The 103926-nt window shown below is 42.9% G+C and overlaps 2 protein-coding genes and 1 long non-coding RNA gene across 3 annotated transcripts; 2 read left to right on the forward strand and 1 right to left on the reverse strand.

Moving 5' to 3' along the window:
* Positions 1 to 18532: 18532 nt before the first annotated feature.
* On the reverse strand, positions 18533 to 101872 carry LOC121625479 (synapsin-3-like). The gene is made up of 13 exons (XM_041963568.1): positions 101466 to 101872; positions 92298 to 92355; positions 83178 to 83269; positions 72159 to 72315; positions 71227 to 71316; positions 33266 to 33328; positions 29197 to 29339; positions 27790 to 27864; positions 27447 to 27549; positions 20867 to 20998; positions 19154 to 19172; positions 18886 to 19042; positions 18533 to 18656 (listed from the first exon to the last, which is right to left on the reverse strand). The coding sequence occupies exons 1-13, from the start codon at positions 101870 to 101872 to the stop codon at positions 18533 to 18535; spliced, it is 1620 nt and encodes a 539-aa protein (XP_041819502.1).
* LOC121625482 lies at positions 26242 to 36230 on the forward strand. The gene is made up of 2 exons (XR_006007915.1): positions 26242 to 26402; positions 35271 to 36230. It is a non-coding gene; the product is annotated as an uncharacterized LOC121625482 (long non-coding RNA).
* LOC121625480 (metalloproteinase inhibitor 3-like) lies at positions 53028 to 71132 on the forward strand. The gene is made up of 5 exons (XM_041963569.1): positions 53028 to 53314; positions 61697 to 61779; positions 63856 to 63967; positions 66030 to 66151; positions 68401 to 71132. The coding sequence occupies exons 1-5, from the start codon at positions 53185 to 53187 to the stop codon at positions 68596 to 68598; spliced, it is 645 nt and encodes a 214-aa protein (XP_041819503.1). The 5' UTR covers positions 53028 to 53184; the 3' UTR covers positions 68599 to 71132.
* Positions 101873 to 103926: the final 2054 nt, after the last annotated feature.

Consider the following 103926-nt stretch of genomic DNA (forward strand, 5'->3'; position numbering starts at 1 on the left):
TCATGCCACATTTACACCAATATACAGAACGTTAATACACTTAAAGTACCATACAATACCATCCACCATTCAGCAGAGAGGAAGGGAAACAGTGGACTGAAAGATCGGCAAATAAACCCGTGCATTGACATTATATCTCTCATTTACAAACAGCACATTTTAAGTGGATCTGATTTTCTTTGCAGTGTTAGCTGTACTTAATGGCAAGTCTCTGTGGCTGCATATTCAATTCAGTGTTAGGCTAAGTATCAGCTCAGCGTGCCTAAAGCTGAGCCTGGGGCTCAACCGTGGCGTGACGGAAAGGAAAGAAAATGTTCAACAAAGCAGAATATTGCCTTTTCTCCAAATTATAAGTCATGTTGAACTGAAATCGCATGACAAAAAAAGGAAGAGGGGGCGAAGTGATGCAACTCTGACTCTGAGCTCCAACTCACTGTTAAAGAACACAGACGCAGCATCTGTGACATCAACAGCAGCGCTTTGGAGATACTTTTGGATGTTTTCGGAGCTCAGGATGTGAGACAGCAAAAGACCTTAAAGGACATCTGTCTTTAGGAATTGTTATCATCGTGATCCATAATAGAAAGAAACATTACTGGGTACCAGGGATGGATCAACTTAGCTGTGGACCCCAACTACCCCCCTCTTTGTGTCTATATTTATCCTGCTGCCTCAGCCTGTGTCAGGCACAGTGTACACTACAGGATACAAATGCCAACTTCATTAAAATCACTATACTTGGCTCTTATAATCAAACAGAGTTAAAATCAGTGTAATCACCTCAATCCACACAGTGTTTTTTGGGGGCTTTTGGAGCAGTTGCCTCCTTTGTTCAGTTAGTAATCTATCCATGGTGAGTACATCTCCAGAAACACAAAGTCAAAATGTTAAGGTCGTTGTCCTAACATGCAGTATTGTTCCATTAAGGGAATACTACGGCTTAAAAAAAGGAATATGTTTGAGACTGAGTGACTGAGCAGCTAGTTCTTACATGCAAAGCACATACACATGTCCAATCTCGACTCTGATCTTCCTCAGGTTGATGTCACAGACACTACCTTGCTGATTTGCTACAGTCCATGTATCAAGCTAATCCCTTCCGACCGAGGGAGCAATTTCCTCTCCCTCTTCTTGCATGAATAAGCTCTTAATTGCGATCTGAAACGCTGCTCATCTCACAAATTCCTTCCCAGTGCTACCACTCGACACTCCGTTTCTTCAGAGCGCTGCTCGACTTGAGGTAGTAAACTTTGCAGCTCAGTTTGAATTGAGACAAATCACGAATATCAGGCGTGTTACGCTATGGCAGCTGCATGAGAGACTTTATCTGGCCCGAAATTGAATAAAAAGCAAATTCACAGAAGTGACGAACTAGAATCCTCTGACATCTGGTCATTGATTATCATCTGACCCAGTAGATACATGTTTATGGCGTCAATGGATCCTATGCTGCATTTTTAAACCCAAACTGCATTAAAACTGAGAAAAGTGACATCAAAGTTTATCTTTCATGCTAACAAAAGTACTAGTGGCACATGATCAAATGGCGTGACAGTTACTGCTGGGTGCCTCTGCAGGGCAGGACAGGCCTCCGAACGTCTTTAAAGTTAACACACACAGTGATTCAAGTTAATATATCAGTTTATCAGTGACGTCACAGCCATTATTGCGTGGCACATAAGGGATAGTAAATCCTCATGGTTTGGTTATGGCTTATCACATTGCTGTATTACATACTAAGTGATAGGCATATTTACAATAGAGACAAAGCGATATGATTTAAACCTTCAAGGGGTCTCACGATGAAATGCTAATTTGGTCCATTTTGACACAGTGCCAAAGGTGATAAAATGCTTTCAAAGGTGCTCAATGATAAGACACTGGATTTACTCACAGGTAAAGCTGACGGCAGATCAGAGTTTTGCTTTTACAAACAGTCCTCGGAGGCAGAATTATTACGACCAGCGACTGGCATAGGTTTCCTGATGCTGGAAGGTGAGCAGGCTAATTGACCATCCACCAAACCTCTGCCCTGAACAGCATTTGTTCAAAGCTCAGAAACTATAACGAGGCAGAGCAGGCCTGCCGAGCTTTTGATTTATTTGTTGAAGTATTCCGCATGCACTGTAAGAGGGTTGTTCCATGAACAAAAATACACCACCAAAAAAGCAAAGGGACTGTGTAATGCAAACAAAGCCTGCTCAAACGTGATTGGTCAAATCTTCTCAGACTACAAACGGAAACCAGATCTCTTCAAATACCAAAATCTTGTCCCTTGTGTACTGAACCTGCATTCATATACAACATCTGTTCGCAGAGATAACGTAAGCAGCTAGCGTTAGCATGTCCAGAGACTGTGTTTTGGTGAGGATGCTGACTGTTTGCCTGGGAATAGCATGTGTGTAGCCATTAAGTGCATATTTAAGATCCCTTCGCAGCATTCCTGCTTTAAACAACTGGAAACATAAAGAAGTCGGGCAGAGACCACGTTTTTAGCCAACTCATGGCGCTATTAGCTTAATTAGCTAGCGAGCTAGCTATGGCGATAAAATCTGTTCGTGACAGTTGTTATTTCAACTGAGGAACGTCATTTCAATGAAAAGCTGCTTTCTACTCGTGTCTCAAATCGAGGACCCACCAAACTGTCAGCATTATCACACAAACTGCACACTGGACGGAGAGCTCGACAGGTAGCGACAAAAGCTAAGAGGGCTGCTTAGCAAATGGTCAATTAGCCAAAGTAACAGCTGATTCTGTGGCTCCACCCACTGATGATAAATGCAACCAATCAGATCATTTTTCCCTCCAGAGCAACTGTTTGTGCAAGTAAAACTACAATCCCCATCGCTAGCTTATTACGGTTGTTGCTAATGAGCACTGCAGTGTGTATTTTTCCAAGCTGACGCATGTTGAGCTTTTTTTAGCGCAATGAACCGACCAGTTTTTCACGTTTCTGTCAGTAAGACTTGCTTGCTAAAATAAATAAATAAATGAATAAATAAAAAAAATTAGAGTGTCATTAAAAGTGTCATGTCTCATATTCTCAACTAAAAACGGCACACAACTCACTCTTAAAACAATTATTGCAAAACTGGGCAGTTCTCTTTTGTGGTAGTAGCATTATTTATCATCATGGTAAATTTACAGCTTTTCACACACACACACACACACACACACCCACACACACACCACTATACGTTTTATACAGCTTCATGCATTTGAATAAATCTTAAAATGGGGGCATTATTATTATTATTATTATCAAAAAAACAACAACAACAAAAAACTAGAAAATTCCCCCTGGGAAATTTTGAAAGGGACACGGGGTGTGTTGGAGCCGACAAAATTATCTACGTTTTAAAGTTTGAATGAAGTCTCTAGGACAAAGTATGGCCGAGCAGCGGACAATTGAAAAAGGCTGAAATTTGAGGAAATTTCCCCATTCATTTCTTATGGGAAATTTATCGCAGTTGTTCGCGTCTTACGTCGGCCTTCGATGGTCATAGCTCGAAAACCGTAAGAGATATCAAAATGTGCCGAGGGTCATTTGGAGCCGACAAAATTATCTACGTTTTAAAGTTTGAATGAAGTCTCTAGGAGAAACTATGGCGAAGCAGCGGACAATTGAAAAAGGCTGCAAATTGAGAAAACGGCAGATATCAGAGGCAGTCAGTCCCTGATTAATGAATTGCTCTCAGCTGTGTTTCTGTGGCTTTCTCCTTGTCTGTCTCTGTTGATCACCTCAGCTGTCTGTGTCTGCTTCTCTCCTCTGCTTCATGTCTCTGTTAACATGAATTAATGAACTGAATCAATAAACATGAATGGAGCTAATGCTAACAGAGCTAACAGAGCTAACACTAACTGAGCTAACAGCTAAAGGTGCGAATATAGCTAACGGCGCTAGCGCTAACAGAGCTAACTGTGCTAACAGAGCTAATAGAGCTAGCGGCGTTAACAAGGGGGCGGGGGGATGGGGTTTTCATTATGCATTTGTCTGTGTGTGTGTGTTTATGTATCTGTCATTGTGTGTGACTGCGTATGTGTGTGTCTTCGTCTGTTTCTGTGGCTTTCTCCTTGTCTGTCTCTGTTGATCACCTCAGCTGTCTGTGTCTGCTTCTCTCCTCTGCTTCATGTCTCTGTTAACATGAATTAATGAACTGAATCAATAAGCATGAATGGAGTTAATGCTAACAGAGCTAACAGAGCTAACACTAACGGAGCTAACACTAACGGAGCTAACAGCTAACGGCGCGAATAGAGCTAACGGCGCTAACGCTAACAGAGCTAACTGTGCTAACAGAGCTAATAGAGCTAACGGTGTTAACAAGGGGGCGGGGGGATGGGGTTTTCATTATGCATTTGTCTGTGTATGTGTGTTTATGTATCTGTCATTGTGTGTGACTGCGTATGTGTGTGTCTTCGTCTGTTTGTGTGTGTGTGTCTGCTTGAACTACACAAGCAGCCCAACCAGCTCCTACATGGAGATGTGTATAGTATATGTGTGTCTGAATGTGTGTGTGTGTGTGTGTGTGCGTGTGTGCCTGTGTAACTTCTGCCCCACCTGCTGATAATTACCTCTCTACCTCTCCCACTTTTTACCTGTTCCTGTTCAGTTTTGACGTGCTGTTTTTAATCACTTTTTAGCTGTTGGTTAGCCCTGCTTGTGTGTGTGTTTGTGTGACTACTGTCTCAACCTTTTTGGCAAAGCGCTTGGTGAAGCTGAGTTTAACTGTTTGTTGGATGGAGATTGTTTTCAAACAATGCCCTTGTTTTGACTGAGCTCGTTAAGATAATCATTCTCAGGCTTGTTGTCCTGCAGATGTGTGTGCGTGGGTTATTGACCGGTGTGTGTGTAAATGACAGTTGCACCTGTTAAACTCCTCCCTTGAAAAGCGGCTTTTTCGCTGTCGGTTTCTTCCGAACAACTTGCGATTGTGTCAAAACCGTAGCTGCTATCAAAAAACCGATTACACTGTGAGATGCGGACAAGTCTGGGCCAGATGTACGTGTGTTTTATGTCCAGATATTCTTTAGAAAAATGACAAAATGGTCGACTTAAAAAGACTCTGCGACTCAGAGAACAGGAGTTTGTATTGTATGCAGTGAGATTTGGGTTCGGCGAACCTCCTGAACTAAATCCTCTGGTGAGAGAACCGTACCTCGTATCAGAGTGTACTATAGATCATCGGACTCCCGAGAACTTCCTGAGTCCGGCCATCTCCTCGTTTTATTCCTGACACAACAACTTTTCGTTTTATGGCGATCTAAAGACAGGAGGCATTTCTGCTTTGCTCACAAAACAGCTCTGAATTTTAACATGGGACTTAATGGGAGAACAGGAGGGCGCTGGCTGCACAAAACGTCTCACTATTTAAATTCAGTAAGTCTCTCGGCTTTTTCGAGGACATCACACGAAAGAGGACAAGTTTGTCTACAAAATGAGCCCAAAATTATGCGTGTAGAGTGTAATTTGTGGCCGTAGCGACGAGAAAAAGAGAAGATTTTCAGATCGTTTTTAGACTCTGTGCCACTCTAGCACGCACTCTAGCACGAACATTCCGCGCAATACACACCCATTATAATCTCAAAATTTCCCGCCAAACGATCACTGTCATTGAACAGTGACTGATCAAAAACTATAGGACCAATCAAAATGTGGATGAACACACCAATAGACCAGACTTGGGTCTACATTTTAAAGTTGAAATGAAGTCTCTCGGTGAATGTATGCCTGAGCTACAGATGTTTGAAAAACTCCAATTTCAATCTTGTTTTTTTCGGCCGTCCCATTCATTTCTTATGGGAAATTTATCGCAGTTTTTCGCGTCTTACGACGCGAAAAACTGCGATAAATTTGAGAAAAGTAATAGCACACCGATCCCGAACAATACGCACGTTTTGATATATAATTTGCGAGGGTTTTCTCAAAGCTGTGAGGCGAGTTTGAGGACGAAAACTTGGAGGAAGATGAAAAATAACTAGAAAATTCCCCCTGGGAAATTTTGAAAGGGACACGGGGTGTGTTCGAGCCGACAAAATTATCTACGTTTTAAAGTTTGAATGAAGTCTCTAGGACAAAGTATGGCCGAGCAGCGGACAATTGAAAAAGGCTGAAATTTGAGGAAATTTCCCCATTCATTTCTTATGGGAAATTTATCGCAGTTGTTCGCGTCTTACGTCGGCCTTCGATGGTCATAGCTCGAAAACCGTAAGAGATATCAAAATGTGCCGAGGGTCATTTGGAGCCGACAAAATTATCTACGTTTTAAAGTTTGAATGAAGTCTCTAGGAGAAACTATGGCGAAGCAGCGGACAATTGAAAAAGGCTGCAATGTGAGAAAACGGCAGATATCAGAGGCAGTCAGTCCCTGATTAATGAATTGCTCTCAGCTGTGTTTCTGTGGCTTTCTCCTTGTCTGTCTCTGTTGATCACCTCAGCTGTCTGTGTCTGCTTCTCTCCTCTGCTTCATGTCTCTGTTAACATGAATTAATGAACTGAATCAATAAACATGAATGGAGCTAATGCTAACGGAGCTAACAGAGCTAACACTAATGGAGCGAACAGCTAACGGTGCGAATAGAGCTAACGGCGCTAACGCAAACAGAGCTAACTGTGCTAACAGAGCTAATAGAGCTAGCGGCGTTAACAAGGGGGCGGGGGGATGGGGTTTTCATTATGCATTTGTCTGTGTGTGTGTGTTTATGTATCTGTCGTTGTGTGTGACTGCGTATGTGTGTGTCTTCGTCTGTTTCTGTGGCTTTCTCCTTGTCTGTCTCTGTTGATCACCTCAGCTGTCTGTGTCTGCTTCTCTCCTCTGCTTCATGTCTCTGTTAACATGAATTAATGAACTGAATCAATAAGCATGAATGGAGTTAATGCTAACAGAGCTAACAGAGCTAACACTAACGGAGCTAACACTAACGGAGCTAACAGCTAACGGCGCGAATAGAGCTAACGGCGCTAACGCTAACAGAGCTAACTGTGCTAACAGAGCTAATAGAGCTAACGGTGTTAACAAGGGGGCGGGGGGATGGGGTTTTCATTATGCATTTGTCTGTGTATGTGTGTTTATGTATCTGTCATTGTGTGTGACTGCGTATGTGTGTGTCTTCGTCTGTTTGTGTGTGTGTGTCTGCTTGAACTACACAAGCAGCCCAACCAGCTCCTACATGGAGATGTGTATAGTATATATGTGTCTGAATGTGTGTGTGTGTGTGTGTGTGCGTGTGTGCCTGTGTAACTTCTGCCCCACCTGCTGATAATTACCTCTCTACCTCTCCCACTTTTTACCTGTTCCTGTTCAGTTTTGACGTGCTGTTTTTAATCACTTTTTAGCTGTTGGTTAGCCCTGCTTGTGTGTGTGTTTGTGTGACTACTGTCTCAACCTTTTTGGCAAAGCGCTTGGTGAAGCTGAGTTTAACTGTTTGTTGGATGGAGATTGTTTTCAAACAATGCCCTTGTTTTGACTGAGCTCGTTAAGATAATCATTCTCAGGCTTGTTGTCCTGCAGATGTGTGTGCGTGGGTTATTGACCGGTGTGTGTGTAAATGACAGTTGCACCTGTTAAACTCCTCCCTTGAAAAGCGGCTTTTTCGCTGTCGGTTTCTTCCGAACAACTTGCGATTGTGTCAAAACCGTAGCTGCTATCAAAAAACCGATTACACTGTGAGATGCGGACAAGTCTGGGCCAGATGTACGTGTGTTTTATGTCCAGATATTCTTTAGAAAAATGACAAAATGGTCGACTTAAAAAGACTCTGCCACTCAGAGAACAGGAGTTTGTATTGTATGCAGTGAGATTTGGGTTCGGCGAACCTCCTGAACTAAATCCTCTGGTGAGAGAACCGTACCTCGTATCAGAGTGTACTATAGATCATCGGACTCCCGAGAACTTCCTGAGTCCGGCCATCTCCTCGTTTTATTCCTGACACAACAACTTTTCGTTTTATGGCGATGTAAAGACAGGAGGCATTTCTGCTTTGCTCACAAAACAGCTCTGAATTTTAACATGGGACTTAATGGGAGAACAGGAGGGCGCTGGCTGCACAAAACGTCTCACTATTTAAATTCAGTAAGTCTCTCGGCTTTTTCGAGGACATCACACGAAAGAGGACAAGTTTGTCTACAAAATGAGCCCAAAATTATGCGTGTAGAGTGTAATTTGTGGCCGTAGCGACGAGAAAAAGAGAAGATTTTCAGATCGTTTTTAGACTCTGTGCCACTCTAGCACGCACTCTAGCGCGAACATTCCGCGCAATACACACCCATTATAATCTCAAAATTTCCCGCCAAACGATCACTGTCATTGAACAGTGACTGATCAAAAACTATAGGACCAATCAAAATGTGGATGAACACACCAATAGACCAGACTTGGGTCTACACTTTAAAGTTGAAATGAAGTCTCTCGGTGAATGTATGCCTGAGCTACAGATGTTTGAAAAACTCCAATTTCAATCTTGTTTTTTTCGCCCGTCCCATTCATTTCTTATGGGAAATTTATCGCAGTTTTTCGCGTCTTACGACGCGAAAAACTGCGATAAATTTGAGAAAAGTAATAGCACACCGATCCCGAACAATACGCACGTTTTGATATATAATTTGCGAGGGTTTTCTCAAAGCTGCGGGGCGAGTTTGAGGACGAAAACTTGGAGGAAGATGAAAAATAATAAGAAGAAGAAGAAGAAGAAACGCGCGGGATAGTAATAAGTGACTCGGGGCTACGCCCCGAGTCACTGGCTCCTGCAGCTATGAAATAGCTGTAGGAGCCAGTGACTCGGGACGTTGCCCCGTGTCCCTAATAACTAGAAAATTCCCCCTGGGAAATTTTGAAAGGGACACGGGGTGCGTTCGAGCCGACAAAATTATCTACGTTTTAAAGTTTGAATGAAGTCTCTAGGAGAAACTATGGCGAAGCAGCGGACAATTGAAAAAGGCTGCAATGTGAGAAAACGGCAGATATCAGAGGCAGTCAGTCCCTGATTAATGAATTGCTCTCAGCTGTGTTTCTGTGGCTTTCTCCTTGTCTGTCTCTGTTGATCACCTCAGCTGTCTGTGTCTGCTTCTCTCCTCTGCTTTATGTCTCTGTTAACATGAATTAATGAACTGAATCAATAAACATGAATGGAGCTAATGCTAACGGAGCTAACAGAGCTAACACTAATGGAGCGAACAGCTAACGGTGCGAATAGAGCAAACGGCGCTAGCGCAACCAGAGCTAACTGTGCTAACAGAGCTAATAGAGCTAGCGGCGTTTACAAGGGGGCGGGGGGATGGGGTTTTCATTATGCATTTGTCTGTGTGTGTGTGTTTATGTATCTGTCGTTGTGTGTGACTGCGTATGTGTGTGTCTTCGTCTGTTTCTGTGGCTTTCTCCTTGTCTGTCTCTGTTGATCACCTCAGCTGTCTGTGTCTGCTTCTCTCCTCTGCTTCATGTCTCTGTTAACATGAATTAATGAACTGAATCAATAAGCATGAATGGAGTTAATGCTAACAGAGCTAACAGAGCTAACACTAACGGAGCTAACACCAACGGAGCGAACAGCTAACGGCGCGAATAGAGCTAACGGCGCTAACGCTAACAGAGCTAACTGTGCTAACAGAGCTAATAGAGCTTACGGTGTTAACAAGGGGGCGGGGGGATGGGGTTTTCATTATGCATTTGTCTGTGTATGTGTGTTTATGTATCTGTCATTGTGTGTGACTGTGTATGTGTGTGTCTTCGTCTGTTTGTGTGTGTGTGTCTGCTTGAACTACACAAGCAGCCCAACCAGCTCCTACATGGAGATGTGTATAGTATATATGTGTCTGAATGTGTGTGTGTGTGTGTGTGTGCGTGTGTGCCTGTGTAACTTCTGCCCCACCTGCTGATAATTACCTCTCTACCTCTCCCACTTTTTACCTGTTCCTGTTCAGTTTTGACGTGCTTGTTTTTAATCACTTTTTAGCTGTTGGTTAGCCCTTTTTGTGTGTGTGTTTGTGTGACTACTGTCTCAACCTTTTTGGCAAAGCGCTTGGTGAAGCTGAGTTTAACTGTTTGTTGGATGGAGATTGTTTTCAAACAATGCCCTTGTTTTGACTGAGCTCGTTAAGATAATCATTCTCAGGCTTGTTGTCCTGCAGATGTGTGTGCGTGGGTTATTGACCGGTGTGTGTGTAAATGACAGTTGCACCTGTTAACTGAAAAGCGGCTTTTTCGCTGTCGGTTTCTTCCGAACAACTTGCGATTGTGTCAAAACCGTAGCTGCTATCAAAAAACCGATTACACTGTGAGATGCGGACAAGTCTGGGCCAGATGTACGTGTGTTTTATGTCCAGATATTCTTTAGAAAAATGACAAAATGGTCGACTTAAAAAGACTCTGCCACTCAGAGAACAGGAGTTTGTATTGTATGCAGTGAGATTTGGGTTCGGCGAACCTCCTGAACTAAATCCTCTGGTGAGAGAACCGTACCTCGTATCAGAGTGTACTATAGATCATCGGACTCCCGAGAACTTCCTGAGTCCGACCATCATCTCGTTTTATTCCTGACACAACAACTTTTCGTTTTATGGCGATCTAAAGACAGGAGGCATTTCTGCTTTGCTCACAAAACAGCTCTGAATTTTAACATGGGACTTAATGGGAGAACAGGAGGGCGCTGGCTGCACAAAACGTCTCACTATTTAAATTCAGTAAGTCTCTCGGCTTTTTCGAGGACATCACACGAAAGAGGACAAGTTTGTCTACAAACTGATCCCAAAATTATGCGTGTAGAGTGTAATTTGTGGCCGTAGCGACGAGAAAAAGAGAAGATTTTCAGATCGTTTTTAGACTCTGTGCCACTCTAGCACGCACTCTAGCACGAACATTCCGCGCAATACACACCCATTATAATCTCAAAATTTCCCGCCAAACGATCACTGTCATTGAACAGTGACTGATCAAAAACTATAGGACCAATCAAAATGTGGATGAACACACCAATAGACCAGACTTGGGTCTACATTTTAAAGTTGAAATGAAGTCTCTCGGTGAATGTATGCCTGAGCTACAGATGTTTGAAAAACTCCAATTTCAATCTTGTTTTTTTCGCCCGTCCCATTCATTTCTTATGGGAAATTTATCGCAGTTTTTCGCGTCTTACGACGCGAAAAACTGCGATAAATTTGAGAAAAGTAATAGCACACCGATCCCGAACAATACGCACATTTTGATATATAATTTGCGAGGGTTTTCTCAAAGCTGCGGGGTGAGTTTGAGGACGAAAACTTGGAGGAAGATGAAAAATAATAATAATAATAAGAAGAAGAAGAAGAAGAAACGCGCGGGATAGTAATAAGTGACTCGGGGCTACGCCCCGAGTCACTGGCTCCTGCAGCAGAGCTGCAGGAGCCAGTGCCTCGGAGCGTGCCCCGTGTCCCTAATAACTAGAAAATTCCCCCTGGGAAATTTTGAAAGGGACACGGGGTGCGTTCGAGCCGACAAAATTATCTACGTTTTAAAGTTTGAATGAAGTCTCTAGGACAAAGTATGGCCGAGCAGCGGACAATTGAAAAAGGCTGAAATTTGAGGAAATTTCCCCATTCATTTCTTATGGGAAATTTATCGCAGTTGTTTGCGTCTTATGTCGGCCTTCGATGGTCATAGCTCGAAAACCGTAAGAGATATCAAAATGTGCCGAGGGTCATTTTGAGCCGACAAAATTATCTACGTTTTAAAGTTTGAATGAAGTCTCTAGGAGAAACTATGGCGAAGCAGCGGACAATTGAAAAAGGCTGCAATGTGAGAAAACGGCAGATATCAGAGGTAGTCAGTCCCTGATTAATGAATTGCTCTCAGCTGTGTTTCTGTGGCTTTCTCCTTGTCTGTCTCTGTTGATCACCTCAGCTGTCTGTGTCTGCTTCTCTCCTCTGCTTCATGTCTCTGTTAACATGAATTAATGAACTGAATCAATAAACATGAATGGAGCTAATGCTAACGGAGCTAACAGAGCTAACACTAACGGAGCTAACAGCTAACGGTGCGAATAGAGCTAACGGCGCTAACGCAACCAGAGCTAACTGTGCTAACAGAGCTAATAGAGCTAACGGCGTTAACAAGGGGGCGGGGGGATGGGGTTTTCATTATGCATTTGTCTGTGTGTGTGTGTTTATGTATCTGTCATTGTGTGTGACTGCGTATGTGTGTGTCTTCGTCTGTTTGTGTGTGTGTGTCTGCTTGAACTACACAAGCAGCCCAACCTGCTCCTACATGGAGATGTGTCTGGTATATGTGTGTCTGAATGTGTGTGTGTGTGTGTGTGTTTGTTTGTGTGCGTGTGTAACTTCTGCCCCACCTGCTGATAATTACCTCTCTACCTCTCCCACTTTTTACCTGTTCCTGTTCAGTTTTGACGTGCTTGTTTTTAATCACTTTTTAGCTGTTGGTTAGCCCTGCTTGTGTGTGTGTTTGTGTGACTACTTTCTCAACCTTTTTGGCAAAGCGCTTGGTGAAGCTGAGTTTAACTGTTTGTTTGATGGAGATTGTTTTCAAACAATGCCCTTGTTTTGACTGAGCTCGTTAAGATAATCATTCTCAGGCTTGTTGTCCTGCAGATGTGTGTGCGTGGGTTATTGACCGGTGTGTGTGTAAATGACAGTTGCACCTGTTAAACTCCTCCCTTGAAAAGCGGCTTTTTCGCTGTCGGTTTCTTCCGAACAACTTGCGATTGTGTCAAAACCGTAGCTGCTATCAAAAAACCGATTACACTGTGAGATGCGGACAAGTCTGGGCCAGATGTACGTGTGTTTTATGTCCAGATATTCTTTAGAAAAATGACAAAATGGTCGACTTAAAAAGACTCTGCGACTCAGAGAACAGGAGTTTGTATTGTATGCAGTGAGATTTGGGTTCGGCGAACCTCCCGAACTAAATCCTCTGGTGAGAGAACCGTACCTCGTATCAGAGTGTACTATAGATCATCGGACTCCCGAGAACTTCCTGAGTCCGGCCATCTCCTCGTTTTATTCCTGACACAACAACTTTTCGTTTTATGGCGATCTAAAGACAGGAGGCATTTCTGCTTTGCTCACAAAACAGCTCTGAATTTTAACATGGGACTTAATGGGAGAACAGGAGGGCGCTGGCTGCACAAAACGTCTCACTATTTAAATTCAGTAAGTCTCTCGGCTTTTTCGAGGACATCACACGAAAGAGGACAAGTTTGTCTACAAACTGAGCCCAAAATTATGCGTGTAGAGTGTAATTTGTGGCCGTAGCGACGAGAAAACGAGAAGATTTTCAGATCGTTTTTAGACTCTGTGCCACTCTAGCATGCACTCTAGCACGAACATTCCGCGCAATACACACCCATTATAATCTCAAAATTTCCCGCCAAACGATCACTGTCATTGAACAGTGACTGATCAAAAACTATAGGACCAATCAAAATGTGGATGAACACACCAATAGACCAGACTTGGGTCTACATTTTAAAGTTGAAATGAAGTCTCTCGGTGAATGTATGCCTGAGCTACAGATGTTTGAAAAACTCCAATTTCAATCTTGTTTTTTTCGGCCGTCCCATTCATTTCTTATGGGAAATTTATCGCAGTTTTTCGCGTCTTACGACGCGAAAAACTGCGATAAATTTGAGAAAAGTAATAGCACACCGATCCCAAACAATACGCACGTTTTGATATATAATTTGCGAGGGTTTTCTCAAAGCTGTGGGACGAGTTTGAGGACGAAAACTTGGAGGAAGATGAAAAATAATAACTAGAAAATTCCCTCTGGGAAATTTTGAAAGGGACACGGGGTGTGTTCGAGCCGACAAAATTATCTACGTTTTAAAGTTTGAATGAAGTCTCTAGGACAAAGTATGGCCGAGCAGCGGACAATTGAAAAAGGCTGAAATTTGAGGAAATTTCCCCATTCATTTCTTATGGGAAATTTATCGCAGTTGTTTGCGTCTTACGTCGGCCTTCGATGGTCATAGCTCGAAAACCGTAAGAGATATCAAAATGTGCCGAGGGTCATTTTGAGCCGACAAAATTATCTACGTTTTAAAGTTTGAATGAAGTCTCTAGGAGAAACTATGGCGAAGCAGCGGACAATTGAAAAAGGCTGCAATTTGAGAAAACGGCAGATATCAGAGGTAGTCAGTCCCTGATTAATGAATTGCTCTCAGCTGTGTTTCTGTGGCTTTCTCCTTGTCTGTCTCTGTTGATCACCTCAGCTGTCTGTGTCTGCTGCTCTCCTCTGCTTCATGTCTCTGTTAACATGAATTAATGAACTGAATCAATAAACATGAATGGAGCTAATGCTGACGGAGCTAACAGAGCTAACACTAACTGAGCTAACAGCTAAAGGTGCGAATATAGCTAACGGCGCTAGCGCTAACAGAGCTAACTGTGCTAACAGAGCTAACAGAGCCAACGGCGTTAACAAGGGGGCGGGGGGATGGGGTTTTCATTATGCATTTGTCTGTGTGTGTGTGTTTATGTATCTGTCGTTGTGTGTGACTGCGTATGTGTGTGTCTTCGTCTGTTTGTGTGTGTGTGTCTGCTTGAACTACACAAGCAGCCCAACCAGCTCCTACATGGAGATGTGTCTGGTATATGTGTGTCTGAATGTGTGTGTGTGTGTGTGTTTGTTTGTGTGCGTGTGTAACTTCTGCCCCACCTGCTGATAATTACCTCTCTACCTCTCCCACTTTTTACCTGTTCCTGTTCAGTTTTGACGTGCTTGTTTTTAATCACTTTTTAGCTGTTGGTTAGCCCTGCTTGTGTGTGTGTTTGTGTGACTACTGTCTCAACCTTTTTGGCAAAGCGCTTGGTGAAGCTGAGTTTAACTGTTTGTTGGATGGAGATTGTTTTCAAACAATGCCCTTGTTTTGACTGAGCTCGTTAAGATAATCATTCTCAGGCTTGTTGTCCTGCAGATGTGTGTGCGTGGGTTATTGACCGGTGTGTGTGTAAATGACAGTTGCACCTGTTAAACTCTTCCCTTGAAAAGCGGCTTTTTCGCTGTCGGTTTCTTCCGAACAACTTGCGATTGTGTCAAAACCGTAGCTGCTATCAAAAAACCGATTACACTGTGAGATGCGGACAAGTCTGGGCCAGATGTACGTGTGTTTTATGTCCAGATATTCTTTAGAAAAATGACAAAATGGTCGACTTAAAAAGACTCTGCGACTCAGAGAACAGGAGTTTGTATTGTATGCAGTGAGATTTGGGTTCGGCGAACCTCCTGAACTAAATCCTCTGGTGAGAGAACCGTACCTCGTATCAGAGTGTACTATAGATCATCGGACTCCCGAGAACTTCCTGAGTCCGACCATCACCTCGTTTTATTCCTGACACAACAACTTTTCGTTTTATGGCGATCTAAAGACAGGAGGCATTTCTGCTTTTTTCCCAAAACAGCTCTGAATTTTAACATGGGACTTAATGGGAGAGCAGGAGGGAGCTGGCTACACAAAAAGCCTCACTATTTAAATTCAGTAAGTCTCTCGGTTTTTTCGAGGGCATCACACGAAAGAGGACAAGTTTGTCTACAAACTGATCCCAAAATTATGCGTGTAGAGTGTAATTTGTGGCCGTAGCGACGAGAAAAAGAGAAGATTTTCAGATCGTTTTTAGACTCTGTGCCACTCTAGCACGCACTCTAGCACGAACATTCCGCGCAATACACACCCATTATAATCTCAAAATTTCCCGCCAAACGATCACTGTCATTGAACAGTGACTGATCAAAAACTATAGGACCAATCAAAATGTGGATGAACACACCAATAGACCAGACTTGGGTCTACATTTTAAAGTTGAAATGAAGTCTCTCGGTGAATGTATGCCTGAGCTACAGATGTTTGAAAAACTCCAATTTCAATCTTGTTTTTTTCGCCCGTCCCATTCATTTCTTATGGGAAATTTATCGCAGTTTTTCGCGTCTTACGACGCGAAAAACTGCGATAAATTTGAGAAAAGTAATAGCACACCGATCCCGAACAATACGCACGTTTTGATATATAATTTGCGAGGGTTTTCTCAAAGCTGCGGGGCGAGTTTGAGGACGAAAACTTGGAGGAAGATGAAAAATAATAATAATAATAAGAAGAAGAAGAAGAAGAAACGCGCGGGATAGTAATAAGTGACTCGGGGCTACGCCCCGAGTCACTGGCTCCTGCAGCAGAGCTGCAGGAGCCAGTGCCTCGGAGCGTGCCCCGTGTCCCTAATAAGAAGAAGAAGAAGAAACGCGCGGGATAGTAATAAGTGACTCGGGGCTACGCCCCGAGTCACTGGCTCCTGCAGCTATTTCATAGCTGTAGGAGCCAGTGACTCGGGACGTTGCCCCGTGTCCCTAATAAGAAGAAGAAGAAACGCGCGGGATAGTAATAAGTGACTCGGGGCTACGCCCCGAGTCACTGGCTCCTGCAGCTATTTCATAGCTGTAGGAGCCAGTGACTCGGAGCGTGCCCCGTGTCCCTAATAAAAGATCTGGGTTATAATTTTCTTTTTGGTCCAGGTCCCTTCAAATGAAATGGAAGGAAAAAAACATATCTAGGCTTATTCTGTTTGATGGATAATTATGGTGCCAACTACAAGACGGCTTCATAATTTCCTGCTAAAAAGAGCAATTTACAGATTATTAGGTTCTGACTGTGCTCTGCGGAAAGCTAAATATACAGGCAATCTCCTTCTCTAAGCTCCAAGCACCAGGCTGTTGCAACGTGGTGTGGATGCACCAAACGATTACTTTGGAAAAAAAATTACTTGTTAACAGTTTACTGTATGGGTCCTTGCAGCTTCTTAGTTATCTCCTTGAAATAGAAGAAGTAACTGCTCGCTATAATTTGCACCAAATAACGTCATTTCCAGGAAACGTTCTCAGAAATTAAGAAATTACAGCAACCGTAAAACAAATCATAACAACTGTTTTTGCAGTCTTTATAGAATACTTAAGATCGTGAGCTTGTGTTGGTTTGGAATTGGACTCTACGCACGACATTCACTAAACATTTACATGCAGCTCCAAAGCAGGATGAACGTTGGAAGAGGATGTCTGCTTTGCTACCACTGCAGATGTTGCATATACACCATTTGACCAAAAACTTAAAAAAGTATGATGGTAAAATATCTATAATTCCAGCTGACACTGATTGTAGAGAATCAAGATATAAGATGCAATGTTATACAACTGAACCTTTTCCGCCTCAGTGGAAACTTAACCACATTTTAAAGTCTCAAAATATTACATCCTCACTGTCTACCCTCAAACACATTGCAGTAGTAGTTATGATACAAATCCCCCACAGAAAATACACCACAGTGCTATTCACAAAGCACAGAACATTAAGAAACAGAAGAACTGCAGGGGAAGATCTGGGCTGTGATGGAAGACGATGGCTGTAAGCCAGTACAGCATTTGCACCTTGTGAAATCACACAAGCTCAAAGGTTGGTTCGCTGTGTGATTGTATGCTTGACCCAGTGCGGTGGGGGATTTTTCTGTTTTTATTAAAAAGCACTTTGGTAATGTTGGGCGGAGGAGTCGCTATGTAAGCCAATATGTGTCTACAGCACGTGGATGTCTGAGAAATGTGGCTGCTGGCAAGATGCTCGAAATCGCTGGTGAACCGTGAGGATTCAGTACATTTCTCATGAGGAACAGAGTCAGATAAGAATATTGCCGTAGACATCTGCAAGCAGTTTTGAAGCTGTGAGTCAATTAAAAGAATGAAAAGAAATTTGATTTAATAAATAAATGCCTGTATAAAACAATTCAGACATGACCCGATAATGAACAGTTTCACTGGCTGGACAAACAGAATGCAGAAGGACTGTATACCAAGCAGTATGAGCTGTGATTATTTACCACTAGAAAGGCCAGGCCGCCATCAGCTGACTGCTGATCTAAATTCTACAGGGCATTCACATGTTTCACTGATGCTTTTCCTTTCAACTTTAAACACACCGAATTACAGCTGCCTGAAAATGCCTCAGTCCTCTAACATGATCACTGCAGTGTTTTTTGTTTTTTTGAAAACACAAAGGATTATGGGTATACAGAGACAGATGCAGTGGCACATAGTGAAAGCCAAAACGATGATTACATGGATCTATTCCTTCATCTGTTCTTAACTGGAGGAGGAAACAGACAAGTTCACCAAAATGAACAAAAGTTGTAGAAATTTGAATGGGATTTGGTTTGATTATGCGTCTGCACCGACATCCTGCACCCCTTAAAATCTCCTGTAAGGCAAGCAAATGCTAAAATGGCAGCTTTTAAAATCTTACATCTCCAGTCAACACCCTGGTGTCCTTCATTTAAGAACCCCAAAATCTATTGGCCTTTCTAGTGATAAATGAATCGTAGATCTGAGGACAGTGGGTTGCACCAGGTGTTAAACTTCACAAACAGTGAGAGGGAAAGAGGAGGAACAGGAAGCTGAGGCTCAAAGGAGGAAGGAAACTCCAGAACAGATAACCCAGTCAGGATTTTGTTGGGTTTTTTTTTTTTTTTTTTCGAACCTGACACATGAGAGGAAGGAGGATGCTTCCGGGGAGGCTTTTAGTCGGAGAAGAGGCTGGCGAAGGACTGTCGGAGGCTGCGGATGGTCTCAGCTTTGGCCTCATCGTCGGTCACGTTTCCTCGTAATGTCTCTGTGAAGGTGTTGGTCAGCGACTGGGATTTGCTGTGCAGTGAAGAGAACAGTCTTTTAACTGGCCCGCTTTTTCAGTGAAAGTGGAAAGTTGAGCGCTCAGATGCAAAGAAATCCCTTCATAGTGAATGAATCGGCAAAGTTGTTAATTATCTAGCGTTTTATCACTGTCCTTACACTCACTGCAGCCACATTTTGAAAGAGCAAATACAAAGTAACTGTTTGGTGCATTAATGTGCTATCACCTCCAGTGTGGACTTACTTGAGCTGCGGTGACTGTTTCTGAGCTCCAGGCCCGGAGGAGGCAGGGATGGGGCCGGGCTGGAAGGCCTGGCTGGGCGAGGTGGTGGCTGACCGGGCTCGCTGAGGTGAACCCTGGGCCGACTGGGAGGGAGAGGCGGAAGCAGAGCGGTGTCCCCCTGCAGTAGGCACACACAAATTACATGCAGATGAATTATTTGCCGTTCCATAATGCTGCTGCAGCGAGTGCTCTGTCGCAGTAAACAAGCAAACAAAAAAGTGCGTCCTACCTCGCCTGGGCTGTGTGGTCTGTGGACGAAGGGACACAGAGTCATTACTGAGGCGGTGGCAGGTGCCCAGTCCACATGGACATATTACACACCAAACATACAGTGGCAGTGGTGAAGCATTTGTCAGACGTGAACATCCCTTACATTGCAAACAAAGGATTTTGTCTTTGAAATTAAAATCTGCCACAAAAAAATGTTCCTGCACCAAAAATGTGGGAAAATTTCAGTTTTTTTTATGTGTACATTAGAAGTTCCATGAAGATATTGAGGTTTAGATCAGGATACACAAAGTTCAACCAGTTTAATCCTTATATTATATATTATATGTGTTATAGTTTATAGCCAAGAGGAAGGTTCAAAGAAAACGTTAATAAGCCTGCAGAGAGCCTTGCTTTTAACAAGGTTCAGCCCCTCTCAGCACCATAAATATGTAAGATGTGGACACCATGATCAAAGATGGTGCCATTCATTCCGATGAAACACTGAAAAGCCTCCGCAGGCTTCCTCATGTTTTGAGTCCTTCTCCAGTGGAGATGGATGATGTCTGAGACTTCCGCTGCATAGCATGCTATTAACAGGTCAAGTACTAAAAACATATCTCCTCAGTTTAGTCTTTAACTAGCTTTGACTTTCCTCATACAGGCCTGAAACATTTGCACTTTGGCTCGCACTAATGAACGACTGCACATCATTTAAAATGTTGTATTCTAATTAATTTTATGCATTCTCTGTACTCTGTTTTTAACTTTATATTATTACTATTATTCAGTGGTTTAATTCTCCATTTTATTTCACATTAATTTTCTGTCCTTGTTTTTATGCCCATTCTATGTCTTTTCTATGTGAAGCACTGGGTGCATGTGATTCCGCTGTTGGAACGCACTTAATGGTATTTTTAACTTTATTACTACTATAATGTTATTCATTCACCTCATAAAAGACAGTGGTGTGTGTCTTTTAACCCTACACAGCACCACAACAGAGCGGGTCTCTCTGGGGAAGCTTCGGGCTGTGCCTGACACAGATAAAACCCACAGTGAGGTTATCCCATGGGAAGGCTGAAGCAGGCTTATTTTGGTTATTCAAGACCATTGGTGGATCTGTGTCCATCAGGAATTTGGTTGACTCTGTCATGCTTGTTTGCTTCAGAGTTAGCATTGGTGCACACAAGGCGAAATTGAGTGCTCGCCTATTAAGGCTGAAATTGTTGACTGCTATGCATTAAAGGAATAAGAGACTTTCCATTACCATCCTTAGTTTTGTCTCATTTTTATTATTACTATCAAGCAGGTTTTATTCTCCCTCTTATTTTCCATTAATTTCATATCCCTGTTTTATGTTCATTCTGTTCTTTTATGTGAAACACTTGGTGCATGTGATTTATTTGTTAAAAAGCACTTTGAGCTGCAATTCTTGCAAGGTATTATAGCTATAAAGTTTATTATTAGTAATATTGGTAGTAATAATATAAGTAGCAATGGTAGTAGTAGTAGTAGTACTAACAGTATAAAGTAGTGGTATTAGTAATGGTAGAAGTAGGAGTAAATGTCTGTTTAATACAGTTGTATAAGAATGATAGCAGTTTTATTACTATTAATTATACAAGTATTAACAACTGTTATGTTTGTAGTTAACAGTGTTGTTAAATATCAGTATCAATAGTACTGATAATAGTATTAATCAGCTATGTATGTAAGGGCAATGTGCACATACCTTGACGGAGGAAGGCTGAGGTGTGGCAACTCCCAGCAGCACCTGGGCCATCTTGTTGATGACCAGCTCTGTGATCAACTGTTTATCTTCCTCCACATGCTCACCAATCAGAGGCATGGAGCTGTCCATCACCTGGAGACAGAGAAAAAGCCAATCAGGTTCCCAGATGACTGCTGTAGAACTGAAACTTTAATATTCCTCCACTAGATGGCAGTGTTGCATCTGTTATCCGAGAACCCAAACCCAAACCAGATGATGTCCATGAAAACTGACACTGTGGTGTTTTGCCAGCAGTGATGAGTCATTTTATAGAGATCTCAGACAATATCAGCTATACAAATCTTTTCTGGCATTAAATACAATTTATTGCCGGATGCACTGAGCACAACACTGACTTCTCTGTTTGTTCCCATGCACTATCAGACTCCTCAGAGAGCCCCTTGTCCTGGGTCTGTCCTGCTACAGCCTCCAACAGAGCAACAACAACCACTTTTTAATCAGGGGCATGAGACCCTGCAGAGGGGAGAAGAACTGACAACAACAAGACAGAGTTTCTCTCTAATGTTCGCTTTTTTCTTTTAAAATCCTCCAGTCGTCAGCCCCTCAGCCCTCTCTGATAACAAATCACATGAACCAAAGTTAAAGGAGAAATAGTTTATTGTGCCTGTGCAGCTTGAGACGATGAATAGCTTCATTTAAAGGGTTCAAAATGTTGAGAGCTCCTGACCTATTCTCCATTTAAGCGGTGGATAAACCGAATAGGTATGTTTGAACACACAAATCTCATCCTTCAAACTAACTGCTGTTTTTCTGTGCCACCCTCTGATGGGCCAACAGCACCTAAAATTAGAATTTCCAGTATGCAGCAGATAAAATGTGACTCTAACTGTAAATATTATGTTGCCCCAAGTATGACTTGGAAGGGCACAGACTACATCCACTGCAACACACAAATAATTTACCTCAAAGAGGAAAAAAAAAAGAACTTTCCCACCACTTGAGCTCACATGCACGTACACGTGTGCTGCAGAACCACAGAGCACGTGGGGACGTCCTCCTCCCTGAAGACCAAAACAAACAGGAGCAGAGAAGTGTGGCTGCTGGCGCTGCTGGCTCGGATGCAGATGCCCGTTGCGGTGGATGAGGCTGCTGCACCGCGCCCCGGCCGCAGGCTGTAAACACAGCGCCGGGCATGCATGCGTGCGCTGATCCTCTTGCACGGTGTATGCCAGGCAGAGGCAGACCATGTGCTGCAGAGATCCTGTTCCAAACAAACACTGCGACTGCTCATTTCACTAGATGGGATTTCCCTTTTCTCTGGCTGAAGTTGTTTTCATTAGTTGCCTCAATTAAATTAAATTGGAAAACACTTTCAGCCCTCAAGAGCAATTCCAGGAAGGCTGATTTAGAAGCATATAAACACACGAATCATGTGGTGTGGTGTTTACTCACATTGAAATTGTATCACCTTTGATGGCACAAGATACTACTAATGTACTCAAAGACCCTGCAGAGCCACCGACCTGTTGTTACTAATGTTACTCACAAAGCAACAATCTCAAAGATCACAGTTTTGTTCTCTTTGGCGCCACCTATGGCGATAAGCAGTGATTGCAGGTGTGCTTTTGGACTTCATCTCCCAGCGAACCAAACTCTGAGACCAGTTGGCACCTGGGCCACGCAGCCAGTGTGTAGCAGAGACCTGAAAATCGGTGTGTGCTGCTTCACACACAAGTGAGCCGAGTGTGTTGCATATGCTCCACCATCCCTCTCTGCTGGACCTAAACTCCTCTGGGTGGTGGTGGTCCCAGGAATGTTGTAACAGACACCCAGTATGTAATACTGCAAATCCAAGACCTTTCATCAGTGGGCCATAGGCTCAATAACCATTGTGCTACCTCATTTGACAGAAAGTGGCTTAACAGACATTCATTTAAATGAAAATATTCAAGATTATTACTTTAAAAAACACCCAGCTATCTGGGTGAAGCTATCTGCTGTGTATAGATAGACAGCGATTCAACCAATCCATGCAGCTAGCCCTGGTTTCCTTAGCTACACCCGACAGTTTAAAATCTGCCACTGTTTAGTCATCTCAGTAGACAAAATCAGCAGTCGATGGCTAAATACAAGCGGTTTTTGTCTTCTTATGTCTCAAATCATGCAAAAATGAATATTTATGGTAAATCTGCAACAGTTATCACAGTAAACTGGACTTGTGACGAGGGAGAATGTAAAGCTTGACTGACGTAGCAACAGTAACTCAGGGGATGTGGTTAAGCAAAGGGTCAATTAAAGGTCAGATGAAATTCCACATCATACTGTTCTGGTATCAAGCGTTAAAAATCTCACTCTTTTTGCTACAGTATGTGAAAGCGCACATTTCTCATATACTCTGCAGAGTAAATAAAAGTTCCATCCAATAAAACATGACATAGATTTCGGTAAGACCCAGCCAAGCCGCCCTTGAACACGTCTCAATCAGGTCCCTTTAGTTAAACCCTTCCTGATGTTAAATCCTTTCCCAACATCATGTTTCATGTGGAAACATGTCAAACCACAAAGCACAATTAAGATCTGCCATGGGACCGGATTGTTTCGTGCATTCTTGAATGAAATGAATCCAGGGAATCTGGAGTATGAAAATACAATCACGGCTTTCATGCTCCAGGGTTTGTTACTTCTTTCCTTTGTTTTCGTGAGTGCTTTGAGATCGAACCTTTTGGGTTCACAGTGTGCTACAGAGAACCCCTATCCATACCAGAGAACCCTTTAAAGCCCTTCCTTTTCTGCGTGTACCCAGCTTCTTGGCGAGGATTTGGTGGTGACGTGGGGCGTGGCACGGCGTTTTGGCCGGTTGAGTCATGACCACAAGGGACTGAGCAGAGGCCTGGCGAGCGACCGCCAGGCTCCACTTCAAACGGCGTGCGGTGGCAAGCAGGGCCGGGATCCACCCTGCTGATTTATTAGGATACAGAGTCATCTAGCAGAAGACTGGAGCTGCCACTGGCCTTTTCAGCTCTGGAACACAGAGGTGTTATTCTGCACTTTTATTGAGCTGCACAGTGTTCTGTCTGGACAATATAGCCTGCTCAATGGGAAAGTTCACAGAGCACAACATGTGAAATGTGCTCATTCAAAATTACGGTGTAGTGGCGTCACAGGGACGGGAACAAGGTGGGAGAACAATTTTAGCTGGAAGATAGCAGCGTTTGTATCGCTGCTCGCTTAATGTATTTTTGATGCAGGGCAAGTTTAAAAAAAAAAGTCAAAGATAACATGGAAAGTTTATCTTACTGAGTACGCCGTGTTCTTAACCTCTATTTACTGTATCTCATCTCAGCTCGGTATCTCGGCCTGTACCAAATACTGGAGCTCAGGCAATAATACGTCATGTCACTGAGTCATGATTGTCATCTTCGGCTGCGTCATCACTGTCATTCTGTCAAGTAATATCAGTCACGCTACTGAGATCATTTGTTTGTCAAGTGAAGTCATGGTTTTTGAGTCTGCATGTTGTCACTTTCTGTGCACACCATGTGCTAAATAGCATAATCCAGTCCAAGTCCATGTATCGTTTAATCACAAGGCTGTGATTTTCCTCCCTGGAAAGCATCGACACGTCTTTGTGCCATGTCCTATCATGTGATTGAGGTTGCCATGTGTTCTGTGTTGTTGTATTGTGTGGATGTTGTGGCATGACATCATGCTAGTGATACCAGTGGTGAAAGAAGTACTGAGATCTCTTATTTCAGTATGTAATAAAGTAGTAAATGACAATACTGTAGTATAAGAATACTCCATTAGGAATAAAAGTCCCTCATTCATAAGTGTATATATACACATGAGCATTAGCAGGAAAATGTACAACATTACAACATTAGAAGTAAATTTAGGAGACAGAATGGCCCCTATCAGAATATTATATTAGCCTTTATTATTGGATTGTTATTAGTAATGAATTAAGGTGTAGTTTAACCTATTTTATAAGCTACTCTTGTCTTTGTTACACTAAACCCTGAATCATCTTCAAAGTAACTTGTAACTTTATCTGCCAAATACATAAATGTAGAATAAACTAGAATGATTGCATCGCAGTTGTGTGCCTCCGTCAGCCGGTCACGTTGCAGTTTACATCCATGTCTGTCAGACTCATATAATATACAGCACGCAGTGAAGACTTTGAAGGAATTTAACATAAGGTTTTAGTGTATTTTTTGGTAAAATGAAAATAATCACTATATTGAAATACATGATTCAGGTGAAAAACTTCCAGTGAGAAGCATGCTGTCTTCACTTGTGATCGAGAGCTTCATCACATGGTGCAGCGACACTCACCTGAAGCTCAGCACCAGCAACACCAAGGATCTTCCGGTGGGTGTTCACATCACCACATTGTTGCATGATATTTCAAATATGTGATTGTCATGTCATGCTTTTCCACTGTTATATCATGTCACTTCATGTCACATGGCGTGAAGCTGTGCTGTGTCATGATGCTGGAGGATATCGTGGCTTGTCACGTCACAGCATCCTGCGTTGTCTGCACACTTTTTTCAGTGAACGGACACGAGGCTGCAGCTTGATGCCAGCTGCAGTAAACCGTTAATGAAGTGCCCCCGAGCAGCTCATTACTTTTCATTCGGGAGAGGTGTCATGCCTGATGTCTTTGTCTGGAACAAAAAACGGATTCCCGCTGTGATGGACCGACAGCTCTTCCCTGTCGCGGTTAATTGAATTCCAACATGCTGAAGGGTTAGAGAGAGACAGCTAGAGAGAGCAGACGATGAGGAGGAAGCGTCGCCCGTCGGAGAACATTGTTACTCGAGTGTGTCACCAGTTTATCTCTAAACAGCCCGACTCTGAGACTATGCATCTCTGGGGAGGTGGTAGATATTTCCTGAGATAGCTAGAGTTCACAAAAAGAGGCTTATTTTCTCACTGCTGACCTCATCCAGGGTACAGACAGAGAGAGGCTGATGCTGTGGACTCAACCTAAATATGGACACATCAGATGTCCCAGACCCGCCTGTTTCCTCAGATGTGAAGACACAGGAATCTGTTCTTAAAACAAAACTGATTACAGATGATTGCATTATTTGTCTCCTGGGGACAATTCTTAAAGAAAAATTCCCCAAATCATCTTCTTACACAGTATATCATCAGTCATTCCTGAGTGAGGACTTGAAGACAGTGATAGGATTCGCCTCTTTCTCCCGTTCTCTCAACCTACCTCGCCGACTTCCACTTCAGCTACTGATTTCCTGTTTTGCAGCAACACCCATACAACATGACTAAACCCGCCTGAGCATTTAACTGTTTGTTTGTTTTTATATCTGCCAGTGAAGAAAGTGACAACAGTGCTGATAGCAGACTGAGATGTCTTCCATTTGAGAGAAAAACACACCTATCAAGCACAAACACAAAAGTTAACCTTGTTACCAAACAGGTCAGCAAACTGCTTTTTTACACAACCAGCACAGACAGAGCAACACCAGCCTTCATCTGGAGTCATGTCTCTGGACACCTGGCGGATGTAAGTCCAGTTCTCCTTCTTTTTTTTAGCTCAAACGCACAACTGTTTTCCCTAGCCAGTCGCTAACTTCATGTTCCCTTCGGCGCTAGGAAGGTAGCGTATAGTGTCGCTATCATCACATCTTTGCTGGAAATTGCTTGCTGTGTTTAGAAACGGAGTTATGAGCAATGAACAATTCATTTTATGTTACACAGAAACAGTTGATGAGTGGTTTATATAAAAATATTGATTAGAGCAGGTTTAACATGATGTCACGTTGCATATGTTTCCAGCATGGGTTGGAATAGTGGGAAAAGAGCCTTAACCCAGGCAGCGTTACAGCTATGTTCATCCCACTGGGGACTGAAACTTACCCAAACTAAACTTAAAATTACTTTGGAGGAAATCCTCCACCTCCACCAAATTGGTTGTGTCGGGTCATGCAACAGCCATTTAATTTGTCTAAAAACTGGAAACTGCACGTGGTATGCCAAACTTTACCAGCGGACTCGAAATAAACAGGCTGTGTTGGTCGACGCAGTGAGTCAACCGCTGACTCCTGATGTTGTTTTCATTCTCCTGCCTGTGTTTGGTCTCCAGACTAATCATTCTTTCAAGGCTCTGATGATCACGTACCATCAAGTCTGGCTACACCCTTCCCTTTTGACTTTCACCATGATATGAGAAATATTATCAGCAGGGAAGGAGACGGGCGTTTTGCAGCCCTGCTAAGAACTGGTATCCAGATGACTGGTGGAGGCCGAGCTCTTGTAACTTGCCAAGAATGCAGCAAATGTTTGGAATGGGGCACATTTTCCATCTGCCCACCCACCTTAAACTCAACAGGTAGCCTTTATAAAAAATTTTGGATGAAATTTCAACTCACATAAAGCAAAACTCAAGTCGACTTCAGCGCTGGGTGTTCCAAAATACACTGGAGGTGAAACATATTGTAGGTATATCATCCTGATAGAAGGTTTCAGGCCCTTTTCCTTGAAACTGTCTTTAATTTTCCATTGTGCATTCTCAGACTGAAGTCGGCGGTGGTTCTGAAAACAAACTGACCTCAATGATATAGTCGTTGCCGTCTTTTCCGTGGACAGCCTTCACTGCACAGATGTCGAGGCCACCAAACATCTCAGCGCAGGAATCCACCCACAGCCGATATCTAGAACACAGTGGCACTAGCAACTGATAAACCAATAATTAAAGACGCAATAATGGCTGCAGATATCATCAAGGGCGGGTTGAAGCATCAACAGCATTTGTGCATAAAAGCGGCGTCAGTTTGCGGAATTGATAGGTGTGAGATTTAGCAGAAAGAGAGATGAATGTTTAAAATACAGGAAAGGAAGTAAATTGTCTAAACAGGTCGGCATTTTTCCACCGTATCTCTGAGTCAGCTCACCTGTCAGTCATGGCGATCTGTTCCAACATGGCAGAGCCTGTGTTGGCCTTCCAGTTCCCAGAGATGGACGTTCTCCTGCGAACCAAAGAAAAGCATCAACAAATGAATCAACCTGCCTCCAGCCAGACAGCTGAAACACTTCCCCAAGACTTAGTGACTCACAATTCGCGCTTGTGCAGCCGAATAGAAAAGCTCATGGGAGAATCTATCGTCAGGTCAGCTCATCAGTGATGATGACTGCCACCCACACCTACTTTACGTTTGTGTCAGAGCCATTTAGGGTCATGTTTTCGGAGATGAGACAAGGCTGGGCTACTCTGTTCTTCTGCTTTTGGTTAAGCAGTTGTTCAGATTCAGAAAGCTGAAAGTTAAGACGGCGTTGACTCACAGTCTCTGTTGCTATATGCTCGGCTGAACTTACTGAACATGGTCTCTTGCTTCCAAATGACTGTGTGTCATACCTCCAAGAACTCATGACCCTACAGTCCACCACCCGCACTCTCAGATCCACTAACACCCTGCTCCTCCAAATCCCCAGCACCAGGCTCTCCACCATGGGAGGCCGAGCCTTTTGCTCGGCCGCACCACGTCTCTGGAACAGCCTTCCAACCCAGCTGAGGGCTATTCAGAGCCTAGACTCTTTTAAATCAGGCCTGAAAACGTTTTTATTCAGAAAGGCCTATGAATGTTGATTATGAATGTTTTTTTTTTGCTTAACCTTTTAACTAAGTGCACTAGAAATTACATTTATTATTATTATTATTATCTTGGCCGTAACCTCAGAAAGGCTTTTTAGTTGAAATAAAGGTCAAATTAATAAGAATTTAAAAAAACATCAAAAGTTCCTGGAGTTTTTGAGTGGACTGCAAACCATCTCTAGAGCATTTTCCCACAGCTGCTGTGTTCGACCGAGGAGCCGGAGGACCCAGCGACTTTATTTAGTTCCACAGTCGTAGCTTCTGATCCAAAAAAAGGTCCCTGCTCTGGGTGTAGTGCTTTCTGATGGCGTAGGAACTGTCAGGATGGGAATCACACTTTAAACGTCAGCCTGCTGTTTCGATCGGTTATCAGAGAAATTTGCCTGATCTCCATGGTTCCATGGTGGAGATGCAAATAAAATGTGCAAAGGAATTCTTGTTTAGTTGCTGTGGTTTCATAGTTCCATAGTTTGCACTGTTTAATGATGGTTTAAATGCTGTTTATGGAGGATTTTTAACGTGGGAAAATTGAATTTCTGGTGGGAAAGTGGCCAAAACTGTAAACACTGGTCCAATATAATAGCTTTACAGGCAGCTTAATTCATCTGTAATGGTATCAGCCATCACATGTGTTGACATAAAGTTACGCTCTTTGACCTTGTTGGCCCCACTATCAAACGTATGATGCTGGCGGTGTGAAACATCTTACATGTAAGCCTTGTAGTTGTTGCCGATCTTCTGGATGCGGATATCATACTTGGACTGGACGTAGGGCTCGGTGGTGGCGTAGGTCCCAGCCAGAGCCACCACGCTGGTGATGTCCTGGAAGTCCTGTTGGTTTTCAACTTTGATCTGCGGGAGAGAAGCCACTTGTTAGCGAGCGGTTAATTAAAAAGCGCGTCGTCAAAGCCGGCAGTGGCTGCTCAGAATCCCACAGGAATTTCACACTTCTGCACAGGCAGGATAATGAAGGGTCCCTGGATGGAAACACTGCCAGGGGCGGCTTTGAACTACGTCACCTCACTCCCATGGAGTGATTAGGCTGTAGACTGTACACAGAATGGGGGGAAATGACGCAATGGGACCCCATCAACACAAAACACGGCTCTTACATAAAACCCAAAGGTATTTTTCACCATAACTTTTAGATAATTAGGTAACAATGAGGTGCGACATTGCAAAATAGGAAGAAAACAACTAGTTGCCTCTCAGCGGCAGTCTGTGAGACCCTCATTTCTTTCTATCGACACTATCTTGGATACAAAAGCTCTCACCAAAGTTCTCAGGCATCACCTGTCATTTAAACAGCCTTGCTCTGATGTGTTCTTCTTTGGATTTTCTGTAAATGATTTTTCTTTCTGTGGTTCTCCTTTCTATATCTTCTTTAACTATGCTGATACATAGATTTATGAGGTGTACTCTGTCAGGTCGTGGGAAATGGGAAACTCATTCATCAGCAGCTTTAATGTATTGCAAACTGCCAGCGCTCAGTGTCTAAGATGCTAAATGATTCAGTCCAGAGCCTCCACTCACTCATCACCATCCAGCTCACTGGTATCGTCACAGTTCTACAGAGAGAAAGTGGAGGGAACGGTAAGGTCACATCATGAAAAAACACAAAGCACATAGAGGAGGCAGGAAGCGCTAGTTGTTCCTCTGGGGTTTCAACTCATCACACTGTTTTGCTCTTCTGAAGATGAGTTTAAATGTAGATTTATGTGGCCTTAGCAGGTGTTTAGTTCAGTAATTCACTCTAAAGTGGTATGCAAATGTGCTCGCAGTTGACTGTTGCTTTAAGTTAGGCTTTGTGTATTTTCTGGGGTGTGCAGGGTACACTAATTTTGCCACAGATGCTAATATAGAGTAAACTAGACACTGTATATTAGCATGGCATGGAGAGCACAAATGGAAATTAGACTCTTTGTGAGGTCTTAGGAACTACTTTCATGCTGTGTTTATAAGGATTTAATTTAATGCACTTTCACACACAAACAATTTCTGAAAACCACTAAAAAAAGAAATGCAAATTATCCGGGTGGAACAAAGAAATCCCGAAGAGCTTTTAAAAATGATGCAAGCCTCGGCAAAAAATGAACAAGAGGACCGGCGGAGGGAAAACAAATAAAGCAAAACGGAGCAAGAGCGAGAACGGTACCAAAACAATAAAAGTAGGTTTAAATGTTGAAAAGAAGAGCAGGCGGCTTTGATGGTTAATGTGGTCCAGTAAACAGAGTTGTTAGTTTGATGGGCAATAAAATGAAAATGCTTGTTGAAACCCACATAAAAAGCTGTCCAACTGAAAATAAATGCATTTGTTTCTCGAATGTGTTCAGAAGGCAGACTAGAGGCCGATGAAGTACATGTCAGATGAACAGAAATGAACTGTTTCTCATGTTGAATCCAAGGGTGCAGCATTAATACAGCACACACACATTCTAATTTTAATCTTGGCCTGTTACTGTTTATTGCCTATCACATTATTTTATAAATGGCATAAAGGCATGTGCACAGTATTTATTATAGTTATTATAAGTGTGTGCATCCAGCTAATTTCTTTCATGCTATACAGAGTGACTGAAGCCTTGAGGCTGAGCACCCAACCTTTCCCGTGTGCAGAGAGCGGGCAGAAGTTGAGAAAACAAAATCAAGCGAGTGAAGGGAAGTGACTCAAGGTAGAACTTGATAGCTGGTGGCAGGTCCAGCTCTGAGCTGTAAGCACGCAAATCCATCCAGAGAATTACGCAATTCCTCTGAGAAACTAAACAAACCGTAACGATGCAGACAGAAAGCGAAAAGGTAAGCCAGAGGAGGTGAAGCGCTGGCATAGAGATGAAGAACGGCGTCTGGTGGAAAAAGTCATGTCATACTGGTCAGTGTCCAGACATACAGATGACATACTGGCTGAAATACACAGCCGATTGATCAAAAAACATGTAATGGAAACCTGGTTGGTATGATGTGACTATACCAACATTATCAAAGTCCAGTTAACATTAACCCTCACACAGGTGTTTTGTTAGCATTTCTTAGCCCTTTCATTGACTCCCATGTGATACATTCGTGCTGTGTTGCCAGTGTGAGCTATACTGTGCATACATCAGAGTATAATGTGACTGAATCATAGTGTTTACATGTGAAGTCCTGGAGTCACAGATGGGGCTGTTATTTCCTGTGACCAAAACATCAAACTTCCCTTCAACTGTGACGGTGTAACTCTTGCTGAACAGCGGCCCCTCTGGCCACACATGGTACAGTCATTACAGACAGTGGCACACTGACTTCCCCTTAAATTCTCATGATTCTCTTAGGTCACTTGCCTTAAAGACATCACTGAGTGCGAGTGAAATGAGACCACAGGAAACAATAAACATGTCTCCTAGTGAGATAGTGTTTGTTTATGTTTTACTTTTGTGATGAAACTATTGAAATGTTCACATGCAGCATGATAAAATGCAATGTAACTGCAAACTTACAGAGAGAAAAGTCATTAAGTTAGTTATTATAGCCACAATAGAATACTGGTCATACCAGACCATGTAAAGCTATAGCAGCAAAACCCCTAAAAGCATCAAATTGAGTCGGGGTGTGCTTTATTCTAAGTTATGTTGTATGCCAAACTTTGCTTTGGAAGAACAGCGCCCTCTTCCTGTTTCAGCAGGTTTTCTTCCGAAGGCAACCAAGAGGCTCACAGCGGAAAACACTGTAAGTAGCCTATCACAGTTCTCTCATTTATCTTTACAGTCATAGTGTTAAGGGCCCAATGTAATGACATGATTACTTAGACTCAAGTGCTGCATGCAGCACCATCAAGTTATGGCTGATGTTACATCATACAGGTGGAGTTTGGGTGAGTAAACGTGGTATCAGCAAGCATCCTTTGATCCACTTACAAAAGCATTACACTTTACTGTCAAAAGCAAACCAAACAGCAACGACCTAAATCCCACATGTTCCTGTCCGTTCTCAGAGCTCTGTGAGGTCTGAGGGGTTAAACGAGGTCCTGCTCTACAAGGGCCTGCCAAGTTCCCCTTGAGCCTTCAGGGAAATTCTATAGCATGTCTGGCTCCTGAGCAGGAAACCAAGCCCATCCAGACAGACGAGGGCAAAAGACATATAGGAAGTGTCTCCTCCTGTGAATCCAAATAACGGGCGGGAGAGAGAGAGTAAGTGTGTGAACCTTCTTACTGCTGTGTAGATTTTGTAACTCCGTGTCTTCAAACAGCTAAACATCAGTGTGCAGTTATTTCCATGCAGCAATCAGGCTAGATCGTCTGAAACCGTTAGGCGGCCAGACTGTGTGAGACAACATCAAAAGTGAAACTACCCGTGTGCTGTACTCAGACCTGATCAGTGGATTGTCGGAGTGCGCTTCTGCCATCGTAACAGTGCAGACAGAGTGAGGCAGGAACATACTGCACACCTCACAGCCTGATCAGAACTGTGATTTGGCCATCATGGCTGCTTTTCAAGATCACGGAGACATGATGGGGGTTTAGGTTTCCAATCTCTGGCCGGTTTTGAACCTCAGACCAGTCAAAGCTGCTCCGAACATCACATGTTTGATTTGCATAACTCGACTCGAGACGCATTCAAGTGTGAGTGTGAGCCTGAAATTTGAGCAGCTAAAAGTGGAAATCTGAACTTTGTGTGGTGGTCTGAAAAAGTCATTTTTTTCAAGTGTGACACGGACTTTTTTCATTTACCAAATTATTTTGGTTGTGACAAACATAAAAGAACAGATCGTGTGTGTTTTTGTCTGTTTATGTCAAGGAACTCACCTTTCCCATGCCAGCGTGGGCGTGCCCCATCTTGACCACCACCGGGTAGGAAGGGGTTGTGACCTGCAGAACAACATCAGACTATTAGTTGGTATGATAACCTTGGTCTCTCTGTAGCTGGGTGGGGGTGGTGGAGTTAGAACCTGCAGAATAAAAGTTGGAAGCTCAGGGATTGTTGGCTGCTCAGAAAAGGATGTCACACTAAGTAGGGACATTCAGTACTGTACTTGGCACTCTAAATATACAAGAAGACAGACATGTGGTAAACACCACATTGAGAGACAACCAAAAGTGGAAAACTATTTCCTTTGCAACTGATTTGGATGCGTATGTGAAGTGTCCAGAACCGTGGCCTTGTAAAGAAACGCACTGGCTCTTGCCATCCCGCTGAACTTAAAGCTGCCCTGTTAAGGAGGCGCGAGGTGGAGACGGAAGAATGTTGGTTTATTACACAAACGAGCGAGGTTCTGGGAAGCTGGGTGGAAGACCACAGCTCACTGAGACTGTGGACAAACCAGACAGGCTGCAAACACGCTGTTTCTCATAGTTTGGAGGACTGAAGAGGGTGAAACATCAACAGATTACTTCAAACCTCCCTGTGGTTTAAACGCCCCTTGAAAAATCCACTGATATGATTGTAAGTGGGATGTAATGTAAGAGGGACTTTTCCAGTTTCAAAAGGACTTCCTCCAACCTTGTGATAATAGCTCTTAGGCAGCAGTGATTGTCTGTGTAAGGGGCTCTTCAGTTAACAGCAATAATGAGGAATAAAAAATGGTACTTTTGTGATAATTTATTGATGTTTGCATACAAATACTGCACATACACTTCTATACATCATCCAGAATCTGCACGGAGCTTAGCACTAAAACAACACCCTGCTTCAATGTGGGGTTTCAGGCGCACTTCTAGACAGATGTGACTGTTGCTCAGGACCGTTTCCCCCCCAAATGTTTCTCGTAATTCAGAATGTGTTCATGCGTGTTGCACTTTCACAAAGGCATTCAGATGTGAGAATCCAAAAGTTTACACAAAGTTTACAGTGATTATCTGTGTGAGCGCCTCGAGGTGAAGCCCCATTAAATCGCGTAATCAATGTTCAGGCCAAAGGCACGGGGGCCGGATCACGCATGGAGGAAGGGACTGCTAAACAGCTGCTCACACTTCATCCAAAACCCTTCCCCGACAGTTGACAGGGCCGCACATCCTAATGTTGCTGACAGCTTGTTTTGTGCTGAGCCTTGAACAGACATCGAGCTGCTTGAGGGTATGAGCGCCGCCTCTGCTGACAGGTTCTGACAGCACAGGCCTGGCCAACACGCTGCCAAGATAAAGTGTGCTCTAATTGTCTCCATTATCACTTAACAAGTGCCAGAGTACAGAAGGGAGGTAAGACTGTATCAAGGAGTCCACTTTATAATCCACTTAAAAGTGATGTACTGCATGTATGATGCATTTAGCAATACAGTAAAGTGTGGAAATACCAACTGTAAGAATATAGTAGATTTAACTGCAATTCAGAGAGTCTGAGTGTAAACAGCCACACAAGGCAAACCAGTGAAGTTTTTATGGACAAGCAGTGGGATATTCTACACCAGAAGACAGCCAGCTACTCTGCATCAACCAAACCAATCATGTTTTTCACCGCTGAAGACCAGATTCTAGTCTAAAAGTCTCCGAGACAAGCCAGAGGGCAGCACAGGCCTGGCAGAGCGACGCCAGGGAAGATACCAAGTGCCTGATGATGTTGCTGAGTCATAGATTTCAAACAAACTCTACAGGATCCACAATTGATATCAAAGGAACACTTATAATTTAGTGTTGCACTTCCATAACGTTGGTGGGCTTCCATAAAAAAGAATTGTCAGCATCAAAGCAGCAGAGTCAAAGCTATCATGGCTTGGGGTACAAATCCTTCTTACATAACTCTTATTATTAGTAGGAATTAAGTTGGTTTAATGGCTTTCAACAAAATGAGGTAGTATTTTCTGTGTTTTACAAACAGGCTATGCAAGGCCAGTCGGCACAGCTGATACGTGTGTGCGCCTCACATGACGAATGATAAGATGCCTGAGGTTTAGCGAGTATGTGAGAGGAGCACAGCAGCAGCAGCGGCACAGTGTGGACGTCTGTTCGTCCGCTGGAAAGAAGTGTTACGGGTGGAAGGGGCCGCAGCCACCCACTCTGTCTGGACATGTTCCTTCCAGTCATTCCCATCAGCGTGCCAATGACGGCAGACGGCGAACATGTTGGGGACAGACGACCACATCCTCCGCCCCCGATGAAAGCGGAGCGTCAGACGGAGACGTGCGCTCACTGTTGTTTTCTGACGGCCTCACTGACCACAAAAAAAAAAGCACCGTCACTGAAATTGCCATATCTGGGAAGGATTTACCTATAAGCCACAAAGCAATGCCTGACATTTTGACACCATATGAGCCAGACGGTTTGCAGGTTCATCCTGGCTGTTCCAGAGTCTGCTGATTCACCGTTTTAAAGCACGATCACACCAGAAAGAAGCGCAGCAGAACTCTTCACTCAGATATCTGTGGTTCTAGGAGCTCGGTGGCCTAGTTGGGTTAGCTGGTCAACATCTGTATGTAGCAAGCTAACTGCTAACACACTAGTCACAATAGCTGTCAAAGCCTGTGTCTGTTTTGTCTCCACTGTGTCATTTACTCCTCACTGACATTTTGTTCACAGGATTGTTGCCACCGATGGGCTATAAAACCTCAAATGACAGCTAGCGAACTTGCTAGAAGAATGTTACTGAAGTTAACAAGCCAAGCCAACAAGCAAGGCTAACAAGTCCAGTGACTAAAGCATGATTGATTTTGCCAACATTTTGCAAAACTTCCTTTAAAATGCAATTGCCATAAATGTTGGTGTGATCATCTGTCTGCAAAATCTATATGATGCTGAACTTGTTTTATATATTGTTATTAAATCACTATTTTGACCTGTATTTCATGACTCTACACTTGGTTTTATATATATTTTTTAGAAAATCTTTTTGCAAATTGAATACCTTATGCTTTTTCTTGGATTTTTTACTTCTCTGTTGGAGCTTCTCGCTATAAAACTGTGGCTGGGACCTTTCCATCAGACATACGGGAGGCTATTTTATGGGGAGTGCCTCTATTTTACAGTAACTGATATTCTTTACAAGACTGTTCAACAAAACAAGTTTCCGTCCTTAAAAAAGCCTAAGGTGGCCATTAGTGGCCGTGAGCTCTAAGATGTGGAAATTTTGGTTTAAAACTTCAGCTTTCTGTTTCATCCCAGTTGCATGCGCGCCACTCGCCCTTTTGTTCCCAGCAGAAATCTGTAAAAGGCATCCAGTGTGGTAAAGACGTTAAGAAGTCACGTTAAAAAAGCTAATTATATGGTGGGTGATTTCACCAGCCTATGTTTCATTTCGTAACACACAGGCTGCCTTCATTTACAATAAACGTGCCAGACGACCAGGCCTGGCACATAATGGAAATACTTCAGGGAAGCCCATCCACCCACACATGCATCCCCTCCCTCTGGCCGTATATGCGAAGCTGGTTGTAAGTGAGTCACGTAGGACTGTCGCGCAGGTCAGTGTCTGAGATGAATCAGCTTCCCTAACTTCAAAAACACCTCCATGTGACATTCCAATCCCACAAAACCTCTGTCCATGGTGGACTGGAAGTTTCCACATCCCACTGTGCACATTGAAGATGTGAGGGAACCACGACAGAAGGTCTTTATCCATTACTGATATACCTGTAGGTCCACACAAGGAGCATTCCTTTCACCACTTCACATATTAGGACCAATCACAACTAAAAAAACATTTCCCATTCGCTGACAAACAGAACAATTACCACAAGTTCCATTTAGCAGCTGTTCTGGTGCTGCAGGTCAAATCTTAGGTTTCGCTATCTCAAATCTGTACTATTAGAAACTGGTTGTAAATTGATCACACCTTGATTTAATAACGGATTTGGAAAAAGATTAAAGATTAAGGTAAAACTCTGCGATAGATGCCAAAACAAAGCATTAAAGGTCTGGGGATTTTTTTTTAAAAAAGTGGCTTTAAAAGGCTATAATCGGCTCTAATCCCAACAACATTAGATGAGATAAAGATCATTTTGGCTTGAAAGCAGCACTAATTGAGTTTTTGGCTGCTTGGGGCCAGCGGGACAACCTATGACCACAGCTTTGGATATTAACACAGTATAAAGTTGCTGATTTACACATCCAGCGGACAAACAGAATCATTAACATTCATATGGTGAATGTAAATTCAACATTCAGTCTCCTTTTAGCTCTGATTTGGTCTCTACCACTTTCTGAGTCAAAAATGTGGCTCTTAACCAGCTAAATCCTGCACTATGTTCATTAGCTAGCTTAGCTCTGCTGTTTAGCGCTTGGTAGAGTAGACTGTGTGCTGGTGCCAGATAGTACAGAGGCTTTATTACAGCATTTCTGATGAGAAAAGCTGCCTGCTGAGTCTGGAACCAGGTGACAACCATAACAGTCAGGTTGCTGGCTGTAAAAACCAAAACAAAAAACTGAAAGATGCTAAAACGGTACGTAGAGCTGAGAGGAATTCCAGGGTTGCATGAAAATTGTATGTGGATTTATCACCAGGAGCGACCCGTTTCTAATTACACATTGTCACCTGATCCATTGTATAAATAAAAATATTGATAGGTGAATTTTTAAAAGAACTTTGATCTTTAACTGTTCTAGGCACCATTACGAACACTGACCAAACTACTTAAAAAAACAGTCGCCATGGCCATCTATGACAAATCAGTAGGGAAACCATGAAATGTTTCCAAAGTAGAGTACAGGCCTGACATTAATCAGCAACCCTACTGCTCCCTTCAAATTATAGACTTTAATAAAAATGTTCTATTTTGCCAGTTTAATTCACACAGTAAAGTAAAATAATGTAATGTATTGAACACAAAGCTAAGCAGAAATGGGTCACACACACACACCTAATCCAGTGAAAGCGGTGTAGAGAGCTTTCAGTTGCTGAGCAGTCGTTGAATCATTCTTTGGGGACACACTCATTATCCAACAGAGCACATGGTGCATCCATCCTGCATTTATGATCTCTTAATTTTTATTATGGCCAGTCAAACCTGCCACATCAAGGAGAAGACATGAGGCGCGATGGTTTGGGCAGACGACGAGAGCAGGGGACCCCGACCCCGAATCCTTTTCAAGAGTCCGACCACAGCGGGACCAAAGACAGCCTGCCCACATCAAACCCTGCCTGCGGATTAAGTGAACCTCAAGAGACCAATAACGTTTATCATGCAAGCCCCAGCAAAGTTACTGACTGAATTTATACACCTGACATGAGTGGATTCAAATGGAGGCAGGAGTTTAATCGTTCACTTTGAACCAACACAAATTGTTTAATGTGGGCACTGGAATCAAAGATTTCCTACAACATCCTTACTTTACACTGTGATGCTGGGTACAGCAGCTCAGTATGACATGCAGATGAATTTCCAACACATTACCAATGAAGGTGTAGTGTTTCAATTGTCTGAAAATGGACTGAGCGTATATAGAGCAATAAACTGGAGAATCAAAGGAGGGTAACTGTATCATAGTTACAGGCACCAGTTATTGTCATTGGTAAGCTGTGATTGGAGGAACTACATTTTACTGTTTTAGAGATTCAGTCTTTTTGTTTTCGCCTCTTCCACAAAAAAGTTGCTTCTTGATACAAAGCAGTAACAATGCATGCTTCACTTACAATACCACTCTTATGTATGGATGCTAAATATAAGGCTACAGGCAGAAGATGATTTATCTTAGCATAACGACTGGAAGCATGGTAAAACAGCTAGCCTGGCTCCGTCCAAAGTAAAAAAAAAATCCATCTAACAGCACCCCTAAAGCCCACTAATGATCACTATATACCACTTGTTTAATCCATGCAAATTGACAACGTGTGTTTTTTACAGGATGTCATGTCCGGGATTATTTCTTGGTGGGAGTTTGGCAGGAATACTAGATATAATGCACTAATTAGTGATCTTGATAGGTTCTGGTGGATTTTTACCATTGGACAGACCCAGGCCAGCTGTTTCCTCCTGTTTCCAGTCTTTAGGCTAAGCTGATCTAACCAGCTGCTGGCTTCAGTTTTAAATGTAGACGTGAGAGTGGGATCAATCTTGTCATCTAACTCTGAGCAAGAAATCAATTCAGTGACTTCCACCACTTTTCACAAATCTCCCATACTGCACAGCTCATACAGGATTGTAAACAATCTGCTTAGGCCCATATCTGGTATGACTTGATATTGTCTTGTTAGTGGCATTTTAACATCTATAATTTCAAAAGTAGAAATGTTGATCTCTAATTTGTACATAAGACGAACTGTAGTGAGTTTCAAGAGAACGAAACAGCAGCAGGCTAAATGCCTCAGACTGTAAAGCTTCAAAACAAATTTTACACATGTTCCAAAACGAAGAGTGACATAAGCATGACACATACAGTTCCTGGATACGCGCCCAAAACAGACATTTACAAGTTGTCATGGTAACCCCTGTGGGCTAACATCCTCCCAAAACTGCAACCAACAGTAGATGCCCATTGTGTTGAAGTGTATACAGTAAAGGCTGTCTAATGGGGCATGATAATTATTGTTGTGGAATTTAAGCTCATCTGGCTTCCATTAGGGTCCGTGCTGGTGTATTTCCATGTGGGAGACAGCTGTCTGGAAAACACAACTTATTCCTGAGGATGGAAGTTTCCAGGGCGGATGCTCCCCAGCAACACTGAGGTGCTGATGGAGAAGCAACGGGGATGGGTGGTGGTGTATTCCGGTGGTCGAGGCACCTGCTTTATCGCGGCAACTTGCTAAGTGATTGGGGGAGGAAGAGTTGTCACATTTTAGCTTCACTGAAAGCAGCCAAAAGTCGTACCGTACCATAAATGCCATACAGAGTGATTCAATCTGTCGCCAGTCGCTAATGTTTCATGACTTTCTACTGCAAGTTGAGTTTGTGTCAAATCACCAAAACAACAGCTGCATATCGCTAAAGGTTGTCCACAAAACCAGGAACAAATCTCTTCTTGATTGTTTTGTGGACGATGTCATGACTGCCTGTCTCATTATGGACAAATAATTCAAGTACAGAGCCTTAAAAAAACATTGGTAATATCTACTTGTGAAATGAAAACTGAAATCAACAAATAGCAGCACATGCTGCCAAAAATCTGAATATACTTCTGAATATTTGGGCAGTGTTTGATGCTATGCCCAGAAAGGGTTCCTTGGCTCTTACATTTCCTGTGCATTTACTGTAATTTAGTCTTAAGTATTATTTTTTAGACATGATAGCAGCGTGAATGGCAACGCTGGCCTGTAGCTTGGTCCACAGTGTTGGTCCAGACTGAAATACATTCACAACTTTTACATGCATTCCAAATTCATGATCCCCAGAGGCTAAAACTCACTGGCTTTGGTGATCCTCGAACTTTTCATCTAGCGCCACCATCAGGCCAAACATTCTATTTGTCCAGTACTTTGATTTAAGGACAAATATCTGCAAATGTATCACATTCCCATCAGCCTCAGCTGTACTTCTGTTTAGTGCTAATTAGCAGATATGAGCATGTTAACACATTAAGCTAAGATGGTGAACAGGATAAACTAAATACTGGTAAAAACAGCAAACTACTACTGTGTAGCTAATATGTTTATGTTTAATTCTTTGTACAACTTCCTTCACATTGCCTTCACAACAGTCAACAGTCTCCACTTGTAGGAGAAAACAAAAACAGCCAAAGCTGACCTGTCACAGTTCTTGTGGTCTCCACGTGGTATAGTCGTCCCAATGTGTTGTTCCATTTTTGAGGAGATGCTGTAGCCTGTAGCGCAGCTCTGCAGCTGTGTGTGTAGTTTCCAAAGCTACACTGTAAAACTCTAAATCCACCTTAATGCTGTCTTCATAAATATTCTGACAAAAAACTGCTCCCTCCAAGCGAGTTGCTTGTAATACCTCAGTGATCTCACAGGTGCTTAATATTACAGACGGTTAACCAATATCATTTAATAACAGAACAGCCACCACTTGAGTCCAGTCGATTCATTTTAAATAAACACAGATTTGCTTGAAAGTCAGTGTTGAGTACATGTCCAGACTGTACTAAAGCGGAGCTATTTCAGTCCAGTTTCTCTGCGGTTGTAATAGGGACCTGGACAGGCCTTATTAGCACTAATCAATTCACTAACCTACATTCCTGCTCCAGAAGAAAAAGGACAGACGGGCCTCAGGCGAGCCAATCCTGCAAAAACCATCAACACTGTGCCACATTCCTCTCAGTCTAAAAGGAAAAGCGATGTGTCTTTCCCATTTTCCAGGGGCTCCTGCAGTATTAGGGCTCGGAAAACGGCTGAGCAGAAATGAGGTGACTGTGTGCAGTTTTGGCTTCCCTCTCCCATGATCACAGGACTGAATGGAATCATTCACTCAACGCCTTCCGCTCGGTGATGCTGGCGAAAACAACCGTGGATCCAAACCTGCAACTGTGAGCAACGTGACCAATAAAAGTGTACGCAAACAAGCAGAGAGTTGACTTCCGCGGTATGTTTTTGCGATACTTCTCATTTCTCTCCGCACATGTTCACGCACAGTGAGGTCAGAGGTCGGCGTCACACATTGCTCGCCATGCATGAAAGTCAGTGAAGTCTTTCCAGCCATACTGTATGTCCCACCCCAATATCCTGTTTCCATAGAAAATACATTAAATGAAGGAAGCTGGATGGTCTAAATATGCAGCTTCATTGTAACGCTTGGGATACGGAGCAGATTTTGGAGTCTGGGTTCGATGGCGCGGATGGACGGCTTTAACGACCGTTACACTGGGCTTTACTCAGCGGTTTGCCACAGTTTCATGCCACATTGTCAAGAAAATTACAGCTCACCAAAGCATCAATTAAATCCCACAAAGTTAGTATCAAGTTATTTTCAAAAGCAACAGCAGGCAGAGTGGGAAGCTAAACTGTTCAAATGCTTCAGCTGTGAACTCATTTAATTTGCCAACAACAGTGTTGTCACACAGTGTCAGACTCAGCTGTGAAGAGGACACTGCAAATTGAACTGGGAAGTGCAACAGGTCAAGCAATGGATCTCACTGGATCTCAAAAGGCAATGCTGAAACAGATAATGCAGGCACACTCATGCAAATGTCATGACTTCAGGATATATTAAGAAATATTTCCTGCTCTTTGTTGCCGATAAGACACAGTGAGTGAAAGGACATATGAGGCGTCAGCAACTTTTTTGACAGCAGAGGAAGGAAAGGCGGCTTCTGCAGAGTGCATACCAGAGCTCAGCACAAACGTCAGCAACGCCACTGTTTTCAATTAAGACATGGTACATAGGGAGGAGAGAGGAGAAACATCAAGGAGGACGATGTTTTGGAACAGCTGGATGTGGCAAGTCTAGTCTGTATTTATACCAGCTGTGCAAGCAGTAGGAATAGGAGGCACTCTGTAATACACAACAGCAGTATGAAAGCAGTGACTTTGATACACTCAGTTATCGTAACTTGAAAGCAATCAGGCTGCACAGTCCTATTCTAAGACCAGAGGAGTTCAGGAATTTGTGATTCGCAAAAAAAAGAAAAAAAAACAGATGGTGACAATCAATATGTAGCTGATAGCAGCCACAATTTGGATGACTTGTGTTAAAGAAAACACACAGAACCTCATACTTAAGTTCATCTAAATGTTGCTGTGGTGCAAGTATTTGGTGAAATGCCATCAAAGTTTGCATTGTTGCATGTAGATACTGTATATGTGCTTTGTGGTTGAGATGGACTACGTTAAACAGGCCACACATAGAGGAATTCAGCCATTACAGGAAAATGGAATGAACACTGGACGATGCTTATGGCTCGTGATTTAGCAATTGGTTATGTGCCGTAATATAAATGCTTTTTTTTAAATAGCCAGGTGGTGGTGCGATTCACACCAAATCGTGATAAGTTCAGTTCTGCGAACAGATTTAGATATCCTTATGCACGCTGCCACAATTCCTACATTTTGGTACTACTCAGGGGTGGTTCTGTGGTCAGAGGAGATCCGGGGCTTTGGCTTGAAATCTCTAACTGAGTCTTAGTCTTGATAAATATTGCAATATAAATCACTTAAATTATTATTATCATTATTAGTAGTAGTCGTATGTCAAACACACTTTTGCCTTTGATGCAGTCAAATACTACAGATCTGCCACATGTACATTTAGGATTTAGGATTATGTTCAGCTTTTGTTGACACTGTCACAGAGTTGATAGGTCGACTACATGTTTATCATTGAGACTATAGTTCGTGCTGGCGTTATGCTGGACTGCACTGCCGACTGTAAACGAGGTGGAACAAACATTAGAAACGCCTCTCAGTATAATTCAGTCCACTACAGCACCATTTCAGTACAATCCATACTTTGGCAAAAGCCGGATTGCATTCAGGGGCAGGAGGAGACTTGACTGGTGAGCCTAATTGATCTCACTAACCTGTTTTAATCGCAATAAAAGTTACATTTTTTTTACAAACTTTAAATTTGTCATAGATGTGAACATGAGTAAAGCGAGGAAAAACCCTTCAGATATGAAAGGTGTTTTTTGATGTTGGATATGTGTGTGTGTGTGCCTCTGTTAACTAAAACCACACACACTCTGTGCTTTTGGCTCTGGAAAAAAGCCTGATGTTCAGATTTTGTCCCATGTGTACAGAAAGCCGATTTCACATATATAATTATGTTTTTTCTTGAAGGAGCGGCTTTGAGGCTTCCTTTTACTTGGTATAAATTTGCTCTGGCAACATCGGAGCAATCCTGTAATAATGTTGTGTAAAATTATGCCATATTACTGGATTTCAGTAACGAGGGACAATTAAATTCATGATTTTGCAAAGGCACACCTAACCTCAGTAACTCACTGTCAGTCCTGCCTGCATGTGCACGGTGCAAGAGGAGATTACTCCCCCTGATGAGCTGAATAACTCGCTTGCTTTGCTGCTAGTCACTTTTTTAAATAGATTTGCTAAAAGGGTCTGAAAAGTGACTAAGTCAAGAGAGAAAGTCGCTAAATTGGCAATACTCTGTGTGCATATTGAATATTTTGGCAGTACAAAAAGACCTGTGCCCGACCGACAGCCCAAGAGCCAGGGCCTAAACATGCCCTACTAGTACTAGCACTCCAAAACTGGCATTTATTAAACCCGAGAGCAGTGGTACCTTTTTTGCATATGACCCCCTAAATCAAACCTCATCACAGGCTGAATGACTACTAATTGTGTCATTTTCCACATTTTTTTGTTTGAATATGCAAATTTGACACCAAAGTATATTACTACTTTTGTGTTGTTTTTTTTTCTTTTTTTGTACCACAGCAATGACCCTGGGACCTCTTAGACTCATTGTCTGAGCCATGCTGGGGGCCCCTACCCTCAGTTTGGGAACCAAAGCTTTACAGAAGTGTTGACAGGATACAACAGCAACATGACAGCAAACAGAGAAGGGATTGTGCTCGAGGTAAAACACATCTCTGGAGGGCATTTGCACTTATTCTGTGAGTCTATTCTAAATGAAATGAGCAACTCGAGGAGAAACAAACACAAGAGAGGGTTTAATGTTTGTGATGTGACTCAGATAAAGCGGAGAGACCCCTTTAACAAAGACTGTTTTTGTAAGCTATCTAAACACCATCATGAATTGCTTAACAGCTACAAAAATAATTGCTTTATGTGACTGTGTTTCCATGCTGTGCATAAGTGTTTGTGTAGAGTCTCCAGTGTGGTTAATGGGGGATTCCAGCCATAAAAATAAAGGGATGACTTACCTCCTGCTGTGGTTTGTCCAGCAAATCATGGTAGCCTATGGTCAACAAAGCCCACACCCTCTGGTCTCAGCCAGGGGAAGATTCATCACTGCCCACAGAAACACTAAACCATCTTAAAGAAGAGCTTTTAGAAGGGAAAACTCCCAACGACAGTTTATCAAAGCTCAAAACAAATACTGGTGAAGTAGTGATTCCCAACCAGGGGGTAAAGGCCTTTAAATAATCTAAATTAAACAAACTGAGGAGGAAAAATGACATCTATGCAGAGGTCATAACCTGTGATGAAGGATCAGAAGTGGACATTGCTTCATTTTAAGTGGTCAGAAGATAAAAAGATTGCAAACCACTGATCTTAAACCTGCAATAATGAATTTTCTGGCCACTTACAAGCTGTAAGCACAAATAAAGTTTTGTCAGTCACTGGAGACCTCACACAGTTGCTAACAATGATCAAACTGGTGCCTATTTATAGATCCATGAAGCATATAGGTTCATTAGCATTCATCCATTTGGACTTCTTGTATTTCTGACCTGATGAATAGAAGTATAATATACACTCTGCTTTTAGCTCTATTTTGCTCTCCACCAAGTCCGTAGGGAAATATCTGGTGCTTAAACTGCTAAATGCTAACCAGCGAGTCGCTAACTTTGTATGTCTGCTTTTTACTGAACATAGCTCCCGATAGAAGAGAAGGCTGAACCAAAACTAAAACGCTTCGTACAACTGATGGGAAACGAGAATTCTCTGTGGATGTTACGAGTGATCACTAGTGCAGCTTTAAAATATGAACATCCATTGTGGCAGAGGGGAAGAGGCCAATTTCTCTTTACAGACGATGCTGAAGCCAAAAATGAATAAAGTAGTGCAGCAACACTGGTGGAGCACAGTGTCATGTCTGAAACATCACACCCTGCTGCTGATTGGATGTACTTTGAAGAGCCTGAGTACAATATGGCTTACAAATATTGCTTGAATAATGTGATAATCCACAGGGCTCCCGGGACGCTTGGTTTTTGTTGAAATGATAAAATTATTTCCGCGGCATTTTCCACTTCCCATAGAGACACTGAAATGACACTATTCTTAAAATAATAACTCTTCTTCAAGCAGATGACTCATTCCCAAAACAGTAACTCGTTAATTACCTCAGCTTCCTGCCAAACATCACGGGTAGATAACATGTCACGGTTCTGGAACAAAACTCCACATATGCTTCGACAAGAGGGAAAAAAATGACAGGGGTGTCCTGTCAGTGTGATGTAACTTCTAAATTTAACCCCATTGTGTGACGTCAGCACCCCGTGGACCCTGTTGACACCCTTGACCTCTGGCCGGCCGGTGACTCACTGGTTCTCCCTCGACCATCTTCCCTAAATTAACTTTCTCTCTCCTCCTCCCACGGACACCTTCCTTCCACTGCTCAGGTTTCTGGGAAACGCTGGCTTTTTGCAGGATTTGAGCAGAGGACACACTGGTATGATTTACTGTGTCTTCCAAATGAACTCCACTTGAGGCGAATTAACAGAGCACACTACGGAAGCAGGAAGTAAAAACAGACTGGTTTATAGAAGAGCAGCAGGGTAAACACCCCTCTCAGTTTGTCCTCCTTTCTCAAAACAGTTTCAGTGGTTATCTGAGAAACAGGCACAGCTTTTCTGAGAGTCCATCGCTGTTTATACTACATTCCCACTGATCACCTGTCAGTCAAATATTGAGACCAATAATGCAAACGTCAGCTTCCTTTGGTGCTTCTGCCGATGAGGTATGAGTGACGAGTATATCCACAATGCAGTATTCACAGTTAAATGTGACAGTCTGAACTTGTCTACAAGCAGAATGCCAATGTCACTTTTTACACATGATAGAACATAAAGTATTTGATAAGGTCATTGCTACGACGACCTTGTTTGGGAACGCAAGTAAGACTCGAGAAGCCAATTTGTTTTTACTGTGCTCAGCATCAGACCCAGTTTGGGCATTCCCTCAACCTTAAGGAATTCCTCAAAGCTGTTTCCATGCTGTCATATGCCCGTGTTTATGGCTAGGCCCGGTGTCTCTTGCCGTAACACAACGTAGTCATTTTGTGGGGTTTCCTGACCGCGCACACACCAAATATGTACAGTAGAGAACAACAGGGGAGCCTGCGTCTGAGCAGCGAGCGCTGTGGTTGCATTTGGCCCGCCTCGGTAGGAAGTTACTGACCGTTCATCATATTTTATTGCAGGGGGAGTCCCATTGTGAGAGGGATCACGGGTCAGGGCCATGTTTGTGTTTCCTTCTCTGATGTCTCAACCCCACATCAGATGACAGACGCGCTGGAGTTGGAAACTGATGAGCATCTGTTGAAATGTTCAGTGAAGCGGACGGACTGGACGGTGAAACGAAAGCGCCACCAGGCCTTGGTATTACTTCCCATTCAGCTGGGAAGGTGGAGACAAGAACGCCACCCAAACAGCCAATATCTCGCTGGACTGCCAGTCACTGAGCTTTGAGCTCATTTCCAACAATTCAGCCCCCATTGTTCAGATGAAAGTAAGTAAAATGATATGAAAGATGCACGAACAGCAGCTGTAATCATCAGTGCATGGTGAACATAGTGGAGCTATCAGCTAAAGAGCCCAAAAAAGAGCTACAACTACAATAATTTACAACTCCAAATCTATTCTAATGTCTGAAGAATGTGGAAAAAAGCAACCGTTTGCTCACATGCTTGCCATGAAAACTTCATAATGATATGTTAACCTATTTCCAGCTTGTTACTCTGCCCCAGAGCAGCAAAAAAACCAAACAAACAATTGATGCTGCTTTAAATTCAACTTTTTCACTAAGAAACTCAGGCCAAACAAAAGTTTGATTCATGCCGGGATCAGACTATATGAATCTAGCCCGATTTTGAGATGTTTTTTTGTCTCTTTGCCAAATCTTGAGGTGTTTAACTGGCGAGAAACTGTCTTGATTTTTACGGTTATTTGACCATACATACCAGAATGGAACCCTTATTGTACTGACGAATGCCATAACACACTGGAATATGATGAGAGTCAACCTCATTGAATGCTTTGACAATTATGTAATGTTATTATGTGATATCACTACCCTACCCCATAATCACATTAAAAAGCACATTGTCAGATATTAATAGCAGTACTCAGCATTCCATTCAGTGGACCGCACGTGTTTCCTCTCTGTCAAATAAGCCACCCAAGAAGTTGGAGAAAGAGCCACTGCCAAACCACGAGATCCCAAATCCTCCTCACAGCCTGAGAGCTGAGGTCAACACTCTTTGCAAACTAGGAAACGTCCAATTACTCCTCCTGTGACACGACTTCCACTACCCGTCCTCCTCGCAGCACGGAGCTGCAGAGCAGGGGTCGTCCTGTCTGTCCCACTTAACTGGAATGGCATGCGGGCTGTGCTACAGGGCCGAGTGAGTCAGGGCTGGACGCCGTCCCTCGGTGACCGTCGCTCCCGGCGGTGCTATCTTTTCAAGTTTCGCCTCTTCCTGTGTCTCTTTAGCGGCTTGTCAGTCGGATGAAAGGTATTTCCTCTGAGCCGCCGCTCTGTTCTCTTTTGTCAACCCCGAACCACGCAGGCCTTAAAGACCTCCGGCGCACAATGCCGCTGTCTGCTCCCCCGGTGGCCGGCCAGCCTCAAAACAGGCCTTTTTCTATAACAGGACATTTTCAGATTAAATGCACTTTGCTTTGTATTATGCTTACAGTATGTTGGCCTAGTTTGGCGACATCATTTTTCAGTCTTGTGGATCAAGTCATAGTTACAAGCTGTGAGAGACACACATAACCAGAATATTCTGGACACTGTCCTATTTCTGACAGTAAAGTTAAAGTAGAGCATGTAGTTTGCATATACAGTAAGTGACCCATGATTGTATCGGTAGAGCTACAATATTCAAACACAGTGACCTGTTTGATGGGCTGAGACATAAAGGAGCGCTTCATCTATCTTATTGTGGTCGAGACCGTCCTGTGAGGACAGCTGCAAGCCAAGACGACACTTTGGTCCCACACACAAATGGTGAGCAGCACTCCCTCTTCAACTGCTCACTCTTAAAGGAAAATTCACCCTCATATACTCTTACACACAATGAATCATTTTTTGATGCTACATCCTCAGAAATATTTTACGATGAAGTGCTGAACTTTTGCTTTCCTTTATTCTGAAGCCACTTTCCGTCAACCTGCTTTGTAAACTTCCACTTCGGTTTGTGGCTTCCTACATTTCAAAGAAAGCCTGTTGACAGAAGCCAGAAGGCAAGGCTGAACTCGCAGCTTTCTGTCTAGATTAGAGAGAGTATAAACAGAATAGCTACAGGAAGGTGGTGCAAGTTCAAGTTCATTTATAGCGCTTTATCGCTGGCGAGTCCACAGAGGACTCCAAAAGAGACTAAACATGTAAATGATCAACTATCAATCACAGAACAAAATAACATAGTGTCCAAAAACACAACTGACAAAGATTTGTGGCTCCAATGGCTTGTGGCCTATTTTCTCCTCTTGTGAATGCACAAATTGCTCCACGTAATGATGGATTTTTCCCTGTAGGACAGTTGAGCATCTGTCAAAAACAGCAGCTCGAGACAGAAGTCGTTTATCTTTGATTATGAGGCACTGAGACTGAGATTTGCTGTTGAAGTTGCTAATGTTCTACATCATTGAGACTGTATAGTTGCATGACCGACTTTTCGATGACATTACCACACTGTACCTACTGGGCATCTTGACGGCCTTTGACGGACTTTGCATAATCGACAGTTGGCCAATTATTACACAAACAGATTAAACAAATGTTTTGTACAATGTGTTAATTAGCAGTGTTGGGCAAGTTACTTGGAAGATCGAATTGAAGATCGACTACAGATTATATATTACTCATTGAAAAAGGAATTACATCACTTCACTAATTACTCAATTACTGGCTCTTTTAAAGGTGCCCTTAAAAAAACTTCAAATCCTTCACACCCACACGAAACATTTCTGTGGTAAACGTATCCTTTTAGAAAGGTAATGGTAGTTTAGCAAGCTAGGTTTTGGATGGTCCCATCCTCACAGCTCTCAGCTCTCCACAAAACCACGATTCCTAATTGTAGGCTTACTCGTGGCTAATGTTTGCAATCCAGGTAAGAACACACATCCTGTAAATAATACAACACCAGCCTCTGCCATAAGCTAACACGTCGGCCTAGCCGCTGAACCGGTCTCTCCATCAAGCTCCTGGTCAAACAACAAACAAGTTAACATCCAAATTACCGCAGTAACAAAGGGGGGTTGCAACTAATGTGAGTACTGAATCTCACATTGCACGTTAATCCTTTATGATAATCGTTCCTGAAAAGGGTAATCACATTACTGTACCACGTTACTAGATAGTGTGTTACTGCTAGCTGATTCCCAGTGTCCACTCCTTACGCTAAGATAACCTAACCAGCTACTGCCTGCAGCTTTGTAATTAATGCACACATGTGAGAGTACTATCAGTTCTCTCATCTAACGCTCTGTAAGAAATCGAATAGGCATTACTCAACATGCCCACCTCTTCTTTAATTTCAGTAATGATGGATGTTGAAGGGTGGACTTCATTTTAAGGCTATTGATTGATGTCTTTTGGATATGTGTTAGAAATGCTGGGCTGTTTTGTGTATGAATGAAGTCAAATGTAATACTGCACAAGTGAATGGCTCCTCCCCCCAGCCTCCCCATGACTGAACGTTTCTCCTCATTTGGGCATACGAGATGTAAATCCACCTGTGACACACACCAATCCAGTGTCTAAGTAAGGAATGTCACAAATCTGTTGGCTCAGACTTCAGGATGGAGGCTCAAATAATACATGACCAGCATTATCAATGGTTAACTCAGCTGACGTGTTTCCACTCGTGTCTGTTGGACTGTAATCCAACCTACTCTGGACCTGCAGATGAGATTGCAGCTCTGATAAAACATGATGATGATGAATTTGTTCCTATCTGCTGGACTGATACCAGAAATGTGCTGATATTGTACCTGAACGCACCGCTGAACAAACACTGGTTTATTTTCTGGTTAATAGCGAAAGGACAAAAAAATATTCTTGATGTGAGTCTGAGTCATGGGTGGAGGAAACTGAAACCACTGACAACAGTTCCTGTGTATTATTCTAGTCTAAAACAATATATCCTGTTATTATTAATTGTTCTATCTGTAAAGCGAGGACAAAATTGTGTCATTAAATCACAAAAACATGACTTAAGTCACCTTTTCCAACAGTTATTTTGAAATTAAAGTCACTTTTAAAGCATATTTGAAGTACAAGCTTATCAGTGCCATGCTAAGTACAAATAAAGTCTATCAGGCCATGCAGGTTCTTTTAACTGAGATAACTGTTAATGAAGGCACATGAAGGGTCAGAGTTCCCCGACCTGATTATTTCTGGCTTGGTTATATAACTGTGAGTAGCGTCAACCCTTAACATAGCTCCCCCAGTCCGTGCAGATAAGCCTCTGCAGCGATAACGCAGCTCCACTCAGGTCCATGAACGCAGCCAGGATGGAGGGAAAAGAGGGTTCATTTGGCTAATTTGACTGATTGCGCCCTGCAAGTAACTTGAGTACATCCAATTCAGAATAAAATTGGACTAAATGAGGCTAAGTGCTGCCTATAAACAGCCACAGGTAGCCCTAATGTCAAAAAATGTAAAATAAAAGTGGAGCCTTTGTCTGCCTTCACAGGCATTGTTTCGAGATTAACTGTCATCTGATTGCCTCTGATTGCTGCTGCAGACTGAAGGAATCTGGCTGCACCCTGTATTCAATATACTGTAAGTATTACTAATTAAGTGGGCGTCAGAGGGTGGGCAGGATGACTAAGTGAGACTCATGAGAAGTGAGCAAGAAAGAAACATGCTTTTAACAGAATCAAAGAATAAATCAGCCCCATCTTTTGTATTATTATGTTTATATTTAGAAGACAAAATGTGTTTCTGGGGTTCAAAATATATTTGAGGCGCTGACACAATTAGTCAGTTGCCAATTACTCGAGCTATAGAAAGTGAATAGGTAGCTCGATAATCAATTGAATTAGTCCCTTGTAAATCAAAAAGCCAAACATTAGATCTACGTAGTTCCCACTTCTTCATTTTGACGATTTACTGTTAGACAAAATGTTTAATTCAAAGTTATCTTTGGTTTTTGGAAATTGTGATGGGCATTTGTCACAATTCTGCAGTGCTTGTGGACCAAAATCAAGACAATACTTGGCTGATTATTCCACATATCTTATAAAAAATCTGGTACAGATGTTAGTGAAACCTGAGATAAAGGTCATTTGACACACATTTGACACACATAACCAAGCATGTGAAATTGTGTGTTTCTGTCGGCCTAGTTATATCAGCTTAACATCCATTTTAATATATATCTACATAATGTGAAGCTCATCTATTTCATATTGCATAATTCAATATTTTATTTCATTTATATTGCAGCATGGGAAGAATTACAATCAAGTACCAATGTGTGAATTACTTTTCCAGCTGACCTTAATGTACATCTTTCTGTGAAAGTTTGCTGTAGCCTCAAACCATTCTCACATCTTTCATTCTTATTCTCACGGTGGAAGAAAATAAACATTAAGTCCAAGTACAACAACATTCTCGACCAGTCTTACACTTTTACACATCTTTAAAACATATTCTACCTCTGCCTGTTTTGTTTTTTTTTAATATTCTTATTTTGTTAGTCTGGAGAGAAAAAAAAAGTTCCAGTATGTCATCGTGTCTGTGATTCCTAATGGCATCACCGGCCGGCCGCTGATTGGCCGCCCCGCCCGCGAGCTGCAGAGGTGGAGAGGGGCGTGAACGTCTCTCTGGCGCGCTATATGTACGCCTGTGCGCCTCTCCGGGCTCAGGGAGACACGCTCAAGCGAGGCGAGAAGCACCAGCGACGACGACCGCGGCAGAGACTTGGACATTACACGCAGCCTCCTCCGACAGCGGCCGGCGCGCGGAGCGGATCCAGACGGACCCCGTACAGTTTATTCCAGCAGCGGAGCGGAGTGGGAAAAGTTGAGAGAAAATGCAGGCAGTGTACCAGCACCTGATCAGCCTGCTGCTTGTCTTCAGCAGCCTGCAGGTTCACCAGCTGACGGAGGGCTGCTCGTGCGTTCTGGCGCACCCGCAAGACGCCTTCTGCAACGCCGACATAGGTAAGTAACGGATTATGTCGACCCTTTAACTGATGTAGATTTGCGTGGGTTTTTTTTTTTTTTTTTTTAATATATATTTCGAGGAGTAGATGTTGCTGCCTGTCAGTCAACACAGGTGAGAGAACTGATCTGCAATCAGTTTACTATTTATACTGTATGCAGTCTTTTAGTAAACACTGCTTCCAGCTAAATCTCTCTTTTGAGTATACAGGAAACATGAGTTGCAGTTAAGATCTATGGGGACATTTTTCATCAACTTGGCCTGCACTTGAACTTCTACTTCTACCTCTAATATAACGTTCTTTTAACTATTAAATTAAAAAATAAGACCCCCTTACATTTCCAGGGTTTTCTTCCCCAAAATGACCTAAATTGATGAAGTTTTGATTTTATCTATATGTTTCCTTTACCTTTACAATGCAATGCATGTTTCTGTGTGGGAAGTGACACCGGTGCAAAAAGGGATCCACAATCAGTTAAGATGCTTCAAATCATGCTTATTTATCTGCACACTCTCTGGACGAGGGGGTTTACACAGCTTGTTTGACTGCCTGGTTAAGAATTTAGGATCTGCCTTAGCCTGGAACGCCAGTCCAACCTGGCCTCTGTTTTTAGATAACACTTGTAAAGACTCTGGGATTTTCTGATCTGCCCATGCAGGGAGAGAGGGTGTTGTTGGGTCAAGATTTGCAGGCAGTTTGGGGGGGTACAAGTTTCAGATGGGACAGCATGGCAGCTGGTTTCTTATGGAGAAGCAGCTGTGGATGGGATGAGTTTCTTTCATAACCTGTCACTTCAAGCCAAACATGTACATTTAGCAGAAGGTGAGAGTCTTTTTGAGTCCAGCTGATATTTTGCTTAACTATTATTGAACCAAAAGCTATGACGCTCTCTGAAATCCTGACACACAATGAGACAATAATCTCTCAGTCCAAATTGATCTCTCTCTCTCTCACACACACACACACACACCTACACACACCCTGCAGTCCTGTGTTTACCCTGTGCCTAGTGTCAACTAACATTACATGGAAAGTCCTAATTTCTGCAGGAAACACCCCTTCAAACACACACACACACAGTCAGATGTTACATTCAAGGATGTGGCACTTACTACTGGTCACCAGTAGAGGCTGATAATGATCACTGTTGCTCCAACATCACAATTAACTCTTTTTTCATTTTAGACACATCAAAATAATTTTAAGAAATATTTCTTTGTAATTTTCTGCCTAAATTTAAGTCCTTATCCTCACATATACCATTATATCCTTAACAGGGGTAGTTTGACATTTAGGGAAATGTGCTTATTCACTTCCACTGCAGAAGGAAAACTGATGACACTCTCATGTATGTAAGGCAAATTATGAAGCTAGAGCTAAGCTAGGCTAAAATAATTTAGCTTTTACACCCAGGTATTTGTGTGAATTAAACAAACAAGATAGAATGTGTTAATTACTGAGCTTTGGTGTGATTGGTAGGAGGATATTGTTACCTTTGGACAGAGCTAGGCAACTGTTTCCCCCTGTTTCCAGTCTTTATGCTAAGCTAAGCTAAGAGGCTGCTGGCTGTAGCTTTAAAGTTAACATACAGTCATGAGAGTAGTATCAATCTTCTCACCTAAGTAGCTAAAATGTTTTTCCCAAACTATCGAACGACTCCATTTAACGATGACCTCATACCTGTATGGATCCTTATTAACCGATAATACAACACAGTGGTGCCTTTGTTTTGTGTCTGAAAGGGCCTATACACTCACATTGAATGATCCCAATGCAACAAGAAATACTTCACACAGCACAGGACATAACGTGCCTTTAAAGTGCTGTTTCATCAGCAGTGTCCTATTCCTATTACTGAGTACATCATCACCGTGCTATAAGGCTTTCCTTTTAAATAGGCTTCTTCAAATGCAGCCAAGAAAATAAGGCTTCTTTGCCCAAATATGCAGGACAAAACCTTTTTTTTTCACTTCTTTTAGTTCTGGCGTGGGCGGGAACTCAGAATGATGCTTTGGTGAATCCTCTGCAGAGTCTTCGAGGGGAGGAGGTGCATGTTTAGCCTGCTAGCCTCCTGAGGACCTCACCTACATGAGAGGCACAGATAATGAAACTTCAGGACCCAAAATGCTCACCGTGTCTCTTGCATCTTTGGTAGCACGTGATAACCCGGCATGTAGACGCGTCTCCAGCCAAGTGACCTGGTTTGAGTGAGTGAAAATGCCGCCTCCACAAATACTTAATGGATGCCTTTCACGGTCCCTCAGATCTTCACATAGCTCATGGTATTGGCACCCGCTGAGGCTTTTGCTGGTGTACACTGACTTCAATGGGCACAGCGATCAGTTGTGAGCCCCACCAATCCCATTTCCAAGATCCTGGCTTAGCGTGAAGCGTGCTTAGATTGCTTGCGGTTCCTCTTGTACCTCAGTCATCTGAGCAAAACACTTCTGAAACACTGGTTGGATGTAGAGGACGAAGGTCATGGTTAGTAAGACCACGAACGTACGAAAACCATCACTTCTGCTGGTGTCACCACGGTGAGCTAAAACACAGAGATGTGCAAAACAAAAAAGTATGGGGTTGAAATGCTAATGCGGCGAGGGAGAAACCCTGTAATTCTCACTGTCAACATCAGAGGCGACAGGCCTGAATCTTCCCAATTTAAGACCTGTACTTGAGTTCAAAGAGCTTTGCTCTTTTTTTCTTGGCCCTGACCCATAATCACCCGCAGGCACTCCACTGGATGAATCACAATTAGGTTAAAGAGTTGGAAATTGGGTTATTGGAGGCTGTCTCACTTTAGTTTTTTTAGTGTCTTTACCTTCATTTTGATGGTGGTATCTTCTAGATATCTCTGGAATGCGTTTGAGTACATTTTCTTGGCTGCCATTTGAGTAATCCCTGATAAAATGTCAATTTTGTGGTGTGTATTCAGAGAACTATAAGTGGGAAGTCCTCCACAGTGCGGCTGACTGGCCCAATACTGTTCTGATGAGGTTGGAGACATCCTGTCAGCTTTCCCTGCTAACATACCTGGGCACCAGGCAATGACCTGGCTGCTTTCTTGTGCAGAGACCTAGTTGGCTGCCATTTGGCAGCTGGGTTAAAGCAGCCCATTCACAAGGGGAAATGAGCAGCGCTTGTTTTTCCAAAGCCCTCCAGAAGCAAGATTAGAGGCCTGGCAGTAAACTTTGACCCTGAGATTTAATATCACTCCATAACGACGATTTCCCGAGCGCTCGGGGGGACAGGGGCAAACGTTTACATCCTTGCACTGTGAACCAGGTCAGTTGCTAGGGATTAGTGTGATGTGTGCGTATACTCAGTTTGGGACTGAGGATCAGGCTATTGAGAGAAACAGATCCCGTCCTACTGTGGGTATTTTGTTGTGCATAGAGGAGCTTTGTCAAACAAGTGCAGCATAGCAGGTTTAAAGCGATGCATGGCCTGCGGCTTTGTGACAGCACTCTCCTAGTACTAATACAGCCTCCTCCTTCTGCTAATGAGTTATACAGCATTTAGTTAAATCACTACTCCCCATGTCAGCCGCCAGCACCCCCACCCCATCTGCAAGTCAGCAGGTGACAGATAATAACCTGAGGGAAGCCAGGACTCCTCTTATGAGAAGCATGATATAAGATTGGATCCGATATCCGCAGTTTTCCCAAAAGCGAGTTAAAATACGACGAGATGTCAAAGGTCCTGGATTCCGTACAAGCTTTGGATGCTCGCCCCCTGAGCCAGGCGTATCAGATCTCCAGCCCATCACTCCCTTCTCTGATGACCACACAGGCATCAGGGGTTCACTGTTTTAAACATGAGGCCAGCACAGGGGCGATGGACATCTGCGCAGCACACACTCATGATGATACAGTGACTATCGCACCACAAACCAATGATTTCATCAGCTGCAGTTGCAGTTTAAAAGGCAGCATTGAGTAATTTGACTTTTTCAACTGTGCAACGTTTGTAATACAATTTCCCTTCACCTATGGTGGCCTGTAACTGCCAAAAAAAAAAAAAATCAGACTTTTATTGAACTACGGGAATTTCATTTAATATCACTGACCTTTGAACAGCAGTTTCGTAATCATCTCACCAACAGGTGGAAAAACAAAAGGTGAGAGACAGCCAGTGAAAAGGATACGCAGCGAGCGAGTCGAGACAAAGATAAAAAGAGAAGGAGATATGAAAAGCAGGCACAGAGGAGGCAAAGATAACGGCAGGCCAACTGACAAGGCTTCAAGTGTTGGTTGTGACTCTGTTTTCCAGTGCACTCAGACATACTCACTCATTTGGAGGAAGGGCTTCGTTGTGAAGGAATTCGTTTTGAACACTTTGGCAAAGCGTACAAAGGACACCAATTTGAACTCAGGCAACTAGTGTTTTTGAGGTCAGCTAGCAAGACATTTAAATTTAAATGACTGGTTTCCTTCAAGATTCCCATGCCTCACTCCAACAGGAGCATCCAGTGAAAAGGGAAATTGTCACCTTGATGAAAGGTGGAAAAATAAGTCCACCGTAGTATCAGTGATTCAAAAATGCAGTTCGTACTGCGCTGGCTGCCTTTGCATTTTGCCAACCAGCAAGTGGACGTTCCAGGCTTTGTGCTCCAGCTTTCAGCGGATTCTGTTTCAGTGTTTATTTTTGAGCGTGGTAGTGTGTCATCCTGAGAATTCCTCTTCCTCCTACTCGCCTCCTCAAACTTGGACCACTTTCCGCATACTAAAATCACCGTCACCCGCCCTGTGCCTCGCTTTTCTTTCTCTCCCTTCACACACACACACACACACACACACACGCACACACACAAATGAGTAACCTTATTCTTGTCATGCCTGCAGTTTGCCACATTGTACGTAGGTTGAAATAAATGTTTAACTAAATTACATGCTCACCTTAAGATTTAGCATTCGCATTCACGCTTGTGTAATCCTCTGCTTTAGGCAAGAGATACTGAGTGAAAAATGGATTCACTTCTTCTTTTTTTCTTTTTTATTCAGACCCTGGTTACCTCTCTTATCACGAAAAGCCTCCCACTCTTGAAAATGTATGTCAGATCCTCTGCAGAAGATGAATACTTGTGCGTCACAGCACTGGCCTGTAATTCCTCGTGTTTAGCAAAGTAAGAGGGAGAGAGAGTGTTGCATTACAGTGTAGAGTAGCTGACAGATATTTCATCTCAACTAAATTAACAACTAACTACTAAAATAAGCTCTTATATCGGTGGTCATAACCTATATGAGACTCTCAAGTCAGTACGAAAAGTGACAGCATGTCAAAATTGAAGACCATGTACAGTTGCTGTGGTTTTATTATGTTTCCGTAAACAAATAGGAACAAGTATTCAAATTTCAGCTCGACTTTAAGATTCACAGTATCGTGGAGCCTAAAATACAAGCATGTCAGCTGCCTGATTACCTTTCTAAGTCATCAGACGTGTTCAACGTGTCATGAAGCATCAAACGGGTATCAGTGTTGCTGCATTAATGCATAAAGTCATGGCGTAAGATCAGTGAAGTTGCTGCCAAATATTGCTATTTTTACTGAACATTCAGGCGTCCTAACTGGTTTCCCCCACCAATTTGTCTTATTGGACGTGGACATAGACAGGTTGCAGTCAGTGTGCTTGCGTGTTGAAGAAACTGACACCCCAATGCAGTGAATACAAACATAATTCCTGCTTTTTGCCTTTTTGGGGGCATTTTTTTCTTCTTCAGTTAGGCGGCTATTGTGATGTATCACAGTTGATAGTCTTGTAATGTACGAAGTATCGCAGAATATTGTGATGCAATCGTAACGTGGGGTACTCTGTGATTCCCTGAACTGAACACACATGACTTGTATCTACACAGTATGTCCATAGTTTCCAGGTGAACCAGGGTGATGTGAGATCACATTATGAAACTGGGTTAAATAAACACTGCTCGACGTGAGCAGGCAGCCCTGTGGTTGTACATAAATATAACGGCTGAATGTAGATGAGGTCACAGGGTCAGTGCAGGGGAATCACACAAATCCTCTGTCTCCGGAGCAGCTGAGGCCCTTCACACATTCCTTTGGCTGATGGCACCATCACCGGCCAATTAGTGGCTGCCGTCCAACAAGAGGGGTCCTATCTGGATGTTCTTCAGTAACATCAGCTGACCCGTGGCCCCTCAAACACGAACATTTGTTTCTACTGAGGGTTGGTTTTGAGGTCAGGCCAGTGGAGGAAACTAGGTTTTGGGGTGACACTTAAAATAATGGCAAAAGTGTTATTCAATAGATGCAAAAGTATCCTGTTATATGTGCACATTCCTCTGTAATTGTGCCCCAGTTCCTCTGTAATTGCAGTGGCAAACGTCTGTCAGACAGCATTTGGGTACATTTAGCAGGGGTCCATCAGTCAATAGCGCTCTTTAGTTCATATTAAAAGAGTTGACAGATTAATGGATCAAATGATCTGCAGCGAGGTATTGTGAAAGGTCAGACAGCGGAGAGCAGGCAGGGGGTCGGTACATTAAGGTCTGAAATGACATGCGTTTGCCTTGGCTGTGTGATTTATTGTCAAGCTGTCAGTGAAAGTCAGGAAGTATAACGCAATGCTGGCATGTGAGAAAAAAACACCTCTGCGCTCTGCTGAAGAAGCAGCGAGTGCGTGCATGTTTAATGTACGGTTGATACTCCAAAGCATTGTTTACCCCGGCTTTATCCCAACAAGTACCTCAGCAACTATGAAATTTATTGGCACGACATTTCGTACAATATCCATGGTGCCTGGATGATGAATCCTAATGAATCTGGTGATCCCGTTGCTTTTTGTCTAGACATTTGTGGTTTTCAATGAAAATATATCAACAACTATTTGACAGATTTTTATACAGACATTCATGGTCTGCAGAGGATGAACTGTGACAACTTAGCCTGACTTTTCATCTAGAGCCATCATCAGGTCAAACTTTCACTTTGTCCAAGACTCAACCTCAGTTGTGCTTTGTGAGTCGTGCTAATTAGCAAATGGAAAGCATTACTTGCTAAATAGCATGTCAGCGCTGTCACTGTAAGCATGTTAGCAAGCTCATGCTAGTATTTAGCTCAAACCACCTAAGTGCATTCTCACAGAGCAGTGAGATCTCATCTGACCCCTGCCTGTCATTGATGCTCAGAAACCTTCATAAAAACACACCAAACTGAATTGAAATGAACCAAATAATGTACACTGTGTTTCTATTGGTAAGACTCTGGATGGCCACATTCCCTTAATTTGTTCATGCTGGCTCAAAATAAGTTTTTCAAACGCTTAGTTGGTTTTTATGTCCAAAATAAACGTGTGGTCGCCACTTTTGGGTGGCTGTGCTGTAACTGCTTCCTGTTTGAGTTTTATTTTTATGTCCATTTCCATTTGCCTGGAAGTAGGACAGCTAGACAAATACCGACCAACCAGAAGGTGCCACATGCGTCATTTCTTTCTCCGGTCGAAAAAGAATGAAAGGCTTCTCATTTTTTTTTTTCTTTCTGGGGAATGTGAGCCCCCAAAGAATGTGTTAAGGAAATTCCACCGGGAGAAGATAACAAACATGGCCAGTGTTAGTTGTGTCTGCAGCCGGTCGGCTATGGGCAGCAGGTGAACTTCACTGACTGCTTATGCAGGGCCCGCAGCTCTGGTTAGACTCTATTCACAGGATCAAATTATCACTCATTTCTACACTCCGAACTCCCTGGCCTTCCACAATAAGCCCCTTACTCCAACATGAGCGAAAGCAAACAAATCAAAGTCACCACTGAGCGTTTTCACCTCGCAGACGTTTACATGAGGGGCCAGCACACAGATTAGATCTTTTTCAAGCCCTGATCCCAATATAGAAGGAAACCTGTTTCAACAGAGGAGATGCACACTGCACCTTTTTACCCTCATGTGGCTCTGCTCTAATGTTTAAAACGAGCAAAAAGCGGAGTGGAGTCAGGTTTTGCCAATTCTGGTTTAAATAATACATCTACAAAATCAAAACCAAGGTGAAAAAGAAGTTCCTTCTTGGATAAAAGCAGTCATCTAAAAAATCTTGAACATCAGCAGTAAGAATGAAGCCTTGGTACATGAACGAGGCCTCTTTTCCTCTAATCTCTGTATCAAACTCAAAAGTCCCTGTAGTGTTTTTTTCCCATTGGCCTCCCTTGGCACACAGCAGCAATGCAGAAAATCGGATAAACGGATTAACTGTAGTGCCAACCTCGTCCTGAAATGGTATTTATAATGGGTTTGCTAATGCCTCCTACTGGCCGAGGCAGTGTGTTATTTGATGGATTGGAGAGGAAAGCTCAAAGTTACATGTTAGAGGAATGTGACAGTTTGTTCTGATCATTTCAAAGTCACTGACCAGTCTGCCTCTTCTCTTCGCAGTGATTCGGGCTAAAGTGGTGGGCAAGAAGGTCCTGGGAGATGGACATTTTGGAACGATGCGCTACACGGTCAAGCAAATGAAGGTGAGAGCGTCAGTCCTCTGCTGAAGTGCTGCTGAGCAAGAAACTGATTCCTTTACACTTAAAAGGAACAGTAGGATATTTTGGCAAAAACACTCCATTTTTTTTTGCCAAGTAGTAGATGAGAAGGTACCATCCTCATGTCTGTGAGCTAAATATGAAGTTAGAGACAGTACAGTTAGCCTAGCTTAGCATACAGGGAAGGGGGTAAAAGCTAGGCTGGCTTTGGTCAAAGTTATAAAACTCCTACCAGCACTCTGAAGTTCATCAATTGACAAGTTAAACAAAAAAGATATCAGTTAATTAATTAGTAGTTCACGGGTGCTGTTAGTGGATTTTGTTTTTACTTTGGACAAAGCGAGGCTAGCTGTTTCCCCCTGCTTTCAGTTTTTGTGATAAGCTAAGATAGCTGTATCGGCTCTAGCTTCATATTTAGCTCACAGAGCCTAGCTTAGCTGCAGACTGGAAGCAGGGGAAACAGCTAGCCTAGCAGCACCTCTAAAACCTATTAATTAAAACGCTGTATCTCATAAAAACACAACTTGTCTGCACATTTCTGTGTATGAATGAAACAAATAGGTATATATTACCCTTTGTTTAACTTTGGACAGAGCCTGGCTAGCCTTTTCCCCCAGCTTCGAATCTTTATGCTAAGCTAAGCTAATCACCCCCTGTGCTCCAGCTCCATACCTGGCAAACAGATATGAGAGTGGTGCAGATCTTCTCATGTAACACGCAAGAAAGTGAGTGTATTTCCCAAAGTGTTGAACTATTCCTTTAACTGTGACGCAGGGAAGGAAATGAAGTAGCTAATGAACTTTTTTTTTCCTTAGCTGGCTTTGGTTTGTTTTGGTTTTTATCACTGAACTTTATTTAATAGCTTATCTTTTTTGGGGAAAAACAATTTCAAAAGTGTCAGATGATGTTATGCTCACTGACCCCACATGACAGATTCTCTGCTGTTTATGTAACCCATTATTCTAATTGTAGCCACAGGGCCACGGCACTGAGAGCGTTATTAAGATGAAATGAGTAACCAACCTATTTTCCTTCCATTTAAGGATACTCTTTGATCTCCTATTTAAAAGCACAGGAACATAAAATGTCACACTGGATGTGGCAGCAATCCTTTCGTTACAAAACAGTCTCTCCGCCTCTCTCCGCTGCTGTGTGATAGCTGAAAAGCAGTTTGGGATATTTCGCCTGAAAGCCTGTTCTTCACTTCCTCTATATTCTTACATAACGCTGCATATTTCTGACAGATGCTGACATCGGCCCGCTGCTCAGACAGGAGCCAGGCCGGGGGATTAGCGAGCTTACAGGCATTACAGCTCAACCAAACTCCTCAGTCAGAGTGTAAACATTTCAACAGAGTCATGCGCTGCATCAGTACAATCCCGGTTTGCACAAAAGCATTAAGTGGCCCCTTGTTAGTGAAGCACACCAATCATCACTGTAAGGATTAGCCTCAGGAATTAGATGCGACCTTTGCACCTCTTGGATTATTTATTTGTATTACAGTCTGCTGGTTTATACTGCAAACAGTGGTTTTCCTTGTGGGCTATAATAGGACACAGTTCCCTCCAAATTTCAACAAATCCTATGAGACAAATGCCTTTGGTTTTCCCAAACCTCCACAGTTTCAGGCTAAAGTAACAGTTTGTTCTGCTTTTCTGGGAGCGACACGTCTAAACAGGGATTTCCTGTTGTTCCCAGACAAATAAATGACACTGAAAAAAAAGTTCTCAGGGCAAAAACACTGACTGTCGGCTCTGCGTACCTGAGCTGAGTAGAAGGAGCTGAGCTCCACAGTTTAGAAGTGACCTTGCCAAAACAGCATCAGAGTTGAAGCACATTACACAACATAATCATGTTATCTGTGATTTAGTTCAGGGCAGAGCCTAACACTCCTTCTCCCGCGAGGCACTCCATGAGGAATGTCATCTGATAAAGCCGGCGTGCTGTTTTCATTCCTGATTATTTATGTGAGGAGGTGGGGTGTTGTGCCGGGGGTGAGGGTTACGGCATTGCACTTTTTATTCAGGTGTTCACTCCAAATTTGTTTCTCACCTCTCGTAGATGTACAAAGGATTCGACAAGGTCCAGCACGTGCAGCATATCTACACGAACTCCGCAGAGAGTTTGTGCGGCATCAAGTTTGACATCAACAAGCACCAGTACCTGATCACAGGTAAGCTGACTGTTTGGCTTTGGTTTGCTCACTTACATATATCCCCGATTGTCACTTTGTGCTTGTATGTGGCAGATAGGATCTTTGTTGAAAGGCACAATCTGATGCTTTTTTGTTAGTTCAAGTTAATTTACAAATCACAGGAAGTGTTATTCACGTGTAGAAACAGTTGAATACCACTGTTAAGTCTGACAACGAACAGTGGCCACTGTGTTAAAGAAGTTATCAAGTTGCATTATGGGAAGTGTAGGATCTAATGTATTTGGAGCTTGACCCACACTAAGGACTAAAAGTCAGACTAGCTCGGCCTCCGCTGCAGAAAATTGTTGTTTTATCTGGTGTTTGCTTCCATTCAAACTGATCTTTTAACTTCAAGTTTGTGTCATGACACAACCCTGAGAACAAAATCCGTGTCCACCAGAGAGATGCTGAAAACATTTCAGGCAGGTTACTGTTGCATCTCTTTCTTAGAGGCCTTTCAGAGCCTCGCTAGCAGAACTGTGAGTTTGTTTGGCTCAATGCACTCCCTCAGTCCTCTCCTCTCCAAGGACTTCTTCATTTGTCCTGTGACACAAACTTTCCCACTATTTATAACCTACCATTTGCCACTGTGCAAGTAGGCAAAGCAGCCCCCCCCCCCCCTTTTTTAAGACATTTTGTACTCATTTCCCACAACTTCTCAGGTCAGAAACTGCAGAAGGAAGTTTTCTCTCTCACAACTTGTAATTAACAACTAGCAGGAAGCGACTAGTGTTTTCCAGCAGAAGCTTTTTATGACTTGCTATTTCCAACAGAGGTGCAGTTTACTTTGGACCCTGCTGTGCTTGGTGTATAGAACTGTCGCTAAGTCCCAACCTGTAAATACTGTAACTACACCCCACAGTGCAAGTGAACGAGCCGTCGTTGCCAGGCAGCGATGGCTATGTTTACCCAACCTATGTTTGCGAGTGACATCACTGACATCTTTCGCTGCTCTCAAGGAGTCTATAATAAGTACTGCATATGATCAAGGCTGCATTACAAGCAATTTAAGCACACCAGGGCCTGTGAGACGAGCTGTCCTTTGATCGAGCTTTGAGTGCTCCGGCCCTGATTAGTATTTTAGGAGCATGTCACACACTCAACACCATGTAATAAGCCTGCAAGTGACTCCAGTAATCCCAGTGCAGGGATGCAGGCCGAGCGGGAGCTTCGGGGGGGTCCAAGAGGCACATATTTGTGAGCTGTCAAATTCCGACGTGGTGACAACACGGTGAAGGAGACATATGGTGACAAATCATGATGTTTCTGAGTGCTCGCAGGCCGCCTCGGTGCACCTGTCTCAGGAGTCAGTAAGCCGCAAACTGTCCGCCGCTAAAAATAGATACCTGCTGACCTTTACATATTCAGAAATAGGGGTGTTGGTTTAATATGGTCTTACTGTATGAGATTGTCTTACCATACATAAACAAGGTGGATTGCCTGAGCGGTTTGTTTATATTATCCCATGTTACATATAGAGGATTATGAAATAAAACGAGATTAAGAATATTTTTTTTCCAGCAAGAGCGACCAGATGCCAACTTTGATTAAGTAACTGCCAATGCGATTAAGCATTTTTAAAGCTATTAACCTTCTGAACACTTCGGAAAACACTATAAAAATGGTTGATGCTATCATCTGTGCTGGGTTGGCAGTGTCCAGTCAGTGGGTTCACCATTTACGGGTTCCCAGATGATGACTCCTTATGATGTCGGTGATCACCTGACATTTCGTTTAGCACCACCAACAGGTTGACATTTTTGGTTTTGAGCAACATTTCACACACATTCATGTCCCCATTAGGGTTAAATAATTTTGGTGATTCCTTAACTTTTCCTCCTATGCATTCAAAACTAACATAACATCATAATAGCAATAATTAGCAAATGCTAGTATGCTAACAGGTTGAGCAAAGAGGATGAACCTGGTAAACATTATACATGCTGAACTTTCTGAACTTATATGCATGTTAGCATTGTCACTGTGAGCAAGTTAGCATGCTGAAATTAGCATTTAGCTCCTCCATTCTTTTCTTCCTCAGGTCGAGTGTATGATGACAAGGTCTACACGGGGCTGTGCGACTTCAATGAGCTGTGGGAGCACCTCTCATTGGCCCAGAAGAAAGGCATGAACCACCGCTACCAGCTGGGCTGCAACTGCAGGGTGAGTGGAAACCAGCAACCGTCACCCAGCAAGAGCGAGGAAGATAAGGGATGAGGAGGCAGGAGGAGGAGGATCAAGAGAAGGAGGAGCTACTCACTTACTGCTCCTCCATTTTTACTAAGATGTAACTCAGACTAAACATGAAACTGCTTCAACAGGTTGACCACCGATATTAAATGCACTGGAGAGCTTATCAATGATTACACAAGGAAGGAAATACCTCTAACAGAAGTGCCTCTGTATGTGAAAGGTCAAAGCAATTCTGACCTCTATTGTGAATGTGATGAGAGCAAAAATCATTCACTTTAAGTGACTCTCATGGTTGCATGGCTGTTATGCAGTATTATTGTTATTGAGACTGAGCTATAAGCATCGTTTCCACTATTGCACATCATGAATGTTCAGCAGAGACAGAAATAGAGAGAAAACAAGTTTCACCACCACCATTGGGAGTTATTTAATAACAGCTCTGGCTCAAGTCTTCATTCCCAGTTTTATGTGACTCAAACATGTAGCCTGCCACTGTGCAGCTGCTGACCCGCGTCATAAACGTCCTACTGTACAACAGCGTCCTGGACATCTGCTAACACCATCGACCCCTATCAGTATAAGTGGATTAGCAGAGAGACCTATTTGTTCCCGGTGCAGGCCAGCGCCTGCAAACTGTGTTCAGTGCATACATGGCAGTAGCCCAGAGGCATCCAGAGAAGCCCATCGATCAACCCAGACAGTCTGAGAGTCAGTAAGCACAGGCAGGCATAAACATCATCACACTTATGAAACACACTCCGGCGTCCTCCACATTCCTCCACAAATGATGATTTACTGCACTTCAAGGCAGGAAGCGTGTCATACTGTTTAGAAAAAGATTCCCCACACATCAATAAAATCACTCAAACCAGGAAGTTATGTCGAACCTCTCTGAACCGTGGAGGACAGACTCTCAAATGGCAAGCGCATTGCTAATTGCAAATTAAATTTGGAGAATTCAGATCCAGATAAGCGTAGCCCTACGCAGCTGATGACTCTATTTTGCCGTCACTAAATGCCACGTTTCCGTTCGCACCTCTGAGCAGTTGTGTGAATCTTCCTGTCAATTCATGCGGTATATTCATCTGCGAAGCTGCTTTTTGTGGGAGCACCTGGAGGTGTGACGCACGAAAGAGGCTCAATAAAATCGAACTGAATCATTAACAATCTACATAAACATCGGCGCTTCAGGGTGATGGATGACGTTCACTGAACATCCCACAGCACAAAGCATACGAATGCCAGGATATGCTTATTGGTTTTGCACTTAGTTATTTAAAAAGCTGCATTTTCACACCTCATCTATTAATCTGCTGCAGTAAATGACTGAAGGCAAAAGCAGGAGAGCAAAGAGGAGATTCCATGTTCTAGATGTTTCATCAAATGCATGTTCACCCTTTTATATTTCAACCAAATCATATACTCACTTCCTTTCTTTGATTTCTCTTGCACAATTGTGAGATTTATTTCATACGACAATAGATCATTACATTAATTCTCTGCAACCCTCCAGACTGTAGACTCACTGTTGTTCAGGTCGCATGCTACTGCTAATTAAGGTTTGCTTAAGTAAGAAAATAAGCCAAATACATTGTTCAGCAACATTAAAAGAATGTCATTATGGGAAATGTACTTATTCGCTTGGCAAATGTTGGTGAAGAGACTGATACAACTCTCATGCTAAATTTGAAGCTAGGGAACGTTAGCTTACTTTACCGTAAAGACCGTGGGCAAGCTTTCTGCTGTCCAAAGTTTTAAAAAGTCACCTATTAGCTCACTTAACAACTTGTTAAAGAGTGATTTAGAGGTATTTAAGGTGATTTTTTTGTAAACCTCCAAACTGGAAAGACCCTGTTTCCCCATTTTTCCAATATTATGCTAGTTAAGATAATTGCCTGCTAGCTCGAGCTTCATATTTGCTAAAGATTATGTAACTCTCAAAATGTCAAACTTTTTTTTTTTTAAGGTAACCTCAATCAAAGTGTACATAAATTACATTTGGTATGAAAGTATAAAGTTGACCAAATGATTACATTAGAGACATGCCAAGGAAAAAAGAGAAAAGGAGGAGTGGGCTTTAGTTTAAAAAAAAAAAGTGTGTTACAGCTCGAAGGGAATTACACACACAACTATTTAACTGAAAAAGCACAGTAGTGGTTGTTGCCAGTTTTGTTTCCTGCTTCATGGTTACATCTTTAGTTTCGCTTCTGTCTCTGTAGATTAAGCCCTGCCACCACCTGCCCTGCTTCGTGACCTCAAAGAACGAGTGCCTATGGACGGACATGCTGTCCCACTTCGGCTATCCCGGCTACCAGTCCCGGCACTACGCCTGCATCAAGCAGAAGGAGGGCTACTGCAGCTGGTACCGAGGCATGACCGCACGCGACAAAACCACCATCAACACCACTGACCCCTGAATCCCGAAGCACCCTGCCTGAAATCCACTGCCGCCTCCCTGACTCCGTCCCATCCCAATCACTTCTAGAGTATTACTGGACTCTTAAAGCTCGCTGGCCTGGGTGACAGCCTCTTTAAATGGGCAAAAAAAAGAGAAAACATCAAATCCATTACAGTGCCTGTTTCGTAGCACTTCTGACAGAAAACAATACCTTTTTTGTTTTGCAGATCGCGCTCTTGAAATCTTATTATCATTTTCACAAATTACGAATCAACAGTCCTTGTACCAAAATGTCTCATTGGGATTCAATGGTGTTTAAAATGGGGCAAACAGAGACTTTTAAAAGACCATAAAGGAGTGTGAGACCTTGAACAACCTTTATTGTGATCTTCAGATATGAAAAATTAATCCCCAAAACAAGCATTGACCTGTACAGAATTAAATGTATCAATAAGTATCATTGGCATTAATTACTGACCTGCACTTAGCCTACAGCTAACCTAGCATTGCGATCATTTTGTGCATCGAGGCAGTAAAACGTTTAAAAAGCAAGGACTCTCAAAGCTTAAGGTCATGAAGTATCAGATGAATGTCAATCAATGAAAAAATACAGCCAATGATCACTATGTTGAAATTTGAGAAGGTGTTACATTGTTGCTACTGAACTGCGCTAGCTAGCATTAGACTCAGTTCTGCACATCAGCAATACAGAGCAGAGCCAAAAATCTTTTCAACAATACAGATCAAGTGCCAATGTGAGGTATGATTTCTGAACGTTATACCTCTTACTTTGGCTGAAAAAAAAAAACCTTTTAAAAATGGTATTGTTTTACAGTGAAGTACACATCGATTATGTTCAGTTTCTACTGTAACATGTGTCTTTATGGATGGTAGTATCTCTGCTTACCTGAATGTTTGCAATGTAACTCTTTGCAGTTATATCACAAACGCCCTTTCTGTTGAGCACTGATAAATATCAGAAATGCTAAAAATGTCTGTCTGTTACAGTGCCAACGCAGGGAAGAGCTCACTTCTTGCAGAGATGGTGATATTTTATTCTTTGCTGTATATAACATAAGCTACAGAAATGAACTATCGACTCAGCTGAAACCTCTGTAATACATTTATTTATATGTTTATTGGATTATTCTGTAACCATGTGGTATATCTGCAAAAAAAAAAAAAGAATAATAACAGGTCAAAACAGCATTGTGACAACCATCACAGCAACCATCCAGAATGAAGGACCAGCATCCCCACTGGAATGATAGGCTACTAGCCTACTTATGGTACTTTCTTGTTATCGTGATCATAGTTTCCCCGGCTGGTACTCTTCACCAATCAAGTGAAAGTCAAGTATAAACAGAGGTTTCAGACAATGAGATATTTTGTAAGTGTATATTCAGTCTTTTTGTATTTAACTATTTCATATATATATATATATATTAGTAACAATATTGAAATATTGTCACTAAATTCATTCTTGTTCACCTGCTCCCATATAGGGTTTTCTTATTTTTTTTTCCCGTGCTGTACCTTCAGTCCATTCCAATAACAGACACAGATTTGCTTCATAGTGAGTGGCCCCTTCATCACTAACATTAAACGCAGGCAGCACTGAAGACAAATACTGGCTTTGACCAAGTTGGTGGTTCAACATTTTAGAAAATATGCTTTGCTTTCTTGCTAAGAGTTAGATGAGAAGATTGATACCACTTATGTACGCTACGTATCAAGCAGCAGCCAATAAGCGCATCTTACAGTGGCATAAAGACAGGACACAGCTAACCTGGTTCTGCTCAACTGTAGTAATATATTACATTATAGCTGTTTTCAGTTTTTATGCTAAGCTAAACCATCTTGTGGCTTCATATCTCATGGCCAGACATGAGAGTGGAACTGACATTCTCGTGTAAATATCAGCAAGAAAGCAAATCAGCTTTTTCACAAAATGTAAAACAACAGAGGAGGAAAACAGCAATGGCGATGTGCTCCAAAGTACTCCGCTTTTAACAAAATATTCTTCGATCCATGTTTATTTTTAACTAAAGTTTTGTTTTTTTTTTAAGTGAAATTCTCAATAGTCTTCAACCTGTTGACACCTGATTGAGTATGCAACGTACAGTCATGAGTCGAGATTGTGTATCAGTGTGTTTTTAAGAAGTTACAAGAGAAGTTATTCATTACTGACTGAGGGAAAACACTTTCTGGAAAGCAAACCAATCTACACCAGTACAGATTTTCTTTTGTGTGTAAAATATCTCCTTTGTCTGTCTTTGTGATGACGAGGCTCTTTCTCCAGCTGTCGCATTTCTGTGTCACTATTTCTGTGGTTCATGTTTGTGTAAATATACTGTCTGCTTAACACAGAAACACATGGTCAAGTTTGATCCTAAAAAACAAAAAAATCCAATCAAGGAAGTTGTGTACAGTCTGTGTGTAAACACTGATTCCTGAAGTGTGTGGGGGGGTGTTTCCTTGTAGGGGTTATAGAAATGTTTGACTTAATTTCTGTGTTTTATATTTTTATAATAAAGATTTAATGAAAAACGGGCCACAGGAGGTCGATGGTGATTTTGTGTGTGTGTGTGAGAGAGAGACAGAGGGTCTGTTCTCAGTGTTGTTTAAAAAAAGGCAGAGAACTCACCATTTGCATGTGGTTGGGATAGAAGGTTTGTTCATTCAGGGGGAATTTCTCAGGACCGAGGGAGTGGTAGAGCTTAATCATCTGAGAAAACTGCAAGCAGAAAGAAAACATGACAGTCAGACATCACTGTTCAAGCAGTGGAGGGCAGGAGAGGCCAGAGAGAAGCTTTTGGATGTTGCATGATGGATCATCTAGAATTCAAATTTGGATATGGATGGCACGGATGGCCATTTTCCGAACACAGCATAAGTTGATTCTCTTCTGATTTTGGAACAATAAACAAACAACAGCTCTTTGAGGCTGGCAAGGTTAGCGTGATTCAGGTTAGCATGATTTATCCAAGAAAATGGAGCAGAGGTTTCCAAAGTGTCCTTGAGGATGGGACAAGGGTGCTGCAAGATTTATAATATCATTGCTCATTTATTGTTTCACCACATAAAATGTGGGGGGGTAAAATGTCTTTGGCTTCCAAAGGTTGACATGACAGAAACAGTTTGGGAACCAAAGGAACAGACTGATGTGACAACAGTAAATTGCCACTCAGTGCATCGTGTATCTCAAGCAACTTTCAGGTTTCTGCCATTGATTTTCACGAAGCATCACAATAAATAGGAAATTATTGCTCTATGAAAACTTATGGTATGCTTTGTAAACTAGAGAACAGCTCTATGTGTGGTAAATGAACTACAACATCAAGAACCCATGCAGAGCCCAGCATTCATACCCTTTTCACTGGAGTCTTGTATGTTGTTCTATGTTGTAATAATGGGTGGTGGTGGTGGTGCCACTCGCTCTGGCAATTCCAGAGACAGGTGTTACAGCTCCCTTTAATAGCCCAAATAAATCAGTCAGAGGCAGCCGCCGAAGGAGGGACTCACAACACCTTTGTGTGGGTTAACGTAAAGCAAACAGAGCAGTTAAAGGCCGCTTACCACCCAAGGTTTGCTGCAGAAGTTGTAGATGGAGAAGAGAGAGTTGACGCTTGGGACAGCACCGAAATGAAGGCCGATCACGAGGTTCCGGAAGTCCTCACCGGGGATCATGCTGTAGGCGTGTTGGCGAATCAGGACGAAGTCTGGCTTGAAGGACCTGGAGCGAAACAGACATGGAAGTGAAAACCAGCAGATAGTGGAGTTTAGCATTGTTGGGTTACCAATCTGCAAGCAGAATGTAAAATGACTTTTAAGGTATTCTATGGTCCAATCAAAGGTAATATAAGAGTACAACAACAACAAAAAGAGTAAATTCAAGGTAATGCTGAAATCTGCAAATTTTCAAAATCACATGATCTTCTACTGCTGATATATTGATTTTTCTTTAAGCAGGGATATGAGAGCACCCTGGAGTACCCTTAGTCCCATTCTCTGCCCCCCTCAAATGGCCTAGTTACCATGCCAACATCTGTCAGTCATCTTGATGAGCTGTCCATTGTGTGAGGACGGGGTCTCAGGACAGGTGATGTATAAACAGCAAGAAGTATCTTGCATGCAGCAAAATGTTGTGAATAGACAGGAGTGTATGGACATACATAGCAATAAAGATCAGAAAAAAGGTCTAAAAAGAGTCACGCTTTGGTTTATACCTCTAACTGCTCAGGTCAGAGATCTCTACCTGTTGGCTCCTCCTGGGCCGACAGCTCCGTCAGCACATTAACACATTGCATCTGGGCCTTGTGTTTACAGTCAAGGGCTCCATTATCCGGCGACTGCGTCGGGCTGAAGGGGTGAAGAAATGCTCCTCGGAGCACCTAATCTTTTTGGACCATCTATCCAATTAACACAGCCTAATCCTTCCTTTACAAACTGTTCCGGGAGCAGGGCCAAGCGACACATCAGGCACCTGGAGGCCTCATTTAAAGCAGCCCACATTTCACATTAACCCAGGAAATTCACTTTGACTGCAGCCATGTTTTACCTATTAATGCTTTCAGTTTTGATGTTGTGCAACTGTGCATGTTTCACATTCCCATCATGTGCTGCACTTTTTAAAATCTTTCATGCCAGCAAGTGCTGTTTAATGGTAACATGCTTACTTTGATTTAAGTTAAGTCAGTTAAGTGTCTGATGTGGAGAGCTGTTAAAACACATTATGTAACCATTTACATGCATTATTTATACCTTAGATATATAGATTGTATATCTCCTTTTTCCCAAAAGTGGTAAATCTGAATCATACAGGATAGGTATAAAAATACAGTAGAAATTTGCAGTACATGGTGTACTTTTTACAGGTACAGTTATTTAGCTTGTGGTAAATTAATGTCACACTTGACATGCAAAGCTAAACTAGCAAATACAAGAAATAAAGTATAATCTTTTATGAAGTCTATATAAATGGGCTTAGAGACAAATTACACATTGACTTTTCTTGTGGAAAATATAATATGATATAATATTTAGTATAAATGAGAACACACTGTACGATGTTTAAAGTCAAAACTTTAGAGAAAGGGCACTTTGAAACAATCATGTCTAAATTTCACACAAAATTGCATTTCTTTTTTGTCTGTCTTCTTTTTCTTGCTTCACGTACAGTGGGCTCATCACTGAAATCAGCTGCCTTCTGCAGCTGGAAACTAGGTTGCTGGGAAAGAGCCTCGAAACCAAAACAGTTAGTTGAAAGATGCTCAAACACTCTTGCTCAGCAGAGTTTCTCAGCTTCATGAGGCCAAACTGAGAGCCAGCTGTTAATTGTTTGTGGATGCAAGTGGCCCTTTCGCATTACACAAAATCATTTCACCCACTGCTCATATAAATATTCACAAGAGCAGCTTGAATCAGGAAAATAAAAATAAAAATGTCTGTATATGTTTTTCTGTTAACATGCATACACAGATACTTGCACATCACACATGAAGAATAAAAATATGCACGCACAGGTACAGTATACACACACAGGAGGTAAAGGGCTGCAGGTTATGGGGTGAAATTACAACCAGGCCCTCAAACAGGCTCTGGGTCTTCAAGTGTTGCTTATGTTAGACAGCACTGGCAGGATGACTGAGGAGTGATCTGGTCTCGGCGACAGAGCGACTACAGCTGTTCCTCCCTGCTGCTGCACTCGGCCGCAGTGGCAACAGACCAAAGGCTCGACTATTTATACTGGATGAAGCTGTTTATTGAGGCTCCAGAACCAAACCAGACTCAACAGTTCATGTGAAACGCGAGGTCCTGATAAATATATGGGCTGATTTGTGTAATGTGCTGTTTCTAGCTAACACCCAAAGTTTAAAAGAACAACATTCTGCTTAAAAGTTCAGCGCCGCATGAGCCAAGACATTGATCAGGCTAAAACTGAATGTAGCACTGCATCCAAGAGAAGCAATCGACCTTGCAGTTGCAAAACCTCCCAATCTAGATCGACTGGGTTGAACACAGGTATGGAAGCAAGTAGGCGTGCAACTAAGTGCCATCATCTTTGATTAATCTAAAAATTATTTTCTTGAACAATGGCATCACTACTCTTTAAAATGTCAGAAAACAGTAAAAAATGTTCATCACAACTTCCCAGTTGTCCAATGTGACATCTTTAAATAGTTTGTTTTGTCCAAAAACCAACAGTATTCCATTTACTATTATGTAAGAAAATCAGCAAGCATTCACATTTGAAAAGCTGGAACCAGCGAATGCTTTAAAAAGATGCTAACCGTGTAATCACAATGTCTCTGGTTCAAGTCAGGCTGGGACTTTTGTTGCTTATCATGCCTCCTTCCTTTACCGCCATTTCTTGTCTCTCGCTGCCCACTATCAAATAAATGCAAAATGCAGCCATACAATTGCTGAAGGTTGATTTTCTGGCAGTCGATTCATCGACAACTGCACAAGCTGTACTGTTGGACAGCACAGGAGGACGTTGCTAAGCACATCCATGCATGCATAGGACCAAAAAAGACTATACCTTTGTGCTACCTCATTACCAGAGAAAGGCCGGATGCAGAAGACATTCAGCTCAGTGGGACGGCTTTCACCAGGTTACAGTTAATGGAGCCAGTGCCCTATAGCAGCAAAGCGTTACTGAGGTTTGTCACCCATTAACTTTGTTTTTCTCTCTCTTCACTCGGACTCGTTCTGCAGAAGCAGGGCTCCCCGCGGGTCGTGGATTACACTAAAGCGGCAAATCTGTGCTTTACGATCCAAATCGCTCGGGCTCCACAGTCGTCACTTCACGGGCGATATGCTAATGCGGCCTTTGAATGGGTTATCAGTGGTGCAATAAAGGCTGATAACAGGCACTGATAGGGGGATGGCAGGGTTATAGATTAGGACATGAAGAGGGAATGGATCCATGTGGAATTATGAGCCCACTCAGCACTTGAATAGTAAATTGAGCGAGACAGGTACACACAATCCATCTTAATAAGTCGTTCTTAGAGTCAACTCAAATAAGCCTGTGAAGAGGCTAACGTCATATAAATCCAACTTCCTGTGTCAGAGGTCTTAATATTAGTGAATCTGCCATATTTGATATTGATATTGTTACTTACTTCTAGACATGAAATATACTCAATGGGTGAAACTTTATTCATATGGAATGATTTCATACCACTGACTGAATTTGCTTTGTTTGAAAACAATTAAAACACTTTAAAGTTGCAATGTGTATCTGTGCCTGATGTACTGTATGTGTGAGTCGTAGTATGTTTATAGGGAACTGTAGCATGCCTCAAAACATCTAAATAAAGCTGCTAAAATCCACATTTTTATATTAGATTATATGTGAAAGTGGTCACTCATAGTGATGAGCCCACAGAGAATAATCACCCCCTGCAGTTTCCCTCAGCTCTAGAGCATATTTGCGACTTCAAATTTTTGGTTGAGTCTCACAGCTCTCATCAGGGTCATTTCCAGACACATTAGCTAGTTGTTTTCTGTGCAAAAGCTCCCCGCGGGTCGTGCCATCAAATAGCAGACTGACAAAGTTAGTAACAAGCTGGTTAACACAATGGAGCAGCTAGCAGCTAAAGAGCCAGATATTTCCCTCAGGGGTTGGTGAAGACCAAAACAGAGCAAAAAGGAGGGTATCAGAAATAAATCGATCAGGTGACCAGAAACATCACCATATCAACTTCATAAAGCTAGAGATGAAGAGTGATAGCAGGAAACGCTCAAAGCACCAATAAACATGTTTCAAGCATGAAGAGAAGTTTATCAGCCTTTAAATCTCTCATAACCTGACACAACAGTGTAAAAAACAGTGCCAACAGGATGTTTTCATCAAAATTCCTGGATCAGAAAACTATTCAAACCCGAGACAATATGCTGCCATTTTGCTCTCCAGACCCATTTGTCATACAGAATCTCTAACCTTCTAATAGGCTCCACAGGGAGGTCTGAATTGCGGGGGAACATTTGTCTTCACAACGGCCCTGTGCCTGGCTCAAAGGCTGGTAAGGGCCTTATCTTCCTCCCATCAGTCTGCCTCTCAACGATAAGGATAATCAGGGTAGAACTCGGCGGGAATGCCACAAATGTCAAACAGTACATACCGAGGATCAGCGCAGCACTTGTACAAAATGGTGCATTGTGCTGAACTGGCTCTCCGTCACCGCAGGGAAATGCACCTTAGAAAGAAAAATCGGTGCTTTCCTGATATGAGACACTATATTGAAAAAAAAAAAAAATACATCATGCCACAAAATTGTTACACAACAACAAAACAGAGCTTTTTTTTGGTGTAAAAAACAAAAGGTAGCTGGGAGGTGAATAGCCAGCATAATATAAAGACTGGAGGCAGGTGGATGCTAACATGCATGCATCAGTACACAAATAGTCATGTAAAAACTTAAATTTGTGGTTTTAGGAGGACTTAGAACTGCAAGCTTTTGTTCGTAAACAAAAGCCGGCGCACAGAATAATGCCGTCTTCACATCAAATCACCTAGAAAAGAATTACAGGCAACTGCAAATGTTCACGTCAGGCTTCGGCTTGGAAGATTGGGAATTTGTTGTTGTTGTTCTGTTGTTCTTGTAGATGAAATACAGCAAAGGTAGCTAGTTTAGCCTACTCAAATGATGTGAACTAAAAGGCAAGCGAACGGCGGGAACCATCTAGGAACAACCAAGTCGGGATAATGACAGATTTCCCTGTTCTTCTGCCAACAATGCATGAAAGCAGCATTATGTTGCAGATAGATAAACTGTTAGTCACAAACAGATATACAACAACCCCCCCTCCACCCCCACCCCTGGTTTTTGGCAGCACTGTAGCGGAGCACTCTTACTTCTAGGTACCAAAATGTTAAACATGTCTAACATTAAACATTAAAACTCTAATCTTTGGCGCTCTGCTAATGAAAGTGTTGTATGCTTTCGTTAAATGATAAACATCATCAATCAGAGACAAATGGAGAGTTTTCCAAACCCCCTCTGTCCAATTAGTCAAACAAAAATCACCCGCTCTGTTTATTTTAATTGGTGGATTGAGATTCACTTTTATTCACATATTGAAATATTTGATGTGCGTTTGATCAGAGGCGGACAGAGTGAAGTTAAAGCACTGATAAAGCAGATTTTATCTTTAACTGTACACATAGCGTCTGAAGAACCCTCCATTCTCTATGTGTCCAGTGACTCCCTGTAGCCTAGCATCATGTTGCGGTCCCCTGGCCTGGATCTAGGACTCCCTGTGGTTGCGGCTGTGGCTCCAGGCCTGGTGGCACCAGAGCTACCTGGCAGTGGCTCAGATCCTGGGCGGTGGCCCGGTCGGGGCTGCCAAAGCTCTGGATCGCCTCCAGCCTCGATCGAGCTCAGCACCGCACGCTGAACGCAGCGAAGGTCACGTAGAAAACGAAGGCAGCACACCAACAACTAAAATAACAAAGGCTTGTGGATTCATTTGAATTACACCTCTGAAATCCAAACAGGAGAGGGTGTAGCTTACGCACATCTACTGGCAAAACAAATTAGAGAATGTTTAGTTGCGTAACGGCGATTGTGTTAAGGATTTGAAGAAGAGTCCCGTGGGAGACAAACGTAATGAGCAAAGGAGCTGCAAGAGTGACAGAGCACCAAATGACCTCTGGCAGAAGGGGAAATGAGTGTTGTTAGGAGTTTGGGTGAATTAGCGGGGCCATTTGTATTCATGGCTATATTACAAAAGCAGGGATGGTGGAGCGGGCCTCACGGCGGCTGTATGTTTTCATTACAGCCACAGCACTCCTAAAGGAAACCACCCTCAGGCCTCTTCTCGCCATGTCTGAACTCAGCAGATTTATTTGCTCGGTAACAAGATGAACCTGTCCAAGGTATTAGGTGTTGAGGCTGCTCCAGGCAAACGGTTCTTTCGCTGATTAAAATGGGCTTTCACAGGGGTCAAGTGAAGAGGGGGTTAAGGCTTCTTGTTGTGTGTGTGTGTGTGTGTGTGTGTGTGTGTGTGTGTGTGTGTGTGTGTGTGTGTCCCGTCTCTGTGTGGTCTAAGCAGTAAATCTTCACCTGAGGTAACCAAAGGAGGAGAGTCATGTTATGTGCAGGGATTGGAAAGGAAAGAGGGGGTGGCCCCTGTCTGGTTTAGAAAAGTGAAACGGAGGTAGAGAATTAAAATAAATCAGACAAAGATCTGCTAATGTAATCTGGCCACTCCCTCCCTCCATCTATGGGGCCGAGGATGGCGAGGAAAGTGACGAGGCTGTCCGGCCCGGGCGAGGTCGGGAACCGCACATAGCAAAAAACAGCCAACTGAACACTTTCTCAAAGCCAGTCAGATATTCTAAAATACTTACACATATTTACAGAAAATAGCTGAACTTCTTCTGTGACTGTTGAGGGATGAAACTGTGCACAATGCCTTTTACACAAACACCCGGTCACCTGTCAAAGTGCTGTGTAAATTGTTGGCTTGAATGGCTTGTTTCATTGAAATTCAGTATTGGTCTAAGTATCCCCGTGGGCACAATAATGTGAGCAGCTAGTGTTAATTAGGCCCTACTAGAGCAACACATGTTTTTTTTCACTGAATTCCGGGGTTTACTGTGCTGAACCCCAGTTTAAAACCTCCACCTCACATTTACTATTACATCCACATTTTAGCCATGTAGCTGAAAACTGCTTCCAGTGAGTGCACCAGTAACACAAGCTCAATAAACTCCTCGATCACCAACAGTCCCGCTCTCAGACATTAATTGCCACTAATTAATCAACAGCTTTTATTATCCACACCAGGAGCTCTCTAAGGATGGTGGAGGAGAGGAACGTTGCTCTGGGGCTTATCATACTTTGGCTGCTGTGGTCCGTCTTTCAGCCAGACCAGTGTTCCCACTTGGAGCCGAGCAGCTCGCTGGAGGTTTTGGCAGCAGAGAGCGGAGAAGCCAAAGGGCTGACTACAGCAGAGCGGCAGGGAACAACACGCCATAACTACTGTACCTTGTGGTGTGTCCCTGCGCTGTACTGTAGGCTGCGCAGTGCGTGCCACGTTGCACATCGTACACAGCGGTGGCAAAACTGCATGCGAGCTCCACATGCCGTGGAAGCAGGAAGTGGAAGTCAGGCTTTGCTGCATCTTTTTCTTTTAGCTGTTGTTTTGGCTCCACGAGACAAATTTCGCAGGAATGCTAAAGTATGGCAGCAAAATGAACACAGAGCCAAAGAAACACATCCACCAAAAATTATTCACAAAGTTCACAACCGATGCTGCATGCATAAAGCCAGACTGTGTGTATGTGCATTGTTTTTTTGTTATGTTTTATGAATATCAGTCATTGTGAAACTGTATGCATGTGCACAAGTCTGATTTCCACTCATGCAGTTCACCCTAAATGGAAGTGATCACACCATTAATCTGTTTGCATGTCAACATTTCTGTCTACTCCACAAGTCTTTAGACCTGTAAATGAAACAAAAAACAGTAAAGAGGAAGCATCAGAGCAGCCATTATTACACACAACTAATGCACATGGCGGTGACCACTGACATACATGATTAATTGATGATTAAATGGGTGGCATTGCCATTAACTCAATGCATGTACAGGTGATCGGCCCTGATATCTGTATCATTGAAGATTAAGGTGATGGGTGATTTAGCAGCTGTGCTTCACGATAAAGGAAAACAAGCACTTATGAAATGAAGCCCGCAGCAGTATTCATAATATTCAAGTACATCTTGCACGTTTGGCTGCCATGATTTAAATAGCAAGCTGTGTGTACTCATCGTTCAGCCTCTCACCAATTTAATTTAACACACCATGTCAGACGGAGCTCCCTCTTGGAGAAAGTGTGTACGCACACTGACTTTCAGAATAACAGTTTTTCTGTGGGAAATTGTGTTTTTTTGACACGTGTGTCATTGATACATCCCGCACCTGGTCTCATAAAGTTCACACATACTGTTAAAACACAGTGAAATCTATTTTTGCCTCCCACACACAACATACACAACTGATTCATACCATATGATTTCTATTGTCTCCATTCCATTGAGCATCCATAAACTATAAAGTTGATCATTTTTGAAATGCAGAGCGAATGTGGCACAAGTGAGAGAAACGTCACAGCATAAACGAGCCTGAAACCGCAGAACTGTGAGAAAGTGCGCTGCTGCTGAGTTCAGAGAGCATGCCTGTGGACGGAGGGTTCGCAGGTCAGAGCGCTGTGAACACAACAGCCAGAGGACACGTGGAAAAGCAGGAACCTGCTTTAAATATACAACGCCGTGTAAACAAGCCTGTATGCACGTGAGCTGCCCTTAAATGATCTCGCACACACACGGAAAAATGTAATCAGAGTGTGTTTAGTTTATGCTTGGGAAACTCGATTTGTCTTCCCTGTGTATCTGTGGCAGTATCTCAACATTCTTCTGGCTGCGAATGAGAGACACTGCGATCGAAGAAATGATTAGCGTTCACTGGCTATAATCTATGAAAAGGATTTTTATCAGTTTACACTCTGTGATACACTCTGATCTTTCATCCAGAGAAACTTTCAGAGTCTCAATGAAAGACATCAGCTCCTGTGGGTTTGAACTTTCCGGTTATAAGATCGTGTTTCTAACCACTCTGCTTTATTAGTCATCAACCAATCAGACTGCCAGCTAGAATCAACCGTTTTACTATTTGTAGTCAAGTTCAGAGTCATAAACGACAAGCTTGACCACAACTATTTGGCCGTGAATGTCAGTGTTGTGTGAACACGGCAGCAGTCAGACCATCTGTAGCCAATTTGGCTTCTCTATCATTACGGCAGTATGGCCAAAAAATTTTCAACCCACACAATAACCTCTGTGTCCATTCTGACAACAGGTTGCATTGTGACATCAGCCTTGTTACTGCCCCCGTCTGTGATTATTCTCGCTTGATTTCGCACTCCACTGCACGGCGAGGCCAGTTCTGGTACAAATGCTGCTTTCAACACCGATAAGAAAGTTGTTTAGCAAAACTGTGTGGAATTGAGGCCAAAACGCAGATTAGCTGATTATTCCACAAGAAGGCTAAAATGAGGATTGGTGGGCTCTGACACTGAATGGCGTGCACTCAGTTAGTTGATCCAATGGACTGATGCAGGATGCAGAAGCATTGGAGGACTATTGACGGCAGTATATATGCACATATTTCCAGCTGTAAACAGCTGTAAGATGTTGTGTTCACAGCCGTAAACACAAGACTGGCAGATTATCACCTTTTAAGGTGATACAGCGAACTTGTTAGCAGTTGCTTATCCACACGTCCAGCAGATACGGAGCATGCTAATGCTAAGGTTAGCATTCATTCAGAGTCATGTCCAATATTCACTCTCCTTTTAGCTCTGTTTTAGTCTCCACCGACTCCCGAGGGAAATATCTGGCTCTTTTTCTGCTAAATGCTCCACTGTGCTCCCCAGCTAGTTGCTAATTTCGTTGGTCTCAACAGGAACATTGTGTCCGTAAAAACAAACAGTGATCTGAAAGATGCTAAACAATCTGTAGAGTTGAGCGGAACTGCAGAGTGATAATTATTAATTGTCACTATGAGCAACCTTTTCATATTACATGCAGTCATGTGACACACTGTTCATAAAAATACTGATCATAGGCGCTTTAAAGCTGTGATGTCTGACTGTACAGTATATTGGTTTTGTTCATGAAAATGTTTAAAGTACTAACAGCGCTCACACAGTAGGGTGAGCAGGAGCATGAAGACCTCTTTGCCACCCAGATCAGCTGATCATCAGCGATCTCAGGTGCCAACTTCACATAACAGAGCAGTCTATTTAAATACCCAGCTTCGCTGTCTAACTGCTGCTACAGGAGCTGCTTACTGGCCAGAGGCCACCGCTGCCACTGCAAGATGAAAGGTTTTTTTTTTTTTACACTTCAGTTGCACCCAAATGCTCAGTAGCTCGCCAAAGATAACATAGATAGGACTCGCGTTTTCTTTGCTGTGATTATTGGCGTGACGGTGATGCAAAGTGCCAGCACTTGTCAGCATTGTCAGCCCACAGCAGCTATAATGAATGGTTATATGACATGGAAATCATCTGATTTCTGCACAGTGACTAAATGTACGTGGGCACAGACTATCTTAACTACCTTATTACTAGCTTCCTGGTTCGCACAAAAGCTGGCATTGCAATTCATGGCCTAACAGGAATTATTGGTATTGTGAGAGCACTGATCAGACTGAAACTCTTGGCCAGTCTAACATGTATTTTGAAATATGGATTAGCATCACGAGAGATGAACTAGAGTTAAAACAGGGCCCATAAGCACATGAAAACAACAGAAGAGTTGACATTTAACGTTGTCACACAAAGTTCCCAGCGAGGTTAAAATAGGGTAAGAAGTCCTTTTTTGTTTTCCCAAGGCATAATCACATAACAGCCTTGATTTCTCTGAGTGCATGCAATGTTATATATACACAGTCATGCTCAATGCCGCTGAGAGAAAAGAACAGGAGCCTTTGTGCAGGCTCACTGAGGCAGATTACAGATTGCGTGGGCAAATGCGTCAGAGGGCTCGAGCTCCCTTTCGTCCTCGAGCATCTTACCTGACCACTTTGGTGCCACCTTTGTTGACCTGCATGTCCACCATACATCCCGAGTTCACGTAGGAAGCCAGGTTGATCTCTGTGAACTCCGCCTGGGGAACACAAGGACAGAACACAAGGACTGATTAGATGGTGCATTATACACAGACAAAATGAAAAAGGTCAAGTTTGTCCTCAGTAATGGAACCCCCTGACTCAGTGCTCGGACAAACAAAAGGTCTTCTGACATAAATATATTCGTTCTAAAAAGTGAAAGTAAAAATGTTTTGTCTCATGAGAGTCATATGATGGAGCTATAGATGCAGGACTTTAACTTTCCTATAAAGATGTAAAAAAACAAAGGTAAGAAAAATACCTCACACTACCAAGGCAGAACAGACATAGATTTTTTCAGGTTGACTTCATTTTACATTTCTGCATTCACACAGCAGAGAGAGCTGGTGAGAGGAGGCAAACTGAGTTATCCCCAGTCTGTGTCCTCCAGGACAGCGACAGTCTTGTGAAAGGCCGTAGCCCGGTTACCTAATGACTCAGTCAAACTCCCAGAGATACTCGAAAGGAGGGGTGAAAGCCGAATTCTGGGAATGACTTTCGACATGGGCAAGGACCAGAGAGGGACAATTCAATTTTCCTGCTAATGACTGTCGCAGAAGTCAAGAAATCTATTGATGTTAATGCTCCAGACCAAATTCAGCATTCCTGAAATGAGCTGTTCTTTGGAGGTTTCTTATTTGAAATTACATTTGTTTTGTTTTTTTTATTCAACATTATAGTGTCTGTTATTATAACACACTGTCAGAATACAGTTGCTGCAACTCAAAATATAGTTTCAAGAACAACTTGGCATCAGCCAAAACGAGATGTAGAAGTGTACTTGTATGCGGTGTGTCCATGCACATCACTTTTGGGAGATGCTACAGGTGCAACAGATCACACATCAGTCAGAGATGCATGTATGTGTTTTTAATTTGCGCAATACATTGCTTTATGACCAAATATCTGCAAAACTCATGCCATTCCCAACAGCCTCAGCTGGACTTTGTGTTAATAGGATTTGTTAGCTTGCTAACACACTCGAACATGCTAAACATTATACTAACCATTAGATCAGCAAGTTAACATTTAGCATGCCTCTCAAAACCACAGTGATAAAAAGCTGCAGGGTTAGGGTTATATCGCCACCTGTTGGTTTGGCACGGCCTTGACAGCGCTTCAATTATGTTTTGGCATTTTCATATGGTGGGAGATTTTTTTTCTGTGTGGACAGGATTTTTTTCTACTTGTGTATGTGTGGACTACACATAAACTGTTGGATCATATATGTGTCGTGATCTCTCGCCCAACCTCAAGGCTGCATCATTACAAAATCCAGGTACAGAAAGCCCCGGAGGGGCGCTAAACAGCAGCCAGTTGACCTCAGACATGAAATGCTGCCATTTCTTAGTCTTCACATCACTTTTAAGTGTGAGGAGTGACACTGATGTAGTGGGTTTAATGGGCCCTAAACAAGCAGCCTGCTGCGTCTCTGTGGAAAAACAAAATTTCACTTTGACACAACATGGTCGACTAACAAACCAAACACTACAAAGAGAACATGTCTGCATTTCATTCATCTGTGAGTGCTCTGAACCTGAGTCAGCAATGGACCGGATTCAGTCATTCACTCCCTCTTAACACTGTATAAAAGAATTGCTGTGTTTCACAATGAAATGTTATTCGAAGGAAAAACATAATCAGGATGAAAATGCCATCCATGGATGTGCCAAACTGAGACCCGGCGTTCAGCTTTGACCGCGGCGTGCTGCCACGGAGAACAGAAAAGCACAGTCGCAACACGTGTCAACACTGCTTTTGGCTGGAGAGCCCGACTCAAAATGACTGCGACAATGTGCATCACACTACATCTGAAGAGGTTTTTACTGCAGCGAGAAAACATCAACCTCTGCAGCAAATTCTAGTCTTTAACTCTAGCTTTCGTGCTATACATGCAAGTCATTTTATGAAAGTGAGCTCATGTTTGGTTCATGCAAAATATTTCTCACTCATAACCAGGAAGTAAATTCCTTCTCAGGAGGATGTATGGCACACATGTATGGCACATGGCTAACAGCAAACAGCAGTAAGATAATTAAAGAAACAGGTTGAGTGAAGGGATCAGTGGATTAACTTCTGGACTTGCTCGAAAAAAAAAAGCTTTATTGCAGGGCATGTAGTGTTTCGTAGCTGGTTTGCATTTGTAAAGTTTGCATTTGAATAGACTCAAGGACTTTGAAGCAGTTCTCTTCTGATTGCAAAGACGCTCGCTATCGGAGTGCACTTTTGTTCCCTGCCTGGTCTGAACAATGGGGTGCTGTGACTTTAACACTGTTTCCAAGCTTGCTTATTGATGTCTCGGATCAACCTAGAGCTTTAAAGCTGCTCTAATCAAGAATTTTTATGTTAGCAACGGGTCAAATGATGTGTAATGTGAAAGGTGTCACTGGTGGTGAGGAGACAAAAGAATGCATGCAGGTATAAAGAGTCAAAGCCAGAGGTTCTGCAGTCTTAAAGAAGAAGTATCAGAAATTTAAAACACTGGAAACTTTAAGAAACTGCATTTTCATAATGTTAGTCTATTAAAATAGTGTTTTGTACAAAAGTATAGGTATCACAATAAAGAGTAGCTGCTTCACTGTCAAACAGCTGATCGCTAGCTGATGCTGAATAACCTCGCAATAACACAAACCTGCAGTAAGCTGCTCCACTTTGTTGCCTTCAACAGACAGAAAAACATGGATGGGGATAGAAGCAAATCCTTCAGCTGACCCTCTACTCAACCCAGCTCCTGCCAATTTGCATAGCAAGTTAAGTCAATTGCTATCTACACATCCTCACACTGTGATCACCATTTGAGACTTTAAGCCTGCTTTCATCTGCATGAAAAGGAAATATTATCAGCAATATTCTCTCAGAGATAAACGTCCCTTTCATCCAGCGCTGTGGCCTATGTAAACTCCGTATGGGGGAGTGAGTTGGTTTTGAAAAGAATGTGCCAATGTAACGAAACTGGGGGTTTGTTTGCCAAGAGAGAAAAAGAAAAGAAAAAAAAAAACCACCCACCTCTTTTATTTATTGTGTTGCACTCTCAGAGGAAGAGCAGGGGGCGAGTAAATGCCGTAATCTTATTTAGGGGACAACGAGGCGCCACTCACAATGTGCCTCAAGGACATGCACTTGGCTTCCTTCCTTTTCTCAGCACTTCTCTACTGATCCCCACCTCTGAAAGAAACATCTGTGTGCTCAGGAGCGCTCGCCTTGCTAAAAAAGACTCTGAAATGCATAACACACCCAAATGCACACTCAATCGCACCTCCTAAACGAATCCGATCCCAAACACGAGGGCCTACGTTGACTTTTGCCGCGACCAGATAAAACCAGGGAGTGGGCAACTTTCTGGCAGGGGCAGAGCGTCACACGTCATCTCTGATTGGCTTGTTCTGGGTTAGAGGAGTGCTAACAACCACTGTCACTGGGCAGTAATGGATGGAGTGGCTGGTGCGGGGCACAGGCCCAGAAGCCAGGACAGGAGGCTTTTCACAGCGCCATGGTTACCATCACGGTAATACATTCAGACACTTGTCTTGGAGCAGCTCTTGCCCTGGGAAAGAAAAACAGGAAGTGATACATGGGACGACTGCCTCCAGAGCTGATTCTTCTCATCTCCAGAAGAGTTGCTGCCAACCTGTTCGGGGGAACAGAATTATAGAAGACAGTATGATTGCGATTGCGTTCAACGTGTCTCCTTGATGAGCTTGTTCCTTTGTAGTTTGAGCGCCTGCCAGCCATGTTCCCTCCCACTGCTCACTGCTACATAATTAGTTTATTTACAGAAATTCAAACAAACATTTTTATTCATATGAAAATGACACTTTGAATCTTTGACTAGCATTAATAATATCTCATACGTGACAAAAAGCACTGTGGTGCGAGGCACTGGTTAAGCTTAGCCACAGCAATTTACAGGCCAGCCTCATTTATCCCTGCAGCGGTGCGGGGACTGTCTGTCCTGACTGCCAGGCCATGTGAACCTGTGGACAGTCCAGTAAACACCACTCGACAGCAGCTCATCTGGAATCTTTGCAAGTATTTTTAGACTTGGACTAGCCCGTGTCACTGAGGTTCAGGTGGTTAAGGTGCCTTTGTTCGGTCATGAGTCAAACTGTAAACAGGATCTTTTGTCCTTTGACAAAAACAGCTTGGACGGATCAGTTAAGCTGCTCTTCAACTACAATCCATGGTAATACATGGATTGTATTACCGTATAACTTTTTGTGGGCAACAAGAAAACTTGCTTGCGTTGAAAACACTGTAAACAGGTTTAAAATGTTAGTTAGTAGTAGCTTAAGAGAAGAAAGTGGTCTCAATGCCAGTCCACGTCTAAGCCACTGAAACATTGACATGTGAGCCAGGTGAAGTGGAAGCTGAACTGTCATTTGAAGAATTAGAGACAACTTCACGTCAAAGTGGTTCAACTGTCAGCTAAAGAGTAAGAATCAGTTGAAATGACACTTCACATCTAGACAGCACGTGAAATGTCAGTTAAAGAATAAGATGTGAAAGCAGCTGAATGTCAGTCAATGTCAAATCTATCAAAGCAGCTGAAATCACTGGTTGATGAGAAATGACTGAAAGCAGTCATTTGAAGATAAGAAGGAAATAGGCCGGTATACAAATGTTATAGTATGGAGATGGGATATAGTACAAATCACGTATGCATTATATCAGCTGTCAAAAACATTAATGTGAATGTGATTAATGTGAAAGAATGTACTTTATCATGATGATTATGGAAATTAGCACTTGACTACAGTTAGTATTACATTATCATTGGGATTATTTCACATTTGCTATATATTTATATCATTTTATTATTCAACTCTAATTCCAAGAAAGTTGGGAAGCTGTGTGAAACATAAATAAAAATCATCATCAGTCGTTTACAATCAAACTGTGTTTAATGATGTAAGTTTTCCTGAGCCCATGTAGTAACATCCTTGATACAGTCATGTGTTCACAAAGTGGTGAACCTCGCTCCATCCTTGCTTGTGAACGACTGAGCCTTTCCAGGATGCTCCTTTCATACCCAATCATGATACTATCACCTCTTACCAATCAGCCTGTTTCCCTGTGGAATGATCCAAACAGGGTTTTTTTTTTTCTGCAAATTGCCCTTGTCCGAAAACATTAAATATATTGTCTTTGTGCTGTTTTCAACTATGTATATGACAAAAAGGATTAGCATATTATCACATTTAGTTTTATTTATGCTTTATCCGGCGTCCCAGCTGTCTTGGAATCGGAGTTGTATTATATAATTATAGAGGCAGGTACTAGAAGCAGCCAATGAAGGCAAAATAAGAAAAGATGAGAGAGATGCTCTCAGAACTGTTTATGCAGATTTCAGCCATAATCAACCTTACTGAACTTTCCTTTTTTCTCTCCACAAATGCCTATTATATTCCTCTTAACACTGCCCTTGGTCTATTGACAGTTGTTCCTTTTTTATTTTTGGTCCCGAGTGTCCAAACAGAAAAGCTGTTGATGAAATCGTTCTGGGCCAGATGGAGCCTCATATTGTGAGGTTTCCTTTCATCTGAAAATAGATGTTTTTCTGTGACACAAAGTGCTCTTTTGATTGTTTCACCTCCTCGGTTTAAATGGGAAAAACCTTGATCAAACAACACCTTGATGAAATACCACTCTGAATAGAGAATGCTGCATAGAAGAAGCTGTTACATTGCTCCTGGACTGTGATGCGTGTTTACTGGTACTAAGTGTGTATCAGTGAATGTGCAAAAAATTGTATGGGCGCCAGGTTGACCTGTCAGAGTTATATGAGGTAAAGCTATTCAGCTTTGTGTACAAAATAGGAGAGAACAGACTGTAATGGTTTGATTTGTAGCTGCAGGGCGGCAGCTTTTTGTTGACTACCTCGAAATTTTTAGTAACTCTTGATAAGCTCAGTTGAATCACATACTGATGCAATTGAGAGGTCTGAAGTACAGTGGACCATTCATGTGCACCACAGAGAAGCATTTGCCGCTAATCACTTCCACCTTGTACAGCAGTGAAATAATCCATTGCGGCACTACATGTTGAAATCCAAGACAGATGCTAAATGCCACGGGGCACCAGAAGGCGTGAGGGCAGCCGGGTGAGGCAAATGTCTGCAGCAACTACCAAACCAAATCACCGGCCTTGACCGAGTTCTTCCCAGATGCCCGACGTCATGTGCAGACACCTGCCAAGAAAGGGTACGGATAACATATAGCCAACTGCCTGTGAGCTGCCATGACTGCAGCAGGACAGCGCTGAGGTCATATGCCTGCTGAACAGATGCTGCCCCGCCCGACCCAAACCACACATGGTCCGGCAACCCGGGAGAACCTCCCCCTTGTTCTTTCACAAACAAAAGAGCCCTTCAAATTTAACTGCCTAATTTGTGCAATTGTGTAAATTGCAGTGTTTATGACTCTGCGGGGCTTGTGGGTAGCAAACAGGCAGCCTTCTGTTGGGTGTCATCGTGTCTGCCATCAGCTTGGATTGCAGCAGGTGATCGTTCATTTTGGAGTTTGTGACAATCACAAGATCACACCTCAAGAGGCCCTCAGCTTGGCACTATCGCCATGCCACACACACCCAAGACGCTTTAAATGGTACATAAGGTACTGTAGGCTGTACCTAATCCCCTGAAATCTCTGGAACGCACCGCTATTCTGAATGAACGCACCTAATCCCCGGGTCCAAGCGTAAAGCGGCAATCATATGTGTTCAGATCATGCAATCAGTTGAGTCAGTGGGCTGAAGCATCTTCATATTACAGCTCGGTTGTTACAGTGATATCAAGCTCAAGGATGAATATAGCTGAGCAGAAAAGAAGCACTGGAGGTGTTTCAAATTCCCATCAGCCTCAGCTGTACTTTGAGTTTGGAGCTAATGCTATCATGCTAAAGTCAAATGATGAACACAATGAAAATTACGTTAATATCAGTTAATATCAGCATCTTAACATTGTCATTGCGGGTGCATTAGCGTGCTGACAGCAGCCATCAGATCGAAGCTCAACTGTGCTGCTATCATAACTGGAAACCTTCATTTTGGAACTAGGATTATGACATTATGGTAAAAACAAGAAGAGGTGCATACCAGAGGGAAAACTGCATGATATTGTTTTCACCTTAGTTTTATTGTTTTGGATCTTGTGATTTAAGTGAGTCACAGGCTCACGATATACGAGCACTGACCTTATGTAACTCCACATTAACTCTCCCTTCAAACCACAAGGGATTACCTGACAGAGTGAGAGTGAAAGACATTAATAAACAACTCCCAGCTCTGTTCATATTAAGCAATACAGACCTTTCCTGTACTTGGCTCTGTGTGTCAGTGAGGCCTTTCCTCTGCATTTCTGCCTCTGTTTTTCATTCCGGATCATAATAAGGTAAGCTGGTATATTAATTTGACTGTGAGGATCGCTTGGCATGCTTTTTGCACTCAGAGCATCAATAACTACTGCTGAACATATTTCACTTTGCAAAAAAAAAAAAAAAAAGCAATGGCTTCAAGCCCGTTTTTATTAGTCACTTAGGAGCACGAGGAACCACCACCGGTGCTCCCATGAGCATCTGTTTGGTGGATGTAAAGAGTTACCCGCTGAACACAGGACCACAGGCGTCTGCCAAATGCAAAGTCAAAGCGGGTCATGTTAAATGAGAGGGAATGATGCACGAGAGCGGGCTCGCACATTTGTGTCAGGGGATGGTACAGGTGGCACCGCGGCCTTAATGACAGGCTTTGCATCGAAGAATCAAAGACGAGAGCGGCCTTCTCTTCCTCTTCCATGCAGGTTGGCATCATGCCTCCTCACTGCAGCATCGCATGCTGTGGTGAGTGTGCGCTGGAGTCCGAAGATGGCACCTTATATGGCAGCAAGTAAGCCACAGGAGAGTTATGTTAGTTTGGGGCTTGCGAGCACCGGCTCAGAGAGCTTCATCAGATTGAACATGATAGATGGCAGCTAGCATATGTCAGGTGAGGTCAACGTCCATCCAACTAAAATAATTAAAAAAAATGTAAAAATGTAAAAGGCATACAATTTAGACGGCAGCTTTGAAAAGCTACGACTGTTTCAACCTTAATGTCGGTGCCATGTTTCAGTGTTGCTACTGAAAAAAGTCTGTTCATTGTCAGGATGTTTGCTGTGTCGAGATGTGAAAAGCCAATGAGGAAGCGGGATTTGAAGGGAGAGAGACGGGGAAAGTGCAGCGGGTCTCTCCGCTTTTATTGTCACCCCCTAAAAGGATTCATCTCAGCGTGTCGCTAACTTTTCACACAGAGATTGGGTTTCCGTCGTCCTCAGGCTCTCAGCGAGGTGCGCTAACAGCCTGTGAAGAGTCTGGCTGCTGAAGGCAATTAGTGACTCACTTGTTATCGTCAACGCGGAGGGCTTCTGGGAAAGAGCGGAGGGTCCAACAAGATCTAAGTAGGTCAGTTAGAGCTGTGGCGGAGCTTTGGGGGGGCTCATATGGTCCCACTATTAATTTAAGGGGTCTAATATATTTTGCCAGATTTTTATTGGGGTTCAATATCTGTGACACCACAAGATTTTTTCTGAAAAATCCACGCAAGTTTACATTTCATAGAAAAATCTTGACTCTTGTTCCAAACCCACCACCGTCCCACAGCAAGGACGTGACCACAACAGTGGAGCGCCGAGCAAACAGGCTATAAAATCACCGGTCCAGCTTTTTGTGGTCTCTCTTTCCTTCTCTCATAAAAACCCACCATCCATTTCAAAGACAGCTCCAGCCTCAACAATGGCTTGCAGATGTACAGCTGAAGTTATCCGAGGTAAATTAGATGTTATCTACACACTGTAAATGCTGTTATGTCTAGACACATATTTCTATGCATACTGTGTGTAATATAGCCATAATCCTGCTGCCGTGCTCATCACCTCCTGGATATTTGCTCCACACTTAAAGAACAGACACTGAGAGACACGGTGGTATCGATTTGCTCTTTTAAATCTTGGAGACAAAGTGTCAAAAGGCAGAATTTATGTATGTCCATCCACCATACCTGCTCCACCCGGATCTCGTACTCTCCGTTGAGCTTCTTACCACGAAAATACTTCGCCCTGCATAGAAACAGAAAACAAGTGTCAAGGAACTGCTTTGTTTGTGTGTACAGTTGATTAATTATCTGCAGATATGACATTTCTACAACAGAGAAAAATGAAACTGTGTAAATTTGTGATTTGTCTGTCTTTATTTTATGTGTACTTCAACATGTGTATTCCTCCCCTGAAGCAACAGTACCAACTCCTCACAGTCAAAACAACCTTAAAATATCCTTTGTTTATTTGATTGAAGGACAGCTTAAATTTCAACAGACCCTCCAAAGTACCTTGTGAGCGGGCAAAATAATGACTCATATTTTCCATAATTACGGAATCTGACCTTGTAGGGCTTCAAGTAAACAGAATCTCTCGGCAAAGGGTAACGAGTGAAATGCAGTGCTTTTAATAAAGAGAACTCGCTGATGGAAGGGCGGTCCCGGTGTGTCTGGGTGTGTGTGGCAGACAGTTGTGGTCGAGGTGAAACTAAACGTCCGTGGCGACATTTAAAAAGTTACTCTGAGGGCATTGATTGAACTCCTAAAATCTCCATGAAAAAAATCCCTTCACGCTGTAAAATGGCTTGGATGTAACTCTACACCTTTGCCTTCATTTAGTATGCACAGTTCTAAGCAGTCCCAGCCTCTATCTCCACCCACGCCGCTCACCTGCAGCTCCAGTGTACCTGCTCACCAAACACACACCTCTGCTTGTTTTGTGTTTTGCAAGCTACTGTATGCTACACAATTGCAAGTGGTAATACAGAATTAATTTAGCCATGTTCTTTCACTTCTAATATGTTTTGTAGCACATGAAAAACATCCCATGGACATGTGAAGGTTAAAAACTTGATTTTTATTGGAACAGGTCTTTAACTGGTATTTCCGTTGGTGTTACTGCTCTAAAGTTTAGGAGCCATCTGACGATCACATGGAAAAAACACAGGAATCATCCAGCGCTGACGGACTTGTTTCCATCGGAACCTGCAAACCTGAAGAGTTATCTCCCGAACCATCAGATCTGCAGTGTTTCTGAGACATGTGGACTCACTGTGCTATTTAAAGCTGGACTTTGTATACAGAAAAACCACAGTGGAAAGCTGACACTGTTGTTGCTTACATTTGGTTCATTTAAGCACACGTCGCTCAATTAAACTTGCGATGTCCTCAACTCCATCCGGGCACGATCGTCTTTGGGCACACATTTCTTCTTCTCTTCTCGCTCAAAACTTGAGATGCAGAGATATCCAGACTTCTATTCCCTGCGAGTCAAGTTCCAGAAACACTGGATTTCACATTTTCCACAGCACAACTCACGTCTTCTGCCTGCTGATGTATTCTAAACTTAGCGCCCTCAGTTTGCAATGCAGGATTACTGTTACAAATTTGCAGTTTTCCAAGCCAAGCACAGATCATGTAAATCTCTCTCCGAAGAAGACATTAAACGACTGTTTTCGCAGTCTGAACAGCACTTTGCAGGATGACTAAAACTGAACTTTATTTGTAAGATCTGTGTTCCCCTTACAAACCTGCACCACGGTCTTCTTGGTGCTGTATTTGGTGATTGGTCTTTTTGGCCCATTATGACCCATTCAGCCTAAAATTGCGGACTTTGTAGGATCCAACCCAAAATGAATTGCTTTACAACAGAGGTTCCCGACTGTTTTCGCACCACAGACCGTTTTGTATTGTCAGTGTTACCCAACTCTCTCCAAAAGAAACCCTTAAACGTTTTGCTTTTTGCTCATGTTAGCCAGGTGCAATGCTAACATGGCGTAGGACTTGCAGATTGAATTGGGTGATGAAGAAATGACGCAGCACACAGAGACAAAGCCAAGATAATGGTCATTACTGCACAAATCATGCAAGCTATGTAATTAGTATTCAGCTTTTTTTGGCCAATCAGATTGTTTCCTTACGGCCCAGTGGCAATCTGCTAAGACCCAGTACTAGCACACAGCCCAGGGATTTATGCTTCAGGGCATAAAACAGAGTGTGATGTGATAACTGAGCTGAAGCTTTCAGAGTTTTCGATGACATGGTGCAACAGGGCTTACGGTCTCAAGTTGTAGAAACATGACGACTAAACATACATACCTGCTCTTATTTGACTGATGTATGTAAAAATGGAGGGCCCTTTCCACTTGTGGATTTCTGATTCTTGAACGCACATGCAGTTATTTTTAGCCATGATGCGTCCCAGTGCTCTGTGGGTCTAAGCTCTGAACTCTCACCCCTCGCAGGCGTGGGACAGTTAACAATCTGTCGAGGGCTTCAGGCTGGAGCTGTGTGTAGCTGAGGATCTAGGCTACATGCTGGAGGCCTTCGGTTACTGGGACAGGCTGTTGGGGATTTAGAGTGCCTCTCGACCTACTCACACCAAAACACATTTTCCTTTTGCGGCGTTTTTCTCAGAGACTCTCACCAAACAAAGCCTCAAATCCTCCTCCGCTCGTCTTCTCCATGTCCGCCTCTTTGTTTTTCATCCCCCTACATCTGTCCTTTTAGGCTCGTTCATTAAGGTTCATTACGGCCACTGAGGGGGATCTCGCTCTTAACATCTCCCAGCTGTTGGACTTCAAAGTTTTGGACTGTCTCATTCTCTGTAATTTTGGAAGCCGTGAATCTTCAGCGTGGCTGACCTACATACTCGACAGGCAGTGCCCCCTGTCACCCTGGACCACCACCGCCACAGAGCGTGGGGCTGGACCTGCAGGCTCACCGCCTAAAAATGACTGGTATGCGTTTGGAGGTTTTGCAAAACATGTCGTCACGCCGAGTGATCAATTTAATTTACAGGCCGCTGGGCTCTCTGGCTTGAACGACCGCTTTATATGCGTTCAAACGTAAACATTCAGCTCCGCAAAGGCCTGGGCTCTCCCTCTCCCAGCCGTGCACACACCCGCTACATAAACAACATGCAGCTAATTCCTTTTTTTTAACCATGAGAATATGTTCCTTCTTTTGTGTACCACTAATAGGAAGCGTATGAGTCATGTACAGTATGTGTACAAAACCGACTGCCCCTCCAGGGTGTTTCTACAGTTATCCCTGCTTCTATTTGTATCCACTCCGCTAAACTCGATGCTGGGCTAACACTGCTGTGTTTACAAAGGAGATTTCCTATGCTGGACACATATTTTTACATGAAGATTTAATTCCCCGTGTGTTGGTTTAGCTCGTGTTTTCTTCCACGAAGGATGCAAGGTTCCCAGTAACAGGAACAGGTTCAAGCAGTATCATAATCTGAGTAGTAGTGTAGTTATTCCCTGTTGAGGCCATAAATCGTGAATTTGTGACCACCTGACAAACGTAAGTGCTCTTTTAGCTCTGTTTTTGGTCTTCATCAATTTCATGGGAAAATATCTGACATCTGATGTGTTCACTAGCTAGCTTCAAAAATGAGGCTGAGGATAACATAACATAACCACAACATTGTACCACTCTTTCTCATTTTCATCAAAATCTGCCCAGAGATGTGTGGGATGTCATGATTTACAGACCTTCAGACACTAATGAAAAGACACGGCTAGAGACACGGGAGGGAATGGGACTAAGTTGTCCTGATTAATTGCATTACTGTCTTTGCCTTTTAAGCACTTTTTGAAAAACAGTTCTGGTACTACGTAATGTTGGCCTGCAGCTGGTTTGCACTTAGTAAACTTTGGCCCCAAAATGTTCTGCTTCTTTCTGCTCTGAGATCTTCAGCAGTGTGTGGGCTCCTCGCTTTTTTTTTAGACGAAACATGAAAATAAAACCATCGTCATATTGCTCAGGGCAAGAAGAGGATCTCATAGTACTCCGCTACGAACATGAAGAAGCTCACACTTTGCCAGAGCTGGTGCTGAATTGAGCAATCAGATGCTCACATCATTCAGAACACAGTGCAAACAGGCCGACAGCTTCTTGGCAAAGTGTCTGAGATGCCAGCCTAAGAGAGGGAGAGAGAGAGGGAGACAGAGATAGAGGCAGAAAGGGAGGGATTGTCGGTGGTGGCGGTGATGCTCTCGGAGACTTTGCCTCAGTGTTGTGTACCGCTATTGTGCATCAGTCATTGCTTGAGGCCAAGCCTGTCAGGACAGAGCAGCGTTTCCCCAGAGACCTCAGCCTCTCTGCTGGAATGCCCAAGAGGAAATTCAACCACAAGACAGGGAGCGATGGATGGACGGACACCCTCGCCCTCCACTGCCATACCTTCACTCTGCCTTTGCGTCGGGACAATTCAGAAAGACTGTGCGATCAGACGAGTAACTGGTCCTGTATCATAGCAAAAGTTAAGCCAGGGTGCACAGCACTTTTTTCCTACTCTCTTGGTGTAATTCCCACAGCAGTTGTTTTCTGTAAAAAAAACTCTGATTAAACAACTCTATGCAACCTGGAGCATTTAGCAGCTACAAAAGAGCCACATATTTCCCTTGGGATTTGGTGGAGCTAAAAGGAGAGTGAATAGTGGACATTCTTATATACATTCATCAGGTGGCTAGAAATACAACTCCAGACAAATGCTAATGTGGCTCTGCGTCTGCTGGATGTGTAACATAAGCAACTGTTTTCTAACACATTCGCTGTAACAACTTTATAGAGGTGATAATACTGCATATCAGTGTCCGTTTACAGCTTGTTGTGTCTTCAAGTGGCCAAAACAATCAATGAATGCAGGTTTAAATCGATGATTTGAATCACAGCAGGAGAGTTTCTGTTAGCAGATCAGTGTCTCTTGCATGTGTTGGCTTTTCATCAAACTGCATTGACTGAAATGAGACTGGAGTCATTTGGAAATTGGGTTTTGGGTGGATTTTGTTTCATATTTTTGCTGATATAATATGATGTTTGAAGAAAAATATTGAGTTTGCACATTTGCAACACACCAGCTATAGCTGTGTGGTTGCCTTGGATGCTGCAGAGAGAGTAGGCAGTGGTGGATGGCTGCAGTTTAATGTGATTACTTATCTGGTGGACATTTGCCAACGCGACCGAGTGAAGTTGTGCTGTGGCTTTGGCTGTCTATCAGTTTTTCCTCCAGATAAAACAGTTCTGTTGGCTGCTGTGGCCCCAGATAAACCAGTGGCCACAGATGGGATAAGATCAATGTTGATTTATGGAAATGCATGAAAAACACAGCACATCTGTGCACAGAGTGACTGCTGGAGGACTCGAGGAACACCACATGGTGGCTTAAAAAATAAGGAAAAAGATTACATCTGGAATCACTACAGGGCCGTCAAGAAAACTGGAAATCTGACCAGTGTGGTTGAAACTTTTATCATGACTGGACAGAGATTTCAACGGCAAAGCAGCATACAGCTTGCCTATTTCCTCACGTTGCATGATTCAGCATCAGGACTCAGCTGCCTAAAAGCAGGTTTCACATTGTCCTAAAAGTCAACACTGTGACACGGACACGTTGCCAAAGCAGCAGCCAAATATTTGGTCTTTTTTTTACGACTTGTACTTGTCTCAGGCGGCCGAGCTTTAACTGTTAAGCTGCTGCTACATGCTCTACCTGCGCCTTTTGAAGTGGCCTCGGAGACTCAATGACATGTCTGTGTAACGCTCTAGTTAACAGTGAAAGGTCTCATCTTTAGAGTCACTTTTTATGCTTGTTGAAATGACCTGGAGGCAAAAGTTATGAGTTTTGACCTCAGCGCTGTTGCCATCTTATCTTAAACATAAGCAGCATCACAGGCGCTAACAGCTAACATTTGTCAGTGATATTTTGGTTCAAAACCACCACAGGGAGGGTTAATGCAGAGCAAACGTGCATAATCTGCTGCAGACCTTCTTTTATGTTGTTGTCAAGAGACACTGAAGTGGTCCTCTGATTATATGAATGAATATATGAATTGGACTGAAGTCACACTGAATTTTAAAAAATATGTGTATCATACCTCTTTGTTCAGATTTGAGTGAGTTATAACTCAGAGAGTGAGATTTCTGATGCAAATCGCTGCAATTGAGCTAAAGTATCATAACTGCCCCCCAGAGCTCTATCTTCCAAGTCTCTTCCCGTGGGAAGATTTAAAAGACTAGTGTGTGGTATTTGGTGGCATCTAGTGGTGAGGTTGCGGATTGCAACCAACTGAATACCCCTCACCTCACTTCTCCCTTTCAAAGTGCGTAGGAGAACCGACGATGGCCACGACGCTCACAAAAAATGCAAACGGTGCTCTCTCGTGTCAGGGTTTTTTGTCCATTCTGGGCTTCTGAATAAAAAAAACATGGCGGTGCAACATGGTGGACTCTACCTCTGTAAGTATAAAGAGCTAACAAAAACACAACAATTCTTGTTTTCAGCTGATTATACACATTATACACAATAATTAAAAAGTCTGATATTATATTACATTTCTGTCACATGCTGCCAATAGATCCCTTTAATTTAACAAACTGGACCGTCTAGTTAAAAAGGACAAACAGCACAGCTCTGTAGGCAGAGACGGGACTCGGTTCCCTGTCATATTTAACTACAAGATCAAGCCTAAAAATGTGTCTTCATGCAAATTAACATGCACTTATATGAGAACAATTTCAGCGTGATTAATTCAGTCTGTGTTTGTGACTGATATCCTGCTCTGACTGAGAAGAGCCGCTGTTGATGACAGAACATCTGGAAGTGTTGATGAGTACAGCAGCAGAGGAAGAGTGTCTCATATAAATCTCAGAGGCTGTCACACATCACCCTCTGCTGGCCCAGGCCCTTCACTTCTGCACGGAAATATCAAACCTGGAGGAGAAGTGAGGAGCAGCTCTCCGTGAAGCTGAAGTTGAGCGGCAGTGCCCCTCTGTGGCCAGAAAAGAAACAGGCTGAGCTGCAAAGCAAATAAATTTAATTTCCTCTGATCTGAAAAAAGATCTTGATTTATTTGAAAATGCATATCAATCTCAAAGATTTGGCTTTATTGGAGGGGACGTGGGGTTTCACTACAATGAGTATTAATCCTATGTTTAGTAAAGACCGAAACATTTATATTCCAAGGATGATTTTATATGTACCGTTCCTTTGATCTCAGATTTATGAGAAAGTAACCTTCCTCTCAGTAAGTAACCTTTGGAGGCTGACATCAATCAATGTATATTCACCAAAAAGAAATAAGTGACGAATGAAAATAAATGAATGTAAAATGAAGAAGCTCTTCAGGAAAATAAGATACCCACCACTCCAACTACTTTAAATATATTGTGCAAAAAATACACTGTATACTAAAATATGCTGAGAATATAATCTATGTTAAAGCATCAGTGCACATGACACCATGGAATTAGAGTACAATGCAATCAAATACATTACCACAAACTATGGCTGTGGAAATGACCACAGAACACCTTTTAGTCAGTCTCTGAACACAAAAACAAAAACTGAACATGAAAAACTTCACAAAGGTGGGATTTATTGCGGGGCTGTTGCAGTGGATTGCAGTATATTAAACAGGTGTTGCTGTGACCGTGTCCTTCACAAAAATGACTTAGAAAAAGCAGCCAAGCGCTTGTCAAAGCCTCCTTAATTCCCTCTTTAAATAAGTAACTGAGCTTGTTTAGGTGAAAGGAAACCCATGCTGTTCCCTCGAGGAGCGAGGAAGGTCCCTCAGAGAGTTGGAGTGAGCCTGGACGCCTCAGTGGGTGGATGATCCTCTGAGGACTCGTTTCAGAAACACCAGGATGTGAAGAGGAACGGGCCCTTCTGGGATTTCAGCCAGACGGATTAAAGAAAAGAGGCCACCCGCCTTTACCGAATATTGAGAGCAATCTTGGTGCTTTTGACTCGGCTGTCAGTGGGGCGCTTTAATATAGTGATCATTTTTAGACCTCAGCCTGATCTCCCTGCAGACGGCCTTAGCAACATAATGATCCCTGCTAATTGTGCAGATAAATTCAAAGGGCTGGAAATAGCTAATAACGGCTGCACTGAGGTCCATTTACCGGCAAATTTCAGGCAACAGAAAAACAATTCATGAAATGGAAGAGTGGTTTATTGATTCAGTAAGACAGGCATGATAAACTGGCTGCTGCACGTCTTGACTGCAGCTCTGGAAATCAATTCCTCCACAACGTGCACCAAAGGACAGCTGATACCAGCCTCTGACATGCATTTATGTGCTGCCCCCGAATCTCTTCTCATTAAAGCTAATTTATTTTTCTGTCATCTCCAGAGCAAAAGACCTTCGTCTTGTTACTATGACGATCTTTATTCCAGCACTGAATGGCATCAGGCTGCATGAGCACAAGGACGCACGAGTCTACCATAAACGACGTCTCACTCCTTTCAAAACTCGACCACAAGAACTTTTCTGATTCAGCAGGAGCTGAAAAACAAAGGCAAGCGAAGTACGGAGTGTGAACTTTTCACACCTCAGCCACAATTTTTCTTCATATGCTGACAGAGTTAGATAGCTAATTTGCTTTCCTGACACTGATACGTTGCCTCCAGTCAGCCCAACACAAAGACAAATGGAAAGACAGTGCGTGGTTGTAAGGGGAGTTATGTGCTGTAGCTACACGACCAACAACAATCTGTCCTCCGAGCACTTCTGTTTAAGTCTCACCAAGAAGGTCCCAGCATGTGACTCCCTCAAATCCCACATTTCTGCATTTCTGTTTGTGTGTGTGTGAACAGGAGCAGGCTACCTGTTCCCTCCTGCTTCCAGTTTTTATACTAATATGAGCCACGAAAGCGCCATCAATCTTCTCATATAACCTTTGCAAAAAAAAAGCAAATGACGTACTTTGAAAAGCAACATATTAGCCACTGCAGCATGTAATGAAGATTCTGCTCAGGTTGTGCTAAAGAAAGCCCAGAGATGCAGCATTTAAAGACGTGCTTTCTTATTCAGTTTAATGATAGCCTACTTACCTTTAGAAAAAAAAAAGGTTGAACTGTCGTCTTTCATTTTCTAGATATTACTCTGCTTCATGTAGCAGAACTGCAGTTATGTTACTTCCAGTCGGTAAAGATAGCAAGTGAGCTAAGATGTTCACTGGTTTTGGTGATCCACTGCGGATTTGTCAGGGGAGCTGAACGTTAAATGAACTGGAGCACTCGAAAACAAAGAACTCACAGATCACTTCATTGTCTTTTCAAGTGGGAACAGGTTTACTTACCCGCACACATGTTAACACCGTGAAACTTGCACTCACCAGTCTGTGTGCTGATCGTCGATGACCAGCAGGATCTTGGGCTTGCGTACTACAGGTTTAGGTGGTTGGCTGCTTCCTGCCGAGGCTCCTTCAGCAGCCGTCGCCGCTGACTTGGCGTGTGCAGCGGCGGCGACGTTCTGGGCCATCTGAGCGCTCTTCACCACACTGGAGAAGGAGCTTAGGAAGCTCCCCGGGCCCGAAGTTGAGCCCGCCGTCGAGCCCGAGGCCGGGCCCGAGCCCTGGGTCTGACTCGGGATGCTCGGGGGCTGCCGCCTCTCTGTGGCCGGGGAGGCAGGAGAGGAAGTGGATGAACCTGGAGGGGTCGGCCTCTGCAGATCCATCATGTAGCCATTGGGGAGGTTTGCCACAAAGCTGCTGTCTGACAGGCGCCGGCGGAGGTAGTTCATGGCGGTGGGCTGGTGGGTCAGTCAGGCCAGAGGAGGTGAGGGGGAAGAATGCCTGAAATCCTGCACAGGAGACAAAGAAAGGAAGAATCTGTTCACAGTCTTCAGCATGTGTAGATATTCCTCAGGAGCAGATTTTGTGGCACATATAAATTTAGTTCAGATGTAAATGATTAAACACGCAGCTTTTCTCTCTCTCTGATGTTCACACTAATCAGCATCAGACCTGAGGTGAAGAGTCAGACCTGCAAAACATTCATGTGCAAGTGTCGAGCTTATGACGGTGCCAAACAAAAGCTGCTGCATATTGAAAGGGTGCACTGAGGTGGCACAGCTACAGGATGAATCTGCTAAACCTGCTGCTAGACCTGATTTGCATAAGATTAAGTTACCCATGCAGGTTGGGACCGAAACCGCTGGCAAATAATTCAGTGACACAGCAGTGGTGATGCAAAGTTGGAGCAGTGATTCACAGCTCATTTCTTTGTGAAGGAGATAGAGCCCGCTAGGAGAAAGGAAACAGTTATATAACACATGGAACCCAGCGTGGCAGAGGAGAGACATTCAAACAGATTAGCTATCAAACTGCAACAAAGCAAGCACACTCGCGGAGGGGGAAAGACACCCTTAAACCTGATTAAAATGAGGCCACTTGCGCCGTAAATGGAGCTTGGAGGAGATGAAAGCGCATTTCTTATTGAGGCATCAGGTCTCGGGCGGATGTGCCCGGCGTTTGTGGCGGTGTTCTCGTAGTTTAAGGGGGAGGCGGGTCGAACAAGCCCGCAGCAGGAGGTGAAGGATGTAGGGCGAATGTTTCATCTTGACAAGTTAATGAAGTCAGACGATCACCACCAGGAAGTTGTAGCTTCTGCCTGAGCATCTGTCGGCAAGGAAGCAAACTCAGATCTGTGAACATGACCTGTGAGCTCAATCGAGGGTGCAAAGCAGTATTATTGTTAGCAGCAGCACTGATGACAGCAGGAGTGGAGTAATGTTTCTTTTTTCAGTACTGCACTGATTGCGGGGTAACAGGGGGAAGTACACCTCCATTTAGTCAGTATAACAGTACAATTCAACAGCATCACAAGCTACAGCCTCCAAAATGACCGTAGGCTTAAATCAACACCACCAAACCTTTTGTTTTATAGCCTCAATGAAGGTGGGATTTATTGCGAGGCTCGTGCATGAGACTGCACTAGTTTCAGCTGGGGGTTCTTAAGTCCATTACCTCCTTATAAGGCTGTTGTGGCTAACATGCTAGCATGCACTTGCCTATTTACACATCCAGCACACACGGAGCGTAATTAGCATTCATTTGGAGTCGTATTTTTGGCTACCTGCCGAACTGAAGTCCAACATTCACTTTCACTTTAGCTGTGTTTTGATCTCCACCAGCTCCTCAGGGAAATATCAGGCTCTTTAGCCGCTAAATGCTCCGCTTTGTTCGCCTGTTCCCTAGCGAGTGGCTGACTTTGCCTGCTGTTTGCTAGCAGGTAGAGTACAATGGATTCATCACAGCTCTTTCAGCTGAAAGCGGCTGTCTGCTGCTGCAGAAAAGGAGGCTCACGAGAGCAGTCAGAGGGAATCCGGACTGAGAAGTTATGAGGCATGAACCCAAAACGATGAACTGAGAGACGTTAAAATGCTCTGCAGAACTGAGAGGAACTGCAGAGCGGGATCATTCTCAGGCTTTGTCACTGCTATTTACCCTTTTAACATCGCATGAAATCACTGAACCAAGCGGTAATAAGAAATATTGATTTAGGTTAACAGCTTCAAAAACAAACACCCTTGAAAAAAATTTAATTTCCTTAAACAGCTGGGCAAAGGGGGGCATTTCTTGGGAACTATTTTCAGCAGTGGATTAATACACATTTGCTGCTCTTGTGAATATGTTCTCATGAACAGCATACAAGTTAATGGTAGTGATATAACATGTCACCCAGTGCGGCTCACCGATGAGTTACTGATGCATCTTTACTTGGTGTTTGTTAATGATAAGAAAATGTAGAATATTATCAGAAATCTTGTAATACTTGAGTTTGGGGATTCAGTTT

Source organism: Chelmon rostratus, chromosome 22 (genome assembly GCF_017976325.1).
Source record: "Chelmon rostratus isolate fCheRos1 chromosome 22, fCheRos1.pri, whole genome shotgun sequence".
Classification (NCBI taxonomy): domain Eukaryota; kingdom Metazoa; phylum Chordata; class Actinopteri; order Chaetodontiformes; family Chaetodontidae; genus Chelmon; species Chelmon rostratus.

Coding starts and splice junctions, on each gene's coding strand:
- LOC121625479 (XM_041963568.1), bottom strand. CDS start 101,872: ATGAACTACCTCCGCCGGCGCCTGTCAGACAGCAGCTTTGTGGCAAAC. Junction 92,356..101,465: donor GACGATCAGCACACAGACTG/GTGAGTGCAAGT, acceptor GTTTCTATGCAG/GGCGAAGTATTTTCGTGGTA. Junction 29,340..33,265: donor CCCACGCTGGCATGGGAAAG/GTGAGTTCCTTG, acceptor TCTCTCCCGCAG/ATCAAAGTTGAAAACCAACA.
- LOC121625480 (XM_041963569.1), top strand. CDS start 53,185: ATGCAGGCAGTGTACCAGCACCTGATCAGCCTGCTGCTTGTCTTCAGC. Junction 61,780..63,855: donor ACACGGTCAAGCAAATGAAG/GTGAGAGCGTCA, acceptor CACCTCTCGTAG/ATGTACAAAGGATTCGACAA. Junction 63,968..66,029: donor GCACCAGTACCTGATCACAG/GTAAGCTGACTG, acceptor TTTCTTCCTCAG/GTCGAGTGTATGATGACAAG.